The 103668-nt window shown below is 40.8% G+C and overlaps 1 protein-coding gene across 1 annotated transcript; it reads right to left on the minus strand.

The window, feature by feature from the left end:
- Positions 1-359: 359 nt before the first annotated feature.
- lekr1 (leucine, glutamate and lysine rich 1) lies at positions 360-90213 on the minus strand. The gene is made up of 12 exons (XM_034114615.1): positions 90074-90213; positions 86112-86215; positions 66078-66580; positions 51358-51438; positions 46571-46734; positions 37423-37504; positions 29010-29087; positions 26439-26642; positions 17313-17388; positions 11527-11691; positions 9573-9755; positions 360-931 (listed from the first exon to the last, which is right to left on the minus strand). Exons 1-12 carry the CDS (start codon positions 90075-90077, stop codon positions 566-568), a joined length of 2010 nt encoding a protein of 669 aa, XP_033970506.1. The 5' UTR covers positions 90078-90213; the 3' UTR covers positions 360-565.
- Positions 90214-103668: the final 13455 nt, after the last annotated feature.

Raw genomic sequence — 103668 nt, forward strand, 5'->3', positions numbered from 1 at the left:
TGTGTCTGTGGGATCCTGTGCGTGCCACTGAGACTGCGTGAGTGGAGGTTGTGAGAAAACAAGTGCATGTCTGTCAGAGAGTGTGTGTCTGGGGAGTTTACCAGTAGTGGATTAAAGTGTGTGTTTATGTGTAGATATGATTTGCGTGTGTGTGTGACTTTCAGAGTAAGCATTCAGAGGGATATTTACGGTTGGTGAAGATGTTTTTCATTTGCATGTGTTCTGGCACATTTGTGTTTTTATATTTGCATCGTTTCTGAAGCTGCAGCGTGTTTCTGCTATTGGAAGTGTTTTGGGCCGTTGTAGCGCGTTGTCACCTGTCAGCAACTGTAGATATTTGCCTAAATTACATGCTTTATTCAATTCTAAGGGAAGAATAAAAACACAGTTAAAATACAGCAATAATATGAAAATACTTTCAAAATGAAAGTTCAAAACAACATTACAATTGTGTTTTTTTGAAAAGCTATTTAAATCACATACAGTGCTTCATTTATTCCCCTGTTTTCCCCCTTCCTCCTCCTCTCTAAACTGACCTTATGTTTTAATGTCCTATATTCTGACTTCACTGTGCTGCTGGCTTCAGTCTGGGCAGCGTCCCCTCCCGTCTTTTTTCCCCACCACTTTTCCAACATGGAAAGCTCCTCTCCGCCCCTCCTCTATCCGTGCCCCGGCCTGTCTCTTTGTCTGTGACGGCAGGGGGGGGTCGCAGTGTGTTTGGGGAGTTCAAAGAGCGATTAGGAGCCACCCGGGTCTGACTCTGCCTGCACCCCGGGGGAGTTTGTCTCCCTGTGAGGTGAGATCTGGGGGAGTGCTGATGAGACGCTGGGGATCGCAGCCCCAGGAGCTCCTCCTGAGCTTCAGACAGAGCAGCCGTCAGCCCCCCCCTCTCCTCACACTCCCTGCTCACCGTCTCCTGGAGTAACGCCACCTGGAGGGTCATAAGAGAGTAGTATTTCAGCAAGTCATCTAGTGTATTAAACCTTACTAAAACAATAATACAATTCCTTTAAGATGAAAGCAGGCAACTTCTGCTATTGTCAGTCTAAAGAAATAGGTAATTGGTTTGGGAAATAAGCACATAGAGTGGTGAAGGGATAATGTACTTTTGAAGGCCGACCTGAAAGTTAGTATTATAAAAGGCTCCTTCGACAAAAAGTAATGGCATTTTTCCATTGGACTTCGGAATATTGCAGAAAAAAAGCTCTGTGGCACACATGTTTATGATACTTACACGTTTTGTTCATCAGGATAATCTCCACATATTAACACCACTCTGTGATTTTTGAAGCGTAAATGCAATCGGCAGATAAAGCTAAGGATAGGCTATAAAGGAACTAAATCACGGTCACATGACTTCACGTCACCACCGCTAATCTAAAGGCGGCTAATGTTGGGCTATAAAGGAACTACAGCACGGTCACATGACTTCACGTCACCACCGCTACGCTAAAGGCGGCTAATGTTGGGCTATAAAGGAACTACATCACGGTCACATGACTTCACGTCACCACCGCTAATCTAAAGGCGGCTAATGTTGGGCTATAAAGGAACTACATCACGGTCACATGACTTCACGTCACCACCGCTAATCTAAAGGCAGCTAATGTTGGGCTATAAAGGAACTACATCACGGTCACATGACTTTACGTCACCACCGCTAATCTAAAGGCGGCTAATCTAAAGGCGGCTAATGTTTGGCGTGAGGACGTTTAGGCGTGTCATTTAGAAACCTCAGTTTTTATGACACAGAGAAGTTTCAGACATTCACCTGTGGGGTATTTACTAAAGTATTTAATGTTGTAGAACATGTGCTTTCCTTTCTAAAATAGCTGGAGCTGAGAGGTAAACATGTGATGCATTATATTGTTTAAATCTCCAGGTGTACTGACAATTAAAGCCTTGCTCACTGAATGAAATCGGGTTAAAACCAACTGCAGCTCCTCTTATCTGACAGTCAGACAGAGAAAAGAAAAGCAGCTCACTTCAAGTATTGAGATAAAGTGGCCCTTCGTATCTCTCTCATCACTTTACATGCATGTCCTACCAAGATGGCGCACAGCCATAAACACTGCTCACTGGCTCAGTTAATTATAAACACGTGCCATTTGAATACTTTACGTCATTTGGACCATCTGCTGTTTGATAACAGACTTGTGCTGTATGCAACCCAAAATGGTTTAGTGAGACTTTAAAATACTAGAATTTAACAGGAACGTATCGATAGTTTCAGGCAGATTCAAGTTGGCAGTCTGAATGGGCAACCAAATATACAGTATCTGACACTCTGCAAATCAAGTCATTAGCTCAAACATTTGGCACATAATATTATTTTAAAGGGGGCATACTGTATCATAAAACTTCTCACTTGTTCAGCGCATTTGCACTAACATTTGAGTACATCTTGTAGTCAGTTTTTTGTGGGTTGGTCAGAGTCAGTGGTCGAAGTATTCAGATCCTTTACCTAAGTAATAGTACCAATACGACCCTGTTAAAATACTCCATTCAAGTAAAAGTACGGTATTGAGAATTGTACTAAGGTGCAGTATCTATTGGCGCATTTCCACTGCAGCGCGTAGTACGGTTTAAGCGTGCCGTGCCAAACCGGCCCGTTTTTGGTTGCGTTTCCACTAGGCGTAGTTCCGGCTAGCGGGTACTTTTTGACAGTTTCTGGCTCTCCAAAATCGTGGTTCTTTCCGGGCCAACAACCGGGCTGAATATGCTAAACTAGTGAGAGAATCGCTGGCAAGGGGGCTACAACTACAACAAAATGAACATATTTTACCGTGATTTAATTAAATGTAAAAACCATGAATTAATGCTTTGACAAGTCTGCAGACAGACGGCAGGTGAAAAACCTTTTAAAATGTGTGTTTTCTGAATGGAGATCGGCTAAGCTAACGTTGTATATGCTCCGTCCACACTCACAACAACGGCCTATACAGACATAAATAAACCAGCGACTGTATTCGCCATGACACAGGCAGTCTGTGGTTTGTACTTGTTTAACTTTTGTCTAGTTTCTGAACAGATATGAGGAGCTGTGAGCTCTGAGGGCTAACAGCTAACGGCTGATGTTGTTTCTGTGGTTCGCATTGAAGATGACGTCACGGCTCCGCCTACACTGTGTTACTATAGTTACTACCCCAGCTACTAAACTGTAATGGAAACGCAGCATAAAGTGAGCCTGGCCTACCAAGGCCTAACTATACCGTACTAAGCCGTGTGAGGCCCTGCAGTGGAAATGCGTCATATGTATGATCACTAAAATCATAGCCCTTGTGTTGCTAACTTCCAAGTCGGCCTACAAAAATATGTCTTCCCTCCTCCGCTCTTAAACTAGGTCAGTAAAGATGAAACTAAAATAAAGTGTTCTTAAGCACAGCATGGGCCCTTATCATTTGTGAGCTTTACTATTCTGGACAGGCATTCAGCGTTCAGCACTGCATCAGTTTTCACCAGTAATTTGGCGTTTATCTGAGATGTGACAGTGAGAACAGCTCCCTGTGTGTAGCTGTCATGCCGGATGATTACAGGCTCAGGGATGATCCAAAACACATGTTGCTTTAATGGGCGTTGTGTGTGTGTTTCTGCGGGTTTCAAAAATATGGATCTCTCTTCTGCCAGGTGATAAACACTGTATGAGTGTTGGAGGAACACTGGGAACTTGACTGTGTAAATATAGATCTATCATGTGTGCGTGCTGAAAAACATACAGTAAATGTGTGTTTACTCCTGCTCATATTTGGCGTATGGTTTTCTTTTATGTGTGTGTAATTGTCGACATATGTGTACGTGTTAATGGGTGCCCCACTATATCATATGTTCCATGTGCAGCGTGTCACGCCTTATACCGCTGTATGCAATTACAGTGAGAGTGTGTGTGTGACCGTTTGCACACATGTGTTTGCAGACTTCCTTTTCTGTGTGCAAGGCTCAGAGTGCAAGGCTCCTTCCTCCCTGTTTATATGCAGGCATGTGTTAGATCCTGCATGTGTGTGTGTGTGTGTGTGTGTGTGTGTGTGTGTGTGTGTGTGTGTGTGTGTGTGTTGCATGCCAGTCTCGAGAAAGACAGCCATCATTAGGGGCTCCCAGTGAGAGCAGGATTACAGGGCTATTAGATGGAAGTCACACGCAGCAGACCCACAGAGCCCCTGCTTTTAATCTAACACTGTAAACCACATTCCAGTGGCGACACACACAAACACACACACACACACACACACACACACACACACACACACACACACACACACACACACACACACACACACACACACACACACACACACACACACACACACACACACCACACACACACACACACTAACTAAATTGTACGGTAGATGCTTCTAGGCTTGCAATAAGAGGGACACACACACAGTACTTTTTGACCTTGCATGTGTCATATGACCGCAGTGCAGTGAAGGTCAGGCGTCTTTTCCCCCAGACACACTGACCTTTCCTCTTGTCCTGGTTCAACTGCAACAAAGCCAGAGAGAGAGGGAGGGGAGGAGGGGGGAGACAAGACCAGACAGAGAGAGAGGAGGCAGACACAGAGAAACAACATAAAGAAACTAGAAGAGAGAAAGAGTAAGGGTGGGGCAGAGAGAAATTAGGAAAGCAGTGACGGAGGAGAGGGATCAGACTGAATGGAGAATCATCAGTGTGTGTTTGGGTGTGTACGATTACCATACTTGCCAACCTTGAGACCTCAGAAATCGGGAGCATTTCCAAAACCACCGCGGGGGGGGGGGTGCTAGTGGATCGCCGGAGCTGTATTAGATTAATATTAACATGCTTATTGTAGTTGTAAGTGCACTGCCTTGCGGCCTGTAGCACCATGTGTGTGGGCTGGACCTGTATTTTACAGGAAAGGAGTGAGCAGAGGGTAGAATTGTCGATTCTTGTTCTGTTTGCTGTGACTATCTTCCTCACCCTCTCAGACTTTCAGTTGCGCGCGCTACGCTACCATGGAAACCAAACAATGGTGTAGCTGTATTAAAGTCCGAGTGGAAACAGTCCTGAGTAAATCTGATTTTGTCAGAAATCGGGAGAAATGCGGGAGAAATATGACCCCGGGAGGAAACCGGGAGAGGGCAATGAAATCGGGAGGGTTGGCAAGTATGACGATTACACACTTTTTTTAAATTTCAAACCTAATCTCTGCGTTGTGTCAGCCATTGAATGACAAGATGTAGGTACTAACGACACTGTAAAACAAATCACTGTAGCACTGATAATAAAATATAAAAGTCTGCATTTCATGTTCTGCTTATTTTCAGGTTCATATTAATATTATGTGCATCTACTGTGACATATTTTCATGCTTTAATGTTCAAAAAGCTCTTTATTTTTCTCATACTGCCTGTGTGAGCCTCCTTTTTTCACCCTCTGTCCTAAACCAGAGCCCAGTCTGCCCCATAAGCTTAATATGGCCTCATTAAAATCTCTTTTGAGGAGATTTTTGTCGGTCACATGAAAAATGAGTCTTTCGATGATTTGATCTTGAAAAATTGATTTGGCTGATACGCTTTACCACTTAATGATAAAAATGCCTTGACATTGCTGCAGTATCCTGGCAACTGAGCGATATCACAAGGTCATGATCAAAACCTGATTATCTCGAACCAACACACACACACACATCAAAAGATCAATACATCTTTTCTTAAGAACAGGGTGATAGAAGCTTGAGTTTGAATTAGATAAAAAACTGAGAGAGATCATTAAAGACAGAACTGAAAGACAGTGTTCTAAAGGCAAGACGGAAAGAAAGACAGAAGGAGAAATCAAAGGTCATCTTAAGAGATAACACTGACTGATCTGCTCTGTGCAGACACAGCACAGTAAAAATGTCTCTTTTAAATGAGATGTGAAGGAACAGAGAGGAGGGGTGGGGGGGGGGGAGCTGCTGTACTGAAGGTCTATGAATGACATGAAAGAGCATGTCAGCTGTGAAGTTGGCACCAGGTCACCTTGAACCTGCTGAACTCTACAGTATGTGGACCATGGATGTATAATGAGAACTGGATACAGCGTGGGAGGCGGGGCCTCATTCATTCCTATGAGAGTTGCTCATTCGCGCATGATGATAAAATGGCCCAACTTTTGAGAGAGCGAAACGTCACAGATTACCCGGCATGCCTGAAAAGTACCCGTATGTGCGCTCATAGCGCATGCGCAACTTTAACCATGCCCCCCAAAATGCTCGTTCACATCAAGCACGTCAATTTGCGTACACGTAACAGCACCGCACGTTCATGACAGCATGGTAATGGTTTGTTATTATGATAGATTTGATATTAACGAGGCGGCAGTTAGCAGCTAGCGGTTAGCTAGTAATTATGCTAATTTACACATCAATCGTTATGTACTTTTATATTACGCTGTAACAGGATCTAGTGATATCCAAGCAACAGAGCTTCATTTAGCATGAAAGAATTATTGCACTGTGTGTATATATATATATATATATATATATATATATATATATATATATATATATATATATATATATATATATATACACAGTGCAATAAGCTTCTTAGTGCAATAAGAAGCTACAGGGACGTTAATCTACGTCGGTAATATTAACTTTATTTAATACAACATTTACGGTACAAGATTTAATCTTGTAGTATAATATTTTACAAATGATGAATTACAGCAAACATGTGCAATATATCCATTATTACAGCTCCGTGGGCTGGCAGTAAGGCGATATGGGTCCGTACTCCGTTCTTATTGTACATCCATGGGTAAAGATAAACGCATGTACTAGTGCTGAACACGTAACATGAACGTGCCGGGCGGCGCGGTCCCGTGGGTTAGATGCGCGTTCATAATGCAGAGGGAAATAACTCGCAGAATAACGTTATTAGCACATTTTTACAACTTGAGGAACGAATGTTTTTAATAAGGGCTATACAAGTGTTCATACTGGGTAGTTTATTTAGTTTAAAAAAAATTATCCAACGATTTACAGACCACTCTTTCCCCATGTAAGTCAATGGGAAAAAGTGTTTCCGGGCCTGGCAACCAAAAGGAAGTGTAGTACCGCCGTTTGGCCAGCACGAATATTTTCATCTGAGTCCGGCGCACTTCCTGGGGGCTTGATGTGGACAGGCAGAGGGAGGCGTTCAAGAGACAGTGGGAGACCAGGATGTCGTTTTTCTACTGCATGGTACAGCACAACCTTTTTGGTTTTCTTTAGAAGTTGAGGATAGTGATAAGTACTTTATCTTGCCATCGAAAACTAACAACAACTTAAATGAGAAAAATACTAATTCATCCCTTTTCAAGCTTATTAAATCAACAACGGATTACATTTCTATGTGTAGTGTGAGAGGGTTTGGGTGTCAACATATTCCCTTATTATGAAGTAAAGAGGCAGGATACAGTTCATTAGGATTTGCTTTCAGATAGTGCAGAAAGTGTGTGTTTCTGTGTGTGTATCTGTGTGTTAGTGGTCAAACAGCTGAGACAGGCACTCATGTGTTAACACACAAAGACTGGGGTACAAACACACAGAAAAAGCCTAGCAAAGTCATTTTAGGATGCTCTCCTTCCTGTCCCCTCTTTGTTCATAATTAGCTTTTTCCACTCTCTTTCATTCACCCACACACTCTCTTTTCCATCCTTCCTTCAGCCGTCTCATCCGTCTTCCTGCCTCGCTCTTTTCACTTTTTTGTTTCACAATTTATTTCAGCTCCATTTGGATGCTGCTGGCACAGACATCCATCACTGCACACTCAGCTGCCAAAGCAAATATTAACTCTGTCTGTCTCTATGTCTCTATCTCTCCCCCATTTCAACTCTATCACTCAATCCCTCTCGCTGCGACCACACTTTCACAACCACACACACTCTTACTACCTTTAATCAAGCTCTGTTTGAGACGCGTTGGCACAGCAACACACCAATAGAATACATTTCAACACAAATCTGTCTTTGTTCTCACATGTACAGAGACAATGACTTAGGCCCAATCCAAACCCACCCATACCCACTCAGTGACAGAGTGAACTCCATGTTACAAACTCACACTAACAGCTGAAGGAGGTTCCTATCTTTGAGGTGGAGGGTGTAAATACAGTAGCAAGCTTTGGGACGAACTCCCCCCTCTCTGTCGGAAACAGGAAGTATCGTAACTTTTCATAACCGGGGAGAATAAGGATCTCTCAAGACAACGGTTCAGTTGAATACTCGATTCTGATTGGTCAATTTGGACATTCCAGAGGCTGATAATTTTTTCTAACAGACCGTTGCTAAGGAGAACAGACCGTTGCTAAGGTCAGTTTAACGTCACCCCTTTTCGTTTTCAGATCTGACATTTATGAGCTGCTTGGTTTTTGTTTCTGTAAATATACAAAACTCTACGATCAAATGCACACCTTTACAGTTCTCTAGACTAGATGCAGTTATATGATCGTAATTCAAATAAAATACAATGTAACCTTTAAGTTGTAAACATCAGTAGGACATTATTAAATGTTTGTCTTATTTTGCGAAGTTCACTAGTGAATGTTTGTAAGGAATTATTTGAACACATCGTGTTTCATGAGGGCCACAAACAGCGTTGCACTTCAGGTAGAGAAGCTGGTTAATAAGGGCTGATGCTGTTGATAACTCGCAGGTTTAATAACTTCCTGTTGAAGGACTTTATATATTCGTGTTAGAGGATTAATTAACTTCCTGTTGAAGGGTTTAATAACTTCCTGTTTTGGGGTTTTATAACTTCCTGTTGGGGGGTTTTATAACTTCCTGTTGGGGGGTTTTATAACTTCCTGTTTTAGGGTTGAATAACTTCCTGTTGGAGGGTTGAATAACTTCCTGTTGGAGGGTTTAATAACTTCCTGTTGGAGGGTTTAATAACTCCCTGTTTGAGTGTTTAATAACTCCCTGTTTGAGGGTTTAATAACGTCCTGTTGGAGGGTTTAATAACGTATTTTGGAGGGTTTAATAACGTCCTGTTTGAGGGTTTAATAACTTATTTTGGAGGGTTTAATAACGTCCTGTTTGAGGGTTTAATAACTTATTTTGGAGGGTTTAATAACGTCCTGTTTGAGGGTTTAAGAACTTATTGTGGAGGGTTTAATAACGTCCTGTTTGAGGGTTTAATAACTTATTTTGGAGGGTTTAATAACGTCCTGTTTGAGGGTTTAATAACTCCCTGTTTGAGTGTTTAATAACTCCCTGTTTGAGGGTTTAATAACGTCCTGTTGGAGGGTTGAATAACTTATTTTGGAGGGTTTAATAACGTCCTGTTTGAGGGTTTAATAACTTATTTTGGAGGGTTTAATAACGTCCTGTTTGAGGGTTTAATAACTTATTTTGGAGGGTTTAATAACGTCCTGTTTGAGGGTTTAATAAATTATTTTGGAGGGTTTAATAACGTCCTGTTGGAGGGTTTAATAACTTATTTTGGAGGGTTGAATAACTTATTTTGGAGGGTTTAATAACGTCCTGTTGGAGGGTTTAATAACTTATTTTGGAGGGTTTAATAACGTCCTGTTTGAGGGTTTAATAACTTCCTGGTTATTAGGGATGGAATTGGGCCTCACACACACCTCTTCTTGAAGTTCAGCGTTCCTCTCCGTCAGCAGCTGTAGTTCAGCTTCAGCTCGGCTCAGCTGTAGCGCCTCCTGCTGTTGGGAGTGCTGCATTTCCTGGAGTTTCTCCTCCTCTCGGCTCTTCCTCTCCTCCTTCAGCTCGTCCTGCAGTTCTTGTAGCACCTGCTCTCTCTCCTCCAACTGTAGGGGACATTTTAAAATCTGAAAACTTACGATTTCACTGTTAATGTTTGTTTTTTGTCAAAAAGAAACAATAGTAAGGCTTTGAATCTGTTCTTCATTCATTCATTGATTCTATTCATCGTCATATCACAAATATACAATAATGATACTTTTCAGCAATCTGTTTTTCTCTGACTCAGTCATATCTGCTGCTAAGATTACAAATCAAGATGGCATACATGTTACTGGACTTTAAGAGTTTTGTGTTATATTTTGGGAGCAAATTGTTTTATATGACCTTGTCTGGATTTCGCACAGGAAGTGTGTAAGAAGAAAACATGCAGTGCGAGACTTAGTAGAAGCTAAAGGGGTAGAGAAGTCCCAACACTACGGAAGAAAGTGTTGTTGTTATATAAAGGGGACCTATCATGCAAAATTCACTTTTTGATGTCTTTTATACATAGATATGTGTCCCCTGTGTGTCAGGGAACTCACGCAGCGTCAGAAAATAAAACCCTCTCTCTTTTCCTCCGTACCCAAATCTCTAAAAACGGGGGTACAACGGAGCTGATCCAGATTTGCGTCCGATATGACGTAATATCGGAAATGTAGGCTGGCTTTACACCCACGGCACTATGAGAAACGTTGCTATCAGAAACAATGCCCGACTGTTTTGGACGTAATATGGTCGGTGCATGTTTACATTAGCATCGCTAACACTCCGAGCTAACCTGTACTGGAGAGCATGTGTGTGAAGAAGCAGGAAATAAAAAGGAACTCACCTTGTGGTATAACCGGCAAGAGAGAAAGCCTTTGAGCTCCATACTGTTTCAGAAACAATCCTTGATAATCCATGATATGGCGTTTCATCACCGCAGTATTTAGTTTAGACACTAGCTGCCGGGTCCCGCATGAGCTCAGCCCCCTCCTTTTTTTTTTATCAATTCTTTTTATTAAAGCTTTATACCCCAAATCAGCACTTTTGAAACAGGAAGTGAAATAGAGGGATATGAGACATGACTAGAATGGGTGATCTGTTTGGTATTTTGAGCAAAACACATGTTTTTTATATATTTGTATATATCTGAGACCTATGCTATTGCCTCAAAATAGCATGATAGGTCCACTTTATATAAGTGAAGTGTTTCAAAACTTCCTTTGGTTTATTATACTGTATTTCTGTGTGTGTGTGTGAAACAGCAGGAAGCCAATTCACCTGATGTGTCATTGTTTCTGTTGTCTCACCCCCCACTGCCTGGATTTAATGGCTGTCCCTCTGTCTTTCCTCTCCTTCTTTATCCCCTCAGTACACACAGAGGCAGCAGGAGTAGCAGTAGTGATTTATCATAGTGTTTCCAATGATGCAGAAGGCATTTAAGGGAATAAATGGCATGTATGCATAATTAGATAAAAAAGACAGTAGCATCGCATGCAGAAATAAAGTGGAAAGTCCTCGGCATAAATTCCTGGAAAGCAGAGAGACTTCACACAGAGGGAAGTGAAGCTACAAAAGCAGAAGGGAGGACAATAAAGTGAAAAGCACAAAAAGAATCAATAAACTGAGTGACGCACATGGTCTGTCCAAATCTCTGCAACCACATTTATCTTCATGTCATCTCGTCTGATTACTTTTTAAAAAACGGTCATGAAGATTTAAAATAGAAAGGGGGGTATGACAGGAGATCTGGTGAGGAGGGCATGGAAAAATATATATAAATAAATAATAATATATAACTCATTGTGTTGTGTTCAGTTGTCATTTATATTTTCAGTAATAATGAACATGCACCTTTTGATGCAGCTGTGTGTTGTCCCGCTGGTGCTGTCGGAGCAGCAGTTGGTTCTTCTCCCTCTCAATGGTCAGCTCCAACTGCGCGTCCCTCAGAAACTCCTTCATCTGCTCCTTCAGGTGCAATGCATTCTGGGTCTTCTGGTCTTCTAGGGCTGCAGCCAGCTACAAAGACAAAGACAAAGGACATATCACTCTAAAATATCACTATGTAATGACAAGGCCATATAAAATACATAAAGGAGAGTAATGGATTACATACTCAGGAGACAAAATGTTTTAACTGTAATCCCTTATTAGCAGGATTGTGACTTTAAAAAAAACCCGATATAATATGAAGCATGTGCATTACAACACTTCACGAGTCTCACAACACAGAGTAAAACGAGTCTCTAATGAAACTATAGCTAATCTCTCAGTCCATCATTAAAAAATGACATCTAATGCTCATTTTCAGGTTCACATTTGTATTTTGTGCTTCTACTATGACATGGGGTTTTCCCTCCCACAAACCCCTTAAAACTGCTTGGTACAAAAACACTTGAAATGTGTCTCAAGAAAACGTTTTACATATTTGGCATTGTAATCTTACTCTTTAAAAAAAAAGTACGCTTCTTTAAATATCTTACATTTCAGGCTCTAGCCCAGGGGTGTCAAACTAAAATACACAGTGGGCCAAAATTAAAAAATGGGTACTAGTCGAGGGCCGGACTGGTTCAATGTTTATTGCAAAACTTATTGAAATGAACTTATTGCACATATTAAACCTGGAACTAACAAAGCTTAAATTATTGCCTATAAAAACAACATTAAACATTAAATAATCAGTTGCATTCATTTCTTATGGCTCTATCTGCAGCTTCATTTCTTATGATTACATTTCTCCTCAGGCCAACAACAGCTTCAAAAAAACAATTTCCCTCGAAGAAAAAACAAACATGCCCTGTTGTCGCAAGAAAGAAAGTGCAAAAGGAAACATCCATTAAACTCAGGTTGCTGCTCTGTGATGCTAGTTCAAGCCAGATACTTGGCATCTCATCTTGGGTGCAAGTTCATCAATGTTTGGGGTCAGGCTCTGAGCTGAGAAAACCCTCAGGATTGAGTGAAGGTGTGCGTGCAATATACCGGCGGGCCAGATCTAATAGTAATTAAAAATTATCCTGCGGGCCGAAATTAAATCCACCAAGGGCCTGATTTGGCCCCCGGGCCTTGAGTTTGACACATGTGCTCGAGCCTCTAAGTTGTTGTTCCATGTTGCGTTAATATTGCTGGTTCGAGCTCTATAGAGAAAGAATGTCTTCACCCTTTGATACTATATATGAGAGGACTGTGGTTGTGCAAAGCTTTCTCACATTGTGAAAAGGACAGCTGTGTGTGATTGGCCTTGTCATCGCACCCCAGCAGTCAGAAATTGAATTGTCAGGGACATAAAACTCCAGATTTGGCTGTTGAAAGAATGGGGCTGATGTTGCATGTGACATATTTTTAGTCCAGCTTGGCCAAGGCTACCTTTGTTTTTGGAACATCAGACTGAGCCTCAGTGCCATAGGATCATTGAGGGTGTGTGTGTTTATCTGTGTGTGCAATTATGTGTGACAAGACAGCGGTTGTGGGTGTCAGAGGATTGGCATGTGAAAAAGTGCATATTTCAGCATGTGCGTGTGTGAGCGATGGTTACAGTTTGAGAGAATTGCGTGTGTTGGATGAAATGAGAAAACACCACTTCCTCTTTGCTGGGTTGAGTTTACGTGTGAGGAGCTTGGATGGTTTGTCTGTGTGTATCCGTTAGTGTGTGAGAGTGTGCGTATGTATGTACACAGCTGCCATTTGTATTTAAAAAGTCACCACTTCCTGTCCATGGGTATATAAGCCAGGAAGCCCATAACGAACAATAACCCATATGGACGTGTGTGGGAACAATGTGCATACATCAGTTTTCAATGTGTAGTGTATGTTAGCGTGTTTGTGCTCAACTGCAGGGTTGGGGGTCCTGCAAGTAATTCCCAATTTCAAGAGACGTAACAGTAATCCGATTTTTTTATGTAACTTTAAGGGAATACAGATACCTTTTATTGTATTACGTAATCCCGTTACATAATCCACTACTTCCCAAGCCGGTTCATCTGGCATGTGGCATTTAAAGTACATTTGGCACAATATGCAACACAGTCTCACGGCATTTCGTGTTATAGTCACGAAATTAATCTATTGATTCGTGTTCACCAACACGATTTCGCCATTTTTTTCGTGTCACACAGAACGATTTTAAAAGCAATGTAAATAATAACAAATTAGAAGGAAAAACAGATTTAAAAAAATACAGATTTCAATATTCTGACACAGAACAATTTTAGAGGCAATGTATTTCTATTGGTAGTATGTTTCGTGCCTGCACCAAATAATAACAAATTAGAAGGAAAAAAAGATGACAAAAAATACAGATTTCAGTATTCTGAGGCTCTTTGCCCCATTTCTTTTCCTCGCGGACGGCAAAGAAACTCAGACATTATACAATTTAAAATAAAAGGGATAGGGTTAGGCTTACCCCTAGATTCCACCGGGTCCGTCTGTGGCGCGTTACGGGTGCGTTACGGGCGCGTTACGGGCGCGTTACGGCTGCGCCGCGGTGCTCACGGCGATCGCGGCCACTCTAGTCAATGGGTGCTATTCCACCACACGCGGCGCGTTACGGCTCAGAAGCGTCCCAGAAGCGGCTCGGCGCAGGGCTCCTCTAAAATTAGGATCGAATCCTATTTTTGTCGCGGCGCAGCCGTAACGTAAGGTCGGGCAGGCAGGAAGTGGAACTTTCAGAGCATATATAGCATATATATATAGATATATACACACACACAAACTCATTTTGCAGACCCTATCCCTCCGTAGTCTTTCAAGTAGGAGGAGAAATGCCAGCGTTCTCCTCCGGTTTACAGGCACTGTGTAAATTATATATATATAGAATAATTATTATGATGAATGCATTTTTTTACCACTAAAATACAGCAACACATCTTTGATTCATGTCGTTTATAACTGGAATATTACAGTTATTATTAACTTTGTCTGTACAAAGTAGCCTGTCCAGGAAATATGCCCAAATCAACAAAAACTGCGAGCCGGCAGGCAAGACGCTCCGCTTCTGAAATGCTTCTGAAACGCGCCTGGTAGGGTATGACGCCGGAGGAGGCCGGACCAAAACCGCAACGCGGCGCAGACGGACCCGGTGGAATCTAGGGGTTAGGGTAAGATATTGAGTAAGAACATGTTTTTATGAACCACAAAGCTTCTGGTATTCCAAGACCCGACCGGACAAAAAGACGTGTTGCAGGCACGAAACATACTACCAATAGAAATACATTGCTTTTAAAATCGTTCTGTGTGACACGAAAAAATTGCGAAAATCGTGTTGGTGAACACGAATCAATAGATTAAATTAATTTCGTGACTATAACACGAAATGCCGTGAGACTGGGTTGACATATGGGGTCAGGATAACAATAAAAAGCTGAACATAATTCTCTGTAATGTTATGTTACATTTTCTCTTTCACTGTGACCATAAATGGATTCTGTGATGAATTTCTGGGTTTAAATGTGTTTTTGCAGCATCATTTGGTCAATGGTTAAGACGAAGTACATGTCAACTGAAATACAGTTCTCAAACAGACTTTTAGGCCTGAGTTTAAGAGAACCATATAATGAAGTGATCATTTAGCCGCACTAGTATCACAGATTCCTAACCTTGTTGTGTCCACAATAAAAAAAATGAATGCATCAATAATCATAATCCAATAATCTTATATATATTATTCTGAAATGGGACATTAAGCATAACAATTACTTTTGGTACTTAATGTATATTGTGACGCCAATACTTTGGTACTTTTACTTCAGTGAGATAATAAATATTGGAAAAGTCACAAAAAAAAAAGTTAAAAAGTTAGTTGCACCTGTAGAAGTTATTTTGTAATATTTGTTATGATTGGTTTTGATTCCAAAAGATAAAAAATATTCTTCTTAACTATGTTCAAAGATGTTGTATTCAACTCATTCTCTTTGCTTGTTGGATAGGTTGCTAAGTAATTAGATATTTGGCGAACATTAGCTAGCTTTTAAAGTAGAAAGCTAACGTTAGCTAGCTAGCTGGTTAAGTAAATAGCTAACGATAGCTAGCTAGTTTGATAGCTAGTTAATGTTCGCTAGCCAGCTTGTTGGATAGATAACTGACATTCACTAGCAAGCTTGTTATAGTTAGTGTGTACTTGTATAGTTTTGTCATAGCAGAGACACTGCAGAGTTATAAAAAAGGTCCTCCTATGAGATCTTGGGCAATCTTCATATTTCATCCTTCCAGCCACTAACAAAGGATGGATGTGTTACTGTAAGGCCAATCCATTGGCACAGTGTAGCTGTGAATGATCCCAAATAATATTCAGTGTTACAATCAGCTAGCACTAAACCGGAACAACTAACATTTTTTAGTTAGTACCGAAAGTTTCATCATTTGTTTTATTGTTCGTTTTTTGTCTTTTTGTTGTGACACTTAACTACAGTAAGTCACTATGAAGCCAGACAGGCAGACAAGAGACATTTAACCCTGTTTGCCTAATAAAACACAGATTGGTTTAGTGTGTATGTGTGCGTGTTTACTTTATCTGCTGTCAAACAGACTGGTGGAGCCTCATAATCTTCTCCACATTGTGTGTGTGTGTGTGTGTGTGTGTGTGTGTGTGTGTGTGTGTGTGTGTGTGTGTGTGTTGGGATCCTCCCTGTTAAACTCCTCTGAACTGTGACAATGACTTGGATGCCGTCCTATTTACTCCAACAGACTGGAACTAAATGTCTGACAGTCACACGCTAACACACCCAAAGTGGCTATGAGCAATGTTTTGATTTGTTTTAGCTCATCAAAAATAATTAAAACAACATTACATCTATAGACCATTTAAAGCAACATCTAGTAACTCTGGTGAAAGCTTTAGTTAATTATAAGGATGTCTGGGTCGTATTATCTTTTAGATGATTCAGTTGCACTGAGTACCATTCCTGTAATGTTGGACAAAATTAAAATTAGCAGGCAATTTCTTTTTTGGGCAGATACTAATCCGACTCCCAGGATGTAAACTGTGTGTATAAGCCTGCCATCGGCCAGACCGAAACAAAGTGTGGAGATAAGTCTGGTTGCTAACTTGAGTGTGTGTTTCCAGTGTTTAATTCAGGCTTGGGGAGTAACAGATTACATGACACAGGATTACGTATAACGTTATCAGGATTTAGAGAAAAAAGTAACTGTATTCATTACAGTTAGATAAAAAAAAGACTGCTCGCAATCATAAAAATAGTTACCAACTAGGAATTTCACCTGAAGGCCTACGAAATTCACTTTTTAAAGAGGCCCTAAAGAGGCCCTATTCTGCTTTTTGTGGTGTTCACTATGGAACACTCGCGCTCTGTGATGCTAGTTCAAGCCAGATACTTGGCATCTCATCTTGGGTGCAAGGTCATCAATGTTTGGGGTCAGGCTCTGAGCGGAGGAGACCCTCATGATTGAGTGAAGGTGTGCGTGCAATATACCGGCGGGCCAGATCTAATAGTAATTACAAATTATCCTGCGGGCCGAAATTAAATCCACCAAGGGCCTGATTTGGCCCCCGTGCCTTGAGTTTGACACATGTGCAGTAGAGGAACAAAATACAGATATGAACCAATTGCTATATATACATGATCATACATTCTTTTAGGCATCCATGTTGATTCCACATTACATTACAAGTGTTGGTGATGATTTACCCCTGACTTTATTTGTTGTCTGCAGTCTTCCTCCATCTTGGTCAGGACTGTGCTATGGGACTTTATCAACATCTCCCTGTAAACACACACACACACACACACACACACCACACACACACACACACACACACACACACACACACACACACACACACACACACACACACACACACACACACACACACACACACACACACACACACACACAACACACACACACACACACACACACACACACACACACACACACACACACACACACACACACACACACACACACACACACACACACACACACACACACACACACACACACACACACACACACACACACACACACACACACACGTAAAGAGCAAGATGTGAAACCATGTTTTAATAGTAACTGCCCAAGGACCAAAAAACTAATTCCCCGACGTGATTCAGCAGCTGTCAACAGTCTTCCTTCCATCTGTTCCTAAAACCATTACTGCTCCAGTGTGAATGCCTTAAGATGCCCATATGAGATCAGATCACATGTTCACACACATTGGCTGCTTTAGCTTCTGGAGGAAATGCACAAAAAAACCACAACAAATCCATATGTGCTAAAAAAAAAAGGCTTGAACACATCTTTAACAAAAAGATAACATGCAGTGACATGGCATGAGATATGAGTATTCACATTCAGCGGGTAAAATAAGTGTAAAAGGCTCACACACACACACACACACACACACACACACACACACACACACACACACACACACACACACACACACACACACACACACACACACACACACACACACACACACACACACACACACACACACACACACACACACACACACACACACACACACACACACACACACACACACACACACACACACAATTACATTAAGCATTTTTACCAAGCAGCACTTTCTGCAGTTGAATAAGTAAGTAAGCCAACATCACATCTTAATCTGTCACGATGTGAGAGGCTCTGATAATATTTACACATGCTTTTTCCTTTTTGATGATCCTCTCAGCATGTCAGGTTGCATAAATAATTTTTTTAACAGTCTCTGGGGAAAGAGGAAGGGGAAAAACATATCCTCAGGAAACAGAAAGATGGAGTTGAGATTCGGAGAAAGGGTGAATTTCATTGATTTGTCTATCTTTGTCTAATATCAGCAGCTGGTCCAGCTGATAAGATTTGAAGCAGCCTAATCCTGCCAGAGACAAGTTAAGGAACTACGTTTACTATTTATATTTATACAGTAAGAGTTGGTGAAAAATACATTATTTTGAAGGAGATCTCAATGAATATATGTAGGCGTATGCACACAACAATTCAATACAGACAGAGCAACATTTCTCGATGAGAAAAAGAAAGACCTTTTTGAACATAAAAGCATGTGAACATGTCACAGTAGAGGCACAACATATAAATACCAACCTACATAGTCCTAGCCTAATATAATATGGAAATGTTCTATCCTAAATATCTCAGTTTCTTCTTTTCTAATATCTCATTGCTCTGCTGTCTTACATTATACACTTAATTAAAGAACATCTTATAGATATTTATTTTCTCTTGTGTTCATCTGCATTGCATTTGATATTGAGGTAATAAAGTCAAGTAACGGAAAAATTGTGAACTGTGTGTGTGTGTGTGTGTGTGTATCTGATGGTAGAGAGGATGATCTGCAGTATTATAAAGAGCAGCACCTACATTCCTTCTCTTCCTAGTCACGGCAGACACAATATTATTCACTCCACTGGCTCTGGCTAATCACATCAGCCGACACACACACACACACACACACACACACACACACACACACACACACACACACACACACACACACACACACACACACACACACACACACACACACACACACACACACACACACACACACACACACACACACACACACACACACACACACACACACACACACACACACACACACACACACACACACACACACACACAGCCATGCATGAACGCTCCCCAAGAGTTGCAAGTTTGATGCCAAGATCCTAAGACTCCTGCAGCTCATTTACATGGAGTCAGAGGAGATAAAAAAAAGGCTGTTGCTGTTAAACAAGCATTATGAAACTATCCACCAGAGAGAAAACATGTCTGAAAGATGCTGTGTGTAATAGTTATGTGGCACGCTGCTCTTCTTTAGGGATGTTTTCGGGTCAGATGAGATTATATTCACTTTCATCACAGAAGTGGAGAGTTAACAGGTATAACACATGAGTTAAACATGTAATAAAATACAAATAAAATATATACATATCAACAGTTTGGATATACTGTATATCAAGAGTACCTAAAGAATATATAATATACAAATTCTGAATAAGTAAAAAATATTCTTCAATAGACAAATCTACTACCAAAAAAATAGACATAAGATACTTAAAATACAATTGAATAGGAATAAACCTGATGGGGGAGGCGGAGCCAGGGGCGGACCAGGTGTACCTGCGCAGCAGAGAGACAGAGAAGACAACAGACAACACCCCCAAGTGATTTTTTTTTTTTTTTTTAAACCAAAACAATCACAACAATCAACTCAGTTGACAGACGCGCTCACGACTATGCTTGTCTTCACATACCACTCAGACCACACATCGAACAGGCAAATACCAGTCAAATCACACACAAAAAAAAACACTCGCAACCACTGCGACAATGCATAAAAAATACTCCACCACATCAATCCTTGACTTGTGTCACGCACCCTCTGCAAAAACCAAAAAAAAACACAAGGGGGCTGTGATTGGTAAGAACAGTGACACCTCAAAGTGGTTTAAAGCCAGAACCATAGCCAGTGAGGACCTGACATGGTCTCTTCACACCACCACCATCACCAAGAAAGCTCGACAGCGGCTCTTCTTCCTCCGCAGGTTGAGGAGGTTCAAAATGGATTCCAGGATACTCTGCAACTTCTACAGGTGCACGATAGAGAGTATCCTCACTGGCAGCATGACGGCCTGGTACGGCAGCTGCACCGACCTCGATCGTAAGGCTTTACAGAGGGTGGTGAAAACTGCACAGCACATCACCAGGACGGAGCTGCCATCCATGGAGGACCTGTACTCCCAGCGGCTCAGGAAGAAATCACTACGGATTATCAAAGACCCCCATCACCCCAGCCACAAACTGTTCTTTCTGTTGCCGTCTGGCAGACGTTACCGCAGCATCCTGGCAAGGACAAGAAGATTCGGAGACAGTTTTCTTCCCGCGGGCAGTGAGACTGTTAAAAAATTGAACTGTTGAAACAACATCAAACATTCATCTGCTACTCAGTAGTATGTATCTAATACCTAATATATATATATCATTCCAATAACTTGTATATAGACTCATACTGCACTATTCCACATCATAACTTATTTCATTTTTATAACTATTATTATTTTTGTATTGCTCATGCTCTTATTGTTATTATGTTATGTTATTATGTTGCATTGTTGGAGAAGCCTGTGACATAAGATTTTCAACTGCATAATTACTCTGTAGCTATGTCAGATTGACAATAAAGAACCTTGAACCTTGAGTGCTTCCTTTTCGATGGTGGAACACACCCGCTGGTGGGGATTGAATTTCCCGGAGCGGTACGACACAGGGCGCTCCACTTCACGATCAGCTCCAATACATCTGCACGCTGCGCATCAGGCAAGCGTGCCAAATGAGACTCAACATTCACCAGAGTCTCCGCAGCGATCGGGGCCTACGAGGTGACAGGGGTGTCACTTTCAGCACTGGACAGCGCCACCACACAGGCAGCGACAGGGTTATGAACAGCCCCGGGGCAGCTACCGGACTTTTAAAAATAAAATAAATAAAATAAATAAAATAAATAAAATAAATAAAATAAATAAAATAAATAAAATAAATAAAATAAATAAAATAATAAAATAAATAAAATAAATAAAATAAATAAAATAAATAAAATAAATAAAATAAATAAAATAAATAAATAAATAAATAAATAAAATAAATAAAATAAATAAAATAAATAAAATAAATAAAATAAAATAAATAAATAAAATAAATTAAATTAATTAAATTAAATAAATTAAATAAATTAAATAAATTAAATAAATTAATAAATTAGTCATTAGTCATTAATTAATTAATTAAATGAGGAATGAGAAGAACACACACACTCGGGTCAGTTCAGGACATTACTATGTTTTTGTTTTTATTTCTAAAGCTCAAGCACTTTATGGGTTTTGCAGTTCGGTGGTAAGAAATCAAATAAAGTGAGGATTTGATGTTTTTCTAAAGCTGAATATATAAACTGCTGATGCACGAGTGCTTGTCAGAAATAATTCTGTCTCTGCGATTATTAAAAAAAAGTAGAACTCTGCAAAGGTAGAAGTTTAAATTTAACTTTTTTGTGTGTCTGTGTGTGTGTGTGTTGGCATGTGTGCGAGTGTGTGACCCCCCGGGGAGCATGAGCGTGCAAATTCAGCCCTCAGAAGGAGGTCTGGGGGGATTACAGGGAGGAATCTGGGAGCACTCTCTCATTCACTCACACGCCAGGCTGCTTTTAAGGACAGGCTAGTGTGTTGTGTGTGTGTGTGTGTGTGTGTGTGTGTGTGTGTGTGTGTGTGTGTGTGTGTGTGTGTGTGTGTGTGTGTGTGTGTGTGTGTGTGTGTGTGTGTGTGTGTGTGTGTGTGTGTGTGTGTGTGTGTGTGTGTGTGTGTGTGTGTGTGTGTGTGTGTGTGTGTGTGGCTGCTTCCTCATCATAAGGCACATTCCATTTTTTGACTTTATGCTGATACTATCTCCTCAATGAAAGCTGACTTTACTCCAAATAATACAGCGAAACCTAATTTCAAATAGTTATTGTGTGTTAATAAAGATCAGCTGACGTCATCTAATATATAACACAGATTTTAATAATATAACTCTGGAAAGAGGATTAAAATGTCAAAGTCAAGAATTTTCACCCACGCTTTCAAAACAGGAACTGACTGCCTTGTTAAAATGTGAATTTACAGCAAATGGACATTTATGACAAGTGAATAAAAACGGACACAATACAAATAAAAGAGACCCAGACAATGATGAAATAATATTTTCCAGGGTAGGGAGTCTTACTTTAAAATGTAATCTGTTACAATTACTAGTTACCTGTAAAAGAATGTAACCTAATCTGAGTACTGAGTTACTTTTGGATTACCTCAATAGGAAATGCAATTCAAATAAATCCAAGAGAAAATAAATATTAATAAGATGATTTTTACTGAAGTGTATAATGACACAATGAAACAATGTGACCTTAGAAAAGAAAAAAACAAGATATTTAGGATAAAAAATGTGTCCTCTGCTCAAAGATTTTATTCATAGGAAAACCTGCCTTTCAACACATGAGCACATACTACAGTTTAAAAAAGCAGAAATACAATCTGAGCTGACAGAAAATGCTCCATTTAAGTTTAATACACACAGTTAAGCTCACACACACTATTTTATGAACATATAGGTTCACCTACTGAATTAAAAACAGAACAAATGAACCAAAGAAAGTGAAAACCATGAAGCAGATTCAGGCAGTAGGTGTATTGATACACACTTAAAGTATTATCCTACAGAACAGTACAGTTTACAGAGAAGAAATAACATCTGATCCTTTTACAACAAATACAATATGCTCTTTTTTACTCACATTGTAATCCTGCAAGTAGTCCACATTTGTATGACTGTAAAAGTTATCAGATTTTTTTTGAAGTAACTGTAAGGGAATACAGTTAACTTTTTTTTGTATCCTGATAATACAGTTAGATGTAATCTGTTACTCCTGGTTAAGCCTCGGTGTTAAACCACTTCTCTGCATTGGGACAGAAGAGAGATCATAATTCCTGTCACATTCCTCTGCTGCCTGAAGACCACTTGAAACAAGTCCTCTCGTATTTAACAGATGGATGAGAAACCGCACAGATACTCCTGACCTCTCTTGACTTTTAAATCTTTTACTCTCTCCACTCTCACTCTCTCTGCTGTCTGCCTGTCTTTGACTTTGTGTCAGTTAAACTGAAACCACTGAAGCAGTGTTAGAGTAAGTAAAAACAGATACTATTTGAACTTTAAATACTCCATTACAAGATCAGAAGTAGAAGTATGAAGTATAGCTTTAAAAGGAAGAACTTAAGTAAAGTACAAATATGTCAAAAAAGTACTTAAGTACAATACTTGAGTAACTGTACCTAGTCACTTTCCACAGCTGAGTGTAAGCTGTCATCTTTCGTGTGTGTGTGTGTGTGTGTGTGTGTGTGTGTGTGTGTGTGTGTGTGTGTGTGTGTGTGTGTGTGTAGATCGTGTGCGCCCCTTCAACTCAGGCTGCACGCAAGAGACAGACAGTGTGTGAAGTAACCGCGGCGACCACAGTCACGATCTCCATCCTCCCCTCCCCACCCTGACTCCCACCCTCTCCCTCAGCCTCCTCCCTTCTTTTCTCCTTCATTTCATGCTTCTAGTTATACTCCTCCTTGTCTTTATTACACAGTTTAGTTGAATACTCGATTCTGATTGGTCGATTTGGACATTCTGTGGTCTGCACATTTTTCGCTAGCAGACTGTTGCTAAGGAGGACGCTCTGATCTATGTGCAGTCGTATCAATCCACAGAATGAAGTCCGGACAATTTAATGTCGTCTGTTGACAACAAATATTAGTTTTCCTCCATCAGAAAACACAGTGGAATACTTTTTTAATATTTATTTTTATATTTGTGAAGAGCAGGAAACGTTGGACTCATGTTGGCTAAACTGTCCCCAGTAAAGGAAAGAAGGAAAGAGGTTAAAAGACAGAGAGCTGGACGTCAGATAAATTAAGAGAAGAAGACAGACAGGAAGTAAACACTAACCGGAACAACAGAAGAAGACGGACAAGAAATACACACTATCAAAACAAAATCGTTTAAAATCAATATTGTGAGTCCACTTATTGGTTCAAGTAGCGTGTACTAAGAGGGATAATGTGCAGCGAGGTGGAAAAAGAACACTGACAGGACAATCAGGTCTCCTTACTACAGAAACACACACACAATGACCGTTAGCCCTCCAGCCACTAAGCCCAGTTCATCTGAGGACAGACATGCCTCTGTGTCTCTTTGTGTTCAACCAAGCTTTTGACATTTATTCACAAAATGAATTCAACTGGAAAAAATATTTCAGCCTCGAGGGACAAGCTTTCATTTTCAGTGAAGTCTTCGCATTTAAATATTTGAGGATTACCTTATACTTCTGCAATTTGTTGGGAGTTAAATGGCTCATACATTTTTTTTTTGACAGTATATTAAAAGATAGTTCGACATAATAAACCGACTTTGATTTCATTGCTTTTTTTTGTCCTCGCCAACAAGGAAGTAATTACAACAGATGGTGAGATAGACTGTACAAGACAATAAAGTAATGGTAAAAAACATTTCCTATGTGAGGCCAACCCTATGATGAATAATAATAATAATTGTTTTTGGATAATTTAACATTTATTTTCTTGCCGTTTTGTTTATAGTAAATTATTCATTGTTTAGTGTAATTTATTTTAGTTAATTAAAGTAATTCTTAATGCTGAAGGCAGTTGTGGGAACTGGGTGATTAAGGTATGTATTAAGGTATGTATTGGAGACAGGTGGAGGTGGGATTGGAGCACCAGAACGGGCAAATGTTTTTGAACCACAGGCCACAGAAAAGGCATCGGGGGAAAAACCGTGTCATTGTACTGTTTGATATTGAATCATCTGAATACAACTGCACACAACGACGTTCTTGCCTGGACTTTAGGATATTTTTTCCTAAGTAAGATTTGTACAGTGTATTAGTACTTTTCTCAAGTAAAGGATCTGAATACCACTGGACACAAGTAGTAAAAAAAAATATAACAGAATAAAGTAATAACATGGATAAACACCCGTAAATGTGAGGCTTTTAACCCTTAGATGCACGAGTGACTACACTCTTCCATAAGTGGGTCAAAAAGGACCCGTATTAGAATAATGTGTTTTTATGCCATTTTTGTCATTTTGGTTAAGAAAAATCACTTGTATAATATTTAGTATTATATTTTGGTTCACACTAGAAATATTTTATATTTAATTTTTCTCAATTTTTATAATTTTAGATTTTTTTTTTAGATTTTGAAAAAAAACGTTTTGAACATATTGATGCAAAGATCTCCGCTATTCTGAGACCCTCACAGTATTCCAGTCCCTTTTCAAAACTCCTCTCTTCTCCTCTTGTCTACTCATAGCCCACCCCCCATCAATCCATGCCGGTTGATCAAGTTTGATAGTCCTATACCCCCCACCCTAACCTTCCCTTATATTGTAAAGCGTCCTTGAAAAGCCCTATAAAAATATAATGTATTATTATTATTATTATACTGACAGGTATCAGATCTTGCTGTGTAAAATAATCTTCCTGAGAGGTGGCACTTGTGATGTAATATGAAATGATAAAAAAATGTAATTACAAAGATACTCTAAGAAAACCACCTCACCGGGTCAAAAAAGACCCACTTATGCATCTAAGGGTTAAGCAGTGTGATCCGGCCACACAGGGAGACACCTCACATAAAGCCTGGGCAGCGCTCCCAGCTCCATTAGATCCACTCCCTCTGCTCTCAGAGAGACACAGGCTCTCTGCTTCAGCACTGTCGAGAACACATTCACAGAATTCCTGCCTGCACTCACCCCGTGTCCTCTCAGACACAAAAGACTTGTAAATATTTAACATTAACAGAACTAAACAGTCTATTTCCTGACCAGAGACTCAGTACAGCCACTAGTCTGTGCTGGTGGTGTCACTGTTAGGAAAAACAAATCACTAAGGCTGCCTCACAGTTTTAGAGTTGGAACAAAAATACAGCATTCTATCTTTGTAGAAGTTATGATATGTCCACATTAGGGATTTATTCTCATTAACACATTGAAGTCTGAACAACTTCAGAAAACGAGAAATTGGACCATCGAAGGAGCATGTGAATGCACCATTAGCCTGAGTGGAGGTTGGAGTGCCATTTTAGTTTAGAGTTATAGGTAAAGAATCCTATTAAGATAAATAAAATAAGTCTTAACAAAATAGGTAGCTTGATTTGGGGAAGAATTTAGATGTAAAAATTCCTAACCTGTCTCTCCTCAGCTCCCTCGTTTCCTCCTGGGTCTTCTCCAGGGTTTCTCTCAGTCGCGTCACTTCCTCTTCAGCTGCGCGGTACTTCCTCCTCATCTGTGCCTCTCTCTGCTGCCATGACGACAGCTGCTCCTGCATGGTGTCATACCTTTGTTGGCACGACAACCACATCTCGTGTTTCTCCTCCAACTCCTCTTTTAACCTGTTAGAAAAGATGCAGAAGATGAGCTCAAACACACACTGCTACTGTCCATACGGTGATATCCCATAAGGAAAAGTTTCCAATTTGTATCTGTATACAGTGTGTGCATGTTTTGACAAAAACATAACACCTGCAAGTACACATACTAACAACAAGGGGAGTGTTAGCATCATAGTTTGTTTCATAAGAGAGAACAGAGTGGTGCAGTGATGACCTATTTTTTAAGGTAAGTAAACATTGTAAAGGCTTCCTGGAAACCCCATTGGATTTGAGTATATTGCAGAAAATAAGCTCTGTGCTATCTTAACCAATAAAAAGACATGTGCATGTTTTATTCTGAATCTGAATTTTCTAACCAAAGGTGTGTATGTACTGGAGTAAAAGTAAACTATCTAACCTCCCTTAGTCTACATAAGGGCTATTCAATTGGCGGCCCGCGGGCCAAATCCGGCCCCGGAGTGATATTTACTGGCCCTTTGAGTATAATGTTAAAAAGTAATCTACTTTTTTTTTTTTTTTTTAATATATATTTTTTTAATATTTGTTTTTGGGCCAGAGTGCCTTTATTCCAGAGAGGGTGTTCAATTGAGAGATAGAGGGGAAGACATTGCCTGAAAACTTCTAACTTCTGCGGGCTCGGGTTTCGAACCCACCTACTAGCTACTGTAGTGACAACTCCTGTCATTGATTGCATCTCTGCGTGAATGATTAGATCATTTCACCTAAATCAAATGAAATGATGTTGATGGTTAAATCTGCTTCACATGTAGGCCTACTGAGTTCTGAACTTGCCATTTAGATCTATAAAGGCCTTGGGGCTATATTGTTTGATTGAATTAAACACAATATATGCACTCCACTATGCTGTTGTAGTATTAACTGTATCTGAAGGTCTTAATATGATTGCTCATATTTCAAGCTATCTTTTTCCCGGCCCCTTGCTTTGGATCATTTTCATCAACCGGCCCCCATTCCAAACTAATTGAATAGCCCTGGTCTACATAGTGCCTTTTTCAATTGAGTCCAATGAGAAAACAGTGCATGCCGTTCCGAGTTGAAGTATTTCAACTTCTCAGAAAAACGCCGGTGACGTCACTGTAGACATTGGATGAAAAGCTTGAAGAGAGTGTGTGACTTTTGTCCTCCTTGCTCTAAGACTTACAGGCAGAGCGGTGAAGCGCATTCAGACAAAGTGTGAGAGCAAGAATCTTCTGGTTGATGATCATAGTGAAAAATATGTAAAATAAATAATATATAGTAGCACAAACAGATGATAAATTCCATACTATTCTGTGTTTAACAGCGGTGATATGTTGTTTGCATATCGCTTTTTTTAACAGAAAAAGACGCTATATGGACACAGGCCTTAGTTGCTCTCCACCTCTGCTCTAAGGAAAAGTTGGCCATTAAATTGCCATGAAGTTTGAACAAATACAAAAAAAGGCATTGTGTTGTTTCTTACGCTGGAAAATGAGGAAAAGCTCCAGAGACATTCACAAAAAGCCATTTCAAAACATGGAGAGATTCACAAACCTTTCAGCATAAAAGCAGCATCTACAAAGATAGCAGGTACTTATTGATTTCTCTGCAGAAACCGAACCGTGTTGAGCAGATTAACATTGTCTTTAGCATCCCATAGTCTCCAATCTTTGGACAATTTGGTGCATTTTGTGTCTCCCATTACATTTTCTTTGAGCTCTCTTCTCCCAATCTCCCCCTTCCCTACTGAAATAGCCTCCCACCCCGCGGAGTGCTATCATATGTTGCAATGTATAGCAGCCAAAAGGGTGAGATCAGAGACTGCTGTGTGGGAAGGGAAACAAATCGACAGTATAATTGCACACACCAGGCTGCCAGTGGCTTAGAAAAAGAAAACCAGCAGATACCATGTAACAAAAACACACACCCCATAACATCTAACGGCTGCACGGAAAGATGAGAGGCGGTGTGTGTGTAGATGTCCGTCTGTGGGTGTGTGTTGGTCTGGTGCTCTCCAAAAGAAGTGCCTCTGTATATCTACAGTATGTGCACAGATGAGTGTGTGTGTGTGTGTGTGTGTGTGTGTGTGTGTGTGTGTGTGTGTGTGTGTGTGAGAAACATGAGTCCACGCCAGCTAAGGAGTGCTTCCATCTGTTGCGCCGGCCTCACACGAGACTCTCTGCTGTGTCACTGGCACTTTACGGAGCCTAAGATCTCCTCAAATGATCCAAGAGCAGATCTCAGCTGACACTAATATCCCGCCTCTCTCTGGGAGGAAGGAGAAGTGGAGCAGAGGAAGTTGACGACGTGGAGGACAATGAGTGGGATAAGAACAGAGATTGTGGGAAAGTTGGATAAGGGAAGGGATGGGAATTTCTCACGAGATACCTGAGTAGTTTGTCCCGGTGCAGGCTCTCAGAGTGTTTCTCACGGGACAGCTGCTCCTCACTCTGTCTCCTCTGCTCCCTGGAGACACAAAGTGCACGGCATGATCACTCTTCAAGTTAGTTCAATTACGATACAGATAGGTGAGACAGCTGAAAATACAATAGTCCTTTCCTCCTTTGCTTCATGTTGTTCACATTAATTGTACCGCCATTTTCACATTCAGGCAGGTAGGAGTATCATATTAAAGAGGACATATTATGCTCATGTACAGGATCAGTATTTTGTTACTCTGCTGTGACATGTCTCCATGCTTTAATGTTCAAAAAGCTCTTTATTTTTCACATACTGCTTGTACTGCAGCACCTCTTTTCACCCTCTGTCTGAAACCAGAGCCCAGTCTGCTCTGATTGGTTAGCTGGTAGGGTCTATTGTGATTTGTCAACTGCTTAGAGATGTCCCGCCCCTAAGCCTATATCACATACAATGTGTTGGAGTGCTAATAGGAGCGTGAGTGTTCAAGTAACAAGTGATATCACTATGTTACAGAAGTTAACAAAGGAGTCCAATGGAGGCGTTTCCGGCAGGTGGGGGAGTGTGGGAGAGAAACTCCCCTCGGAGGAAATACAGGCATAATAGGGCCTCTTTAACACCCTGAGTATGCTTTAACAATTTCAAGTGTCATCGGAAAAGTACTTGAGGAAGATTCCAAATCCATACAACAGCTTTTCTCCACTCCTACGCATGAATCTCCATGTGGAGGAAGCCTAACAATGAAGTCCTCAAATGGGATCAGCCGAAGTTCAAGAATGCTATCTCACAAGTCATTTGGCTTATAAAACGCCATTATTCATTTTACAGCAGATTTCCGTAAGTCATTGAGGGTTTTTTTTCTTCTAAAAAAGATGCGTGCATGTGTGCTGCTATGTTTTTGAAATCACCTCTTCTTTCATGCGCAGCTGCTGCCTCGCTCTTCAGAAAGTAAATTGGAAATCAGTTTTGATTCTAATTCTGCGTGCCATGACAGTATGAAGCACACACAAACACACACACACAAATACACACACACACACACACACACACACAAACACACAAATACACACACAAACAGACTTTACCCTAACCCTCCTAACTCTGTCGGCTTCCCAGCCTAATCCCCTCTGTGGCGGCATGATCAGTTAATGTGTTTTTGTGTGTGTGTGTGTGGTGTGTGTATGTGTGTGTGTGTGTGTGTGTGTGTGTGTGTGTGTGTGTGTGTGTGTGTGTGTGTGTGTGTGTGTGTGTGTGTGTGTGTGTAGCTGGCTGTCTAGCCCTGTGACCTTGCAGCCACACGCGATGAGGATACAGAGTGAGAGGGCTGAGGTCTGAGCTCACAGACAGACAATCTGTTTTCACTGCCAATCGAAAACAGACTGTTGTTTGGGAGTATTTGTACATTTTTACCAAATTAGATTCAGTAAAACAGTCTATAAATAATGTCTTATATTTGCATCTGGGACAGATTGTAAGTCTGGCCGGCTTTCTATGCCTTTATGGTGTGTTACTAAACATCCTGGTGCTGGAGTCCACATATAATGATATTTGGAAGAATGTCAAACACTTTGATAACAATATATTTACATATCAAAAGTGAAAATACAAATAGAGAAAGACAAACTACAAATATCTAGTACCTTGTGACTACATAAATGAAATTGACATGAGTCAAATTGAAACGACATTTCATTATTATTTAATGCACCATAAACTTGAAGTGTGGATCCCGTTGTCCAGTTTTGGCAGAGAGAGTTATTTAAAATTGATGATGCGTTTTCTTAAAGCTGACCGGGTACTCTCATACAGCCAGCAGCTTTTCACAGCTCCAAACATCGCAGCGATATCCCAAAAATCTGTTATTAGGAAAACTAATCATATATTCTGCTGATCTGCTTGTGTAGCTGAAGCACATGGTTTGTACTTTACTCACTACTGCCACTCGTCTTTCCCCGTCTCCCCTCTTTCTGTCTTCAAGGTCAGAGATGACATGATATCTGACTCCCAGCTGCTATTTCCACTAAGATTTATCCTCTGTTCTCCTGTTCATGACCCCTTTTTTTTTTTAAAGGTGAAGAGGGAGTTAGAGAAAGATAAATGTGAAACAGGCGGGGGTGTTTTGTATTAAACTATAAGGCGCCGGGTTCAAAGTGCAGTCAAGTGCACCGAAGGAGTGGCGGAGCACTTTGGGTATTTTGTGGCTGCAGGCATGAGGTGTACATGGAAACAAGGTGAGATTAAGAAGAATCTATTATCATACATTGTCAGTGTGTCAGTGGGCGTGTTACGGGCACGTTAATAACAGGTTCTTGAGGGATTTCAGAGTAAAATTCTCTGCAGTATTCATGGAGATGTGACCTCAAGACGTCACTGCCTCCACTTGCAATGTAGATTAATGCATTTTAACCAATCAGAGTAACGTGTTTACGAGTGAACACGTTGGCTGTTTGCGCAAGACTTAGTCAAGGTAACCACATTGGATCTGGCATGCGTAATCACAGCTTGACAACACGCGTCACTCAAATTACAGACTGCAGATGAGAGTTATCAGATGTTGGAATGATACATGATGATAAGAATCAACTATTTATCTTCACTATACATTTTTGTGTCATTAACAGGCTTGGGGAGTACTGGATTACATGTAATGGGATTACCTAATCAGGATACAAAAAGGAACTGTAAATAATGTGAAATTTAGATTAGATTACTTTTTTTTTTAATGGTAACGGATTACATTTTTAAAGTAACCGTCACAACCCCTGTAATATAGATGTGGCCGTGGTGGGTCAAAAAATGTATCGTAAATGTGGGTGTGTCTTTTTAAATTAAAGCATGGTTTGCTGATCCAGTTTGAGCACACGGTAAACAACATGATGTTTCTGTGACACCGAAATTATAAGTACTAGAAACACCCTGCTGAGCCTCTCCTCCCATTGTGGTGTATGGCAAGTCACCAAAATGCCAAGCAGCCACATGAGAGGGTACAACACCACTCTGCATTTCAGGAAAATACAATTTTGTGTGCAGCATGTGCTCACATGATAACAGAGGGACAAGAGGAGAGTTGTTTTAAGCTGAGACAGAAAGAAGAAAGACTTCCTCCTTCCTGAAGGGCTTTGAGTGATTTAATGTGAGATAAACAGGGGACTGAGGTGAGGGAGGAGGAGGTGTGTGTGTGTGTGTGTGTGTGTGTGTGTGTGTGTGTGTGTGTGTGTGCAAAAGACAAGATCTCGTTGGAAATGAGGTCCTTGGATACACCCTGGGATCAATAGTTGTTTAACTGCCAACAGTCACACACACAATGCATACCTCACACTTTAGTGCACACACACACATACACAAACACAAACACACACAGCCTTATGAAAACAAGCTGCATCACATCAATCACATCAATGCTTTACTATTCCTCTCTTGACCTTCACTCATTCCATCATACACTCTTTCATCTCCACTGCCTTGCTCAGTACATCTATCCTGTCTTTCATCTCTCCCTCGCTTCCCTCTAATCCATCCTTTCAACCTGGCCCGCGTCTGTGTCGGATGATCCATGTGTTCATCCTCTGATGAAAGGATGAGCTCAACGTCTCCTGCCAATCAGAAGGCAGCAGGAAGCATCCCGACACGTACATGTCATCCAGACGTCGCAGGGAGGGGTTAGTGACGCTCACTATGATCCCTTTTTGACAAATGCTGTCACCAACAACCCCCTTCTTTTACCACATGCAAGGCAAACCACGACAAAAAACTGTCAAGAATGCAAAAGATGTGTGCGAAAACGCAAATGCAGGAAAATGTCCGGTTTATTCAAGATGTGAACAAAGTCGCTCAATGTCCGGAGAAGAGAAGAAAATTGGTTGATTGTGACCCAGATTACAAACCATATATGTGCTGCTCAGAGATGTCCCGCCCCTTAGTCTATCACGCACAATGTGTTGGAGCACTAGCCAATAGAAGCGCAAGTTTTACATAGTGATGTCACTATGTTCCGTAAGTAAACAAAGTAGGCGTTTCAAGTAGGGGGGGAGAGTGTGGCAGAGAAACTCCCTCTGGAAGGAACACAGGGATTTAGCCATTGCAGACCATTTACAAAGTTCGAGAAATAAAACATCCAGGGGCAAAATCAAGATAAAAAAACGAGCTTAAAGGTCTTGAAGATTGTTGAAGTATATTTGTGTGTGCGTGTGCGTGTGTGTGTGTGTGTGTGTGTGTGTGTGTGTGTGTGTGTGTGTGTGTGTGTGTGTGTGTGTGTGTGTGTGTGTGTGTGTTAAGTGTCATGACAAACAAGCTGCCCTTGAGTGTCTCTGGCATGCTGATCAGATTGCACACTCGGATCAGAGGGATTCCTCAGTCCGCCCCTCAAATATGTCTGTATGTGCGTTTCCAAGGCAACGCGACTGGCGCCACAGAAAAACCGAACAGGTGCGGAAAGCCGATGTTTGATGGACGTGGGGGGGGGGGTCAAAGGTTGGGCGGTTGTGATGGCAACGCCTCATGCACACAAACAAACTGGTACCTTTTTTGTTCTTGGATCCGGAGAGAGGATCACATGCAGGTTTGAGAAGCTATAGAAATTATGTATGGTGAGAATCACACACACACACACACACACACACACACACACACACACACACACACACACACACACACACCACACACACCACACACACACACACACACACACACACCACACACACACACACACAACACACACACACACACACACACACACACACACACACACACACACACACACACACACACACACACACACACACACACACACACACACACACACACACACACACACACACACACACACACACACACACACACACACACACACACACTAAGAGAGACTGTTTAAACATACGACCAATCAGAATTAACTGGACAGTGAAAGGACGGTTAGCCAATCAACTGAGACATCTCGTCTAGACCTGACTGGGGAGATTTATTTATTTCCGACTCAAAACGTTGCAAGAAGCTCCAAACACAACGGAAACCACGGGTTTCTTATGACTGAAATGAAATTGACTTGACTTGAATTATAACAACATACAAGTATTTATGTTATATTTGCCAAAATTAAGCAAAAAGTTACAACTTGAATTAAAAGCACTAGAAAGGAGAGTTGAGTGACTCAGAAATATGTGAGCCTCTGTTTCCCCTCTCCTCAACCCTTGTAACACACCCGCCTCCTTATCCTGCTCCTTCACCTCCTCCCCCACTTCTCCACACACACACACACCTCATCATGCAACATAGCCTTAAGGCTGATTCTCCCTATAGCATATGTCCACATGTCTGGGTGGGTCGCGTGCGACTGCAAACATCCCCTCCATCATCCCCGTCTCAGACCTGATCCCTCACCCACCCACACACCCACACACACACACACACACACACACACACACACGCACATACACGAAAAAGGGCTAAGGGGAAGGGGGTCACCATGGGTTTCTTTAGTAACAGAGGGTTTTGGCTATAAGCACTTTCCTTTGACTTAAACTAAGTTGACAAGCCTATCACGTACAATGTGTTGGAGCACATGCCAATAGAAGTACAAGTGTTCCGTAGTAATGTTTTTCTATCTTTCTGTAAATCAAGCTGGCCAACATTCGCTATCTATCTACCTATAGTTAGCTAGCTTACAATAGCTACCATATAACAAGCTAGCAAGTGTAAGCTATATAGCTAGCTAATGCCAAATTGGTGGCTCTAATTTAAATCGGAATTATTATTCAACACACTATGATTAGACCTGCTATGTGGACCTGTCTTTACCATAGTACTGTATGTCATCTTGGTCATGCTTATAAAGTTATTCGAATTTCAGAGAAAGAGAGAGAGAGAGAGAGAGAGAGAGAGAGAGAGCATAATCAGTCATCTTTAAAGGTCAAAAACAAAGATGTTTGACAAAAGAATTAGGAGAGAAAAAAAGTGACTGATGAGGAGGTTAAACAGGAAGGAGGAAACATTAGTGAGTCTGTCAGGTCAAGTAGTCCTTTAATGTTGTGATTATCAGATAGCAGCAACATTTAACATTTACTCCCTCTGTGAGTAGGAGGACGTGTGTGTTCTTGTCTGTTTTTGTGTGTATGTGTGCGCTTTTGAAGTGGTTAATTTCTTCAGATCCTGAATGAGGTCACTGCAACAAGATTAAAAAAGCATCCTCTTTCCTCCGCTTAAGAATAACACTATAACTCAGAACGGGAGACATGTGCAAACATTTTTGAAAGTGTTCAGTGCAAACAAGTGTCAGGAGATGACCCAATATGGAATCATTTATCCATCTGGAGTTTTTGGGAGTATATAAACTTCAACTTTTCTAAATAGATTGCCAAGCTTGACCTCAACAGTGATCAGCTCAGTGTTCTCCTGCTTGTGATAACAGTAGATAAGAGGTCGTTACAGACACGGTTGTACATTGGCCTTTTCTTCCAAACTAAAAACATTTGATGTTCCTGTGCTGAGCCATAATTTATCCAAGACTCCTATTATCCTTAAGGTCAACTTGACCCTTTCATTGTTTAAAATCTCAAAATAAGTACTTAACATCGTTTTGGGGATAACTGGGTAAACACGGGTTGTCTCTATGTGACTGCTTTACTTACTTTACAGATTCATATGTTTTACTCAAAATACCAAACAGATCACCCATTCTATGCCTCATATCCCTCTATTTCACTTCCTGTTTCAAAAGTGCTGATTTGGGTATAAAGCTTTAAAAAAAGAAAAATTGATAAAAAAAAGGGGAGGGGGCTGAGCTCATGCGGGACCCGGCAGCTACTGTCTAAACTAAATACTGCGGTGATGAAACGCCATATCATGGATTATCAAGGATTATTTCTGAAACAGTATGGAGCTCAAAGGCTTTCTCTCTTGCCGGTTATACCACAAGGTGAGTTCCTTATTATTTCCTGCTTCTTCACACACATGCTCTCCAGTACAGGTTAGCTCTGAGTGTTAGCGATGCTAATGTAAACATGCACCGACCATATTACGTCCAAAACAGTCGGGCATTGTTTCTGATAGCAACGTTTCTGATAGTGCCGTGGGTGTAAAGCCAGCCTACATTTCAGATATTACGTCATATCGGACGCAAATCTGGATCAGCTCCGTTGTAGCCCCGTTTTTAGAGATTTGGGTACGGAGGAAAAGAGAGAGGGTTTTATTTTCTGACGCTGCGTGAGTTCCCCGACACACCGGGGACACATATTTAAGTATAAAAGACATCAAAAAGTGCATTTTGCATGATAGGTCCCCTTTAAAGTTAGCGCCACATTCACCAGCTGTGATGAACACATGAATGCATCAATAATGAAAGCTAAATGCTCACAACGATAGTGCTAACATCATCATGTTTAGCAGTTACATGTTTGTCATGTTCACATTCTCAGTACTTAGCTCTTTAGCATGCTAATGTATGCTAATCTGGGGCCCAATTATGCTCATTTTCAGGTTCATATTTGTATTTTATTTCTCTCCTGTGACATAAAAGAATGTATGATGATCTATATAATTGGTTTGATATTTAAAGAGGCATTATTCTGCTAATTTTCAAGTTCATATTAGTATGTAGTTCCTCTACTGGGACATCTCTCCGTGCTTCAATGTTCAAAAAGCTCTTTATTTTTCTCATACTGCCTGTGCTGCAGCACCTCTTTTCACCCTCTGTCTGAAACCAGAGCCCAGTCTGCTCTCATTGGTTAGCTGTCCTCACGTTGAATGTGTTAGAGTGCTAACCAATAGAAGCGCTGTTACATAGTGATGTAAGGTATGTGTGGGATAACAACTTTGGGATTTTGGCCTTTGCAGACCATTTACATGTGAACCAATAGTCAAGACATTTCACAACATGTCAACCTCATGGTGGCGCTAGAGGAAAAGTCAGCAGGATTCATCCATCACTATGTGTTCAGGATGTGTGTGTGCGTGCGTGTGCGTGTGCGTGTGTGTGTGTGTGTGTGTACATCTGTGCCCGCAGGTCCAGGTGAAAATGAAAACAAAATGGCAAAATGTTTTAAAACTAATAGAGCTTCGTCATCAGCATATTTTCAGAAGCCACAGGGGCATATTAGTTCCCTAAACCCCTGACTAGACCTCTGTGTGAGTGTATACAAGTCCAATCCTCTGTTGTTGCAGCTTAGCGGGCTCGGTATGTGGAACGTGAGCATTTCCTGGTTCGGGCGGCGCCTGTGGGGCTGTTTGAATGGTTTGATTGGTGGAGGACAATTATACGGAGAGCCAAGCCCTGCGGTGAACTGTTCTTCACCCGACATACTCCACATACCAAAATCCACCTGCGTCCCCATCTGTGCATATGCATGTTTTTAGTAAATGTGTGTGTTGCCACATACTTGTAGACACTTACATCAGCTGCTGAGTTAGGCGCTCTTCCTCTTCTCTCATTTTCTGCAGCTCCACACTGGAATGCTTCAGCTCCCCTGTCAGCACTGCACACACACATTCACATAGATTACAAAGCTTGTCACCAGAGGTTACACGGTATAATTTACAGAAAGAGACAGACAGGTACAGTAGGCAGAGCTTTTCAATCACATTGGTACTTCACAGTTGAGCAATGTAGGAAACCCTAAACCACATGAAACTATCTGTGACAGGATTGTAAGGAGGAACAAAACAAGAGGAACAAACGAGAGACAGAATTTCCAGACAGAAACCTGAGAGAACCTCAAACAAGAGCTGGAGAAGGCTTGAAAAAAAAGGTGGGGATTTGAGACACAAGCGAGCTGTTGAAAATGAAAAGGCCAGGGGGAGCAGAAGGAGGGGAGTGTGTTGAAAAGAAGGGAGTATGAGGGAGTTTGTGCTCAAGGGAAATCGTGAAACTGAACACCTCTGATTATTGTTGTGCGTCTGACATAAAGTAGCTGCTACTGTTTCCTCCCTTCACTGTCTGTCTGTCCATTTTCACCTCAAAAAGGTGTGTACAACTTGCAATAAAAAAAGATACCATGAGCAGGATCTATGATCGTGAAGAGAAGTGAAATACTAAACAAACCAATGACTTGACTAACAATATTGATTTAAAATAAAAATGTTTTGATTTAAAAATGGTAGTATTTGCTTCCTCTAAGATAAAATAGAAAAAAGTTCCACTGCGTTCACTTTAATGTTTACTTCCTGTCTGTCTACTTCTGTTGTTTCTCTGACGTCCAGCTCTCTGTCTTTTAACCTCTCCTTCTCCTCTTTTTCTTTCCTTAACCTGGGATAGTTTAGCCATGATGAATCCAAAGTTTCATTTTCTCCAAAAATATAAAAATACATATTTTAATAGTATTCCACTGTGTTTTCTGACTGATGAAAACAAGCGTTTGTGGTCCACAGCTGACGTTAAATTGACCGAACATCTTTCTGCGGATTGATATGACAGCACATAGTCCCTTGATAAGAGTGTCCTACTTAGCAACGGTATACTATCGAAAATGTCTGTCTAGAAATGTCCAAATTGACAAATCAGAATGGAGTATTCAACTAATTTGAGTAAGCATGTAGTCGGCTTTATATGTCAAATTTCTCCTTGCTTGAATCTGAACCTGCTTTTATATTCAATGGTAGGTAGCGTCCTTTTGCTGCACGTTCATCAGGTTTCCAGGCTGGTGAATGCATTTATTAAAAAACAGACCTGGAAGAAATGCTTAACTGCAATATTTAAGTCCTGTGTCAGGCCAAAAATGTATCACAGTGTAGCGCTGGACCTGCTGCAGCTGAGGGCAGGAGTAGATATCACGCAAGAGAAAAGCACTTAAGTACCAGGTCTGAATAGTTAATAACTAAAGACACGCCACGATTTTCAGGAAACACCACTTTTGTTTTGCAGGTAACTGTCTCTGGTAGAAATATCTGATTACAGGCTTCTGTCTTCTTATAAGTGAGAAACTCAAAATAAGAAACATTCAAAATTGGCTGAATCACCATCAAGATTTATTTCCACTATCTTCAACAGTAGTCAGATCTAGTGTTTTGGCAATGTTCACAGCTAAGAACAATATCATTAAGCAGGATGCATGTTACGTTTTTAGGACAAAAACGTTGATTTGCATGAAGCACGGATAAAGCACAGGCATTTATCAGTTAGTGTACACAATGATATTGAGTACAACTAAAGTGTATCCGGCCAATTATACAAAATTCAGTCAAATGCCCAATTCTTCGATATTTTTAAGCTACTGTCTTAGCTCTGATGCTTGCTGGGACTTCACTGAGCCCACGAGTGTGGATCAGCCTCCCTGACGACAACTTACTCTTAGCTTTTAATTTAATTGTATTTATTCTTATTTTATTTTATTTATTCTTGTTTTATCCAGTCCTGTGTTGGTTTTAAGTGTTCCTATGAATCACAAAGCTGTGTTAATACCTTGTAAGTGGAGGTGAGTATTGTTTTTATTTTATTTTTTATTTTTGAAGCACCCTATGTTACCTTTGTGTATGAAAAAAAGAAGCTATATAAATAAAGTTTTATTTTATTTTATATTAACATTAGCATTAGCCTTCCCTTACTGTTATACAAAACAAAAAACCCCAAATGGCCGGCAGACGGTTCCATGTGGGTGTTAAGTTCTTTGCATGGCTAGCAGTGTGGGTAGTGGAGTGGGTCAAAGAAGTATTATGTGTGTGTTTGTGTGTGTTTGTGTGAGTGAGTGAGTGTGTGTCTACTGTGTGTTGAGAGAGTGCCTGTGAAGGTCCTCTAGCACTCTGGACGGCTCTCAAAATGATCCAGTAATGTCAGCCTGACATTTGTGAGATTTTGTTTTCCACGTTCTCTCTTTCTCCCTCATATTGTCTTTCCTCCTTCTCTCCACGGGTCTCTCTCCTCTCAATCTTTCTTCATCAATGTTTCCTCTTCCTCTCTTTCTGTGGCTATATTTCTCTCTTCCCCCCCCCCCCCCCCTCTCTTTCTCTCTTGCTCTCTCAGCAGGAAGAGGGGAGTGTGGGAGGTTCAGCTCAAAGCGGCAATACACCGATAATTGCTTTCTGGTCACTGTGACATGACAAAGTCCGCCAGGGTAAGGCAACACATACACACTAACACACACTCAATTTTCCGACACTCAGAAACTCACACAGACTCACACAATAAAAACAACACCGGTGAAATCATCAGCACAGAGAACCACTTGCAGAAAGACCAGAAAACACAAAAAACACAAAGTAACAGACATGTCCAAACATAATTAGTTATATAAAAACTTGATAGACTTGTAAACAGCATGTCTGACGTTCTCTCCAGAGCTTCCATTATGTGTCACAGGGCTTACATACGATAGATGTTAGAAAGAGATCTGGATACAGCGCTGGAGGCGGGGCCCTGTTTATTGTTATGAAAGTTGCTCAGTGGCGTATGAAACCAAAACTCGAGAACGAAACTACCCGTATCTTCCGACGATATCCCGCATCCACTCATAGAGCCCATGGAGGATGCAGACTTGCGTTTGATTCCGTCAAATGAAGGGAGAGAGACAATGACTATTTTAGTACATTTTACAACTTTAGGCCATTATGATTTAAATAAGGGCTATTCAAGAGTTCACCCTGGCAAGTTCCTTTACGTAAAAACTACAGCTAGCTTGACACCAAGGTTTGGTAAGTGTTTATAGTATTGTTCCTGGGCAGGTAACTTGGAGTGATGCAGTTGAAGTATTATCAAGTCAATCTCAGCATATCTTTGACTTATTGTCCAGTCCTGAGTAATGAAACACTGAGGAAGGTTTTTAGTGAGTGAATATCTGATAACTTTATATATTTACGGCAACACCATCACCAGAATTAGCCATGTTTCCATGCATTGACACAGCAATACAACAGGAAACAGTCCTTGTTAAACAAATCTGATTGGTTGTAGACTAATCTAAAAGCATCCAATATTCTCAATGATTTCATAAGTAGGGCTCTCATTAGCTTTTAGATAACCATAAGGCAGCTAAGCAAGGATACTTGGAAGACAAAGAAATGCTAATGACAACAAGTCTCAGCTAAAATTAGCAAACTGATATTGTAGGGTTCAGTGAAAACACGAAAATCAAAAAGAGTTGTCGGTGTCACATGATAGAAAGGGCTATATTGTATATACATTTTCTGACTTTAATCTACAAATTACTGTGAATAGATTCCAAGAAGGAAGTACCACAAACTTATTGTCCCTAATTTACTATGTTCTGCAATAACATAAACTATCAATTAAAAGGAGACACACCCGGCGCCTCAGGTATGCTGAGATTTACATGATATGAGTCAATGTAAAGGGAGCTCACTGTAACTACACCCTGTAAATCACCTTCGCAGTAACCTATTAACACCTGGGAATTCTTACGAGAGACCATATAACTATAATATCACATTCTTCAGTGGTCGGGAACCACAAACATTTTTGGGTGTCTGCCTAGTTTATTATGTGCAATAAAAGCACTTCTATACCACAGAAAAATTGTAAAAGAACATACAAGTGCACGATTGGAGAGAGTGTGGAAATACTTTGGAATTTACCATTTGTCCTCCCAGAGAGAAAGTAGTGCCCAACTAACAAAGAAACATGTTTTATAACAATATAGCTCTTTCTTGGACAAAACAGAGAATTTATTTTCTCCATCGCCGGGCGAGGAGACCGGCTCTTCTCCTGTTTTTTACATCTGTGATTTAGAGTGCTCAAAGATTGTAGGTCAACCTTTTGAGAAACGATGAATCAGCCGACCATAACAACATACTAACATTGTCTCTGAATATTAACTGTTTCCATCAAATCAGAGATACATGGTCGCACAATTTAATGAAGTTCAACTGAAGCCTCTTTTGTGCACCATTTAATCTTTAAATTAAATACAGTTAAATCCCAGGTCAAATGTACGTTAGAGTGTCTTGAACATGTTGTTTTCAGTGATGGTTATAGTTTGTTAAATGTCTGTTTCCTTGTCACTTGTCTTAAAATGTGTCCTAGTTTTTGATGTTGCAAATGGAGCTGCTGTGATGCAAGAACCATTTCAGAGTCAATAGTTAAGTAGCAATCATAAAATGACATTTCTTCATAAAAAAACACTGAACTTCGCTGAATATTATTTTGTATTATTCATTTTTATTTTCCTTTTAGTCTCAAACTCTCTTCTTATTAATAAATATATATACATATATTTTCTATATATATATATATCTTTATTTTAATTTTGCACTTGGATTTAAGGTTTATATGATAAGAAGTATTTCTTATGCTGCGTTCACACCGGACGCGATGCGACTATTCGCTTCGCTCTAATCGCTCCTATCGCATCGCTCTAAACGCTGGAGGTTCACCGCGGCTGCCAGCTGTGTTTACTCGCATCATTCAAACAAGACGCGCTGGCTCGGGAGCTACAACTACAACAAATGAACATATTTTACCGTGAATAAATTGTAATACACGTTTCTAAATGATGCCGAAGTAACAACATACTGATACCGGTTAGTAACAACCATGAATTAATGCTTTGACAAGTCTGCAGACAAGACGGCAGGCAAAACACCTTTTAAAATGCTTGTTTTCTGAATGAAGATCGGGTCAACCAGGCTAAGCTAACGTTGTATATGCTCATTCCACACTCACAACAACGGCCTACAGACACAAATAAGCAGCGACTGTATTCACCATGACACAGACAGTCTGTGGTTTGTACTTGTTTAACTTTTGTCCAGTTTCTGAACGGATATGAGGAGCTGTGAGCTCTGTGTGCTAACTGCTAACAGCTAACGGCTGATGTTGTGTGGTTGAACGTCAGTGACGGCGGCTGAGATCCTCACCGCTGATTGGCTTCCGCGAGAACGCGTCATGTGAATTTGACGCTCGAGTTGAAAAAATTGAACTCTCGCGTTTAACGCGGCACCGTTCAATCGCCTCAATCGTGTGATTCGCGCCGCGTCCACCGCTTCATGCGCGCCGTCGGAGCGAATTCGCGTCTGTCCACGTCTCTGCATTGACTTTACATGTAATCGCGCCGCCCCCAAACGTCGCATCGCGTCCGGTGTGAACACAGCATTAGTGTTATGTCAAAAACATTGGTTTGTATTCTGATCGAAGAAACAGCTATGGACAAGTAAGGAAAAAGTAAGGGGAAAAAAGACATGGAGACAAACAGGAAAACTCTTACTGAGAACTTATTTGATGTTTTTTTTTTAATTGCTACTGTCAAACACACACATCAACTAACACACACATACAGTACAAACTAACACACACATACAGTACAAACTAACACACAAACTAACACACACATACAGTACAAACTAGCACACACATACAGTACAAACTAACACAAACATACAGTACAAACTAACACACACATACAGTACAAACTAACACACAAACTAACACACACATACAGTACAAACTAGCACACACATACAGTACAAACTAACACACACATACAGTACAAACTAACACAAACATACAGTACAAACTAACACACACATACAGTACAAACTAACACACAAACTAGCACACACATACAGTACAAACTAACACACACATACAGTACAAACTAACACAAACATACAGTACAAACTAACACACACATACAGTACAAACTAACACACACATACAGTACAAACTAACACAAACATACAGTACAAACTAACACACACACACATTACAAACTAACACACACATACAGTACAAACTAACACACACACACAGTACAAACTAACACACACACACATTACAAACTAACACACACATACAGTACAAACTAACACACACATACAGTACAAACTAACACACACATACAGTACAAACTAACACACACATACAGTACAAAACTACACAAACTACCACACACATACAGTACAAACTAACACACATACAGTACAACTAACACACACATACAGTACAAACTAACACACACATACAGTACAAACTAACACACACATACAGTACAAACTAACACACACATACAGTACAAACTAACACACACATACAGTACAAACTAACACACACATACAGTACAAACTAACACACACATACAGTACAAACTAACACACACATACAAAGTTAGCTTCCGGGTAAAAAGATACCGTATAGTGTAAGGATAGCCCAGGGTGTTGGCAGACGGCTGCGGTTCAGGATTCACACACACACACACACACACACACACACACACACACACACACACACACACACACACACACACACACACACACACACACAACACACACACACACACACACACACACACACACACACACACACACACACACACACACACAACACACACACACACACACACACACACACACACATACACACACACAAACACACACACACACACACACACACAACAAACACACCACACACACACACAACACACACAAACACACACACACACACACACAACACACCACACACACACACACACACACACACACACACACACACACGTCATAGCCTTTCACCTGATTTCCCTGTCAACCCTCAACCTCTTTTTCACATTGAAAGAACACTCTCTATCCACCACCTTCAGATCAAGCTGTACAAGTCTCCTGCTGACATCTGCACAGAGTGAGCAGAGATGGATTATGTTTTCAGCCCTCAGTGCTCGTCTTGTTCTCGGTAAAATTCCACATCCCTTGAGGTTGTTCTCTCGTTCTCCTCCCTCTTCTCCTCCACCTCACCGTAAACCACATTCATCTGTTCACATTAGGCAACCTCCTTGTGTTTCTCTCTGTCCTTTCTTCCCCCTCACCTTCTCCTTTTCTTTTGCTGTTAGACGCTAACCACAGAACGCTGACAGACAGGTAGCACATGGTTTAATTGCCGGTTAACACCCATATCACTCCGGAGTTAGATGCTGGTGACGGGCTAAGGTGTGTGCTTTGTTAAAAACTGCAACTACAAATGTTTTCACACATTCTCGCTGGATATAGACCCTTTTCTACGGAAATACAGGCAAAAAGTATTACAACTAATAACGGGGCCCGATAATGCTTTTTGGGGTTTCCCTTTCTTATAGTGAGTAAAGAGGTTTTTGTGTACAAGTAACTCCATGTTCTACTTTGGTAGAGTACTTAAGTAAATGTACCTCCACCAGTGGTATTTCTACACTGTGGTTTTACTTTAGTAAATTATCTTCCACCTCTGCATTTTGAGGAAGTGTAAACGGACAGACTGTGAAACTGAGATTTAGACGGATGAGAGTCATTTAGAGGACATCCACACAGAGTTATGTAACGCAGAGCTGGACATGAAAGAGAAACGTTGGAAATAAAATCGAGGCAAAAAGAGCAAATAATCTCTGAGAAGGAGTAAATATTAGTTTAACTGCAGCGTCGACTCTTCTAGTTCTGAGGGCAGCACCCACAATACAGGACTATAATGAGTGTGTGTAAATGTGTGTTTATAGTCGCTGCACAAACTCCTGTAACCTTTTAAAGAGATGAAGGAATGTGTATGTGTGTGTGTGTTTGAGGGTAAATGTGTAAATACTGTCATCTGATGAACATTTTAAAGAGACTGCAAGTGAGAGGAGAAGGCTGTGTGTGTGTGTGTGTGTGTGTATGTGTATGTGTATGTGTATGTGTATGTGTATGTGTATGTGTGTGTGTGTGTGTATGTGTATGTATGTGTGTGTATGTGTGTGTATGTGTGTGTATGTGTGTGTATGTGTGTGTGTGTGTGTGTGTGTGTGTGTGTGTGTGTGTGTGTGTGTGTTCTTAGTTGACAGTAAATACCCGAAGCAGAGCTCACCCCAGGCTCACCTCATGGGTGGGTCTGCACGTTCTAAACAGCTGCCAAGTGTGTGTGTGTGTGTGTGTGTGTGTGTGTGTGTGTGTGTGTGTGTGTGTGTGTGTGTGTGTGTGTGTGTGTGTGTGTGTGTGTGTGTGTGTGTGTGTGTGTGTGTTAGGGAAAGAGGGAGGGAACCGGTTTTGATAGAGGAAGAGGAAGAAAGCAGTCTGCTGTTTGTAGTGATGCCGTGTGAGTGTGTGTTTGTTTAGTGACGCGAGCATGAAAGGCAGCTGCTGCACGAATCGACACATGCAATAAAATACACACCCAGGAATGCACGCATGCAGACACACACACACACACACATATATATATATATATATATATATATATCCCCGCATGAACGCAATACATTAAACACATACACCTTTCTCTTTTTCCAAACCAATCTTCTCACACTTTCAGAAACTTAAGTTAGGGTTAATTCATGCTTTATCTTTTTGTCTGTTGTGCCTTATCTAGATAAAGGTGTCTTGTGTGGTCTCCCAAAAGGCAAGTATTTGTAGCACAGGTAAAACAAATCTATGAACTGTGTTTACCTAATCAGGATACAAACAAAAGTAACTGTATTCCCTAACAGTTACATAAAAAAGGATATAAAACTGATAACTGGTACATGTGTTCAATAATAACACGTAGGATTACTGTACAATGTTAACATACTAATTTAAAATAATTATATATTGTAGGTATGTGTGTGTGTGTGTGTGTGTGTGTGTGTGTGTGTGTGTGTGCGTGTGTGTGTGTGTGAGAGTATTACCTGAAAACACCTGTGTGCTGTGCTGCAGTATCTGGGATCTGAAGGCCTGCCAGGCCCCTGTCAGCTGGCTGAGGAAACCCCGTACGTCTGTGAGCTCGCTGCCAGAGGCCCGGAGCACGGAGAGAGTCGATCGCAGGGCCTGCCGCTGCCGCACACACACTCCTCTGACACACACAAACACACAGCATTTCATTATTGTAACCTCAATTAATTGACAGTACTTCATCTGCCAACATGTCCGAACATCTTACGGGAGCTGTCACATAGAGATTGGCACAGGAGTGTTGATAGCCTCCCAGGTAGCTGCTAACAAGAGCTATTAATTTGACAAGTGTGTGAATAAGACGACGTTAGCCATTAAAGGTGTGGTTGTAGCTGGAATTCCAAACTGTTGAGGAAATTCTTCGGGCAACTCTCTCTTACCCCCTTCTTAACAAAGACTTTGACTTTTAATCCCCACATGCTCCGGTGGAGTTTAACAGTGTGTACGAGCAGAAAGCTCTGGTGTGAATGTGTGTAACTGTGTGCCTTTCTGAAAAAGAGCAGACTGTATGTTCTGTGAAAACTCTCCCTGGATAAGTTTTAAAAATTCAGCTGCTTCCTCGTTCAATCATGCAAAGAGTGTTGCCTCGTATGTACTGTAAATACTATATTTAAAGTGTCCTGCTTGTCAAAACCTAAAGCCTCAAATATGCAGTTGAGTCTGATGGTGACTGACCTTAAACTACTTGTGTGACGTTCGAATGTGTGAGACAGTTGTTTATGGAGGTATGTAGACGACACACACGTGTTATTGAAGTCTGCAAGTCAAGATTTGAGGATGTAAAGATTCCCATAAGCAGGATCAGGTTTGAGAGTGCCTTTCTTATTCTATGTTACGATACAATAATACTTTATTGACAGATCAAGTTTGAGATATTTCACAGCAGCTCCATTTGCAACAATATTAAGACAAGAAACATGAGATACACATTCATACAGGAGTGGTGCAGGAATGAGTCGGTTCCCTCGTCTCAAAGTCAAGGTTTTTTTAAATGTGTTTGCATTCAGCAGCCTGAGTAAGGTGTGTGGTTAACAACACAAGCTGAATAGATGCTCACAAGACTACTTTTTATAATAAAATACTGACACCAAAAATGTCTTTGTCACTTTGATGTGCCACATATAATGTTAAAACAGGGTTCAAACAGGATGACCTTGAACAGATGACACACTGCTTTCAGTTTGAGCTTGCATTTAAATGAGACGAGTAGCTAATAATGAATAAATATAAAAAAATGATGAGACTGTAGTCACACAATCCTCCTTGTTATGTTCATGATTTTCTGTGGAAATTTAATTCTGTTCGTACAACGTGTTTGAACGCTCTAAAATCTAAAACGTTTTATTTTGTAATCCATAGAAAACAAGAAATTCAGAATTAAAAACAGAAAAAGAAAGCAGGACATGAAATAAATAAAACAGTTGAATGTCAGACTGATGTAACCGGCATGTCCTCAGAAAGAGGGCACAGCCATGTTTTACAGCACTCTCCCTCCTCCATCTCTCTCTCTCAAAGAAATATGTTCAGACCAAAAGTACTTTGAGCAACATGACAGATCATCGAGTCACACACACACACACACACACACGTGCACGCACACACACACATGCTGAATGGAGTCACAAATCCATGCAAAGAGCGTGGACGTGGAAAACTAAAGTGCCGGAATAGAACATTCTGTTATTCCAAGAACACTTTAGAAGCTACATGTGGGCGAGAGCACAGTGAACAGTTTCCAATTTTTATACACACACACACACACACACACACACACACACACACACACACGGAGTGATGGAAAGTAGCTAAGTACATCTGTTCAATACTTCATTATCTTATGCACAATAAGTACTATTACTTTAAGTTTATTTTTGATGCCAATACTTTTGTACTTTAACTTATGTAACATTTTTTATGACTTTTACTTGTAACAGAGTATTTTTACTTTTACTTAAAGATTTGAGTACTTCTTCCAACACTGCGCACCAGGGAGATGGATATGAATTTAAAGGGGACTGATTTTTTTTTTTTTGGGGTGTCCTTTCCTGTAGTGTGTTATATGTTATATAGCCCCTTAAAATCTGGATTAAAAGTAAAAAAAAATTATCATCAAAATATACTTGGTAAGTACTGAGTACTATTTCTGCAGAAAGGCCCATATCAATATAGTGTAAAGAAACATATTTTTAGCTTAATGTACTTGTGTACTGTATCAAAGGATAAGTAGTTATATACACAGTGTTATATTATCGTGGTTATTATATCAACCTTTTTAATCACTAAAAAAATCTAACAGCAGTTGAATGTTGCAATGTGGAGACCATTTTATGTATTTCAGAAAATACACATTGATCAGTTGTAAAGTAATACATGTAATGATATATGTTTGAATATGTAAAATAAATCAGTAGCTATAAGTGTTGGGGATTAAAACAAACAATATCTGCCTCTGAAATGAAGTGGAGTAGAAGTTTAAAGAAGCATACATTGGAAACACTCAAGAAGAGTACAAGCATGTAAAAAAAAGTACGGTTCTTGAGTAAATGTACTTAGTTACTTTGCCAAACTTCACACAGGTACACACACACTCACACCTGCACGAACACACACTAGTTTTGATACTCACAGGCAAACTCATGTATAAGTCTGGTCTTGCGTGCAGAGTGACAGTTTGAGTTTGTGAGCGCACAGCAGGGGTGAGTGGTTGTTGTTTTTCTTTTCCAGGGTTTGTGGCTTAAGGTGATCAAAAATGAACGGGATGAGAGGGGAGACTCTGAGCTTCTCCTTGAGTGTGTGACATAAATCATAAGGCTGACAGCACCAAATGGAGGAACAGATATGAGCCAGATCTGTCAAAGGTGATGAGGCCAAGATAGTGAAAACCAGAGAGGGAGAGAGTGGGACTGCATGCCTTTGCTCTCTCCATGGTTTCCTCATTTAGCAACTTTCCCCGTCAGCGGCCTGATTGAAAGGCACATCTCATCTCTCCCACTCTCTCCTCCCTCCTCTCCTGTCACGTCTCTTGCCAGTGGATCAGCTGATTTCACTCCTGTGTTTTTCCATTCCCTCTTTTATAGTTTTTTCCTCTATCATCTCACACAGTTGTTTCCCATCTGCCCTGGCCTTCCTGTCAAGCATCTGGTCAAGGAACTGACAGCCAATCAGGAGGATGCAGACTTTTTCATCTTTTGTTCTTGTGTTACATCTTTAGCTTTACTAAACCTTGGAAATTGTCAAAAAATGAGGTCATATGACTTTTCCTAACAACTATTCCGTAAAGGGGCATCTTATGCTCATTTTCATGTTCATATTTGTATTTAGTGTCTCTACTGTGACATGTCTTCATGCTATAATGTTCAAAAAGCTCTTTATTTTTCTCACACTGCCTGAGCTGCAGCACCTCTTTTCACCCTCTGTCTGAAACCAGAGCCCAGTCTGCTCTGATTGGTTAGTTAGCAGGCTCTCTTGTGATTGGTTAACCACTTAGAGATGTTGAAAGTTAAAAACATATAAGTTACAACATAAGTTGTAGAATACAGAATAAGCACTGTATCTTAGACAATCTGCGTTTCTCGGTCACGATCGGTCGGTTCCATGAACAGCAGAATGTTTTCTCACAGTAAATGTTGCGGTCGCAAGGTATTATGGGACGGCATTGTCTCCCCTCCTTTCGTAAAGAATGGTCGAGTGTATCCTAAGCTTAAAGGTGGGGTAGGTAAGTTTGAGAAACCGGCTCGAGATACACTTTTTGTTATATTCCATGGAATGCTCTTAACATCCCGATAGCAATGAATATCTTAAGTGCTTTGACAAAAAATCCATAAAATAATGTCATCTGTGGAAGCCGTGGTACTGTAAAAAGCACGACCAATCATCTGAGCCGGCCCGGCTAAAATAACTGGATGGCCTACCTGCCTGTCAGCCTTCCATCTGTGCACAAACTTATCTCGTGCCCTCATTGGTCATGTGCGCGTTCGTGTGTGTTGGAGGAGGGGCTCTGTGAGAAAGTGGCAGATTTTTTCCGGCTGTGTATTTTCAAATTCTAGCGCACTCGAGCTGGTTTCTCCAAAATTACCTACCCCACCTTTAAGGAGATAAAGGAAAACGAAATCCTATCATCTAGAGCAGTGATTCTCAAATGGTGGTACGTGGAACCCTAGGGGTACGTTGCGGTACTGCAGGGGGTACGTGAGATAATTTTTTTTTTAAAAAGGTTAATTAAAAAAATACCATGCATGATTACAAAAATAATGTTAGTACAATAAGTTAAATAGAAAACACAATTTTATATAAAATATTCCTAGAACACCAAGGGGGTCCTCATAAACATGTCAAATGTGTGTATTGTATTTTATAGTTTTTCATAATATATCATTTTGTTCATTGGTTTGTTAAACATATATTACTTCAATTGAAAAACTCCTTGGAAAAATTTGTTTTGAAAAAATGTCGTTATGTTATTTTTTTCATGCATAAAGATGAAAATATCTTTAGTTAGTTGTAATTCGTGCATTACAACTATCAAACATGTTCGGGGTCGGTCAGGGGGTACTTGGCTGAGAAAATGTTTCAAAGGGGGTACATTACTGAAAAAAGTTTGAGAAGCACTGATCTAGAGAATTCAAACAGCTCTTATCATGGCTGAAACTTAGATACTTCTGGGTCATTTTGTTCCGTTAGGAAACTTCCTGAGAGAAATTCACAATTCGAGCGCAGTCTGTTCTCTCTCTACTTGTTTACTTACCTCAGGTTTTCTTTTTCCTGCTTCTCTTTTCCGAGTAACTGCTCTGCCTCCTCCTTCGTGGAAGCTGTCGCTGCTGCCAGCCTGTTGAGGAAGAAGAAGAAAGACAGAAGAAGAATGAGGGTGGAGAGCCGTGAGCAATATTCACTCATTAGAGAACCTAAGCCTCACGTAAGGCCATTGCACTCCCATGGGGTAGAATGAGCTTATAGATGATGCAACTTTAATGATGGAGAGCAGAGGATGATCGTGATGAAATGGAATGAGATGAAAAATTAAAATGTACCTCAGAGGTAATTGATATAAAGAGAGACCTCCCCCTCGCCTCTTGCTCATATTCACATAATTCAACAACTCCAGAATTAATGGGATTGAAGTGCAAAATAGAGATTAAAAAAAGAAGAATGTAAGTGAATTACTTTTTAAGTGTTACATTTTTAGAGTTGCCTGGAGGTACATGCATGATATCTCATTCATGAGCCCCACAATGTGCTTACTTCTACAGAATGCTAATGTGGTCACAGTGTCAGCTATAGTTTTATCACCAAAGTGATCTACAGACATGAAGAAGTTAAGGTTTATGGTATGTTCTGAACTTCTTGCCAGTGTTACCGATTGGTTTGCTTTGCTTCTTGTCAAGGGAGCCCTTGTGATGCTAACTTACAGGTCGGCCAACGAAAACACGTCATGACTGAACAACTCTATTATCATCAGGAATAATGGAACACCTACTTAGCTTGACGTCATCATTGACATTGAAGGGGCCATTTGTGAAGTTTGTTGTTTGACTGCACTCTTTCTGGGTTCTATTTAATCTAATCTTTGGTTATTTGATGCAGATATGAAGTGTTTAATGCCTATGTAATCATTGTATAGGAATTTCTGGCAAGGTAACGAATTTGGACTGTTTTTTATTATATTATATAAGATGCGATTGGGCTGTAAACTTTCATTTTGACCTGTAAACACTGCCACCCGCAAATACCTCAAGTGTGGGTATAGTGCCGTTACTGTGCTTTGTATTTTAGCCTGATTGATTCCAGCAGGAAAATATTGACCGACAGACTCCAGCAATCAAACTAAACTCATAAACAGTGAGATTGTGTTACCTGGACACTGAGAGCTCATCCCAATCTTTCCTAAAACACCACAAATAAACACTGACAGCGAGACAGAGAGATGTCATAATGAGCAGTAAGTATAGCAGACAAATGGAGTCTAAAACCAGACAGGTAATAATCACGACCAACAACGTGAACGCAAGAGGGAGGGTATCATTTAAATGAAAAGCAGGGATCGTGCCAGGGTTTTTTTTGTGTGCTTACTGGCCAAGAAATGTGGGGGAAAGTCATTCAGAGGCCCTGTGCGATGAAGAAATCAGGTAAGAATAACAGCCATTTTCTCTTATAACAACACCACTGTTTGTATAACAATGGAAAGAGCAATCACCTGACTATTCCCTGTGTTTTTGTTTTTTATATTTCTGTTGTAAATGATTGTCTTTTATTGTGATTGTAGTAATGTGTTTTTATTACATGTACAGCACTTTGGCTCGACCAAAAATCGCTTTTAAATGTGCTTTATAAATAAAACTTGATTTGATTTGATTTGAATTATTTAGCTTTCATTGAGAGGTAAAAGTACAAACTGTCAGTACTGGTTTTATAAGTGGTACGGTACAATCAGTCTTTGCCTCAGGGTTTCCACCTGCCAGTAAACTTCTGATTTCCCTGTTCATGGCTGTTGTATTGGGTGTGGCTATTGTGAAGTGTTCAAGTAAGGGATAATTTGAAGCTTCAGGGTGATTCGAGATCCATCCGCTAATCGTCCGGATCCTGAATCGTTTTCTCATACTGATATTCCAACACAAACTGTGCTGTTATATTTGCTGTAAAGTGTCCTTACTGTAAGGTAATTATTATATGTACAGCACTTTGGCTCGACCAAAAATCGTTTTTAAAATGTGCTATATAAATAAAACTTGATTTGATTTGATTTGATTTGAATGTCCGCCTCGCTGCACATTATCCCGCTTATTACACAGCTACATAAAGATAAACAAACGATTTGGCTCTTAATTGTATTGATGTTGAAATCATCATATTTCTTCAGCAGAGAAGAAATGGTCCTTTCCACTGCGTACCAACGGCTGTAACTGCGGCGTCAGCAACGTTACTTAAAATGAGCACTGATCGAGCTTTTCTGTAACTGTCCAAGACTGTTTACATTTTATTTTCCATTAAACAGTCTTGAAAGGTCCCATGTCATGCTTTTCTGGTTATTACCCGTCCCCCCCGGTTTTTATGCATGTAAACGGTCTGCAGAGTCAAAAACCCTCAAAGTACACCCTGTAGCGAGTAAAACTCTAACACAGAAAAGACCTGTCTATGCTGCCCCAGAACGCCTCGTTGGAGATTTCTCATTTACCATTTGACGTCATGCGGTTCCCGGAACCAAAATGGACCAATCCGCGGAGCTCCTCACACACCAGGATCCCTTGGCGTCACTATCAAACGCAGTGGGGGGACCTTTAGCGTACATTTTCAACTAACAGGGAGTCCCATTGACTTGCATAGAGCTCCCTGGTTGGTAATAGACGAGTTGGGATCGCGGAGAAATGCTCTCCGCAGACCCATTCTCACAGCGTTTATAAACCTTTTTCTTACTCAATATCAAGCCACACTTATTGTTTTTACTTCGGCTGTGAGTGTTTGTGTGTGCTCAGGATGAGTTTCACGCTGTCTCGCTGTATCGCCGACCCGGAAACCACACCAGTAAGCCAGCTCACTGAGCAGCGAGCCTCGCAACGTCCCGACCAATCAGAGCACACTGGGCTCACAAGGAGTGAATACACATACTATACAGAGATGCTGTATGAGAAACCAATGTGAGTTTGGAAAATTGCACAATATAAATCTATTTTAGTTTACCTCAACAATGGAATTATGATCAGCAGAAATGGCCATGACATGGGACCTTTAAACACTGCAGAGCCCATACTGTCTTCCCTTTATTGTTAAATTCCTGTCTGTCTTCTTCTGCTGTTCCCTTTAGTGTCAACTTCCTGTTTGTATTTTTCTGTTGATTTCACTGACCTTGAGTGAAAAATAGCAGTCCTCTGAATTTTCTAATTGACCAATCAGAATCGAGTATTTAACTAAGCCGTGCAATAACTCTAGGTTGCGCCTTATGATAGATAAGTGGCAAACGAATCGAGAAAGACAATATATTTACGAGATTTACAAATGAATGACACTGCTGAATGATGATGAAGAATCACTAGTACGATTGATTTGTGAAATATCACTGATTTGCAGTTTATATTTGTATGTGTGTGTGCAAGTGTCAGCATTTTGAAGACTAAAATGAACATATACTGTACAGTTGTCCAAATGCACATTTTCATTATTCTTATGCGAAATGTTGAATTTGATCAATTCTGTATTCCTCTTTGAATGTTGGTTTAATGTATACTTTATGCTGCTATTGAAACTTAACGTTTTTATTTGAAAGAGATCATAAATAACACTAAAATAAAATAAGAACAAGTCCTTTTATATGTGCGATGTGTGTAAACGTTGCATGTAAAGAGGGGCAGTTGAGAGCAGATAGGATGAGAATAGGCTAAGCAAGTATGCACGTTTCTAGTAATCCTGTGTGTGTGTGTTTGAATGAACACATGTTTATGCGTGTAAGCATTCTGATGTGGGTGGCTTTGCTGATATATGTGTCTGGTGTGTGTGTGTCAGGTGTGTGTGTGAGACAGAGTGAGTTTCCGTGAGCGTTGTCTGCTTGCATGTTTGCCACTTTCTGACCCAGTCGGGATGAGCCCGTGATCCTGTTTGTGTGTTTGTGTGTTTGTGTGTCTTTGCTTTTTTGAGTGATGGCAGCCCAGACTCCCACTGTTCACCCATCTGTCCCCACCGTTCCCAAAGCGAGATCAGAAAGAACATTGCCTCCAGACGGATGTGTGTGTGTGTGAAATGAATTTCGTGAGTGTGTATTTCGTATACGAATCTGTGTGTGTATTGTGTGTGTGTGAGCTCCTGTTCCCAGGGCAGTGGCTGTCAGTGAAATAACTAGGTAGTGCCAGCAAGTGCGTGCCAGATTAGAGTACCCCCTACCAGCAGCCCAAATCAACTGCCTCATAAGGACATGTCACACACACACACACGCACGCATACATAGTCCTGCACACACTGATCTGCCAGCCAGTGTTATCGTGACCTACCGAGTCAAATGTTTTCTCTTCTGGGATGTGTGTGTGTCAGAGACTTTCATGCTCTTTCATATTTTCAGAGATTTGGACTGAAGGTCAACGCTACAAAGCTAGCAGGCTTATTTCCAGCCACTAATGGCGCGTTTCCACTACAGCGCGGAGCACGGTTTAAGAGGGCTGTGACGTCGGCGGCCCGTTTTTGGTTGCGTTTCCACTTGGCCTAGTACCGGCCGGCGGGTCCTAATTCACAGTTTTTATGGCCTCATAAAATCGTGGGTCTAGGGCCAGAGACAACGAGGCTGAGTCGGGCTGAGTATGCTAAACTAGAGAGAGAATCGCTGGCAAGGGGGCTACAACTACAACAAGATGGACATATTTGACCGTGATTTAATTGTAATACACGTTTCAAAATGATGCCGAAGTAACAACATACTGATACCGGTTAGTAAAAACCATGAATTAATGCTTTGACAAGTCTGCAGACAGACGGCAGGCGAAAAACCTTTTAAAATGCGTGTTTTCTAAATGGAGATTGGCTAAGCTAACGCAGTATATGCTCCGACCGTCCACGCTCACATCAACGGCCTATACAGACATAAATAAAGCAGCGACTGTATTCGCCATGACACAGGCAGTCTGTGGTTTGTACTTGTTTAACTTTTGTCTAGTTTCTGAACAGATATGAGGAGCTGTGAGCTCTGAGTGCTAACAGCTAACGGCTGTGTTGTTTTTCTGGGGTTCTCATTGAAGATGACGTCACGGCTCCGCCTACACTGCGTTACTATAGATACTGCCCCAGTTCCTAAACTGTAATGGAAATGCGCCATAAAGTGAGCCAGTCCTAACGAGGCCTAGCCATACCGAGCGAGGCCGAGCGAGGCCGTGTAGTGGAAACGCGCCATAACTGTGCACAAAATGTTCTGTTACATCATGTCTTTTGTTTATCTAAGTTATTGCTATAGGCGAGAACTAAAGGGGTGATTCTAATTTTAATATTGGTGGCTCCTAACTTTGGGACATCCTTCCCTTTCGTATCTGATTATGTAAATCAACTCAAATCTAAAATAGTTGCTTAAAGGCGCTTATTTGCTTTACTGGCTCTAATTGTTTGTGATGGTTCATAGTTTACTGTGTGAGAATCAATGTGGACAAACACATTTTGCTCCCTTATCTTAAGTAGTATCAAGGAAGCATCTAACAAGTAACATGTAATGTGGTCACTATCTTACTATTGTTATTTGTGGACTTGTTTGTTTGCCTGTGTAAAGGTGTTTTGGGCCAATGACACAGTGAAGTGAGCAGTTAAAATCAAGAGCGGGTGTTAATCATTGGTTTTGTTTGTTACGGAGAGGGAGATACGTTTGTCCTTCTGTCGATCCATCCTTCCATTGTCAACCGTATATCTGGAGTCAGGGTTACAGAGGAAGCAGTTCCTTTCCCTGCCCTCATGAAACAGCTCTGAGTGGAGGATTCCAAGGCTCTCCCAGGCCAGCATGGAGATAAAATCCCTCCGGCTGGTCCTGGGTCTGCCCTAGGTATGCTAGGTTGCTTGGTGCTCGAATCACCTCAACTGGCGCCTTTCTACTCAAAGCAGCAGCGGCTCAGAGTCCCTCCCGGATGACTGGAGGTACATGCCTTATCCCTAATGGAGATGCCAGCCACTGGAAAACCATTTGAGCCGCTTGTATCCTCGATCTTTTGGTCATGACCCATCCTTCATGACCATAGGTGAGAGTAAGAACGAAAGTCATCAAGTGAATCGAGAACTTTGCGTTCTAGATCAGCTCTTTCTTCATCACAACAGTGCAGTAAAGCTCCTGTTGCTCCAATTATCCGGCCCATCTCACGCTCCATTGTCCCCTCACTCAAGGATAAGACCCCGAGGTACTTGAGCTGCTAGACTTGGGGTGAAGACGCATTCCCAGATCGTAGTGGACAGTCCATCGGTTTCCTGCTGAGAACCATGACCTCAGATTCAGAGGTGCTGACCCCAACCCTTCACACAGACCAACGTCACCATCAGAACCACATCATCTGCAAAAAGCACCGAACCGATGCCACCCTATATCAGGACTCTACTTAATATCCTAGAAGGGGAGAAGTAGGGATTCCTTTATGACCACAATATAGAATATATACAATAAATGTATGTGTTTGCAACTATGTACTACTGCTCTTTTATATGGATACAGCGTGTTGGACAGACATCGTCCCAGCAGTTGTTTCTGTGGATAGTTACATTTCTAGGAATCTTCAGAAATAAACACAGCCAAAACATATTGGGTTTTATTCCTTTTTTTTTCAGCCACTAGAGACTTTCATGAAGAGCATCCACACATTGGAACTGGAACATGCATTTACTCTCCTCTGCCTTTTGGCATTGGTCAATTTGACACAGATCAATTAAGTGATATCTAATGAGTGCATGTCGGTGTGAATGTGGTCGCATAGTTGTGTGAGTGTGTGTTTGTGCTGGCATTTCCTGACATCATTAGAAGTGACATAAAAGCTTTCCAATATCAAAATGTCATCTGTTCACCCACTGTGTGCGCATGCGTGTGACTTAAAAGACTGTTTTGATCAACACAATGGCAGGACATTCAAAGCTAAAAGACATTTTACTTTGACCACACACAACCACACACACACACACACACACACACACACACACACACACACACACACACACACACACACACACACACACACACACACACACACACACACACACACACACACACACACACACACACACACACACACACACACACACACACACACACACACACACACACACACACACACCACACACACACACACACACACACACCCCACACACACACACACACACACACACACACACACACACACACACACACACACACACACACACACACACACACACACACACACACACACACACACACACACACAGTGTAGGAACAGCTTTCAAATGTTTCTAACATTACAAAGCTGAAAACGCATTCTGGTCAAAGACTGTTTAAATGTTCTGTTGAAAACTTTAAGCAGTTTAATTAAATCAGTCAATGCTTGCAAATTAACCATAATCCTTTACAGCAAATGTTTTGTGCGAGTGTGTGGGGTGACACCTGTCTGTATATATTTTCTTTTCAAATGATCTGGTAACCATGTCAGGGATGCCATAACAATGATTGTGATCATCAAAACAAGCACAACCAGTGATATCCTATTTCGGCTTACTGAATAACCTCATGAGAGAGCATTTGTCCTTCAGCGTGTCAAATTTAATTCAAATTCAGAAAACATGTCTCTTTTTCATTTGTATGGAGGCGTTGCTATGCTACTGTATGTTTTTGTAGATTGCCAAGTAAACTTTGTCATTCTGCATGCGTGCGTGTATGTGCGTGCGTGTTGTTGTTTTCTGTTTATCTTGTTGTCATGAGCCCCAGAGAAGCGACCATTACAGCTACAGTACATAGAGGTCAGATTTCATTTGTGTTTGTGTGTGTGTGTGTGACATAAATCATAAGGTGGTAACGTGAACCTGATGCTGGATATGTGCTAATACCTCACATGCTGGCTTTGAAGGTAGACATGATCGAACACACACACACACACACACACACACACACACACACACACACACACACACACACACACACACACACACACACACACACACACACACACACACACACACACACACACACACACACACACACACACACACACACACACACACACACACACACACACACACACACACACACACACACACACACACACACACACACACACACACAGAGTATAGATTTGTGTATTGTTTTCTGCGGTTGCCAGTGGAAACCAGAAATGGCAATAAAACCGCATGAGTACCCAACTAATTTGCCGTTAAGTACTTCCTTGTTTCAAATGGATGCCTTTCTATTTGTCATCCATCATTTGTCTCTACTTTACTCCCACCTGCAATTTTTTTCTTATCACTTTTGCAATCCAGCACCAGGTGTGTGTGTGTGTGTGTGTGTGTGTGGGTAGGTTTGTGTGCTCTGTCAAATTTATGTGATTTATTCTTCATAACTGCCAAGTATAATTCGTATTACCATGCACAAGAGTGACTATCGCATCTATGCAGGTGTTTAAGTGTGTGCAGATGCCACACCCACACACACGCGCACATACACACGCACAGAGTCAGGTAGAGACATAAACAGACTCGCTGTTTTTATCCACACTGAGGCAAGCCAGCCGAGAAGAAGCAAACAGAGCGTGTTAAACTCTCCGACTCTTCTGTAACTCCATAAACACGCACAGTGTCACGTGATATGTCTCAACCATAGACTGTAGGTCTCAACCTGTCTTCAGTGTGATGAGCTCTGTCTATCCATACCTTTTAATCAGCATCTCCTTAGCTTTGATTCACATTTTCATTACCCAACAACTACTCTAAAACAGCTACAGACATATTATTACAGTCTTCAGTGATTGTAATAGTTTCTTAAATGTCTGTTTCCGTTTTTGATTGTTTTAAATATGTGTTCTTGTTGATGTTGAAAATGGAGCTGCTCTGATGCAGAAACAGTTCAGACTTGATTTGAGAATAAAGTATTATTGTATCGTAGCGAATCTTATTGAAATCGTATCAAATTGTATCAAATCATTTGGCATGGTATAGCGTTGTGTTGTCGAAATGTATCCTATGGAATCGTATCATATCGTATTTAATCATATCGAATTGTATGGTATCGTGTATCCTATTGCACCATATGGAAACATATCAGATTGAATTGTACCAAATCCAATCAAATTGTATCTTATAGTATTGTATCGTATTAATTAATATCGAATATAATTGTATCGTATCATATCTAATCATATAGTTTCGTATGATATCGTATCATACCATATCATGTTGTTTTTTCGAATAGTATATTTCCGAATTGAATCGGATCGTATTGTTTCGTTTTGAAATCGCATCCAATAGCATCATATATAATCGTATCGAATTGTCATTAAAGTCCTTGAATCCTTTATTGAATTTAGTTAGTTAAAGGTGGGGTAGGTAAGTTTGAGAAACCGGCTCGAGATCGCTAGAATTTGAAAATACACAGCAGGAAAAAATCTGCCACTTCCTTACAGAGCCCCTCCTCCAACACACACGAACGCGCACATGACCAATGAGGGCACGAGATAAGTTTGTGCACAGATGGAAGGCTGACAAGCAGGTAGGCCATCCAGTTATTTTAGCCGGGCCGGCTCAGATGATTGGTCGTGCTTTTTACAGCGCTACGGCTTCCACAGATGACATTTTTTTATGGATTTTTTGTCAAAGCACTTAAGATATTCATTGCTATCGGGATGTTAAGAGCATTCCATGGAATATAACAAAAAGTGTATCTCGAGCCGGTTTCTCAAACTTACCTACCCCACCTTTAAGCTTATAAATTTGGAAGGCACCAAACTCTATTTAGTTTGCAGAAAGGGCCACACTTGTTTTGAGTTGCAGCATAATTCCTGTTTAACTACTTGAAATGAAACACCATATAAATGATGAACAAATGATCCTGACACTTATCAATAGCAGGTGTATCCTTGTGTAGGAGAAGCAGCGCCAGAACTGTATTGATTCAAATAAAAGCTGTTCTGTTAGACCCATGTGAGATGGGCGATAAAATAGATGTACTATCAAGACAGGGTGTTGCTTTGCACAGGAATCTGGGAGCAGTCATAAACGGTGACCTAAAGAGACCTTTTATCTACAGCTGACCTAGAGAAAAAAAGCGAATACACGCATCACCAGTCAGTTAGATTATTGTGATGTCTGGTTTCTACCTAGTTTAAAAAAAAAAAATTCAGAAGCTGCTGCCAGAATCCTGACAGAGATGAAGAGGGTACGACACGTGATATATCTGACGTGAAAAATTCCTTTGTGCAACATGAAACAGTCGGACTCTTTTATTCTCTGCAAAACATATGCTCCCTGTTCCAAGAGAGGAACACATTGCCAGGATCCAAGGTGTGTCCTGAATCTGACCGCCTTTAAAAGCGAGGGGGGGGTTATTATTGTTTTTTCTTTTATTGTTTATATTTTTGCTTTGTGAAGCAGTTTGTATTACTTTTGTGTATGATTTTGTTAGCTAGTCTCTGAGAAACTGTTGCATTTAAATTGGATTAAATTCAATGATAATACCGAAATGTTGAAAAAAGATGAGACCGGCAAATAATGAAACTATAATGTGAATTTGTCTTTTAATCTTCTCACTCTATCTCCGTTTCCCCTCCTCTTCCTCAGCAGATCATTTTATCTCCAGCACATGTCTGAACTTGTCCAGCAGGAGACATTTTAAAATCAGGTTTAATTGCACATGACTCCCCTTCTCACCTTGCTTTTTAGTACAACACCACACGAGTATTTGTTTTACCTCCCCCCAAAATACAAGTAAATACTAGTATTTTAAACTTGTGATTAATCCTCATTATTGTGATTAATGCAATTACATTTTTTAAATCAATAGACAACATTAACAGAGAGACAAATAACACAAAGAAAGAGCATGAGAGCTTATCCACTGCTGTCAGTCCATGCTCTCCTCTCACACATCACTATGCCGTGCATCATTATCTCTGACCCAACTTTGAACTCCTGGCCCTCGCTTGGCCCCAAGGCTCCAGAGAACAACCGTGTGTGTGTGTGTGTGTGTGTGTGTGTGTGTGTGTGTGTGTGTGTGTGTGTGTGTGTGTGTGTGTCGAGAGGCGAGAGATAATCAGCTTACATTAGAACAGTGGATTGGCTCACCAGTCTACCATACACATCCGAACATACACACAACCACAAACCAAGCTATAGCCATATGAGGATACTGCACATATGGTACAAGAAAATCCACTCCAAATATTCCACTATGAACCAATTCCTACTTTTAAATCAGGATTTGCCATTTGTTACTCTGTGTATTGTTTTATATTACCCACATTATACACAACACCAATATATGCTCTGCTATTGTACTTAACAAAGATATCAAGTTCGTATTTTACGTTTTTTTTGTATTTGGCGTAGGATTCTTCAGTGTGCACCCAGGAGCTTTTCTCCTCTCACTTTTCCTCCTGGTGGTTATTAGAGCTAGACTGATAAATGGGGTGGGCCGCAGAACAATAAGTTACCTTGTAGAGAAAGAGACGAGGGGGCCGGTTTATATACGCTACAGAGCTAATTAAAGGAAAGAGGGGCTGTGTGGAGACGGGAGGAAACACGGCTGTCTCCTAAACCTCCCTCCCTTTACTAAATAGTGAATTATTAGTACACTCCGCACTTTAGTTTCACTTTCCAGACTATGATTTAATTATTATGTGCATGAAATGTATTAAGAATGAGAAATTGTTTATCCTTTCGTCCCGCAGCAGGGACATTTTACAACAGCAAAGGTAGTTTAGGTATTTTAGATAAAGAGGCAAGCACATGTTCATCTAAATTAAAAAATCAGTAAACATCCATGGTAAAAAAAAGTATGAGTATCTAAAAGAAAATACACATGAAAGTATTGAACGAGCCAGTAACATATACAAATGTAAAGATAACATCATTTTAAGTTATCAACAATGTCAAAATGACTAGGTATTCAGCTTTGTGTCATTGTTTTATATCAGCAAGTAAGTCTTTATATATTTTGGGCTAAACATAGCATGCGTCATGCAAGTATTCCACATATTTCCAAGAAACGTAACTTTGACTTTGATGGCTGTCTGAGAACACACACCTGCTATTTGATTACCAACATAAAGTTGATGTGTGTGAAACAACAGGAATCTTCACCACCTGTGGGCTTGCGTGTGTGTGTGTGTGTGTGTGTGTGTGTGTGTGTGTGTCACTTTAGGTGGGTAGCTGCACACACATACACACCATTTCTGCTTTTGCTATATAAAACCGCTCTGACGTTAATAAGCGTACTGAGATGAATAGATACCTGATGATATAACCCTTGTTTATAAGATTATTTCTGGTGTCGCCTTACATTCCCAAGAATATCTCTGCACAGCCGAAGAGAACATGACTGAACCTGTTGGATTGAGCTAAGATACAGAACATGTGTAGGTGGGGAGAGAAGAGGCAATGAAAGATGTCATGATAATGAACGAAAGGAAAATAACTGCACCGAGTATTTTATATCAAAACATGCCACACAGCTCTGTTGTATCCTGGTCTCTATCACTGTTCAGCGTTGATGTGGGAATCGAAATAAGTCCTTTACTTTTTACCCTGGAGATCCAGCTATACAGACAAATAGATACAATTATATAATGAAGACGTTATGCCAGTTTCAGAAAAAAAGTGTCCCCATGTCTTAGACCTGATATGACCAAGTATCCATCACCTAATTCATTTGAAATGGAGCAGACCAATCAGCCAATAAATGATCACACATTAGTACACGGCTTAGTTTAATAATGGTCAATTTAGACCACTCAGAAGTCTGCTATTTTTTTCTAGCAGACCGTTGCTAAGGAGAATCAAGGGACGATATGCGGTCATATGAATCCGCAGAAAGAAGTCCGCTCAATTTAACGTCAGCTGTGGACAACAAACATTGGTTTTCATCCATCAGGAAACACTAAGGCGAACAGCAGAAGAAGACAGACAGAAAGTAAACACTATGTATGGGCTCTTGCCGTGTTTGAAGAATGACTGACCGCCTCGCTGCACATTATTCCATACCTGTTATCATAAAGCAATTCATAGCAATCAAAGACAAGGTGACTTTCCTTAGAATGGATACAAATACCTGGTTTTGCATTCAATTTTGGAAATGATGCCAATGGTAAGGATTTTTAAGAAAATGTCACTGGAGACAAGCTCAGATAAATATAATTTTGTTTTACCACTGCATTTACCTATTGCCTTTCAGATAAAAAAGAATCAATGATATGATGCCAAAACTGCTTCTAGGCTGTTACTGTTGTGAGTCATTTTAACAAGGGCTACTTCTAGAGTGGATCATTTGTTTTCACAGAAAGACAACCAGCTTAGCACAGACAAGTCAGCATTAATTAGCATTACAGTTCAGTCCAAACACGTAGTTAAACTCATCATTGAGTCCCGTCACATTGTTCGAGGGTGTAAGAGAACAAACAGCATGATGGAGTGAGTTATAATCATTTTTAAACCTGGCATGTAGACTGTTGCAAACAAGCCAAAATAAATGTGAGTCTACCTACAATATCTTTTTTCTTGCGTCATTGTAAACCTCCACACATCCTGATACTAAAACAGTCTGCCCCCTCATGTCTCATGCTGGATACCGATTCAATGTGAAACCAGCAACAACTTATTTAGTTACATTTTAACTAAATATAAGCTAAAAAAAAGGCAGTTTCAATTCACTGAAAGACGCCGTTTCCTGTAAACAACCTATTCATATTTTAAAACAGTCTTGTTTCACGGAAATCGAGTCAAATCACTTGAGATTTAGTTCCTAAAAAGAACTCACTTTCTTAAAACCTTTTCTGAGCCTCATGTATCTACTTTATTTTGTTCTAGGTATGGATGATGGAGGTGTTGAAGGTGATAGTGGAGTGTATAACTATTAGGGATGTAACGATACCAAAAACTCACGGTACGATAATATCGCGATAACAAGTCCACGGTACGATATTTATCGCGATATTGAAAAAAAAGAAAAATTGAAAATGTTTTGGTGGAAAATGTTATCTTGCCATTTTTTTTTACTTGAAAAAATAAATCTGATTGTACATCATTTTAGTAGGATAGTAGTATTTTAAAGTGTAAAAAATATAATAATCAGACCCTGCAATAAAATAAATCAAGTTTCACTTCAGTTTTTCAAGTAACTCAACTCAAACTCACTAACTCGCTCACTCAGCATCATCAAGGTTATCTTTTAGGAATATGAGCATGTCCACATTTCCAGGTAGAAGCTGGGATGTTTGGGCGTTTACAATATCCCCTGCTGTGGAAAAAACTCTCTTGCTTGGTACTGATGTTGCTGGGACAGAGAGATATGCTTTGGCCATGGGTGACAGCAGTGGGTAAAACTGTGCATTGTCTCTCCACCACTTCAAAAACAATACAGTTTTTGCCAAGAAGGTGAGGCTTATTGACAGGGCGAGATATAAATATACTGTTGGTACTTGTCAATGTCTCTAGGTATGTAAATGTATCCCTGTAAATACGATGTCCTTTTGTGTTATCTGTTGTTTTATTCATGTTGTAACCTACTTGCTGCCATGTTGGACAGGTCTCCCTTGAAAAAGAGATCGTCAGTCTCACGACGGTATTGAGACATTTATTTATCGCGATATTCGATCCCTAATAATTGTACATCTGTGTTTGAGATGTACACACACCAGCTAGAGGGATCTATGTCTGATTTGTCTGTGAGTGTGTGTGTGTGTGTGTGTGTGTTTTTGTGTTAACAGCATGACTCACAGGATAATTGCCCACATGAAGCCTGGCATTAGAGATCCTTTCTCACCAGGGACGGGAAACACACACACACACACACCTCACCTCTCCTCCAGCTGTTGGAAGCTTTTCCTCAGCTCCTCCACATTTTTATTGGCCTTTTGAAGTGCGTCACTCAGAACTTTCTCCCTCTCCTCAGACTTCCTCTCCAGCTCCTCTTGCTTCTTCCTCTCCGACTCTACGTCTCTCAGTGCTATCCTCTCTTTTTCCTTGTTGATTTTCTGATAATCCTCTTTCATGTTCTCCTTCTTTTGTTCAAACTCCTCTCTCATGGCTCTCTCTGTGTCTCTGTGACTCTCCTCAAACTCCTCTCTTGTGGTTTTCACTTTCTCCTCTACATGTCTCTGGACTTCCAGGTGACATGCCCTCTCCCACTCCAGCCTGCCCAGCTCCAGTGCCTCTCGCTGGGCCTTCTCTCTCTGGGTGCTCCCCCTCTGTTCCCGGAGCTCTTCCTCCAGCTGAGCCACTCGACTGTTGAGCTGGTGGAACTCGTGGAAAATGAGGTAGCTCACACCGCAGTAACGACACATCGTCTCACTGCGATCCATCTGAGAGGAAAAACACAGAAAAAGAATGGAAATTATAATCTATCGTGTGTGGAGCCGTGGGTGTCGAGGTACTGACGAAGATTATGGCAACATGTGGATATTTTTGGAGACAAAAAGTCAACATTTAATTAAAAAAGAATCTGAATTATGTGGGAAAAAAATCACAATTCTGAGTAAAAAGTCAGATTTAAGAAAAAATTCAGAATTACTGACTTAAATCTCAGAACTCAAAACATTTGTTCAACTTTTGTCCGATCTTCCAAATAAATATTCAGATGTGGCCTATATCCTCCTGCTTAGTGAAGGCACCGTGATTATTGTCATATTGGAAGAAAAAAAATGCAAAAAACGTGCAACTGAGGGTAAGGTTTTTGGATAACATTATTTTAAAGAATCCCAAGTACTGCACATCTTGTGTTTTATCTGAATGGATATCCTAATAAACCCCATGTCGACCATATCAGTCTATGGTCTTGGTCTGGTTTTTGTATATTGTCTTTTAATCATAAAACAGAAAACAAAAAAAGCTCAGTTTTAGTTTAATACAAGTATTTTGATTGATAACGTAATCCTGTTACATGTAATCCATTACTGCCCAAGCCTGTATATACATTTTTTCACTTCTGTATGGTTTATTGTATGGGGCCTTTAGAAGTGAAGTATCAAAGCTGTCTATAAAAACATTTAGACTGACAACTGCAGGCTCCGTTTATCCATTACAATCTCTTGCAACCGCGGGTGTCAGAAACATCTTTTTATCTGTCAGCGGTTCAAAGCAGAGGAACACAGATGCTCTAATCCCTCCTTCAGATATTGTTTTTACTGCTGTCTGTTAGAAATAACATCTCCCAAAATGATCTCCCTTTCTCTGTGCGTGTCAGTACGTTCTCTCCAAGCTGTTGTCACTTCTTTAAGGATTATGAGGGATAAGATCACATCCTGCAGCTTTCATCTTTACGGTGCTATGTGGCAGAGCTGGTATTTGGATGACATGATGACAGCTCCCACGTCAGATATATCTAAAATAGGCTGCCACATGATGTAAACATGTGAAAGAAATGTGCAAATGAAGCTACCATAAAAGGTCACAAAAAAAATCATTAAATCACTGCTGTTAAGGCGAATAAGCTGTAGAAGATTGCCTTTGTCCATTTGGTCATTAAATATCAATATCTAAAAAAACAAAAGATAATATTAATATATACGTGTCTGCTATGGCCTTCTGTCCAGTGACACATGTTGTCCAGACTTTTCATTTACTATTTACTTATGCAATAGAGCTTTACAAAAAAAAAAAGCACATGTCAACAATGATTTGACATGTCCGCACTCAAATTTTAACCCTAAGAAATTAATTATAATTATAACTTAAATCATGAGAGCCAGCAAGTCGGCCAAAGCTAGATACTGTAGATAGCTCAAATGTGCTAGCTAGCTTGTTAGATAGGTAGCTAGTAAGCTAACTAAGATATATAGCGAATGTTAGCTTTCTAACAATCTACAGTAGCTAGCAAATGGTAGCTTACAGTAGCTATCCACCTAACAAGCTAGTTTGTTAGATAGCTAACATTCACTCGCCAGCTTGTTAGCTATTGAAATTGGTCCCCAGGATAACTTGTTTTTATAAATCTGAACCTTTCTACCCTTCTGGCAGTGAGGGTTATTATAAACTGTATGAGCTTAGTGCGACCATGGATTGTATATATGAGTCCGACAGGCCGGTCTGCTTCAGTACTTTTCGCTACCTCATAGCAGGATCCATTTTCACCAAGAGACCTTGAGACCTGTTTACAATGCTGCTAATGTCAAACCAGAAGAATTAACACTTTTCCGTTTGAACCAGAAGTGGGAAAATGGCCAAAGCTACAGAAGGTAAATTGAGCGCATCTCAATTATGTGGACATTCATGCTTAAAAAATGATCGAAGTAATTTCTTTTTGTGACCTGATAAAAACGTTCTATTAAGCCCCAGGCCCACAGCGCAGCAGACGATGGTGGTCTTTTTTTGTGTGGTGTTTGATTGCATCTTGTTTAAGAGGATAAACAGAGAATGAATTACAAACTGTAACGGGCCGTCTCCACAGCAGCGTTAAAAAATCTTGAAACGCTTCTGCCCATTCACTTTGAATGGGGTGACGTCACTTTCCCTCACTTTTCGCCGAACTGCATTGTGGGCAGGAGAGCGGAGATTTTCAGGATTTTGAGGATTCAAAGTTGAACAATGTTCAACTTTTGAAGCTGAGGTGGAAGCGTCAGCCAATCAAATCCCGTGTACGCAAATCTGACAGTTCAAGCTCTAGCCAATCAAACGGCGTGTATGCTGGGAGAGACATACCGCAGGTCATTTCCTCATATTCCAAAAAATGGAGGAGAAATTAGCGGTAGCGAATCAATCACCCGGTGCTTTATGACCAGACCTACCGGGATATAAACCGGAGGAGCCAGGCATGGAGGGAGGTGGCAGAGACAGTGGTAGGTTTTCGCCTGTTTTGGGGAGTTTATATCCAGTTTACTTCGGGCTTTTTTGCTTCGTATGTCGCGGGCGGGAGATTCATGTGATTGGTTGCTCGCAAAAAATCCTCAAGCTTCAGATACGCCCACCTCCAAGATTTTTTTAACGCTGCTGTGGAGACGGCCCGTAAGGGTCACAGTAAGGTCATACTCAAAGAGTTTACAGTTTGAGGAAAATTCAGATACTGCATATTTGCATTGGATTTCTATTCAAATGTTAAAATACTGCTGAAAATAAAATGCAAAGTAGGTGCACTTCCTACATCAACAGGGTGTGAGAACAAATTAGCTTCCTGAATGCAGCAAATGTAAATTGTAAGAGAACCTTGTGATATTTCATTTATTTACATTAAGATAATATAATAATAATAATAATAATAATAATAAGAGCTAAAGACTGAGATCAATACTGAGTTGAATGCAATAGAATGGCAGCCGCTGAAAGACACTGAAATTCAATTAAATGTAACTTTTCTGTACCTCTCACTCTCCCTCTTCAGTTTCCTTCTCCTTTACGAAAGAGAAAAGACAGGGTGGTGGATGAGACAGACAGACAAATCAAAGCAACACTTGAAAGCGCTTCTGACGTGACAAATGATTGACGTTTAAGAAGATGGAGCTTCCCTCTCTCAGCCTCTCCATCAGACACATCTAACTTTCTCTCTGTGTTCCCATCCATCACAGAGACTTGTGTTAGCGTCTTGTCTAGCCCTGTCAGGTCAAGGTGCAGATTACGTCTGCCTCTTGTCTTCAGGACAGCGGGAGTCTGGCTTATAACAGCCATGACGGACAGAAAGAAAGCCACAATAAGACGGTAGAAAGAGAGCAGTGCAGTCACAGCAAATGCTGAGGTACAGGAGGAGAAGGCTGTAAACACTTGGATCCAATGTAAGCAAATAAAAACAAGAGTAAAGGTTCTACAGCATTTGATGAGAGCAGTGCTACGTCACTGCCTGGTCAAATGCCGGCCGGTGAAAACAACGAATTGTCGCCAAGCAGAAAAAACAGTTTAATTATACCTACAGGCTGCTGTGTTGTGTATTTCACATCAAACAAAAATCCAAAGTTACGATTTTCTATACCTTACCTTAGAAAAAAGGACAATAAAAGAAGATATGTGTGTCTTCAGGACCTCCGCAGAGAGGACAGAAATCACAATCAATAGGACCCAGTCAGTCCAAACGTGTGTGGCGAACACTTAATCACAGCTAATGATGCTAATGAGGCTAATGTCCACCGTCAAAATAAACAGTTGTAATGTTTAAACTCAAAGACACTGACAAGACAAAGACATCCCAGTTTAAGTGTTAGCCTGCTGCCCACTGGACATGTATCTATTTGGACTCCTTGTAGGTAATAAATGCACTGTATTATATATTTTTTCATTTATCCTACACTTGACTCCATATATGCTTTTTGTACTGTTTGATACTCATATCTTTGCAGGGTTTACTATGACAGTGAAGGTGTGCTCCTGATGTAAGCCGTCGTGTTTCCTTGTATTCGCCCTGATGAAGGACCAGAGATGGTCAGACTAAAGAATGGACAGAGAGGGACAGTGTTAGAGTGGGTCGAGTACAATTATCCGAAACACAACAGAGTATAACATTGTGCACACTTGAGAATATGGGCTATTATCTGTTTGCTGTGTGCGTGTGCGTGTGTGTGTGTGTGTGTGTGAAAAAGAGTAAGTGCGTGCAAATGTGAGCAATATATGAGAATGGGGCTCTGGGGTTTTTAGTGTTTACTGTTCAGATGTCCTCATGGTTCCTGCAGGCAAAGATACAGCAAAAATGACTGTGTGTGTGGGGTTACATTTTATCCAAAAATGCTTATGCATGCCAATTATCGTGTATTTGTGTGGGTGGGACATGCAACAAGGGGGCAATACAAAACGTTAAAGTGACCTGAGGGCACACACACACACACACACAGAAAAAGGACCCACAAACCCACAGTGATGCAAGCACAAACATGTACAAACAAAAGACACTGACGTAGACAGACACACACAAAGGCAAATTCACTCACATGAGCATCTTCAGACGGACAGGAAACTCACACAATCGCTCACTCTCGACACACACGGCTACACTCACACACACACACTCACACACACCCTCAGGGCACAATGTCTGTGCCACCAGTAGGTTGTGTGCTCCCGTGACTGAGTTTGGCCCCTGGAGGAGACTGATTGCCCTGGGCACTGACACGTTCACTTAGCACTCAAACCACAAAACTAACCCCTCCACACGCTGACACACACACACACACACACATGCCCCTTGCCAAAAAATAAGGAGAGAGGAGGCGCAGAGGCAAAAAGGATGTTTTCAATGAAAGGAAATGCTAATAAATGAGAGACAGACTGAAAGAGAAATGGAAATCTTGTTGTCCTTCAAATGTTTCCTGCCAGCAGCCAATAGTTGCTTCTCTCCGACACACACAACCTCTTTGTCCTCTGCTACACACACCACTTCTAAGGCTCCCCTTGTGTGTCCCTTATCTCTCTTTCATTCTGTTTCTTGATTGACTCCATTAGCATGCTGGACTGTTGCCAAAACATTAAATTTCAAGACACATACAGCTCTCGCTTTAGCACCACATTGGTTTAATTCATGTGGAGTCAATAAATATCTATTACAGAAGAGTTTATTATAGAGTCAGCATAATGTGTGTGACTGGGGGAAACATGCCGGAGGCCTAGGCTCCACGGGGACGAAAACGGGTTGAATCCGCATATTTCTCATGCGTATAGCCCTTTAAGCTCCACGACGCCGTAACAGAAACGTAGAAACAGACCCCGCAAACGACAACGGGTCCAAAGGTGGATAGATCTGGGAACGGAGCGCTCTGGGGGTCCAACGGGGCCGTGTGGTCGCCTATACGGTCATGCGTTTCATAGCCCCGCCTCTCCCCGCCTCTCCCCACCTCTGCTGCTCACCCCCGCAAAAGTACACTGCACACTGAATTCAGATTATTTATCTTTATCTCGATATGAACATAAACGCGAGTGAAGTCTAATCTGACAGGACGGAGACACGCAGCTCCTCCGGCTGTGAAGCAGCGGGAGCAAAACACACACTTCAAGTCAGATCACCACCCTTAGCTATTTTAATTACCTCTCAAACTACCTAAACTAGTTATAAATATGTTTATTTTTACTGTCGGGTTTACTTACTGGATCAGCTGCTGCATGAGACAGCATGAAGATTTAAACTTTAACACACGCTGACCGGCGAAAAACTCTGCGCGGTTCCCTCGGCCCCCACCGCGGAGAATAAACAGAAGTGCAGCCATGACAACCATTCTTCTTCGCTGCTTTGTGGAGGAAGTTGCTGCTTTTGTGGAGGAAGTTACAGCGCCACGTACAGGTTCGGCATATGTACTGCAGCTTTTCCAGCGTTTGGATGTAAACGGAGCCGTCTCGTGGAGCTTGACACAATCCGGTGTATATTGCGTGTGGGCGGAAGGTTTTTTGCGGTTGCGTTTGCGTTACTCCGATGCGTTTTGCCGTATGCGTTCCCTTGGAGCCGGGGCCTCCATCTTCAGTCGTTTATAACCACCTCCACCTTGTGTTTACTACAAACAGGTACTGAGACTGTATTTTATGTATTCAGGATATGCAAAAAGGTAACTGTATTCCCTTACAGTTAAATACAAGAAGATGTAATCAGATTACTGTTACGTTTTTAAAAAATGGTGCATTACTAGCAGGATTACAATGTTGGTAAAATGCTAAAAAGAGCATTTAGTGTTTTTTGTAAAAGGATCAGATTGTATTTCTTCTCTGTAAGCTGTACTGTTCAGTAGGATAACACTTTAAATGTGAATCTATTTGCCTACTGCCTGAATCTGCTTCATGGTTTTCACTTTCTTTGGTTCATTTGTTCTGTTTTTAATTCAGTAGGTGAACCTATATGTTCGTAAAATAGTGTGTGTGAGTTTAACTGTGTGTATTAAACTAAAACGGAGCATTTTCTGTCAGCTCAGATTTTATTTCTGCTTTTTTAAACTGTAGTATGTGCTCATGTGTTGAAAGGCAGGTTTTCCTATGAATAAAATCTTTGAGCAGAGGACACATTATTGTCGTAAAAGGATCAGATTGTATTTCTTCTCTGTCAACTGTACTGTTCTGTAGGATAATACTTATTTCTGCTTTTTTAAACTGTAGTATGTGCTCATGTGTTTCATGTTGGTGTATAGGCTACTGCCTGAATATGCTGAATGAAAGGCAGGTTTTCCTATCAATACAATCATGTTTGATCCCAAATATCTTGGTTTCTTCTTTTCTAAGGTCACATTGTTCTGTTGTCTTAAATAATACACTTTAGTAAAAAAACATCTTATTAATATCTATTTTCTATTGCATTTATTTAACTGCATTTTATATTGTGGTAATCAAAAAAGTAACTGAAAGTATGATCACATCATTTGTATATTGTGATAATCAGATTAGATTACATGTAACTTGGAACAGATTTGTAACCCTCCACACCCTCCCTGTGTTTTTGGACCGCCTCTAAAGTCCGTGTTATCACCAAAATGCCTCCGTGCTCCATCAATTAAACATGGGGCTATTACCCCTCGCCTGATGTGAAACATTTAGGAGGGGTGGAGCGGTGCAGGTGGAGGGCGAAAAGGGTGGGGATGGGGGGGGGTGCATTCTGGTGTGTTGCCAGGATGGAAAAACATAATTAATTTAGGCGATGCCTTTCCAACTCCCTGACTGTCTGCGTGTGTGTGCAAATGTCTGTGCTCATTGTCTCATGGACTGAGACAGACAGCGAAGCAGACGAGACGTACAAATATTACATTTCTCTCAGTTTACTACGTTCCACCTCTCCATTCCTCCATATTTTCCCTAATCTCCTTGTATCCTATTTCCTCTTCTTTGTCCTTTTGTCCTTCCCCTTCCTTCCTCCCTCCCCTCTTCCTCCTCATCATCATCCCGCTCCTCTCCCTCGTCCTCTTCCTCCTCTGCTGCAGCTGCCGTGACCCATCTGGCTCATCAAAACACTAGAGGTGGGTCACTGTCACGAACACGGACCTTTCATGTTACACACACATGCATATTCATCGTACCCACAACCAGACATGCATTCCATGACCAAAATCTCATGCAGCCCGTTACACACAGGAGCACGCACTGTCCACACTGCAATATGTCCGTATAATCAATGGACAGCAAGAAAAAATGCATCTTTCCACATATAAATTACAAAATGAACACGATGAAGAGATACAATACAATTAAGACATTTAAAAAAAAAGGGACTTTCCCTTCAGTCTAGCGTGTTCTATAGGTTTGTGTGCATGTAAATGGTCTGCAAAGGATACAATTCATGTGTTCCCTCCAGAGGGAGTTTCTCTCCCACACACTGAAACACCTCCATTGGACTCCTTTGTTTACTTCAAGAACATAATGACATCACTATGGAACACTCGCGCTTCTCCAACACATTGTAAGTGAAAGGCGGGACATCTCTACGAGGTTGACCAATCACAACAGAGCCGGCAAACTAACCAATCAGAGCAGACTGGGCTCACTTTTCTTTTTCTTTTGTATTCCCGTTTGCAAAGCCTACTTTTCCAAAGTTTCTTTGTGGATTTCAAAAGTATCCCTCACCGTTAATCTTTCACTTCTAAACACTTTCTTGGTGAGTAATGAACAACAGATCAGTTTAGCCCAAATCAAAAGAAAAATCATCATTATTTCTTAAAAGGTAGGGTAGGTAAGTTTGGAGAAACCGGCTCGAGATCGCTAGAATTTGAAAATACACAACCGGAGAAAATCTGCCACTTCCTTATAGAGCCCCTCCTCCAACACACACGAACGCGCACATGACCAATGAGGGCACGAGATAAGTTTGTGCACAGATGGAAGGCTGACAGGCAGGTAGGCCATCCAGTTATTTTAGCCGGGCCGGCTAAAATGATTGGTCGTGCTTTTTACAGTACTCCGGCTTCCACAGATGATTTTTTTGTCAAAGCACTTAAGATATTCATTGCTATCGGGATGTTAAGAGCATTCCATGGAATATAACAAAAAGTGTATCTCGAGCCGGTTTCTCAAACTTACCTACCCTAACTTTAATTGCACCTATCAGATAAGACTTTTAATCAATGAGAAACATTATGCAGGCGTTTTCGAAACAGGAAGAGACAGATTATTGGAGACAGCAGGCAGATCCCCAACAGAGACAATTTATTTCCTCTAATCTTCACTACACTAAATACTTGAATACCCAAGTGTTTCGTAAATTTGGAAAATCTACAACCCACGCTCACAAAAAAAGCAGTTTAGAGGCGTAATGTAGTGCTCATTGACTTCCGTTGAGAGATGTTTTTGGATGAATACTAGGCACTTAGGCATTTTTTGGTGCCTGGAGGATTAGAGGCATTAGGATTAGGTTTAATCAAGTGATATGATGATGGGTGGCAGATTTAGAGAGGCGAAAACAAAAGACAGGAGTGCTGCGTCACATCATACCTGGATCCTCCTAATGCTTTATCTTCCAAACTCTTCCTCTCTGCCTCTTTCAATCTCACAAATGCATTCTCCTCTCCATCTGCTTGGCTGGCACTTTATCCCGCTTCCCTCTCTGTCTGTCTGTGAAACCACAAACACGATATATCACGCAAGCATTTAAAATGGGATTAAGTAGTTGAGGGATTTATCCTTGTTTTTCCCCCTAATTTTCCTAAATTATTTTTCTTTTTTCGACAGTGCGTGAGAGCTTGTGTAGTGTGTGTGTGTGTGTGTGTGTGTGTGTGTGTGTGTGGCTGAAAACATTGTCCAGCTGTTCTCTTGTCTTTGCGTGTTTTTGTGAACTTTTGGCAGTTCGTGCGAAAGCTTTTTTTAAACTTATGTTGGCTTTTTTAGTGTGTGTGTCGTCGGTGTGTACTTCAATATGCCGGGGCCCATGTGAGCACACACTCGTGTTTGTGTGATCGAGACACGGTGCTTCGTGACTGTGGCTTTGTAGATTTTTGTAGACCCCCTGTGGTGCTCAGTGTAGCGAGAGCCAACACTGAGATTCCACTCATCTGGACCCCATGGCGCACCACACATCACATGACAAGTGCGTATTTATGAGTGTAGAAGTGGGCATTTGTGTGTGAACAGTGTGTGTGTGTGTGCAAGTTCCTTGACCATGTGCGTGTCTTTCTGAATGAATGTGTTTCTATGTCTGTTTATCTGGGTGTGTAAGTGTGTGTGTGTGGAGCAGGGAGAAGGGAGGGGTAGCAGCGGTCACAAGGGGATAGAAGGAAGTGCAAGAGGGGGGGGCAGAGGCGTGCGAGAAGCAGAGAGGAGAGGGGGGGGGGGCAGACAGATCAGGGACATACTGTACTGTGGAGTGGATGAATCAAAGTGTGTGAGATGGCTTGCTTCGGAGCTGTCTGTGTGGAATAGTGGCACAGAAAATCTCTCGAACACACACATGACGGATGCGTGTATGCAAACAGATCAGCAATCTATGGAAAACGCAATATGGACGAATGCAAAACTGAAATAGCAGGAACCACATGTCATCATACTATTTTTAGGCCTCTCTCAATGTAGTACAAGAAAAGGGAACACATTAATAAAGCAGTGATAAAAGCAGTAGTAGCAGCAAAGAGAAAGCCATAGTTTGATTTAGTTAAAAGTAAATATTTACAAAGCCACAAAAATGTACATATGTTTATAATGAATAATGCTAAAACAAAAACAAAAAAACTCTCTTTGTTAACATTCATTTTTTTGGTTCATTCTTTGATGGGTGTGCATTAAAATGTAATTAATTAATTATTATTAAAGTGCAGAGATATCCAACCAACCATTCATTTCCTACTGACTCAACAAAACATGTTTGGTACTGATCCTCTTGAAAAAAAACACAAAATGATAATTGTATATATTATTGAAGGATGTAAAAGCTATCGATCCCTCCTGAGTTGTGATGACATATTTGTGTAGGCCGACTTCACGTCACCACCGCTAAGCTAAAGGCGGCTAATATTTGGCGTGATGGCGTTCAGTAGTCAGTAGCAATCGCTGTTTCTATGACAAAGAAGCTTAGGATATTCACCATTGGGGTATTTACTGACGTATTTTATGTCGAAGAACAAAACGTGAACATCTCTTCAGCTTGTGTAAACCACAGACCTTATTTCAACCTAAAACACGTTCAATGACTTCGTTGACTTCAAGACGAGGGAACAGGAAATTGTAAAATGCTACTTATTTCTGGGTTTTCTGCACCTCTCTATATCAGTCAAAATAATCACAATTAGTATTCTTTTTCTCATGCAGCCTTTGTTGAAATGGTCTCAAGACAGAAAGGATGGAGTCAGCAGACAGGAAGGAGGGACCATGTGTCAGAGGGTTATTGACCCAAGGGGGTAGTAATATAAATTTGGGAATGTAATAAAGTGGTGGCTTATCCCCCCCATCCCCCCCACACCAGGGTAATCCAGGGTTGCATGTTTGTCCTCCCCTTGTATTATCCTCTGTTTCCTTGCCTACTCCTGTGCGTGGAAGCGGGGAAAGGGCAGTGGAAAGGAAAGAATCACCTATGGCTGGACCGGCACTCGGCCACGCATCACATCACATCCAAACACAGGGAGAGGCACGGCACACAAAACAACAACAACTCGCCTGAGGAGCATCAGGCTGCAGACGGTCAGGAAATCAAACCTACTCGTCCTAATGTGTCTCCTTTAAGTTAGTGATGCTCATCTTCAGAACTGTCAGGTAGCTTCAAATATCAAGGGGTACAATGAGTAAAACTGAAAATACAGCAGTTTCAGTTTTTCATGTTTTATAAATTAATGCGCTCAGAATATGAACTCAAGTATTGGTAAATCACAATAACAACAAAAGAAAGATATATACATAATATACATGCTTTGGGTTAAGTTAAGGGATTTATAATTATATTATGTTATTAGAAGCTAATATGGAGTCCTGCTCAGGGCTACAACTATTTTCCCCATTTTTCGATATAAGGCTCCAGGTAGAGCCGTAAAAACCGGTTTATTCACTGTTATTTTTGTCAGCTTTTATACAGAACGCTTTTGTTGTTCTGTTTGTAGTTATAGCCAGCTATTGGGTCTGTTGAACACAAATTATTAAACACGTTGGATCTTTTAATGGTTTTGTTTGGCCTGCAATCCATGGCCCGTCTAACGGCATGTATCATACCTGGAGACTGAACGGCAAACTCAATTTAAACTACAATACAAAGATTTTCTCCATGAAAACACTTGTAACCAGCCGCCGCACTGACATTACAGAAGCTTCTTTGACTCTGCAGTGTCACAGATTTGAACCGTCCTGAACCCTGCATCTACCGTTTTGTACCATTTTACCCTACATTATTTACATTATAGACTCTGATGCATTATATGCTATACCGACAAAACAAGAGTAAGACTGTATAATAAATTAATGACTCTCTGGCGTTCTCACGGCCGGGTTCTATACGCAGGCTGAGTGCAGACATACATGTACGAGGGGTGAAGCCAGGACAGTAGGCGGCCAGAGAAAAAAAAAAAAATAAGCCGGAGAGAGAAGGGGGAGTATAGTCTGTTACATTAATCAGAGTTAGCAGACAACACATGTGCTTCCGTTAGCCCCACTAGACCACGCATCACAACACACGGCTCGGCACGACATGGCACAGTAAGCCAGGAGAGGCCAGAGGAGGTAACTGTGGCTGGAGAGTGTGTGTGCTGTGTGTATGTGTGTGTGTCCGTCTGCCTGCCTGTGTGGCTGTCTATCCATTGTCTTCGCTGTCGATATCTGCTTCACATTTATCCTAACTTTTATGTTCTTCATTTACAGGTTAAACTAGGTGATGTCTGACTGGATGACAGTCAACAGAGCTCAGCAAATTGTAACCTCATTTAACCCTCTTAAGCAAGAGGCAACAAGCGCCGTCGCCTGCAGTGTTTAACTCCGTGCTCAAGTGCATTATGCAGAGAAGCATCAGACACTTATGAATGAGTAAAACAGAGGAGATCTAATGCGGTGTGACTGTACAGAAACAAAATCACGGGGTCATATAAGGACATCTTGTGTTAATTCATATTGACCTTACTAACTTCCATATATAACGGCTAATTGATCCAACTGTCAAAACTAAGGTTAGCCTCCTATTTGATGACTTATTTATATGAACAGAAGATTGTCTTACTGTGTACACTTGTAAACAGAAATACGCTTTAGACACTTTGGATGAGTAACACAGAGATCTGACTTGATTTGAGTGTACAAAACAATTATTTTGTTCCTTAATATTTACTAAAATGATCCTGTTATTTTATTACCTTTTTCTGTAGAAACAATGAAAAAGGTGAAATGGAATATGGTAAATCTGAACGGATCTAAATGCAATGTAAAGTTGGAAGATTACTGCAAGACTTACATTTTACAAAAATAACACAACAACTTCAATAAGCCTGCTATTTTATGACCTATCCATGAAAAGAAGATGTTCTCCTTGTATGCACTTGTAAACATGATTTGTGTTGACAAATCCTCGGAAATCTTTTAAGCAAGGGAATAAAGTAAAAGTAATGTTTTAAAAATCCTGTTGTGATCTGTCCCTATATTTAGTTTTTCCCTTCAAATCAGTTATTGATGTTTATTCAATGACTCTCAACACCACCCACAATACATGCTGGGACTAGCTGCGTTGAGCTCTATGATCTGTGTATGATGGGTATGTAAATCACATTGACAATAGCTTGGATTTTGCTTTTAAGTATTTAATATCTGAACAAATAATCTGAAAAAAATAAATGCCACAGTAGCTGGCGAGGCAACTGCTTCATAAAAGCATTGGCGACCTCGCAATGACCTCTTGGATTATCATGTAATATTGTCACTTGGTATTTTCCCTGATGGAAACACCCGTGACAATATTGCACAATAATCCCCCCGCTGTCTCTCTGTCATTACTGCAGATCAGCATTCACCTGATGAAACCTCCCTCTGTCCCTCTCTCCTAATCTCCCTTGCCTCTCCAAAGATTGAAGACTAAAATAGAAGGAAGGTGAAGCAGACAATGAAAAGAGAGGAGAAGGGAAGACAGCCAGTCACTGATTAAAGTGAACAAATAACGCAACCAATATTCAGAGACCTCCTGACGTCGCATTGAGGATAAAAAAAAAAAAGGAATGGTAGATTGTGTCTGGTTTGAAAACGATCCATAATTCAAGAAAAGGAGAATTGAGGTAGGAGAGAGAAACAGAGAGATGTGTTGCACGGTTTATCTCTGAGATGTGGGGCTTATACTCTTTTTCCTGTAGAAGACTTTTACATTAAAAATGGATGGAGGGAGAAGGAGAGGAAAAGCATTGGAGAGCCACGGGAAAACACGACAGAGGCTAGTCACACCTTTATTTACATAGTAAGGAAGAAGTGAAAGATGTATTATCTACGGAAGAGGATTATGGCCACATGAGAAAAAACTATTTTGAGATCTGACCCTGACTTTTCTTCCTCAGAACTCTTACTTGTATGTATCAGATTGCTGACTCTAATCTGAGAATGCAAAGACAAATATATTTGGTTAAGATCTCCAAGAAATGTTCACATGTTGCTCTAATCCTAAAGACATCTCAACTCCACTGCAAAAGGTAAATTCAGGCCCAACTTTACAATAACAAAAAAATAAAATCCAAAATTGTTTAAGCAAATTAAAGTGTTATTTTTAAATTACATTTTTGTAATGAATCCATTTCCTGTTGATATAAAAAACGTACCCTGAAGCTTAACTGAAATACCATTTGAAAGCCGTGTTTACACAGCAGGCGTTTCCGTTGTGTTTCTCATGCGCCTACACAGCTGTCTGTACACAAAGACCACATAATAGCTAGCACTTCAAATGCACGTAATCACAACCAAAGCTGTTTTCACGCTTCAAGTCTATTTTCTGCTGCTTTAGTAGAGTGAAGAAGTCTCTGGTTCTGCCAAAGAGTGTGCTACTATCACTCAGTACTGTTCCTGAGTGGGTTCGAGGACTGTGTGGACTTCATGTACACTTAATGCTAATATCAGGTGTCAACATTTTTCCCATTGCATTATAAAAATCTCCTTAGAAGGCTGAAGACTTTTCTGTTTGTGAAGCACTTTGAATTGCCTTGTTGTTGCTATATAAATAAACGTGCCTTGCCTTAATGTCAAGGTTTTAAACACACACACATGAGAACACTGCCACACAAACACATCCTAATCTCTGCTTGTTTTGGTGTCTTGTGTTTTGAAAAAGATAAATAACGTAAAAAAGAGCGCCAGATGTGTCTTTGAGCTTGCATGTCTATCTCTATGTATGCGTTTGCCATAAAGTGTTTTTGATGTCCCTGATCTTCATTGATTCTCTCCTTCGATGAAAACAAAACAGAAAACAGCACTAATCTCTCCGGCACACACACTACGATGCTCCTTGTTCTCTCTACTCTCTCTTTAATTATCTAAAAAGAGTGAACGTCTTGTTCCGTTATATTGTGTTTCGGAGCTCATCACAGACCACAACATTTGAGAAGTTAGCAGGGAGGATTGTCCCTCCTGTCTCAGCTCCTTCCCTTCTCTCTTGGAGGTGAACGTCTTGTCCTGTTACACGGTGTGTTTGAGCTCCGCAGGCTGTGACACTTGAGAGTGAATATGGAGCATCAGCGCTGTGTGGAGAACAAGAGGTGCTCAGCTGCTGTGTGAAAAGGCTGTGGTGTTCCCTGCTCCTCACTGCACTGACAACAACTCATCCTCAGACGGGAACACTGCCATGGAAAGTTAAAGTGTCACTCTGACAAATTGGAGAATAATTTTGCCTGGTAAAAAAAGGAATGAAACATTGTTTTGATGTTGGAAGTAGACAAAGGATTATTAGAGCAAGGATTCATGGCAGGGGTCCGTAGAGTGGCGCAGTGATGACACATTTTCTTAGGGAGACCCAGAAGTTATCATCGCAAAGGGCTCCCTCTGCAAAAAGCAATGAGACGTTTACGTTGGATTTCAGAATATTGGCAAATAAATGATTATCTCCACATATTAACACCACTTTTGGATTTCTAAAGTGTAAATGCAATCACAAGAAATAACAAGCTAACATTAGAATATAAAAGGAACTACATCACGGTCACATGGCTGTGCATCAACACTGCTAAGCTAAAGGTGGCTAATGTTAGGCGTGATGACGTTTAGTCGTCTGATTTAGACAAATTAACGTTAGCAACCACCGTTTAAAAAAATTCTCCTGTGGGGTATTTACTGACATATTTTAAGTCGTAGAACAAAACGTTAAAATATTTTCAGCTTGTGTTAACCACAGACCTTATTTCAGGCTTCTAACCACATAAGTGTTCAAGAAAACATTGACATTTGTTCTATCTAGGTAACATGTTGAATTCAGCGCTTACTTGTGATGGAGTATATTTATACTGTAGTACCTCTACTTTGACTTAAAGGTGGGGTAGGTAATGCACTTCAGAAACACTTGTTATATTCCATGGAATGCTCTTAACATCCCGATAGCAATGAATACATTAAAAAATGTCATCTGTGGAAGCCGTGGCGCTGTAAAAAGCACGACCAATCATCTGAGCCGGCCCGGCTAAAATAACTGGATGGCCTACCTGCCTGTCAGCCGTCCATCTGTGCACAAACTTATCTCGTGCCCTCATTGGTCATCTGCGCGTCCGTGTGTGTTGGAGGAGGGGCTCTGTAAGGAAGTCTGAAGGAAGGGGCAGATTTTTTCCGGTTGTGTACTTTCAAATTCTAGCGCACTCGAGCTGGTTTCTCCATTCTTAACTACCCTACCTTTAAGTAAATTATCTGGGTACTTCTTCCACACAATATGATTGCTAACATGGTGCCAGTTTTATAAAGTACTGGGCGGTGATTTTGCCATCTGATAAACCTCCTAAACAGTAGATGTTTTATTGAAACTGGACTTCTTGGATCATATTTCATCTCTTCACTGCTACCTGGAGCAACACGCCAACGCAGCTCTCTGAATATCCTTTCTAATGCAGTACTATTTTTAGTCTGAACACCTGCTTGGAGAAGCAGGTTTGAGTTGATTTTCAATTTAAAACCTGCAGTGAAAGGAGGGGGGGGGGCAACGCGGCCTGGTCCCTGAATAATAAGTGCTAATGTGCCCTTGAGAAAGACAAAGGAAGGGACGGAGGGGACATGTGCCTGTATTCACAATGCTGAAACTGATAAGCTCAGTGCATTATAAGCACATTTACAAAACATAAACTAAAGAAAGCCATCATGAAAAGGAAAGCTGTTGGTGGTGTCTCTCCCTGTATGGAGTGATGCAGAGTCCTGAACCCGGATACTCCTCAGGATTCTAGCACTTCCCGTTCCCTTGTCTGGAAACCAACGTTTTTTTTATTGTGTTTTGGTTAAAGCCTGAAATAAGGTCTTTGGTTTACACAAGCTGAAGAGATGTTCAGGTTTTGTTCATAAAGTAAATCAGCAAATACCCCATTTGTGAATATCCAAAGCTTCTATGTGTCGTAAAAACCACGGTTGCTAACAAGTGACTAAATGAGATGACTAAACGTCATCAGGCCAAACATTAGCCGTGGTTACGTGAAGTCATGTGGAAGTGATGTAGTTTGTTTATAGCCAAACGTTAGCTTTTTACTTCTGGCGATTGCATTTACCTTGTCAAAAATCACAAAGTGGTGTTAACATGTGGAGATTATCCTGCTAAAAGAAGTATCTTAAACGTGTGTTTGCTACACAGATTATTTTTGAAAACTATCCTAAATCCAATGGAAAAATCCCTTTGAGTTTTGTTGAGGGAGCCCTTTATGATGCTAATTTATGGGTCGGCCTACAAAAAGACATCATCTCCGCTCCACTCTGAAACACTGAACTTCACTGTCTTGAAATGTGTGGTGAAGTGTTCTTTTTTGTGTCTACCTGTAGATGTAATTGAGTTTCCTCTTTGTGTTTGTATACACACACAAGCCAGTGTTAGTTTGTGTGTTTGTGCCCGGTGTGTGGGTGGCAGGCATGGTGTTTGTGTGTAACCGCAGCGCTCTCCTTCTCAGCAGCCCACCATTAAACCTCGGTGCCAGCCCTCTTCCAGCACACCGGGATTAACAGCACTTAAATGGGCCTGTTAGTGCACCGCCTACTCCCCCCCTCCCACACCGAACAGCGCACATGGAGCCGCCCACCGCTCTGCGCTCGCACCGCACACTGCCTCTGTTGTTTTTTGTTCTCCGGCCGCCCTCAGCTACCTAAGCCTCCTCCAATAAATGGTGCTGAAGTGTACTCTGCGGGGGGCTAAGCCCAGAACATCCTCTATTTTACCAACCTATTGGAGACTGAGTGGATGACGGAGGGAGGGAAAAATATAAGGTACAGCTTGAACCAGATGATCAAAATGAGCCTCTCCCTCCCTCTCCCATTCTTTGTTATTGTCTCTCCATCCTTTGCTCTGGTTATGCCCGTTGTGAAAAATGATAAACAGAAAAACTCAAACGGATGCACACAAACACACGGGGGAGAGATGGATGCCCACACAGAAATCAATAAATAATATGGATTCCCATTGGGGTCCGTTGGCCACGATGCAGCAGGCAGAAAGAAAGTGTGTGTGTGTGTCTGTGTGAACACTGTACATCTGTTTGAAAGCGACTACCGAGGAGGTTAATGGGGGGGGGGTTTGTCTGTACATGGAAAGGCCACCCTCACATAATACCAGGGGGTGTATTGTTCACAGCCATCTACTCAATGAGAAATTCCAGAAATGACTGGAGAGCAACACACACACAGAGAGAGAGAGACAGAGCAGCCCCATAGAGTGACTATGAGCTGGTATATCAAATCCCTCAGAATAGACAAACGTAACTAGGGAGTAATGGATTACATGTAACAGGGTAACATAATCAGGATATATAAAAGGTAACAGTATTCACAAAAAAGTACATAATCAGATTACTGTTATATTTCTAAAAGTGTTGGAATTACAATACACACAATAGATTTTAAAATAAAGACATGTACCGGTAACCATCTACTGTATGTTTGAACTAAAACGGAGCATTTTGTTTTGCTAATATTTTATTTTTGCCTTTTTAAACTGAACTTTTCTGCTAGTCTACAGACTACTTTGTGAATATGCTTAATGAAAGAGCAGGCTTTCTAAAACACTTAGCAGAGGACACATTTTGTTGTGCTTGTACTTTGGCCATTCAATTCAACACCAAAGTGGAAAGCCATTTTTTTTTTTTTTAAAGCACTTTAAGAGTTTAGCTCATGCTGCTACGGTCTGCAGCGAATGCAAACGGAACAATAAACGTGGAGTGGGACGATCAAACAGGCTGTAAACAAGCCAACTATATCATCATGATGAATGTCATAAATGAGTCATATTATGATCTCAATGATTTTGCAACGTGATGACATATTTACGTCTTTACTTATCAGCTGCAATTACTTAGCGTCATCTTGAAAATAAGAGTCGTTTAACTCTGGAAAGCCTTATGTTTATAGATAATAATTTCCTTTGATAAACGGAGAATACGCTGCTGGAACTGGTAGAGACTGTGTGTGCTAAAGGAAGATATTCCCTGCTAATTTATATTCATACCATATGGCATATCATATGGTAATATGTAACTGCCACCTGACATTGACGAGGAAATAAAGCAACACGCCATCATCGCCATGGTGCTTCCTAAGTGCTTTATGTTAAAACAGATGGAATATTATAGGGAGAGACATTGTTCCATTTCTTATTCTGGTCATATTGATGACTGCAGCATAAGGAGAGAGAGAAGCATTAACATTTACCAGGATGGGTTGTGAAAAAAAGTGGCATATGTTGTGTCAATATGGTGTTTCATTAACATGCAGCTTTGAAAGGTAACATGGTCGCGAGCAGAATGCATAAAAAATGATTTGATGTATGTTCCCCTGAGAGGGTGTTCAGATTTAACTTCAAATAGAAAACCCGTAAGGTACCCGCCTGCTTTTCAGGAAGATGATTTCTGAATCACTGCCTACCTTTTTTATCCCTTCAGGCAGCGGGTAGATGGGAGGACAGTGAAGGACCAGCTTCACTTCCTCCTCCCCCTCCTGCTCCGCCTCCGTAGATCTCTCCTCGTCTCCTGGAAACAAGAGAAGAGTAGAAATAGCTATACTGGGAATAGTATGTTTGTATGACATCCATTTGGTGCTGCAACTAATCATTTGTTTCAATACTAATTAATCTTTCCAATTAAAGAGGCCCAGGCCCAGACACTCCCCCCCCTGCCTGAAACACCTCAGTGGAGACATTTGTTTGCTTTCGGAACATGGTGACATCACCATGTAACACTTGTGCTTCTGTTTGCAAACACGCTCCAACACATTGTACGTGATAGGCTAAGGGGCAGGACATCTCTAAGTGGTTGACCAATCACAACACAGCCGACCAGCTAACCAATCAGAGCAGACTGGGCTCTGGTTTCAGACAGAGGGTGAAAAGAGGTGCTGCAGCACAGGCAGTATGAGAAAAATAAAGAGCTTTTTGAACATTAAAGCATGGAAACATGTCCCAGTAGAGACACTACATACTGATATGAACCTGCAGGGTTTCCCACACATAGACTTTACTTGGGCGGGCCGCCCAGGTATATTAACGTCCCCCAAAGTATATTTCGCGACCCATTTAGGTTTACATTTTTGTATCCGTCCGCGAGCACGACGCCATCTGCGATCGATTAACTAGTGGACAATGATCCCTCGCTCTACCCCTCCTGTACCTGTTCGCTCTGCTATCGTGTGAAGGGTCTGCTTTGTGCACTCCGCAGTAACCCCGCTGCGAGGCTCCGGCGAACAGTTCATGAGCGTGCTCCACTAGCACACACACACACACACACACCCCCCCCCGTTCTCGGCTACCACCACAAGTATATTTCAGATCTGTGGGAAACACTGACCTGAAAATGAGCAGAATATGTCCTTTGTACATTTTTTATGAATAGAATAATAATTTTATCAGATCAAATAATAGTTACAAAAAATGTTGGGTAATTTAGCTAATCAAGGGATTTTTCGGACAGTTATTTTTTACTCTAGGCTTATGTAGAAATATTAGGGGGAAAATACATCGTCTATTTCTTGTTTAGGCATTCTTCTTTTGTTTTGTTTTCTGTCTTTAACTAACATTTTTGCATAAAATCCACCCACTGTGAATGAAAACAAAACGACCAACAGTAGCAGCTTCAAGAAATACAACTTAAGTTTGTTATAATTGTAAAAATGATGAACAAAAAACTGTTATCAAAGTATTTCAACAAGCATCCTGGAACATTGTGTTCTACCAAGTGTTACCCAAGAAAAAAAGTGGGGGGTACTTTTAAACTGATGAATAGCACTTATCCTGAGGTTAATGTAAGGGCAAATCCCTTAGCGTGATGTCCGCCATATTAAACCCATTTACGGTACACTCCATTCAATAGATTAATCAGTAAAGCTTATGGCATTAAGCCTTTAGACTGTAGACTACGGCATTTCACGGCTGAGGGTATTTTGACTTCAGCCATACATTAGCCTGTCCTCCACCGCAGGGGCAACATAAAGTTTAACAAGGACTTATTCAACCTTCCCAAGTGTGGGTAATATGAAAAGACATTTTGGCAAGGCGTGGTCTTAGTGTGTGTTCCAATTAGGTGTACCAGAGGCCACAGAGGAACAGACCGTATTGTGTTCATGAGATCAGGAGGTCGTGCGAGGAGAAAAGTGCAAGCCTGACGCTGCCTCTGTCTGTCTGTCAGTGTGTGCAAGCTCTCAGGGCATTTATCTATTAGTCTACTGCTAGTGAGGGGAAACTATCACGCCAACTAAACACTTGACCTCAGATGAAATACCTCTGGGTAACTCAGGGCCATGGGTCACTCCTATCAGATGGTTCCCTGCGCCCGGCTGCATGCCAGACATGAAATGCCCTCGCAGACCATCAGAGGGAAATAGAGTGAGAGGACACGCAGGACAATGCACAGCACAAACACACACGGATGTGGCCACAAGCACAATGAACACATCCAAATACAAACTATGTCATGCAAAGACAGGCAGGTTTAACTCGATACACACACTACAACGTTGAACATGTAAACAAGTAGCGTGTACAGCCTCGGCCTCTCTCACACACACATCAGAGCAAACCCAGTCAAATAGCAGGCTTCATGCTCATGCACGCTAATAGCCTGATTGCCCCCCTACTGTCTCTAGGCTCTGTATTTAAAAGCAGCAGAGGATCCTCAATCACTGGCTTACACAAGGCAGATACATTAGTAACGCCCTGTGACAGCATTAAGCAGGCCTCCTTGTAATGGCCCACATATAAAAGGCTGATTTTGCATGACAACTGTCCCCCCGTGACATTTTGTCCGTTTTAGCCCTGATTGAACTATTAATCAGTCTAATGTGAGGGAGGCAAGCTGTTCATAAACTCATCTATTCTGCATGGACGCATGCCTAAGTCGTGAGAGGGAACATACACACGAACGTGTAAACTCATGAGGGGGGTCAATTCGGAATGAGTAAGAAGACAAGTAAAAGTAAAAAGCATGTGGCTGATATTGAGAAGGGAGGACACGAGATGAAGACATTTCCCCAACACATCTTATCCTTTTTAAATATTCCAAAAGTCCCATAAAACATCATGGGTGAAGCAGATTTGATCCACTACGCACCCAAAACTGTGGACCAGCCTACCAGGAAAGACTTTAGACTTTATTATTCTTTTTCTTTTTTTATTGTATTTATTCATTTTGTATTATGTGTTTCTTACTTTTCCTGAGTGTGTTATCTGTTGTGAACTTTTGTATTATTTGTATTATTTGTTATCTTCCCTATTTTACCTCCTTGATATCATATCATGCACATAATCTGCATTTGTGCTAAAAGATTTAAGCTAGCTGAAGTGAATTTCTTGCCATATTGTTAAATATAATAATTGTAAGCTGCATCCTATGTATGAAAAGTGCTATACAAATAATGCTTTACTGTTATTATTTTCGATCATGAAAAAAGAAGATTGATTTGAAATAAAACAAATTCATCTATAAGATCATTGTTTATTTAATGAGCAGGACGTTTTATCATAGTGGCAGTTAGTCATTTTGCTCAAGGGTACCTCGGCAGTACCCAGACAGTGAACCGGCCTCCCTCTAGCAACCAGCCACACTCTGTACTGGTTCTGTTCTGGACTTCAACCGGCCTAGTTCCCAAACAAAGTCCCCACAGAGTGAGCTACTGCCTCCCACAGCCTCTTCCTAGCCAAAAAGCAGTGGTGGAAGAAGTATTCAGATCCTTTACTGGAGTAAAAGTACTAATACTAGCCTGTAAAAATACAAAATGGCTGCCAATTTTTTTTATTTTAACCCACTGATTGTTTTAGTTACTTAAATATAATGTTGGATGGTTGAATCTATACCAAATAATCATATTTTAAACGTTTTACCAAATAATTGTGTGTCAAAATCCTCATTTATAAAGTAGCCACTAAATAAATCAGTAAACAAAAAATTGTGGAGTAAAGATACAACATTTGCAGCAAAAATGAAAATACTTGAGTAAAGTAGAAGTACCTGTAAAGTGTCCTAATTACAGTACTTGAGTGAATGTTCTTGGTTACTTTCCACCACTGCTAATTATTATCAATGACTGATATATGTGTAGGTAAGTCCCAAGATAGTGTCTAAAATGCAGTTTAGATGCAAGCAAAGTAACGTTAGACATTATAAACTCGACATTGCTGTACGTAATTATTTATAAAAGGAGAGGCCACCACTTTGTGAAAAAATAAGATAAGTAAAATATGACTTAAAAACGGGTGTTAGGTTAGCTAAATAAGCTAACGTTAACCTGTAAACAAATCAATGCTGTCTGTCCTCTAACGTTACCGCTGCAGTCTTGCAAGTATGAAGCTTTTACATTTAAATACACTCGACTTGTAAACAGAAGACATGTTCACTTACCCATAGTCACCTGTCTCTTGTGAAATAAAGTCGAAAATTATCATAAAATACCCAAAAGTTTGACTGATTCTTTTCCTGTCCTGAGCCATGCTCTGGCTGTTGCTATGGCTACGGCGTAACGTTGTCACCATAGACTGTTTGTCACGTAACCACGCAGGAAACGTACATTGGTCAGTTAGCCAGAGTTAGGAAGGAAGCTAAATTGCCTATACAAATAAAAGCATTATAAATATATATTTAATGAGCGTCAATAGACTGAGTATCATTGATAAACAACCTCATGCAATCCAAAAACATGTGCTATTTAAAGATTCAGATTAATAATACAAATAAGGAACAAATAAGTGATTATGTATTATTAAAATCAACTTTATTGATCCCTTGGTTACTTGATTACTGAAATGGAGAATTAGTAGTTTTGTACTAAGATCCTTTAATTAATTAAAAGCAGAAATACTCTGGTCTTAAAATACTCCATAACAAATAAAAGTCCTATTAAAAATGTTAAGAAGTATTATCAGTAAAATGTCATTATCAGAATTAGAAATGTATTATTTATAGTCCCGTAGCGGGGAAATGTACATTGTTACAGCAAAAGTGACACAGCAGATAAAATACAAACAATCCTACAAAGTAAGCTAACATTACAAATAGATAAAAGCACATGTCAGTAGTAAAATACAAATAAACAGAAATAAGTACACGTCCATGGCTAAAAATAAGTAGAAGTACTTTAAACAAATTAAGGTGTTGCACAAAACAGTGAGTATTGCACATTAGATTTGCAAAGAAATGTGAATATTGCACATTGCAAATAGCAGGTTTTATGCACAAGATTGTAGCAGTCTGTACTGTGTTGGGGGTCGTGGGGGTTTTACAGCCTGACCTCTGCAGGAAGGAAGGACCTGCTCCGTGAGACACCGGCCTGAAGCAGCCTGTCGCTATAAGAGCTGCACAGTGCAGTGTCCTGGGGGGGGGGGGGGGGACATGTTGTCCAGCAGGGAGGACAGCTTGTCCATCGTTCTCCTGTCCCCCACCTCCTTCACAGTGTCCAGAAGGCTCCCCAGGACAGAGATGGTCTTCTTTACCAGTCTGTATATTCGATTCATTATGACAACAGAGTCTTAAAAGGTCTGCAGTAGTGCCCCCTGCTCTCCAAAAGACCACAGTCTCTTAATCTGATACAGTCTGCACTGCTCTGTCCCTTCCCGTACAGAGCAGTGCAGATATCAGTCCAGTTAAGAGTTGAACACCCAAGCAAAATGTACTACAAAGTTAAAGTGTACTGTAGTTCCTCAATGTGGAACTTTTTAAAATACTAACAATGTTTATTTGAAATAACATTACTGCATCCCATCATGTGTTTGTATACAGTAGCTAACAATGAGTGTTAAATACATGTAGTGGAATAATAAGTACAATATTTGCCTCAAAACGATATAGTATGAAAACACTCAAGTAAAGAATGTCAACATAGTAGTACATGAGATAATATACTTAGTGACTATCCACCACTGCTATTTCTTAAGTACAAGATCTGGGTATTTGACCACCTCTGCGTATTTGAATTGAATATAGCTCCTAATCTGAAATGCCTGGTATTCCCTAACAAGGCCACCCTAACCCCTAGACCACCTTCTTATTTTAACCTCTCGAGCAAGTTGACCCTTTACCACAACCCATTTAACCACCGTCAGTCTCAGGGGAGGAAACAGGAAGGGCCCTGACTGACTTCATGATTGACATGAACAGGCCAGTGGCATTCCTGTGGCAGCAACAGAGTTAAAGATGAGAGGAAATGAGTCGCTAAGATACAGGAACATGAAACTGATATTGACACTCTTATGTATTGTAGCGATTAAACTCCCAATAAAATCAAGCTGCTAAGAGGCCAAACTTGGCTTATTACTGTGATGCGTTACAAAATAAAAGACAGAAATATCTGAACTTAGCTCAACCTCTTTGTCTTTCCACAATCCCTGACACACAACAGGTGCACTAAATTTAGACCGCACCTCCATTGGACTCCTTTGTTACTTCGTCAACAAAGTGACATCATTATGTAACACTCACGCTTCTATTGGCTAGTGCTCCATCATATTGAACGTGATAGGCTAAGGGGCGGGACATCTTTAAGCGGTTGACCAATCACAACAGAGCTGGCCAGCTAACCAATCAGAGCAGACTGGGCTCTGGTTTCAGACAGAGGGTGAAAAGAGGTGCTGCAGAACAATAAAGAGCTTTTTGAACATTAAAGCATGAAAACATGTCACAGTAGAGACACTAAATATAAATATGAACCAAACATTTGCATAATTAGGGTGCCTTTAGAGTCGACTTAGATGAAATCTCCCTGCTTGCATAGGTCGCACTCCATGCTCTGTTTGGGTTGTGTGCGTTTAATTCATTGCCTCAGAAGTAATTTGAAATAACGGCCAGACATTCCCGCAGGGGCTTTTACAGGACCAATCTTTTCATGGTTATATTAGTTTACAAATGTCTTCAGACAGACATTTTTTTATGTGATATGGTCGCCCTTATTTCTCAGCGGCTGACCAAAGCAAATTTAGAGTTTTACTGTGGATTAATGTCACCCACCGTAATACATGTCACCCACCGTAATACAGGAGGAGAGATAACTCTTTGCTTTGATTTGATTTGTTGGTGCTATTCCTGGACCCGTCAGTTGATCGTGCAGACGCAGTCGCTCTGATGCAAATTGCACCCGCCCACTCCAGTCTAGCCTATACCTTCCTCTCGTGCCTTTTTATCTGCCTCCACTGCAGAAAGAAAATGATGAATGTGACAAAGGGGGGGGGGGGGGGGGGGGAAATGTTGTACTCAGGCAGAGAATATAATCAAACCGTGCAGTGCACACTATTGTGCCAAAGAGGGGAGAGGTGAAACAAACCCTCTCTCTGTGCCTATGTTTATTTAAAATATATAAATCAATTAATAGCTCCAAATGGTTTATCAGAGCTCCCTTTGGGGTATATCAAATAACAAATGTTTTGAAAAAGTCTAAATACATATTCAACAATAACTCTTTGTTCGTCTTGATTATCATACTTTTAATGGGTCTCATACATATTTCACTTCAGCTATAGTCTGGTTATTCAACCCAGTCAGGACACCAAAAACAAATATCAGTCATAATTGTTTGTGCAACCACTAGACGGTATTTTGGGCAGTCTCCGTGGCAAAGGCAAATTAACCTAATTTGGGAAGGTGCTCAGTGTTTTAGGGGCATTGAGCCTGCAGGGACCGGGAGCTTGGCCTCTATTGAGTCTGTTTCCGGCACGCTATGTTGTGTGTATAATGAAGCATGCTGAGTGTGTGCTTGCGTGAGAGGGAGGGAAAGGAGAAGGAGGGGGAGGGGCGCCAGGCGAAAGTGTGTGTGTGTGCGTGTGTGTTTGTGAATGTCCAAATTTTAAGAGGGGGAAGAGGAGGAGGGCTGCATATGACCCACTATTCTTTTTTTGGCATGAAGTGACTAATATTGTCACGCTTGACATATTTGGGCTAGGCTGTGCGGGACAAATCCGATGGCCAACCATGCAGGTTTAACTCACCACAATCCTGCAGGACCAGCACTCTGCAGAACTGACTGACAATGACAGAGGAGCTTTATGAAACTGCACTCAGGACACACACACACACTTTGGAGTTATTTATTCTGTAGTAGGATATTACTTTTTTTACATAAGCTATTCTACATTCACTCGCCCAGTTGTCCCAAATAGCACCCTTTGTTTTCACTGTGCTCTTCCTATGTTAGCTTAATTTCTTGGTATTTCTTTGAGTTCTCTTGTGCACGAAACATCCACCTGTTATGTTGTGTGTCGCTGGGACTCCTTTGTCAGCAAATTTTTTTTAAAACTTTGCATGACACTGATTTGATCTAACGTAAGTACGATGGCCGACATAGGCAAAACGCACTACAACGGCCCAAAAAGAAAAAGTGGCAAAACACATGCAAATGAAGAAACCACAACACGTGCGCAGCGTTTACTAAAAGCGCTGCAAGTATATAACTAATTTACCCGTATCAAGGGTAGCTGTCCTCAGAGCAACACATAGAAACTATAACTAATAACAATAAAAACAACACTTAAAATCCTAATTATAGCACAACACATACACAAAGAATAGGAGCCTATGACTGAAAAGTCTCAAAACACGTTCCCATAAAATCAATAATGTTAGTTTGAGTTCACATGAGTTAAGATGATCGGATAAGTATTGTTACAAACGTCTTACAAAATTGTCTCCATGTTACTAAATTGAATGAATGTAGCAACTCTGTAAGTAAGAATCGGACTGTCTGTCTGTCTGTCTGTCTGTCGTCCACTGGTTTCCTTTCCACTCTGCTCTCTCTGCATGTTTCTCTATCTCTTCTTGCCTGCCTGTCTGTCTCTCTCAGTCTTTTTGCTTATCTGCAGGACTATTAAGTGTGTGTGTGTGTGTGTGTGTGTGTGTGTGTGTGTGTGTGTGTGTGTGTGTGTGTGTGTGTGTGTGTGCGTGCGTGCGTGCGTGCGTGCGTGCGTGCGTGCGTGCGTGCGTGCGTGCGTGCGTGCGTGCGTGCGTGCGTGCGTGCGTGCGTGCGTGTGCTGAATGGATTTGCATGAGAGCCAGTGGGGTGACCCTGCACTCTCACGCCAAGGCTTCTGTGGAACAAATAGGACTAGTCGGATGTCGTGACAGCACTCGCATCAGTTTAAATAAGAGTGCTGTGCTGCAGCCGTGTGTGTACGTCTGTGTGTGAGTGTGTGTGAGTGAGTGTGTGTTTAAGCAAGCAGCTAGGCACGCATTTAGTCAGAAAAGCTTTACGAGGCTTTGTGTGTGTGTGTGTGTGAGTGTTTGTGTGTACAGTGCTGTGTGTTTCAGCTATTGAGCATGCAATATCTTGTGAGGTTTTAGGTTTTTTTCTTGAAGAGGAAGACAGAAATATTAACAGTTTAATGAGCTCAGAGGGGTTCACACACACACACACACACACACACACACACACACACACACACACACACACACACACACACACACACACACACACACACACACACACACACACACACACACACACACACACACACACACACACACACACACACACACACACACCAAACGCTCCACAACGTTCCTCTGAAGAGAAACAGGTTTGTCCTGTAAGCCCGACCAGCCTTCTGAATAAATAAATGCTGTCACAGGGTTAAATAGAGTTCACGTCAACATACATCATTGAAACATTAATGAGTAACTCTTCATCATGTTGCCTGAGTTATTTTGGAAGACAATTCCTTGTTAGATCACATTATGTTCATTATTTTTAGATGTTTACCTAAAGAAGGGTTTATTTTATGTTTTGTCGTCTGCATGCTCCAATTCTGTCATATTAATGATATTACTTTTCATTTCCTTGTTCAATCATGCCACATAGCTACTGTATATTTCATCTGTGAGAAGAAAACTATACCATGCTCACTGCTGTCAGTTAAAAACATATTTTACAAACTTTCATGAAAAGACAATAACGTCAAAAAGGCGACATGTTTTTGTTTTCTGGAGGAGACTTTGATTTCTTTCTACTTACAATGAGCTTCTATTAGCTTGCACTCCAACACATTGTACGTGATAGGCTAAGGGGCGGGACATTTCAAAGCGGTTGGTCAATCACAAGACAGCCAGCTAACCAATCAGAGCAGACTGGGCTCTGGTTTCAGACAGAGGCTGAAAAGAGGTGCTGAAGCATGAGAAAAATAAAGAGCTTTTTGAACATTAAAGCATGGAGACATGTCACAGTATGAAGAAACAAAATACAAATATGACCCTGACAATGAGCAGAATATGGGGTTAATTTGTGCTATAGCTGTTGTTTTCTTTGCCTTGCAAACATGAAAACATTTTTGCTTCGTGTATAATTTGTACTTGTGGTAATGAAACTACATTTTCTAGTTTTAGAGTTATTGCACTATCAAACATGTTTGTTTTTGTGGCAAAATCAAAGATAAACAGTTGGTCAAATGTCCTTTTTTTATGCAGAGGGGAGATGGAAATTGCAGGCTCAGCTGTAAAAGTAGTTTTTATTTTTTATTATGATGAACATTTTTCACTATGATGCAAAACACTCGAAGATAATGTGAAATGAGTGCTTCACAGTAGGAAACAGTGAGAAAGAAAGCCAAATGAAATATACAATAAATACAACATACAGTATTTAACAGTTATTATAAGTTTTACTGACTATTGACAAAAGAAATTAATGAGAGAAGGCAACATTACAAGTTCAACAGGGCAAGAAAGTTATAATGCAGTTAAACTATTTATATCAAGCCAACAATTTAGCAAGATTACACAAAGATGGATGTTAACAGCTGGACAATAACTCATCTTTGTGTTTTTTTCGAGAATCAGAGCTGTTTTAAACTTGTATGATCTGCCCAGTCTGCTCTGATTGGTTAGCTGTTGTGATCCAAAACCTATATAACACACTACAGGAAACGGAAAACCCCCCAAAAAAACAAAAAAACAACATAATAGTGCCTCTTTAAGTAATTAACCAACCATTGAATCCCGTATATTACGATACGATACGATACGATATACTTTATTGTCCCCGTAAGGAAATTTGTTCTGGACTCCGTCCTGCAGTGCATCCATGTACATATACAAACATAGTGGACATTAAGAGACATACACATATCATATTAGTGTTTCTAACTTGTTCCTAAATGTCTATAGCTTCACAAAAGTCACCAATTTCTTTGTAAGAGAAATAAATAATGGAATAGCTAGGGCATCACTTCACACTGAACTCCCATGAACCTGGTCAGGTAGTCTGGCTTTACAATGCCCACACTTCTTCTGCATCACCGCACAGCCTGAGGCGTGCTGGCTGATTAAACACAAGGAAGATATGCGTCACTGTGGCAGTGGAGAGGAGTGTGATGCGTGCAGCGGATGACTCTCACATTGGAAACCCCTTTCACTATATGGCAAGTCACGAAGGCATTTGAGTCTCCTTTTTATCCCTGAAGCTGTGAAGGGAGTCCTTTGAGATGTGTGTGTGGGCATGGGTAACACCGTGTCACACACACAGGCTCAGGGAGTAATGGATTACATGTAATGGGATAACTAAATCAGGATACAAACACGGTATTCTCTTACAGCAATCTAAAAGTAACAGAAAGTAATTGTTACTTTTAAATTGTGATACTCAGATTAATCTTCTGATTATATTTGTTCACAGGTTACATATTTAAAGTAACCCTGCACACACACATAAACACATACACACTGCTATCCATCCTGAGGCAACCACGACTCTGGTGTTCTGAGAAAAAGGGAGGAAATAGAGGGAAAGAGACAGAGAGTCGATGTATGTGTGTGACTGAGTGAGCTCGCTGTGAGACATAATTACGGCAGATTAGTGAAGCCACACTGAGAACCTGAGTCGGAGCCGTCTGGACCGAGAGACAGTGACCTCTGGCACACAGACTCTCACACAACGCCAGGCTGGGAGTAATGGATTACATGAAACAGGATTACATATGAGGATAGAAGAAAAATGTATTCCCTTACTGTTACATTTCATAAAAGCTGTACTGTACTATACTATACTTTAAATGTGAATCTATTTGCCTACTGCCCGAATCGGCTTTATGGTTTTCACTTTCTTTGGTTCATTTGTTCTGTTTTTAATTCAGTAGGTGGACCTATATGTTCATAAAATAGTGTGTGAGCTTAACTGTGTGTATTAAACTAAAACAGAGCATTTTCTGTCTGCTCAGATTTTACATCTGCTTTTTTAAACTGTAGTGTGTGGTCATGTGTTTCATTGTTGGTGTATAGGCTACCACCTGAATATGCTTCATGAAAGGCAGGTTTTCCTTTAAATAAAATCATTTTTGATCCTAAATATCTTGGTTTCTTCTTTTGTAAGGTCACATTGTTCTATTGTGTTACATAATACACTTAAGTAAAAAACATCTTATTGATATTGCATTTGATATTGAGGTAATCTAAAAGTAACAGACGTTAATCAGGTTACTTTTATGTTGTGATATTCAGATTGGTTACTGATTACATTTCTTTAAAGGTAAGTGGAATACATTATTAAAGTAACCCTCCCAACCTTACACATCACACACACACACCAGGCCGATCCTTACGGAGAAGAGTTAAGTGGAAAAAATTTGACACGTTTATCCCCTGCTCATAATTTCCAATCTGAGCTGCGTTTTTTTTAGTCTGTCAGCAGGATCAGCAGTTCATGAATCCCTGAGGTATCGCAAACATGAATAACATCAGTGAAGCAATAAAGAGACATTAGGCCACTGTGATGAATCATCACACATGATCTGTCATCCGCAGACACACATGGGGCAAGGCTTCTTCTCTGCTGTGAGCTGTGGTTTCTGAGACATCAAGGGTAAATGTGGTATGACAGTTGCTTTGCTGATGCAACCTCAAATAAACCAATTGAAGTTGAGATATGACATCAAGGACAGAGTTGTCATCTGCAGCATGGTCCACCAAAAAAACTGTCTACACACTGATCGCACAGTTTTTCAATCTTTATCATTTGTTTGGGCTTTACTGTATGCAGACCAATTTATGTCATTGTACCCCAATATCCTTTAATACAGATGCCAGATTTAAAGGGTTCGGATCATCGTGTAAGAATAGAGAATTGAATGTCGTCAGCATAGCAGTCAAAACAGATGCTTTATGAAGTGTATGGATGAAAACATGAGGGCCCAGGACTAGACCTTGGGGCCCACAACTAGAAATATACAATACTATACGGTACGACACGATAAGGTACGATACGGTACAATACGACACAGCACAAACAACCCAATATGACAAGAAATTAAACAATCAATACGATACAATACCAAATGACACGATATGACACGATACATCCCAAAATTGGGAAATAATTGTGTTATTAATGTGATGACATTTCCAGTATAGAAGATGGTCTATCCTCTAACACTGTAATACTGAAACAAAGTCTCAATCTGTTAGGTAAGACCCAAACCAGTAGCCGCTTTCACACCAAGTATACTTTGCCGTACTTAGTGCCCAGCACTTAGTTCCCAGCACTTAGTACCCCCATGGAACTTTAAGTACAGATCGCGTTCACACCGGAATAAGTTCCCTGATGGAAGATTACGCAAATGAAGCCGCTGACGTCACTTCTTCTTCTTCTGCTTTGGGTTTACTGGCAGGCCGCAAACAACTTCACGGAGTTGGGGGACTGGCTTCAGTAGAAGCTGCTGGGACTCCCAGCAGCTTCTACTGAAGCCTTCCGAGTAAATCGCCAGAACGCCGACACCTCCTCATCACTCCACCGCTCCCATGTTTTTTTTTGTGTTGCCATAAGTTAGTCTCTCTCCGTTGGTGCGCGGGGCTAATGCTAATGCTAATAATGCTAATGCCAGCAAATACAATGGCGGCTTCAAAAAACTTTTCAGAGTTTTACGGGGCGTGGTTTGCAATTCGCCCAGCCAATCAGAAATTGGTACTTTTTTCTCCCCAGGATAGTACCACCTCTCTAGCAGGCACTAAAAATGGGGGTAAAAGTTCTCGGATCTAAGTACTCTTTTTGTTGTGAACGCAAAATTCCAGGCACTATCGGAACTAAACGGGAAAAGTACGGGGAAAAGTACTCCGGTGTGAACGCGCCTTGTGTACCAGAGACCCCTTTACATAACTGCTCCTATCTACTCTCAGAGGTAAGACAGCCACCAGTACAACATGAAGAAAACACGCTTTTGTTTCTTTCTAAGATAAGGGATAAGCAGCTGTAAAAGATACACTGGGGATAAGCAAATGGGATATTTGGGAGCGCAATGAAACGGTATATCCTGTGAGCACTCGTGTTGCAGCTTTACTAGACAGTTCTGGGAAGTTGACGTGTTTGTTTGACAGAACAAAGGACTTCCAGCCTTCTGTTTTCACTCACTTCTTCTTCTCCTCCTCCTGCGAAAGACAAACAACAAAGAATGCTGATTTGTTCTTTTCTTTTTCTTCAGAATGCCTTTTTAATTTCCTCCTCATTAGTGTGTGTGTGTGTGTGTGTGTGTGTGTGTGTGTGTGTGTGTGTGTGTGTGTGTGTGTGTGTGTGTGTGTGTGTGTGTGTGTGTGTGTGTGTGTGTGTGTGTGTGTGTGTGTGTGTGTGTGTGTGTGTTTCTGGGCAGCTCTCCAGTCTGTCATCTCAATCTGATCTCTATCACCCACGGCTGTCTGGCTGGGGTTATCTACGTAGAGGACCACCCCTGCTGAAGGGAAGAGGAGTGAAACACAGGAGCACCACTTGTCCTACCAACATAACTACATCCTCTTTCTCACGTCCTCCTTTACTTCTCCTCTTTCACTCCTGGATCACTCACACCTGCCAAATTCTCTTCCTGTATTTATATTCTCACTAGTGCTTTCAATTAGTTGTACTATTGGGGGAGATAAAATTCTCACCTTGACTCCTTTTCTATTCAAACCCTTTTTTCTTCATGACATCTAAATGGTTTCGCTCCATTCAATATATGAGAAAAGACCTTTTTGAACATTTAAGAATGGAAACATGTCACAGTAGAAGCACCAAATACTAATAAGAAACTGAAAATTGGCTAAATATGTCCTCTTTAATGTTTTTGTTTGTTGGCCAGAAAATAATGTTCATTCCTGGAATTCATTGTTTGGTTAGCAGATCAACAATCACGACTGCTTTGACTCCATGTCGTATTGCTTAGTGTCAATATAAAAAACTAATAAATTACATTATATCTGGATAGCCAATGGAATAAGTGCAACTGCAAAAACCAAAACATGACGGACGCAGGCGGCCCACCCTTTGTGTCAGCGTTGATGGTTCCTTCCTCACTTCCTTGCTGCGAGATAAGGAGTTGGTCCGACCCTTTGGAGGGGTGTGTGTCTTAATCAAGATGTCTCTGTGCAGAAACACAAGCAGAAGGAACAAATTAGACTTGGCAGAGACCAGTGGGGAGTTTATTAGGATTGGGATCTTGGACGGCGTACAGGGAATTGGCTGCCTTCTTGTATACAAAGTTATCCGTTTTAATTTCATATTGTTTTGTCTGTTGTTGACTCTGGTGGGGCTGCTAACATTCAGGCGTAGCATTTCCTTTGTTCAGACAGTAACAGAGAAGAGGGGGGAGGAAGAAGACAAATTGCTTTCCTTATGAGCAAATGGGTTCATTTCATCCTTCAGTTTCTCCGTATTTGCCTTTTCTATACCAGCCTAATCCATTCTTGGTAGTTCAATCTAACAAATGAATCCTTAATTCATCACAGGCTGTGATCCAACATCAGATTAAAGTCCTTTGATCATTTCATTTTCCGGCAAAAGCTGAACTTGACAGTGTCAGTCTGATCTTTTGCCTGGTTGAACAAGGTGTTTGCATTTGAGCAGTTCCAGATCCGTTTGCCCCTCCGGTAATGCTGGCTGCATATCATACTTATTAAACATATACCGCTATAGACACACATAAGAAAAAGGGCCGACATGCACACACAACACAGATGTGCGCACTAACTTTCACACCAGTGGTGTAAAGTACATTCACTCAAGTACTGTACTTAGTTTGAGGTATTTGTAATTGACTTGAGCACTACTCCACTACTTTACTCTGACAACATTAGTTACTAGTCACTGGTTGCTTTGCAGGTTAATACAAGTAATAACAATATAAATCAACAAATAGATTATTATGTACTGTTATGAATTAATATACCCAGCATTAGTTGATTTACACATTAATGAATCACTAATTATAAGCCATTGATATAATGTATTATTTTGAAAATGGCCTTTCTGCAATAAGGAGTACTTTAAAGAGGCCCTAGTCTGCTAATTTTTCCTAACATGTTTCCATGTTTTAATGTTCAAAAAGCTCTTTATTTTTCCCATACTTCCTGTGCTGCAGCACCTCTTTTCACCCTCTGTCTGAAACCAGAGCCCAGTCTGCTCTGATTGGTTAGCTGGCCGGCTCTGTTGTGATTGGTCAACCGCTTAGATGTTGTCCCACCCTTTAGCCTATCATGTACAATGTGTTGGAGCGCTAGCCAATAGAAAAGTGAATGTTACATATTGATGTAACTTTTTGCCGGAACTTTGGGATTTTAGCCTTTGCAGACCATTTACATGCACACAAACCAATATAACACACTACAATAAAGGGAAATCCTAACCCTTATAATTTTCCCAACACTGTCTCACACACACACCCACTTAACCAAACAATAAATGCTTTCTCAGTAAGTTCACATTAAAACAGCTTTAAAAAATTGAAATTGATATCCCTCTCCCCAGTCCCCTTCTCAAAACTGTTTGCTATTGGCTGTGGCTCTATTTAAATCCCAAGCTACTAATTAGCCATTTGTTTTGAATCTGTCTCTTGATTTTGCCTGGTTGTTACATTTTTCCCACATTTCCATGTAGAGCGCGGGCACGCCCAGCCATTAAAACTATCTCAGGCTCTCGGGGGGGCGGGAAAGAGATGAATGACACATGAGAAAGAAAAAGAGATGAAAGATTATCAAAACTGCTTTTTTTTTAGGTTAAGAGGGGGAGCAACACCATGATAGATTGGGTAGTGTAAGCATAGTCAGGCAGTATCATATACACCAATAATGAAACACATGAGCACACACTACAGTTTAAAAAGATTCGGAATCAAATCTAGCAACAACTGAAAATGCTTATTTTTAGTTGAATACATACAGCTAAGCTCACACACACTAATGTATGAACATATAAGCTCACATGCTGAATTAAAAAAGAACAAATGTATCAGTAATCTGTCTTTTTCATGTAACTGTAAGGAAATACAGTTTCCTTTCTTTTGTATCCTGATTGGGTTACATGCAGTTTGTTTCTCCCCAAGCCGGATGGCAACAAGCCACATCAATATGATCTCAATATAACTTCAAGGGTGTTCTGGTACATCATTTCCAAAGTCTTTGTTAAAGTCGGACACTAGCTGTGAGACTAAAGTGCTGTTTAAATAAAGATTGTGACATGCTGCCAACTTCAGAATCCCACTCATCCCACTCTGAAGTCGTGAAAGGTTCCTCAGCTCCAGCCTACAAACACTCACGCTGCAAACGGTGACGTATTCCTTACAAACTGCATACATCACCTTGTGTGTAGGTGTGTGTGAGTGTCTCCCGTGTTGCCTTGACAACCTGTTTCTTTTTTTGTTTGCCCTTGGAGCCGGTAGCAGACTCACACCAACGCAGGAACAGAAAATGGGAACAGAGGACGTAGGATCTCACCTCTCGAGTGAACGACACCCACGACTCTCCCACCTGCTTCCACCTGTCCAGCAGCGGATGGAGACTGATCGTGCCGACATGTCAGCAGGGAGGAAAGAGAGAATGTGTCTCATACGTCAGCTTTAAGTTTCAATATCTTATTAGTCCAACAAAACAAAAACTTGATCCTTCCAATTTGCCTATAAGCAGAGATGTGTCACTGAATATTGCAACTCTGGTTCATATCTTTTTGACACATTCGGATAAACCTACGCAAGGGCCTTCTTCCTTTTAATCGGCATTCAACACAATACAAG

The sequence above is a fragment of the Trematomus bernacchii genome, unplaced genomic scaffold (assembly GCF_902827165.1).
Source record: "Trematomus bernacchii unplaced genomic scaffold, fTreBer1.1, whole genome shotgun sequence".
NCBI lineage: Eukaryota > Metazoa > Chordata > Actinopteri > Perciformes > Nototheniidae > Trematomus > Trematomus bernacchii.

Excerpts from the sequence above, each read along its gene's own strand:
- lekr1 (XM_034114615.1), bottom strand. Across the intron at positions 29,088-37,422 it reads CGCCTAACTCAGCAGCTGAT|GGAGCAGAGGAGACAGAGTG; the intron begins GTAAGTGTCTAC and ends TTGTGTCTCCAG. Across the intron at positions 932-9,572 it reads ACGCTGAACTTCAAGAAGAG|GTGGCGTTACTCCAGGAGAC; the intron begins GTGTGTGTGAGG and ends ATGACCCTCCAG.